The sequence below is a fragment of the Diadema antillarum genome, unplaced genomic scaffold, assembly GCF_040938485.1.
Source record: "Diadema antillarum isolate AM-2024a unplaced genomic scaffold, OU_Dant_1.0 seq00000484_RagTag, whole genome shotgun sequence".
NCBI classification, from domain to species: Eukaryota; Metazoa; Echinodermata; class Echinoidea; order Diadematoida; family Diadematidae; genus Diadema; species Diadema antillarum.
This window is the reverse complement of record NW_027271447.1, coordinates 655,394-782,729: the sequence shown is the minus strand read 5'-3', so window position 1 is coordinate 782,729 and position 127,336 is coordinate 655,394. Positions and strand designations below refer to the sequence as shown.

The following is a 127,336-nucleotide window of genomic DNA, read 5'->3' as shown; positions in this document are numbered from 1 at the left end:
GACAAGCCTTTTATTTTCTTTCCTCTTGTCTTTGATATGCAGTAGACCACGTGTTGCTTTCTGTTGTATCATACGGTGTATGTTATCATGATAGAGTTTCTTTTGAGCTTTAAGAAATTATTTGTCACTATCGGATATTTATATGTATATGGTATATATGATGTGTATATAAAACAGATCATGGTCTACAAGTTTTGGTTTTATGACCGAATTGTTGAGGGATGTAGCGATGGAAAGGATAAGTTTTCAGAGGAGACTAGAAATTTATAAGCACGGAGGTATACAGTCATGCAGTGCTCATAATGTTGGACAATCAACATTAAATTCTGTAAAAGCTGTTATTTTTGCGAGGGTTTAATTTTTGCGAATTTAACAAGTCACTGTTGGGCTGCGAATTTGACAACATGCAAAAATATTGCTATGTATAGTAAAGTGGCGGAGTGAATGATAGCATCAGTGTCAAATTGCAAAAAAAAACAACAACAACCAACAACTCATGAAAGTGTTTGTGGCCTCATTCACAAAAATATTTGTACTCAAAAATAACAGCTTTTACAGTATTTTCAGACAAGTTATGTGAGCATGAGCATTTATTTGTTTATCTTGTTATTCATCATATTTTTTTTCTTAAGGAGTCAATCCAAAGTCAGTTAAGTGTTCTAGAAACCATAATTTCGTTTTTGTGGTCCTGTTCCTTGATACTTACACTTTGTTGCTATTGCAGTCCTGTGGTCCAGCTTGGTTCATAGTTGGAGGTCTGTTAAGTATGAACAGATGTACCTTTTGAACAAAATGAACTCATTAAGACTTCAATGCCACTTTGCAAACAATATCTCATGATTCTTGCCAAATGTAACTAGAATCTTTTGTATTGAATGAACAATTGTACTATTGAGTAACTTTATGAAGAGTTGAATTTATTTAAGAGGAAAAAGTATTGCTGTAACTTAAATCGATCTCTTGGTGATCTTTCCCTTGTAGAAAGATCTGTGTGTATTCTAAAAAATAGGATGTCATCTTGATTTGCTCCCATGTCAGGGTGCTTTATCTCTGCAGTACTCATTTTCATGGATGTTGTGAAATACATGTAGCTACAATTCCCAAGTTTCTTTGTTGTACCATAATTTATCAGACGGGACAGATGTAAACATTTTGAATGCTACGACTGGAAAAACAACAACACACAAGTCAGGATTGAGCTTGTTTGAGAGATTTCCTACACTGTAATAAAAGGGGGGAAGAAACCAGTGCATAATTGCAACCACTTAAGTGTTGGAAAAAAAATATAAACAAATCTTCAAGTGACATGTACTGCACCTTGCTTTCATGTGGCTAAACTATATCTTTTAGTTTGTTCTGAGAGTCTATCAAGATTGGCTTTGTTTTCATGGTTGATTTTTGATATTTTCTTCCTATGTTTGCAGCAACATGTACTTCATCTCGTATCTGTTTTCTTTGCAGCTGTATTCCATCATGAATAAAAGGAGGAAGCAGTCAATCGTGACTAGCTTTCCAAATTGTGGGGTTTTTTGTAGGTATTAAATCATTTTTTTCCCCCTTTGATTCTGTGGTCTTTTTAAAGCAAGAGACCAAATCAGGACTTAGTAGCCATAATGTCACCAAAATTCTACAAATAAAAGCCACTAGTGTGCTTACAGCATTACCAACCATAAACAACTAAAGTCATTGTGAAACGTTGGCTAAGGAGTGATTTGGCCCATTTTGCACAAACAAAGATGTCGATTTTCGTTCTCTCGCTCACAAAACTGCCAAATTCATGTCGTAGTCTTACTCTGAAAAGATACAGATAAACCTGCGTCACCTGTTTGCAAGTCTATGCGTAAGAGTTCATGTGCCAATGATGAAAGCAGCATATAAACTTTTTGATGCAACTCTTTTTATTTTTCATCCTGTATCTCATCCATCAGTGTCCATCAAAGCTTGTTGTTATATTTCTGTCTATGGTACCAGTAGTTTCAAACTGCCCAGATCATGTGTAATTCATATAGTAGTACTAAGTACACATATTATATGTGTGTTTTCATTAATGATTCCCCACAGAGATACTTCTACTTGCACACGTTTATTTGAGAGTTTTTGCCAAGCCATTGTATTCCAGTCAACTTGAAAAGCTGTCTCATGTGTCGTATGATTCTGAGGATGTTCCACGAGAAGGGACCGACTTGATTAAATTATTGAACTTCACCAGACTTTGAGATGATGAAAAGGAACACTCGCTTCCGCTGTGATTTAATAATATTGCTGGTCGTTGCTGTCAGAGTGTGTTTCGTAGAGGATCATCAGACTGATGTATCACAGAGAGTTGCAGTGAATTGCAAGATTGGTGTCTACTGTAAAACCAGAAGTTTTCGCATGCATGAAACTTTCACGAAATGTCGCGAGGAGCCAGGATTTGCGAAAGTAATAAGCACACCAAAGTTTTCATCCACACTATTCATTGAATGCTAGTTGTCATTTGCGAAAGTTTCATGCTGCGAAAAAGACCATTGGCTCTGATTCGCATGACTTTCGTGCCAACATTATTTCTGGTTTTACAGGATTTGAACTGTCTTGGAGTTGTGTGGGGTTGTCCTGTGAGTGGCAACGATTGCAAATTATTAGTGGTGAAGGTACACAAATTTTGGCAGGAAATTACGAAACATCTGTTGCATTCCAGGACTGATATGAATGCAGTCTGATTCTATTCAAAACAGCCAGTAATAATCATCAAAAGTAAAACAGCATCAAACAAGAACATATCTGATATAATCTTTTTTTTTAATTTCTTTTCAAATAGATGCAAGTCAGCTTTTGGATTCGGTGAATCCTACACTCCAAGCACACACTGTACGGAAGTGAATGTGAGGTTGCATTAGGCTGCGTTCACATAGAAGTATTCGCTATTCGCTATTCGCTATTCGGGTACCGAGTACATCATCACCCGCACCGTCAACTCACCATCCCATGCAGTGAGGATTTCTTCCTCCTACATCCCAGCAAATCTTATTAACAATTTCTAAACTGCATCAGACTGTCAGTCTACATGCTTATTTTTGCTAAAGGGCAAATCCAGACCAAAATTGTCATTATTTCATAAACGAGAGACAATATACGCTGCAAGAAAATCGAACAAGCTCGATTCCCACTTTGCTATACTATTCGCAGCTATTCGGTACTTCGAATAGTGCCCGCTTATGTGAACCGGTGTGAGGAAATCCTATCGTTCGATTCAAGCTATTCGCGTGCCCTCGAAAACGAGCCCCGAATAGTATACTTCTATGTGAACGCAGCCATACAGTGCCAAGCGATTCTTATAATCTATAGATCTCTTTTTTTCTACAAAGAAATATCAAACAATGATAGTGGTCTGTCAGGAGAGAGTCATATGTGAGAAACGCAGATCAAAGACGATGTAAAGGCACTTAAAAATGTTACAGCAAAATGATACAATGTTGCAATGGTGTATTAAGAACCAATACTTGCTATTTTACTTCTTTGCGTCCGGCACTGACAATAGCAGAAATTGGCTTATATGCATCGCTTATAATACACAAGCTTATTCTAGAGAATGTCGTGTACGTGATTTGGATGTCATTTATAGGAAATCATTGGCATTACTATGATTAGAGTATGTAAGTACAATTTGTTGGTATTGGAAGAGCAGTCTGATATTTGGATGGTACATAAAGGTGGGATAAAATTTCTTACTAGAAACTGAAAATCTACACTCACTAGTGTAAGAGAATGCTTACATTCAGTAAAACAGAGTCAATAACTGCGTCAATAACTGTGGTGAGATTTTGTATGAAATAAAAAGCAGTTTCTACTTTGACGGAATCGGATGTAAACTCGTACAACTGACAGTAGATGACACTGAAATATATTGCACATACAGGTATTAGGCATAGGGACACCAACTGCATGCCCCGTCTACTGGCACTGGTTGCGGATAATCCTGTGTTGCACACCTAACTTACCTATACACACAGAAGTGAGTTTATGCCATTGCTTTTCCTTTAAAAGACTTTACAACTTGCTGTAAACCTGTATCCTTAGTCTAGGTGCCTGAGATGAAAACACAAGGACTTTCTAGAGAACTAAGAAGATAATTTAACAAGCGAGCAGCAGGTTTGTGATAATATTTGCATTTGAGACTCAGTATTTAATGGTATATACCATTAAAGTGTGAATGAGGCCAACCCCTCATGGTTCGCTCCAGGTGACTAGCAATAGTCAGCAAACAGCATCAAGCAGGACATTGCGCCATAGGCTTGAATGAATGGTACTGGTGCAAAATCATTCAGTAAATCTTGAAAGTGCACGACATTCTGATTCCATCACAGCTACAATTACTGCACTTGCACATCAACCCTATTATGAGAATTCTTCATACTGCGGCAGCGTTGATATTCAATACAGAGTGTAGTCACACAAAAGAGTTGTTTCAAGTCTTAAGTATAGTAGATATATATACACAATTATCAATGGAGCACAGTTCTTCCATACAGCACATCAAATAATTTCCTTAAGAAATTGCAGTTCAAGGGCATGAAATCTCATTCTACACTGAAGTATGCTTCAAACAAACCAAACATGCAAAACACAGAAAAGCAATTTTCGACCCTTTGAATAAATATAAGTACATTTCTGACCCCTTCCATCAATGTTTCGAAATGTACCGCTCAATAAGATAACCTATCAGATACCAAGTTTTATAAAGTTTTTATATCAAAGACGAGAATGAGAGTGATAACACTATATGTTCAGTATTATTCAAGTTCTTACATATTTCAATAAACAAACACAAAATCTGATATTCTTTTTTTTTCTATCCTTAGTAGCACATTTTACACTCTATATTTGTGCACAAAGGGCCTTAACTACAACAGGGTAGAAAGGATAAACCTTAAAAACTACTAGATATTCTACTAATGGTATTTCAAGAAAGTTGTATTTTTCACAGATACCATTAGTATGTGAATGCATAAATGGGTATAATAGTTTTTTTAAAAAAAAGTTTCCACTTTGTTTGGTACTCCTGTACTTGCATGTGCATCTCATCATGATCTTTAGAATTCTATAGCGCTTCATTCCATGCGCAATATGTGCTGAAAACTTTCACAAATTGCTCCTGCAATACCTTGCACTGTTTTAATAAGTAATTTGCCAGAGATATATAACTGCTGATTTGCAGTTTTGGGATCGATTCACACGTTTTGCTCACAGAGAAATACCTCACATGCATTGCGCAATATATCAATTGTAAAAACACTTCATTTGCATATCGACACACACACGTATCATTTGGCAGCAGGTATGTACACCACGAGCAAAACAAGGCACGAGTGAGGATATGATTTAAATACTCCCGGACGGTTTTATAGAAAGGGCATTCTTTTATTGGCGAAATGGAATGCTCTGGCTAATAAATAAATTCTGCTCTCTGTTCATATAGCTATGTACAAAGTCTACATGGTATGAAATGTGCACAAGGTTTGCTGGTTATTACACTAGTACTAGTAAAAACACAAGTTGCAACATCTGATGAAGCAACAGGAGCAAGTTGACATATGAAAAGAACTGTTGAAGATTTTCGCATTACACTCTGTATGTGATAAAACGAAACGATGCTAGTCTGTATGCATTCTACATACCGGTATATGACCCAGAAATGTCTTTTCTCTCTCTATCTTAGTCTTTAAAAAAAAACCATACAAGAAAAAAAAAGAATATTGGCATGCTAAACCGAAGCATTTGTATTAAGATGTATAGCCCCGTACTAGAAGGGGCAACAATGTTTGCAGAAAAAAAAAAAGTGATGCTGTATGGATTAATTCAGCATGTGGTGCTAAAACTGCAACACAATCTTATCTACACAGTGTAAAGACGGATTCACTTTGAACGCAAGAATGGATGGAAACGTGTGGACGGAGATGCAAAAAAATGGCAGCTATGCAGAAATCAAATTTGTACATGGTTTGAGTAGACAAGAAAAAAAAAATCATACAAAACAAATCATGCTCCTCGAAGAAGGGACAAAGTCTTCACCAATCACTGAGAGTGACTTTGGGTTCATAAGAGATAACTCAAAGAGGGTGGAGTCCATTATGCTATGACTGGACTGGGTCTTGCGGCGGCTGGGGTACGGTCACATCGCTTGCTGGTGGCAGTGGCGGTTCCCTGGGTGTGGGAGGAGGGGGAGAACCTCCACCTGTTACTGCTCCCACATCACCTGCATCTACCGTGTTGGCGGGGGCAGCCATGGGCGAGCCACGCCCACCGGAAGAGGGAGAGCTCGGGGGTTTGGCACTGCCGGGGCGGGCCGAGGTGGGGCGCTGGGTCACCCTGGCAGAGGTAGGGCGTGGCACAGTGGCACCAGTGGGTATGACGGGGGCGTTGTCCATGACGTCGGTGTTTTGCCGCGACGGCGGCTGAGTGCGACGCCCTCTTGCACTGCCCAGTCGGGGTGATTTTGCACGAGCCGACATCTATGTGGAGCAGAAAATATATGGGTCTGTCAAATACCAGTAGGAGATCAAATACACGTGGTCACATGATGATGGGTCTTCGTTACGTTCTTCCGTTCATGTACAGAAATGATAAATGACACCAAACTATAGAATGATATTCCTCATGCAATCTACAGAATAAAGTTTTGCATTCTACAGGAACATGTTTACAGATGGATCATCCTGTACCACACCACTTATCATCTACATATTCTAAAATTAACCTTATACTTGCAGTTCTTTATCAATACCATCACAAGTTATCCTTACTCTCAAAATATATTCCTGTGAAATGTTAGCCAATTTATCTGATTTATCTTCTTTTTTTTTTATCGTACAACATTGCTATGGCATGTCCAATGTCATCAAATTTCTATCACGGCACAGTAATGTAAGCACACTATATATCACACAACATAGTTTTTCCAAAGTAGAGGCTAAGTATTGAAAGTAACTGAAAAATCATTACAAGTATTGATGTTTTGGACAAGGAAACTTGAATATTTTAGGCGAGGCGAGAGTATAAGTTACTATAACTCACCCTTGGCTGGGTCAGGGTTGGCAAACGCTCTGTCATGTGACCCGTGTCCAGACGAGCCCTGTATATATGGCCATCCTGGCCTTGTATATCAGCCTCCACTCTGAGAGTAAATACATAAAGAAAGAAGTGAATGAAAGAAGGAAGGAAGGAATGACCGCAGATGAACGAATAGATTCCACCATGAACTAGAAATGTCGCTACAGCGACTGGTTATACCCCCGTCAAACAACATTTCATAAGCTTTGGTCAAAACAACATTTCATAAGCTTTGGTCAAAAAACTGAGGAAGTAGTTAAATCCGCAAGATCTTTCCTTGATCTTCTGCCATTAATATGCCGTTACCATGGCAACGTACTTTCGGGTACTGTCGAAAAATGCGTCTTGCACATCTACAACCAAAGGCACACATCTGTACCAAGTTTCATGGAAATTGGGCAAAAACTGAGGAAGTAGTTTGCAACACAAAATTTTCCATCATTTTGGCTCATAATATGTGAGCTTTTACCATGGCAACATACTTTTTGTCACTGTCAAGAAATGTATCATGCTGACCTATATCCTAAGACAAACATTCAATATGAATTCCATGAGAATTGGAAGAACACTGATGAAGCAGTTTTGCCATGAAGCATTTTGCCCTATATTTTACCAATAACATGCCGTTACCATGGCAACGCACTTTTTGCCACTGCGGAAATATGTGTCTTGCACATTAACATATTCAGATGATTATCTGTACCTAATTTCAAAAAAATTGATCAAAAACTGTGGGAGGAGTTCGCGACGCAAGATTTGTACCCATTTTTGCCCATAATATGCCGTTACCATGGCAACGTACTTTTGGGTACTGTCAAAAAATATGTCTTGCACATCTACAACCCAAGGCACACATCTGTGCCAAGTTTTATGGGAATCGGTTGAAAACTGAGGAAGTAGTTCGCGACGCAAGATTTGCAACGGACCGACCGCCCGACCGCCCGACCGCCCGACCGACCGTCCGCTGATTCATATATACCCCCTTCAAACTTCGTTTGGCGGGGGTATAATAAACAGATGCATGGATGAATGCATGGGAAAATTAATGAAATGAATGACTAAATGTGGTCATGAATGAATGAATGAATACACCACTTCAGTGAATAACCAAACTGTTACTTTTCCCACACCAATTTGATCAGGTGTACAAATCTATACGAACTGCTCTTAATTTCTGGGTGTTATGAATAGGTGGGGAACATTGTTTTGAAACAAAAAGGAGGTCATGAATGAATGAATACGCCACTTCAGTGAATAACCAAACTGTCACTTTTCCCACTCCAATTTGATCAGGTGTCCAAATTTACACATACTGCTCTTTATTTTCGTGTTATGAATACATTGCAAACATTGTTTTGAAACAAAAAGGAACATATATATATCAAGAATGTCAAAATATACATAGGCACTGGAGCTTCACTTCCACCAGTAACGTCATCTCAAACAGAAAGGGTTGTGGATGGAATAAGATCTCAATAAGACTGCTTTCTAGGAAAATCTGAATTTCGGCTTGTATCTCAGACTGCTGAATAGTCCACACTCCTCGAATCACTCAAACACTTCATGTTTGGCAGCGACAGAGCGATTCTGTTTGTACAGGTGCATGTTTAAGCATTGATGTGCAAGGGATGAACATGGTTGGGTAATGAAGGTTGCAAATCACATCACTCACCGTCCATTGACTACAGGAGTAATATCTTCTGCTGTGGTGACAACATTCCTGTATAAAAGAGAAGGAAACACAAAAAAGAATGACAGACTTCTAAAGAAAACCAATCAAAATACAGTAGAATGTAAAACCTGACATATAAAATCAAAATGATGTAGTAATTAAGTCTCTAACTTCTTCCCATTTCCATTTTATTTTATTATGACACATGAATTACAATGTATAATTGTCAAGAAGGACATACAGACATGTAACATTTCTACACAGAAAGGCACAAACCCTCTGAAACACATCCTACTATTACAAGTGTTGTATCTTTGGCTGATGACAAACACATCTAATGCTCAGCACTTTAAATCTGCTTTGTACATGAAGAAAAAAGAAACGCCATTCACTCAAATAAAAAAAATAAATAAATAAAAAATAAAAGTACAATTTTGTCTGTGCATAATTACTTAAATATATTTATATATATCCTTTCTTACTGGAGGAGCACATGCTCATCTCTACAACTTACGTGAGCTGAGAGACTCGAGTGATGCGGCGGTGAGGGTACGTGAGCGTGTGACTTCCTCCACAGCTCCGGTTGGCAACAAAATAGTCCGGGACATCTTGGAAATGAGAGCTACAATTGTAGGATGGGAGAAAAGAAAAAAAGGGGCGGGTAAAATCCAAGGATCACACATGTTTCTTCTCATTACAGTTCACTACTGCAAGCTGTCTCTAAAGCAGTATTTATCATGCTCACTAAAATTTGTGATAACCCTAAATTTGGAGGATTTTTTTTTTTTCTGTTTCATTGTAATGGGACTAGGATATGGTGGTATCTCTTAATCTTCAGGATATCGCTTTTTTATTTAGAGTTTTCATTACCCTACAACGTAACAGAGAATGCATCAACAAGAAACTACATCCCTGACAATTCAAGTAGTGCCAGAGAACACTCAGCTGGACTTGCATGTGTGTTGTGTGTGAAGTGATACATATAAAATAATGACAGCTTGAATCATATTCAGACTTGTTCATGATGTTCATCCTTATCATTCACTATAATCTCCCATTTCTTTGTCCTTTGTTTCCATTTTGTTGTGTTGTTTTGTTATACTTTTTATTTAGTTTAGCTTAGTTTAGTTTTGTTTTTGTTTTTTCATGCATAGTCTTGATCTGTTCATCAATAATGTACTGTGGCATATAAATACCCCTCTCCCCTGGATATCCAAACATACCAGTTCACTAACACATATATCTAAGCTTATGCATTCCTTTATAACAAAGATTCTTCCTGACAAATATAGAAAGCTTGTCTGATGGGGCTTGTGGAACGTAGCAACAACCACAGCATGCAAATTGCATACCAGGTATTGAAATGCACCGAGTATGTACAGGTGAATGGAATAGTGGTCACTATAAAGTCCTTTAATTGAGACAATATCCATAAATTTCAAAATGAAGTAGTGAACTGGCCTATTGTGGAGTACAACCATAACTTGTACGACAGCTGAGCCAAGAAACGAAGATGTTCTACTATAAAAGCATCTTGCCGGCTGAGATGTCTCACTGTTCATTCACTGAGGGATACTAATGGTCTTGGTCATGCAAATGAGATATGATGTGTGCAGTCAGTGCACGGGCATGTATGGCAACACACAATGCAAGATGTCCTATCTTCATGTGCAGGGAATCGATCCTAGACAGAAGTGGGAGGGTGACTTGTCCGAGGATCATCCTGGAAGTGATGACAGGGTGGGATGGGTGACGTGACTGACAGCTGCACTTTCTACTATCGGATGCAGTTATATCATATTATATTCCACATACTAAGAATCTTGCTATAGGATTGGTCAAGAGCTGATCACGCGATAAAGCGTAGTTTTGCCCATCACATCACCTGAGAAGAACTAGGTCACTTGATAGTACACAGTGCAACGCACTTTCCCTTCAGTGTCGCGCGATGCGCGCAGCAAATTCATTGTTTTGTCATCTATACAGACAGCTGTTTGTTTTGCTGATCTCTGGCAGTCCATACAGTCTTAACGCGAGATGAGTACGCGTGAAATAAAAGTGCATTGCACTGTGGACTATCATTTAACTAGGTCACTTGACAGTACCCAGTGCAACGCACTTTCACTTCAGTGCCAAGCGGTGCGCGTAGCAAATTCATTGTTTTGTCATCTACAGCTGTACACGCACACGTAGCCTAAGCCCTAAGGATAACTAAAGACAGCTAAAACGGTTTCAGATGTGGAATAAAATGGGAATTTCTAGGACCCTTGATGTGGAATATAAAGCAAATAATCAACTTTTAGTTTCAGGCAATGAGACAAACTATCACTTCCTCGGCGATCTGAATGTGTACGCTATCTTTCCTCAGCTGCGCTTCGGAAAGATAGCTACATCCAGATCGCCTCGGAAGTGATAGTTTGTCCCATCACCTTCACTAACGTTGATTATTTGCTTATCATATACGTGAGTATGTCAGCTAGTGCATGCATGAAGTGGTGGTATTCTGTGAGTTCTGTCTGAGACTGGTGGAAGCACACCGGCTATTAAATGGAAGCCCTCAATGATCTGGGCTGTGATGAATGCTAAGGAAGTCCTATGTTATGTGACTTTTCTTTTCTGTAGCTCATTCTTTGTCTAGCTTTTCACAGTACAGCCACAGCGTATGGCAACACATTCTAACTGGTCATTTAGCTGTGCTATCCTTCATGCTTTAAAAAAAAAAAAAAAAAAATCTAGCCAAGTGGAAGTACATCACACAGTGTATGGTGACTTGGGATATTGCTACTATGGGGATGCAGTCTTATTCAAGTGCTACACAGTGCATATTTAGCTAGATACTTTGAAGTACACTGCCAACCCTGAGAATCTGGTCTGCCAATCCAACTGAGGTAATACCTAGTCTCATTACTTGTTAAATTGGTATCTCATCACTTGTTATGGGGCGGTGTTCATACATAAAGAATATAATCTCATCGCAAAAGGCCCTCTATAGGTAATCTTGCAGCCCACTTGTATTTACTTTTTCTCATTTCTACTTTCATAGCATGCCTCAGATTTATTTCTACCAGATGGATTGCAAAATAAAAGTGCCTGTATGTGGATTATTGTCCATGCTATCATTTTCAGGATTGTGAATTGATGTAATTCACACACCTTTGCCCATGGCAAGCAAACACATCCTACATATGTAGGTGTTATCAAATCAAACAGATGCAAGAGGACCACTAATTCATCTTAGAGCAGAGAAAAAAAACCATTGGAACCAAGACAGCAGGCAAAATAAAAAAATGCAAACAGCAATTAAAATTGGCGTCACATAATCTAACTACATATGAATACTACGCCTTTCCCCAAAAGGAAGCAATCAATGTCAGTACAGTCCAGCTGTCATTATGTTACAGAGCCCATTTTATGGAGAGACAAGCGTCACAGACTGTAAGTTACAGTAACAGCACTTGCATGTACCACAGCAATAATCAAAATCCTTGCGGATGACTGATTGTTATTTCCCCTGTTGTAACATCAACCACAATCATCTTCACTCACAATTGTTATAAACGACCTGATGTTTATTGTGTCCACTTTGTTTGACCATCAGGTCAATAATTTGAATTTTGTTGTTGTTGTTTTTTTTTAGTTTTCTATTATTTTATTGGGCATATATAGTCACATGGAACTAAAATACAGAGATACGTTATTTAATATATTGTTTAGCATGTAATGCCAAGCATTTCATCCTAGACGAGGGCCCACAGATGGGATGCCAGGTGTGGGGAAAGCAAAATCAATTACTCTGAATGAATATACCTGTACTAGTACACAAAGGTGTCATCTAGCCAGGCTTAAGACTGTATACAAATGTAAAACTCAACTAGCAATTGAACCTGTTGATCGATTCTAACATAAGAATTCATACCCTCCTTCTAGCTTTTTGTACCTATCTGCGCTAATTTACTGTTAGTATTTACAAGTGAAAATGTTCTACAGCTTGCAACTGAGATGCGCACAGACCAAACTCAAATGATCGAGTGACTACTATTAAAAGTGGGTTTATATTGTGAAGGGCATGCATGATAATCAAGGAAGAGATGATAAGATTATAAAAGCTTAGCTGTCCCCTGGGGTTGATTTCAGCTATTTTAAATGCATAGAAAGTCATATTAGACAATATTGAAGAGAGCTCATTTCTGTAATACCAAACAGGTACGGTAAGCTTGACCTCAGGGACATACATATTGCATATGAGCTGTGCAGGGCCCATTTCATAGCAAGGTTTGACAATATTCGCTGCAAGTTGTAGCTACCAAAGCATGACTCTAGTGCCATGGCTGTATTTTTTTTTTTAATACATATCTTTATTTTAGCAGTAGTAGTTTGCATGGATAGCTGTTACCACAGCACCTAGCTGCTATCACAGTAAGTTGTGACTGTTGTAAACTTCCTTATGAAATGGGCCCCCATGTTTACATGGCAGTGTAGTATACCTCCACCAATAGTCTGACAGTATGAAACAAAAAGAAGAAACTCATTCAACATATCTATGGGATCAAGCACACGTGTGAATATAAGTGGAAAATACAGAGTAGAGGTAACTGCTAAAATACATTGCATAAAAATGTGAGATAAAGGGGAAAAAAGACAGGCATGATGACTGCATGGACTAATTAAGGCTAACGTCACTTTCACAAGACTGTACTTACCGCCATCTTGGTTCAGAATAATAATATCCATGCATAAGAGAAGAATAAACCATTTAGAATATAAGCATTAGAAGAAATGGCGACCTTTTGAATATCAGTACCAAAGCCATATCAGACCAACCACATACATGTAACCCACACAGAACGATACAAGCAAACCATGAAACAATATGACAATACACAACTTGTTACGTACAACAAACAACAGTTACAAATTCAAAACATTAAATGTACATTGTAGTAAATAGGGATCAGTGTCAAGCAACAAATTATCTAAGCCCAAGTTAATGAATATCACATTTGTTCTATTTTTTGTCTTTTTTTTTGGTCACATAGCAAAGTGTCAACAATTCAGAAAAAAACAACAACATAAGTGCAGGAAGCAATAAAATGCCAGCAAATTGTATGACTGCATTGATGCAATTTCAGCATATGATAGCAGCATTTTGATCTTTCTTTGTTGGGGACCAAGTATGAACATATAGCAACAACCACATAAGCTAATATTTGTATAGTTTCTTACTGACAAAATATTCAATGATCACGAAAGTTAAAGCTTTGGAAGCTTTGATATTCTGGACATTGCACAGCTATGTATGTGATTTGACATACACTGTAGATGTTTACAAGCATAGAGCAATGTTATATCGATGTGTTAGTTAATATGTGTACACTAGTAGTCTGTCCTATTGCTAGATTGATGGTCCTGTTAACATGAACTAATCTAAAAATATTTCAAACACAGCTACAATACATTTCTTGTTATATGACCAACACAAATCTGGATGATGCGTGACAAAGAAACACTGAAATGGAAGTGACAAATGATGTTAGAAAAAAACCACCGCAAATGCCTTCCGAGAAGGCAATTAAGCCATAAAATTTTTGTCAAAATGGCAGAGGATTGGTCTGTATACCTTGGAGAGGAGGCTTGGCCTCGGAGATAGTCCGTCATCTGGCGGGTGTGTTTGAGTCGCATGAGCTCCCCAGGGATGGGGCTGGGGATGGTGTCTATGTAGGGGAGCTCATTCTCAGGGGGGAGGGACATTGCCATTCTGGGGACGCACAGCAATTTTTTTTTTTAATGGGATTTTGGTGTTAAGGGGGAAGGGGATGATGGGGGTAAGAGCAGGGTAGGGCGTGGCAGGTGGGAGGGGGTGTGAAAGTTTCATTCATTTTGATCAGTGGGTAGGTATGGACAATATAGATTTTTTTTAATCATTTGGATGGAGTACATCCAGTTTGTAGCAATGTAGGAGTTTACAATTGATAATGTTAGCCATTGTTTGGTTTTGTTTTGTTTTGATGTCAGCAATAGTTTCAAAATTGTTGGGATGCCAAATGATACAGGTATGCCGAATGATTGTGTTGGTTTAGTTTATGGCAATGTGAAGGAGAAGTGTTGTTATGCAGAATCATTTCATGTAAAGGAGGTACGTTGTAATCATAATGATGTAAAACAGAAGAGAGGAGGGAGAAACCAGGAATCCAAGCAGCATGCAAATAAAAACACATGATAAAGACATAATGAAATGGAGAGCAAACAACAAAAAAATGAATCATGCAGTCACAGTTGATGACAAAGCATATACTTCTTAAGCAAACATTCATGCAAATAAAAAGACATGGTCTACAGAGTAATTATAGTATGCTGAACCTTGGTTAGTACAGAATCACCTTGGAAGAGCGACATTTGTGACTCATCACCATGACACTGATAAAATTGCAACCTCACAGTTGAGAAAAATATGAATTAAGAATGTGATTTGGATGAAAAATATAGGACTTGATAATTGATTAGCAACAGAGAGTTAGCAGTTAAGTACATCCTGTCTGAACTTGAAAGTACATGAATGTTAAGAAATCTGAACTTTCACTTTTACGGAGCATTAGATGTTCCCATTTAAGTGTTAATTAACTTTGCCAGTTTTATGTCCCTTATGCGTGATTGCATCTAAACTTCAAGGCTGGCGGCCAGCCTTTTTGTTTCTATAGTAGGTTTAGAGATAGGGTACGGAAAATAATATACACACCACTAGAAATTTAGCTACAACTGTGGAAAATCGAATGAAATTGAAATCAAAATATTGATATTCGGCAAACTTTATCAGGATTTCATGGTGACGGGTTGCGTTTACCTTGGTTGAAAACCTTGCCTAAGATATTTTGACCCACCTATCCCCAATCTTGTAGCCATATGTGTGTTGGCATTGGAAGTTTCTGAGTGGGGGCATGAGGGCCACCCCCTTAGTGCCAATGGGCTCCAGAGGGCCCCTGGTGGCGGGCTGGGCGGCCCCGCCCTTCTTGTCAAAGTGCACCAGGTAGGCCACGATGTCCTGGCGACGCTGTCGCGCCAGCTCCTGCAGGTACAGCGCCCTCTGGTAGTGCTGCACATTTCTACCAGGACGCGTACTGATTGGCGTGTGCAGCGTGACATTAGTGCAACCCAGCATAAGACATGACAGAGTGTGAGAGAGAGAAAAGGTGAAAGGAGAAAATGGAAAAGTGTGGAAATGATAACAGTAAGAGGACAGGAACAACAGAAAGGTACTGCAGGAAGAAAGTGTGGAGGAGCGGCAGAAGAATATTGGGGTCAAGTGTACTTAGACATCAGTATCAAAACTAAAGTGATTCTTAAAGGCAAGGAAAGTTATGAGCAAGTGAGGGATCTTGGTGTAAGAGAATTGTTAATGATTATAGATGCTGATGAACAGATGCATCAAACAATGAAGAAAGGTACACAAGGATTAAAGTAAATGGCTTTGCAAAGACTTGCAATATGAAGGTAGCAGACAAAGCACTGGAAACAAAAAAGTGGCAATTAAAGAGAACAGGCAGCTTTAAAGAAATAGGGGATAGAGAAAGGGGGATACACCAAAGACAGAGAGACTGAGTAAACGCGGAAAGAAAATTACAATAACTGTATATAGAGAAAAGTATGTGTGAAAAGAGGAGGTGACAGGCTGTACATATAAGAGTGATTATATTTGTGACTTTGAAAAGTAAGGAACACAGTGTGAAGAAAGTTTTAACTGTGAGAGAGGGTTTCTACTCCGTAAAACTTGAATGAAGTATATAACTATGCATGATGAAGGAGAATGTTATTTAAAGGTAGCACAGTGATAAAAAGTTAAATGCAAACAATGAAGGATGAAAGCAACTAGGGAACAAGGTGCCACACAACAACACTGAACAGAAGACCAATCAATCTGGCTGCAGTGTTGTGCAAGCTTTCTTTTCTTCTCTCTCTTTTTTTTTCTTTTTTTTTTTTTACAATTTCAAAGCACCTGCTATTAATTAAAGAAACAAACAAGAATATTAAGATGTGGATGAAACACAAAATACCATAGCTGGTAAGCAACACAACTGCTTTAGAGTGAACATTTAGAAATATGGGGTCAAACTGTCCCATGTCAGATTTAGTGAACGCAGACAGAGCATGCAGAAAGTACATGGATTCGAGGAGAGACTAAAAAACAATTTCAGAGATGCACCACGGGAACTCACTTTTTCTGCGCTGCTCTGATCTGCTCGAGTTCAAAGGTCGTGTAGGGTCGTCCTGACCTGTTGGCTGGGAGACCTTTATTCTCTGGCAGCGAGGCTATAGGTCTGTTTGTATATGATCACAACAGTAGCAAACAGAACTGAATAATATATTCTAACTTATACAACATTACACACATACAAACATAGCTCTCATTCATCCAAATATTAATGTCATCACAAAAACTCTCACAGGGACAAGAGGGAAAGACACATGAGAACCAATTCAAGGCAGTGACAAAAGAATTGTTTAACAGACAGTTACTGATATTGTATAAAAGTTTAGATACATATTATGCTCCCTAATGGATCACTTCCACATGCCCTAGACTATCTGTTTTTAGCTGATCTTTTCTATGTTCTGACATGTATTGTGCATTCTGATTCCCAACTGGGCATCCATTGTGCCCCTCCCCCACCCACCCCCCCCCCCCCACCAAAAAAAGAAAGAAAGATAAAGGTAAAATGATATACAATGAAACGATATAAACAAATATAGAAATCTATTAACTCTAGGCAAAGACAAAAAGCCTACAAGTATATTCATTCTTTTTATGTGGGCCGATAATATACTCTGCCAAATCCCATGAAGGAGTTGGCATGATGCCTTGGGTAGATGTCTTGGTAGGGAGACATAAATATTATCACCCTCACATAGTGGTTGCACGTTGACAAGCAACATGACATTTAGGAAACATGAAATGCCATAAGAATTATTTGGATGGCATGCATTGGCCTTCATTTAGGGATACACTCTGTAATTACACACGTACAATCTGATCTCAGTAAAATGACACACACAAAAACAAAAACCAAGAAACAAACAAAAACTCACGTTTGCGGTGTCATATCAAGTGGCCGATCGCAAGATATACAGTGGAACTTTTGTAGAGGTCTGTGTGGAATAATGTGAGATTACAAAAGACATGATTGCTCACTGAAAGAAAGATAAGATACAGAATCCGTACAGAGCATGATGCCTGCATGACATAAATACTATCCAGTGTGAACATAAATATAAGAACATATTCCTCTCTTTGTCTTCACTTCGGCCAAGTTTTGACTTCACCTCTCTCTGACCATCAGTGTGAACACAGACATATGACTTTTTCTCACAATTCTCATCTTATTTTAAAAAGCATCAGAAACATATCGGGGCAGATTTCTAGTTTCTCACACTGCTTGCAATATGTACAGATACACAGGGGCATAAAGGGTATATTTTAATCAAGTGTTACATTTGCCTTTTCCCTTCAGGTCGGGACATTTTCCTCTGACAGATTGATGCATGAAATACCATTATCACAAAATTGTCCATAAAACTGATATGCAATGAATTCAGCAGTTATAATTATAGTCACAGCCAGGAAGTGACCTATGACCTCACCTCCTGAAGCCGGCCGCGTCCTCGCCTGTCTCCACCTCCTTGGACCGGACCATCTTGGCGCTGACCGCCTTGATGCGGTTGTCCAGGTAGGACTTGAGCGGGTCCAGCTCCATGCGGTCCAGCTTGTTGTCGATGTCCAGCTTGAGCTCGCCGACCGCCGAGTCCCAGGCCACTTTCTGTTGACGTCAAAAGAAGCATCCAGTTTTAGATTTAAATGACAGATTAGAGTCAAGGTGATTTCCGACGCGTAATGCTGCTAAATGGGGATTACAGTCAGTGGTGTTCTGCAACAACGCTAGTGAATAATGGGCTTCTTGTAACTTTACATCATCATGTATTACTAACACATGTATTTTTTTTTTCTTTTTGGCAAAAATGCTTCAATATCAAAGCACAAAACAGGGCCTTGTTATATCGTTTTGAGGCACTACACCCTAGAACTAGTTACAACTTGCAAGGCAAGTAACATATATATTGCATACTTATTAGGCACAACTACAACACATCAAGGAATGGAAATATTTAATCTACATATTGATACGTGATGCAAATCCCCTGATCAGCATCAGGGATTAGACTCACATGCCCAGTCATCTTGTCCATGACGTCGTTGAGGTTCTTGGACAGTTCGTCCACTGCTCCGTCAAAGTGTGACCGGCTGACCTTGCTGTCCAAGGCGCGCTTGTCTGCTTTCTGTGTTGGGGATTGTACAAGGAAAGGAGCATTGCTCAGGTTCCCAGGTTCAGTAGATTGCAAACCTTGTACAGTATGTGGTTATTTCATTACCCTTTGCTTCCTCACTAGAGGTGGATTATTGGGTCTTAACTTCATCATGAATGCAAAACTTTTTTTGTGGATGTGTGAAGAATACAACAAATCACAACACTTATCACTTTCTACAACACTTTCTACAACTTTCTCTTTGCCTCATTACTAACAGCAAATATTGCAACATCTACACATTGGGTGAATATTGTAATGCGGGCATCCAAGCATTCTCCAGGAGTAAATGATCAATGTCACAGACAGAATATCTCACCACGTCAATCTCCATAATGACATGCTCCTTGTCGGCCTTGTTTTCTTGGAGGCGATCCACAAAGGTGTATAGTGCCTGGGGTAAGAATGGGGGGTTGGGTCATCAAAGCGCCATTTGAGAACACTAAATATTGTCACACTCCACAGTGCATTTTTCAACTTGATTCAATCATACACACACACACACACACACACACACACACACACACACACACACACACACACACACACACACACACACACAAACTACTCAGTCATGACAGTATTCAGAACAAATGCAGTAATGCATGAGAGAGACACTTTCTTTTCTTCCAATTGTACAGTCCTACACAGTGCAATTCTGATATTCATAGCCATCTGTTTTGGTAGTGTTGTTGTTTGCAAACAGTGCATGTGTGTGCAACCATCAGCGATATGTATTTTACAAAAGATATACACATAAAGTGTACTGTCCAATATGTATTTTTTGTGTAAATCATATAACCCTACAAATATAGCCCAGGTGACACTCTTTTTTTCAATTCATTGTGCAATATGGATCTGACAAGGCTACACCTAGTACAGTGGGAACCATTCCACAGTATTCTTATTGGGTAATGTATATTCTAGACAGTAACAGTTTTTATATACTTGTACATAAAGAACAGGAATCTAATGAAATCTTGATTATTATTACATGTGTCATCTTTTGGTCCAGTAACTGCAATGTAGTCTCTACTTCTCTTCATTAAATATTCACATAAAACTTACTCAGATTGACTTAAACTAATTTGATTTGAACATCACTCACATCGATGTGCTTCTGCTTGACATTGTGCTCATCCACCAGGTGAACGTAAGATGAGTTGAGTTTGTCTACGTCAGCCTGGAGCTGGGCAATGGTGCTCTTCAATTTCTCCAGAGCATCCTGGTCCTGTATAAAGATGATTATCAAATCATTAACCTTATGTTTATACTACTTTATACTACTTTATACTACTTTTTCATCATGATAATATATTGACTTCTAAACGAACTCAGTTTTGGAGTTTATCCCTCTTTATTTCCTTTGTAAACTTAGGGATGGCATATATCCAGAATTTTCAAATATTTCATTCTTTCTCCACCCTCATGAGTCTACGTGCATATAAACATACACAGTCTGTCACTGGATGTGTTTTACAGTTTATATGTGAGAGAAGTATATACTTTGATAAATGAATGTTGAGAATGCTACAGGTATATGGGAACACATTTGTGTCAAACACCAAGGCTGATGCAGTGTTGGGGATCTAAGATGGGAGTGTATACTACATGAATGTTTTTGTGGTAGGAAGTAAAATTGCATGTGAAGATGGTACTTCCACTGAGAATAATGACACTATAAAATATTCATATGCCTGCACACTTACAGCGAGTGATGAATAATGTTGCACAAGGTGGTGACAATCATGTACCAAATTGACATGCTTTACAGGTAAATTAGCTTTTTGTTGAGCTTTATTCTTGCTTTGAATTCTGTCTTCTATTTCTCTTTACAGTTTATTGCATACAAGTGCATGACAGAAGTGGAAATAATACATTTATCGCAACCAAATTCCTTTATTAAAAAAAAAGTTTTAAAAAGTGTTGCTGTTGTTATTTTGTTTTGCTTTTTTTTGGGGGGGGGGGGGGAGGTTCTCTGGGGTTTGAACATTCTAACATGCATGTATTTTATCAAGAAATTCCAAATGCTAATCTAAAAATCTGAAATGTAACCTTTCAATACTACAAATATTCTGAATGAAAAATGTAATATGATAGTTGCAGATTTATTCAAGTATAGAATCAACCAACTTTTCCTCTATAATGCATGGGTAGTATGTTTGCTACATGATATCAGCTTTATGTTAATCAATACTAATTACATTTATGATTATTTTCTTTATAAACAAAGGAATAATATGTATATTTCAATACTGCACATGCACATGAAACAATCAGCTAAATAATACAAAGCTTGATAAATGTAAACAAAATGCATGATCCGTATTTTGCATCCAAGTTGCAAAAATCAGCAAAAATAAAAAAGGGGACAAAATAAAGTAATGCATGCTGGGAAGGATAAAAACAATGTAACAGTATATTCTAAAATGTAAAAATATTGCCATCAAATATTCACAGGCATCTTAAATTAACTTCTATCTTGAAGCTTTAAACAGACGTAAGACCCCGAAGCAACAAACATAAAAGATAAGAAAACTGAAAAGGAAGTATGCACAAAATATTCATGCAGCAATACTCTTCACGTAATTCATAAAACTCACTATTCATACACTACGGACAAGAAATGTTGCATGCACAAAGGGCTACATGCAAAAAGGAGAAGAAAAAAAAAACATTGTCAATTCCTTTTGTTTACTGAGTGTGACCATTTCTACCAGTTGAGCAAGCGCAGACACAAATTCAGCGATTAAAAGAAAGCGTTTCATGCATATCATCGAACTGAAAAGTGAACAGTCTTGCTAGGGAGGGGTTCAAAAGAAGAAACCCCCAAGCATCACTCGTACCACTGATGGCGCCAGGACCACCTGTTCCTCCACGACTTTGCCAGCCTGGGGAACTGATTTAACCCTGGCGAGGTTGGAGCTGATCATGGCCCTCAACTCCTGCAGCTTATCCCTTAGGCTCTTGTCCAGGCTGCTGATCCTATCCCCCACATGACCCAACTCAACCTGGACATTTCCAGACAGTGCCTGGAGGCTGGTCTGGAGTCTATGCTCAAGCTCTGCTAACAACTATAAGGAGTTGTTTTGCGTCACGGTGGTAATTTTTTTTTTTTTTTTCATCCAAATTGAGATTATTTTAGATCATTTTTTTTTTCAAAGGAAAGAAGGATTTTAAATTGAATGGAAAATGGACACATGCATCAATTGTATTGAGAAATTACTAACAGGAATATGTACATGATATATTGATTTTTTTTGAATAATCAATATTAGTCAGTGCATATTATCATTACACAGAGCAAGGCACATTTGGACGTATATATGTGAAAAAGAGGATGTTAAAGTATGATGGGGATATTTGGTTAATGGGGTTATTACAAGAAAATGTCATTAGTGGCAAGTTGGATCAGATATCAGTTCACATAATAAGTGGAGGATGGAAGAAAACAGGAAAATAAGGGTGAGAGAGGGAGAGAGAAAAGAAGGAAATGAATGCCAGTAATGAATGTCATCGTTAACATGAGCAGCACATGTGTTGTACAATGTCTACATACACAGGCAATATGACAGGTTTCTGCTTCCTATATGCACAGGATACATAATACAAGATTGATGGTGTAAGAAAAAAAATACCTGGTATGTATAAAATATGCATTCAAAAGACTGTGTCTTAACTTGATGTAGCGTCCCTGCACATCTACACTCAATGAAGTATTCACCTCACCTAGCTACGGGGGAATTTGAAGTATACACGATGCATCAATCACAGAGTCATGTCACCATAGTGACATCACTGTAGCGATTACAGAGCTAAGGAAATTTCTGTACCATGCCGGATCTTCCAGCATGACATTTAAGTACCCTATTGAATGCTGCACAGAATCTCTCTCGCAGTCCATGACAAATGAGTTATCTTTATTTCCACAATCAAGAATTTGATAGACTATCTAAAAAAAAACTCATTATTCACTTTAGGAGGAACTGGGTGGATTCAGTCTGAGGAGGTACATTATAAAGTTCTATTTCCTGCATATGGTACTATCAATCATGCAGACTAGCAGAATGACAACATAATTGCAAACATCATCCAGGATTTGGTCGCATTCCAGACTACAAACACAGAAATGATCGCACATGATGACTACAACAAGAATTGTTGCCTGCGAAACAAATTGCTTATGTCAGCAAGTTCAATATTGTTAAATGTTGAAGTTCTGGGGGCTTGTTACAGGTCTATCTGCATACATGCACATACTTTTTAAATCATTGTTTACATAGAAGCATAAATACAGTAGTTGTATATTCACTTAATTTTTTTTTTTCTAGTGAATTCCACTAACTACTGTAGTTGTATACTTGAGCCAAACATAATGATAAAGTCTGTGAAATATACACTAGCATAGCAAGATGCAAGGCTTTGAAAGCCATCTCTTAAAAATAATCTTTACTTTATGTCTATGTTACATTTGATTTGTACAACCTAACTTTATGCATTTGGAAAAACCTAATCATGCTGACTTTTCAATCCACTATGACGTACACTACATAATATGTGCATACTGTTTCTATCTATATGAGATGTGAAACTAGTCACGAGCTCAAATACATTGCATCTACAAATAGCTTTCAACTCCCTATTTAAACATAACGATATAAAACACAAACAAGGTGAATGCAATGATAAATGTGGCTATGATGGTGCACATAAGGGATATATGATGCTCATGATAGTAACAAGATGACAATATACCCAAAACATGTTGCATTTGTATACTGTAAAACATGATATATTCGCGGCATGAAATTTTCGCGAATTGGAGTCGACAGCCTTTTTCGTGGCATGAAATTTCCGCGAATTGCCACTGGCGTTCAGTGCATGTAGTGTAGACAAAAACTTTCGCGTGCATTTTAATTTCGCAAATTTCGGCGCTCGCGAAATTTGCGAAATTAAAATGCACACGAAAATTCCTCGTTTTACAGTACATATCTGTACTCAAATCTTGTAAACACAACACACATGTATCACATTACACTGCTCGTTTATATTTTGGGTAAATAGTATGTGGCATAAATACAAGATTGAATTTTGCCTACCTTGACTTTAAAAACACACACAAACAAATGGTATCTATAATGACAATCATGTTGGCATTGATCCTGAAATTGCACTCTTACAATAAATTACAAAACAGATAAACATTTATTCAAGTTATCAAATTTGGTTAAACTTAAACCTTGCTAATATCCATACAATTGTAAATCACAAGGAAAGAATAACAATCATCTCTTGGTTTGTTTATGAATTATGTCTGCAAGTAGAGTAGTTTTGGTAAAAAGATCTATTAAGATGGCAGGCGGCAATGATCTCTACATCTGCTCTCTGATAGGGTCACATTAAACATCATGATGAAAGATTTTATTAAATCCCTCTTGATGTCTTCTACACTAACCCTTGCATCAATCCCTTCCTCCCGCCTCTCTTCTTTCACTTCCGCCACCGCCACCCCCGGCACCTCCCCCACCATGGGCTCCATGGCACCGATCTGCGAGACGTCTTTGGCGAGGGCGTCCTGGGCCTCGGCCAGGTCGGCCAAGGCCTGCTCCAGGTCACGACGCAAGGCTTCCAGGTCGGCCAGGGTCGCCGGACAGGTCTCACGTTGTTCCATCATTCTCCGCTCTAACTCTTCAAGCTAAAGTCATTCGGCATAGAATTACAAATACATATACACAGTGCACTCCCATTATAACAAAGTCTTCAGGACCAGCAGTTCTCTTTCGTTATATCGAAATTTTGCTATAGCCAAACAGTAAAGTATATATAAAAACATATGGATGATAATTTTGAGACATGAATGTTTACTTTGTTGTAACAAGAATGTTGGTATACAGTACATAACATAACCATTTTTGTTATAAAGGGAGTGCACTGTATCTGCTGCATGAACCTCAGTGCCCTTATTTCCTCATGAAGGTTACAGAGAATGGAGGTCTGTTGTGGGTAAATGGTGGGTAGGTTGATGACGGAAAGGACGTATGTTTCCATGGTGATGATGGCCAACCCTCGGTGCCTCCGCCCACAGCTAATCAGATTATGGGATTAGCTGGCTAATTATTGATGTTTGCTTTCATTGACATTTCCACAAAACAACAAATTGTACCAAATGTAAATTTAACAAGGATACCCCAGTATGCAGTTCCTACATTCCCTACTGTCTCATTAATACGGACATGGAAAGATGTTCACAGAAATAAAGATAAAGTGACAGTACAATGGTTTAACAGTGGTCATTGCTCTAAGACTTAAAAAGTACCTGGTAAGGATACTTTCTCATTTTTAAACACTGGAAGAATATGTTTAAAGAGTTACAAATCTTATTTGGAGGAAACACGCATTAACTGTACATACACTTAGAACTAGACTGTATTACAGGACATATGTTTTACCAGATCCACTTACACTACACATATACACTACTATTGTAAGTGCAAAAAAAATTTACAGAGAAGAATTCATTATCACCATACAGACATCAGTCAATGGAAGAACGGATGCCAGTGATTAGATAAAATTGGCAATATATACTGTATCTTGTCGATAATAAAGAAGTATACATGATAGACTGTTTTGGCCAGGAGCCAACTAAAGATCAATGTTGGGTCACCAAATTTCTATAAAGGATATCTATTGATGGCCTGATCAAGTACGAATTGTATCATACAATATACTTGTAGGTTAAATGGATTTTTATGTTTCCTTTTATTTAAGGCTCGTGAGTTTCTTTTTTGGGCCTCTAATATTTCAAATTCAAAGATTTCAGTGGCCCGAACGAGGCACCAAGAGAAAAAAAGTTAGTGCCAAGGAGTGCATCAGTTACAAACAATATAGTTGAAGGTATACTTCATGGCAAATCACATGAAATGACAATGGATGCATTACATGAATGGGTCATGATGAAAGCAAAGCTTGTAATCAATACATCTCAGGTTTCTCAGCTTGATTTCAAATTAAAGTCACAGAGTATCCTCATGAATCTGCATTCTATTTCCAAGTTTCTCTTGGAATGGATATGAATTTTCCTACAGACACAAGGAAACTTGTTTCAGAGATGACATCAAACTTCCAATACAGGAAAGAACTCATTTAACCCGTTGAGGACGGTTTGATTTTGCTACAACACGCATTTCCCATAGAAGCTTGCCCGAGTATACTCGGGACTCGTCCTCAACGGGTTAAGAGTGCTTTCTTTCAAAACTTGATGTTCTCCCCCCCCCCCCTTTTTTTCCCTTCATTTCTGAAGAGAAATGTTAAAAAAAAAATGCTTTTAACTTTTATAAATGAAAAGATCACTGTGGGTGAGATGGATGGAATGATGGACTCATCAGACACAGTAATTATTAAACTCATACTGACATTTGCATTGTACATAACATGACATCGATTGATACAGGCACTGCACGCGATGGCAGTGCAGTCTCCCGTACAAGTTCACAAGGCTGATTTGATGCAATTAATGCACACTCGTCATAAGCGTGCTATTTACACTGTTTTTCTCATGATGGGTTTGATGAGACTGCATTATTTTGGGTCGAGCTTGAACTCATGAACTTTGCACAAGGGGTGAGGTTATGAAGAGAGGAGAAGACCATACATTGTATAAACATAGAATGTGCCAAAGTGCTGGCAGGAGAAGGAAGCACACAGTCGAGTGTTGAATTAATGACAGCAAAGTGAAACACTGATTAGTTTTATATCACAAAGGATGTGTTATCGAGAAGTCTTCAATTCCATATGGCAAAAGTCTGTCATTGTGAGTTCTGGTACGATATTCATTTAAAGGGATAGTACAGTATTGGTGGAGATGAGAATTGGGCTTTTAAATTTTTGCAAGATACCAAGAAAACACTTACGATATAGCACAGAGCATACCATTTTAAAAGGTATTCAAAGTTTATTTGATGAAAATCGGGTTTGGAATAACTGAAACATCCAAAAACAAAGTAAAACAAAGCGATCGTTACAAAGTGTGGGTCCCACACTTTATTAGAATCGCTTTTTTTTGGATATCTCAGCCATTTCAAAACCAATTTTTATCAAATAAACGTTGAATTCCTCATAGAATTACATGCTCTTTCATATTTCATAAGAGATTTCCCATTATCTCATCTAAAAATGTTAGAAACCTGAAATTAGGTCTCAACCAGAACTGTACGATCCCTTTAAAGAAATTATACATTGCATCAATTTTGGGTTTTTTTTTTCCCCCTTTAAGAGTCAGGCCATGCCTTAATGTGCAAACTGTTGAGATTGAGATATTGATGATATGATGTTGAGATATTTTAAATTGATGCTAGAACATTACATTTCCTTTCCAAGAGATGAGGGGCTAGGTATGATTATTAAAGAAAAAAAAAATCATGATACAGTTGATGTTTAAAAGAGCCATAATTTCTGTCTCTACCTAAATGATAGTCTGGGCTCCTCATTTCATGAAAAGCTCAAAATACATGAATGACAATTGCAAATGCCAGAAAACATTTTTTCTGATGCCTAGACCCAACCAGAAATTGCTGTACACGGTTGGGCAAAGTTACAATATGCTCCTTTTATATTGCCATTAACTTTCATCATTTGGCATTTCTATGTATAAATTGCAAGATGTATATGGTTTGATTTCTGTTCATGAGTAGCTATCTTTGGGTACATTCTACATCAGCAAGCTTCTGGCTTTCAATGAATTGTTCCTGTCACATTTTGTGAACATTTTAGACTGTATTTCCAAACAGTTTTTATCACTGAATAAACATATAAAATTGGATTGAGTTGAATATTTGCTTTTGGAAAGCGTTCCACTGAAGCACAGTTATAGAGCTCTAATTGTAAAGTCGCTGTTGATGAGATGACTTGCCACACGATAGGGAAAGATAGTCAAGCTGCTGCAAGTAGATGGTTGCATTAGAAGGCAAGTTTAATGGTACCAATTAATCTCCAGTTCTGCCGATGGATTCCTACCTTTTCCCTGCTGTCTCTTAAATGGTTGAGTCCTTCTTCCAACTCGGCCAGCTTGTTGGCCAGGTCCTCTGGAACATTCGTCTGTGATAGGAGGGCTTCTATCTCGGACATATCAGCCTTTTTGGCCAGGAGTTCCTATAAATGGAACACAAAATGGGATTGCATGAAAATACATTCTCACCATACCTGCCAGAATCACTGTAGTATTGCCTACCATGGTGCATGACTCTAGCGATTCAACTAACTGCACAAGGGAAGCAGCCATAGAACTGCTCATTATGAAAACAAATACAGCATTTAACGCCAGAATACATGTGTGACAGCCCAAACTTGAAACCTTTCCACCTTCACTGTGGATGAATCTCATGCATGTCATCTGCATAGCCAACAGACGATCGCCCAATTCTGAGTAGGTTAACTGACAAAGATGCAACGAATCCTCAACTACAGGAACACCACATATTAAACTGCGCATATGTCATGTATTTAAGTAGTTCTCATTGGTCCTGCCTTTGGTGATTTGATCATGTTTTAAGAAATAACACACCCAAAATAACAGAACAACAACACACACAAATAGAGTAACGAAGTGTTACATCATAACCATTCATCGCCATGGAAACTGGCTCTAAGCAACCTCACTTAGTCCAAATATCTTTGAAAACAACAGCTGCTAACCACCCTTGTACCTGCATGGTTCCAAATCACTGCCCAAAGCCTTCTTGCACAAGGACATCCTGTTTGGAACCATATCACAAAGCTATAACAAAAGAATGTGACATCACTTTAGTACTCTATAGAGTAGACTGTGCCTACGATTCAGATGACCTCTACAAACATATATATCGTCGCTGGGGCGACAAGACCTCATATTTGGACAGGACATCACTTAACCCATTATTTGACTATTACTCAAAAAAAGTCATTTTCACCCAAATTGCAGATACAAGGTCTTGTCACCCCAGCGACGATATAGCCATGGAGTACAATAATATAGTAATTATAGAGACCTACCTCGAGACCATTGACCCTGTCTTCCAGGATATTGTGTCTCCCAGTCAGCTCTCCGAGCTCCCTTAGGATTCGCTGCAGCTCCTGGGTGGGCTGCTGTGTGGAGACCGACGACACGGCCGACCTCACAGACTTGCTGGAGACAGGGCGGGATGGGGGCGGGGTGGGCGTCTGTCATGGCAGAGGGTTAAAAAGGGGAAGAGCTTGATACCTTGAAAATACATTATGATATGTTATTGTGTGAGAATATGAATGTTTTCTGGAAGGCGTCGAAAATGTGTCACAAAGCACAACTTCAACTCATGAGCAAAAAAAGGCCCATAACAATAACATAATAATATTGACAAACACCCTACACTTATTTCTATAGCATTTCATTACACTTGTACAGATATGACATCTATTAAAAATTTCTTTAAAAACATCTTGAACATATCTATTTTACAGAAATATAGCTTTACATTGTATAGAGTATGTGCATGGTAATAAAAGCAAAAATTAATGGACCTGTAAATCAATAGAGATCATGTACTTTTGAAGTTATTGTCGTCATTGCAGAAAAAAAAATATTCTCCATACTTGCATCTTTGAAATCAATATGGGATGCACATTCATATAATTCATACAAAGGATTTGCACAATTAAAGATCACTTTACAAGTGCATGCAGCCCCCAAGAACGTTCAGGTCTGATTCAAGAGCATTACATCCCACTCCATATGATTTAACAGTAAACTGATACAATGCCTCTGGATCTGTTGGATGGCAATCTAGACCTCAACATTCCCTTCTGATAACAACAAGGATCTTCTGCTTGGGGAGCTATAAGCTTTGGGGAAAACTGTCAATTTTGCTACATCACGCTTCAACTGATTTAACAATAAAATGATACCAATCCTGTGGATTTATTTGATGACACTCCAGACCTCAACATTCTCTCCTGATAACAACAAGGATCTTACACTGTTTGTGGAGCTATAAAAAGCTTTGGGGAAAACTGTCAATTCTAATCCGTTTCAGGATCTACAAGTTATATGGACCTACTATGGAAACATGGCACCAGACGTCAAGAGCTGTGGTTAAGTTTTTACTGTTTACATTCTTACTCCTGAATCCACTCATGTTTTTATTTGAAAATGCAGTATTTTGTTGTTTTTGTATTGCAATCCATGTTAAGGGATATGTCTAGAGGAAGCTTACATGAGTTGTTACCCCACACCACAGCTCATCTTTTATGAAGGATTATAATACTGCAATGCTAATAAGAGACAGTCACAGTCATGGTTCCACAGATTCAGGGTTCAAAGGTCACTTTTTGGTATCAATTTATTAACAGCTACATTGTTTGGCTTGTCAGTCTGCATTCCTGACAGTTTCTGGACTTCAACTACGTTGTAGTTGCCATCCTTGGATAATGCATGTGACATATTACAGGGCTTAGAAAATGTATGCATATCAACATCAAATACAGTTTTAAGTATTATTGAAGTACTAAGGAACAAAGCACAGTCGTGAACTTCAATAAAGCATCTTTTACTAATTGTTCAGCAAAGTGAAGTGAATAAATTGTGGTAGCAATCTAGGATATACTGCAGTATATGAGCTCACACAGAGTACTACCAAGTACATTGTACTACAGTGTACCTACTCTAACTGGGTAAAGATGCCACAGATCAAGTACAAACAATCATTATAATATGATTAAGGTATTCCATAGAAAATAATAAGCTTTTACTACGTTTATACAATTATCAGCTACATAAGATATGATCACTTACTGTTGTCTGTGCTGAAGCATGTGTTGTGGGCATAGTCTGCATACGGGTATTCTGAAGAAAAGAATACAATTTCAAGACGTGAAAAACTCGCTAATTTCTATGCTCGTTCATACAAAGTAAACCTGGACTGATTGTGAAAAAAAAGATCCCTTACATTTACTGCGAGATGCATGAACTCTAGCTCCTATTGTAACCACTTAATTTACGAGATCACAGCAGATATAGCTGTTGCTATTACAAGCCATTACCATAACAGCTAAAACGTGTACAAGTTTCCACTGAAATGTCTCACACAAAAGAGGTCTGTTCTACATCTGTGATCACTATCAATGATGGAGCATCTATGGTAAAATCTAATTAAGAGAAATTCAAGGGAGAATTTAAGAGTAATGACATGGAAGGCACACTGTAACTCTGCCATATATGTGAACTTAATCCCTGCCTGATACCTAGAGAATACATATTTATAAGATGCAGTTACAGTATGATTAAGTGAGATATAGCTAGAATACAATATGAATGCTATTTTTTGTGTTTTTTCCCCCTGAAGTCATCCAAAAAGGTTATTACAGTACTATAAACATATGAAGACCTTCTCTGCATAAATCAGTTCTATTTCCATCAAAACAACAGTTCATATGAGGTCTCAAATATCCCTGCTCGTATAAATACTGTTAAAAGAAAAAAAAAATAAAAAGATTTCCATTTTAAGATCAATTTTGATGAACCATTTCCATTCAATGACGCAAAAAATGCTCGTCCCGGTCAGAGTTTGACGCACTTTCAATTTCCTCTTTGGTATTAAACGCATTTGTCATATCACACACTCACATCTACGATTGGAGCCGTCTGCATGCTGGAGTCATTGTAGTCGATGGGTTCCTTGTACGCTCCCTTGAGGGCATCCTCAAAGGCGGGCCAGGTGACAATGGAGTCAATGTCAGGCAGAGAGGCCAGCTGGTTTCGTAGGGCATCCTAGTGCAAATGAACAGACGTTTTAAACACCTTTATCATCCAAACAGGAAACAAGTACTTGAACATAAAAATAAACATGATTATCTCAGTTGTCAAGAGTTTGAAAGGTATCGAGTCAAATAAAATTACTGCTGAAAGTGATGCATGTAAGTCTTCTGTGATGCAAGCACGAATATGATATCATCCTCCCTTTGGGGTCAATGTACTACACATAGCGCAATTGATGAGAGGAATTCAGATGATTACACAACTGGTGGCAGCCTTATACCCCTTTCAATATTCTGGAATAGCAAATTATAGCAAATTTCACCTGAGTGCACCTGGGTCTGGGTGAAGGGCAGAGATCTTATAGCATGGCGAAATCCCAGCTGAAGTGCCAGTTCACTAAATTACAAAATTTTACCCTTGAACAATCCCTGCTCTTAAAATTTCTGGAGGCTCCTAAGAGCTCCCAGGTGAAGTTGTAGTGTGAAAGATATCACAGTAAAAATCCTGGGTAAAAACCCAACATTAATGGGAAAAGTCATGTTTTGTTTCTGGTCATAAAAATGCTTTTTGCTTTTTTATTTTTTGAAACACTGGAAGCAAAAGGCCAGAATACCAAAAATTTCTATCAGGTAGGAAATTCAAATTTCGGGCATGCGCAATAAAATACCCCATACATGTTTATTGTACCTACTTCTGCTGCTGAAGCGCAGATGAGAGAAAAACATCCAGAAGCTTATTCACCAGCAGGGAATAATTTTCAAACTCAAATTTGATCAGCAATTTCAGCTGATGAAAAATATCTTCAATGATATCCTGTACACTTCTATGTAAGAAAACTGCTACACAAAAGTTAGTTTGTATAGCAGTGGTGTAAAAATGCATAGCAACTTGCGATGCGATTACCAGGACAATTATTCCCTGCACCAGTATGGAAAAAAAAAAATTCTTCCTTGTTAATAGTTTTATTCCCCAGTGAATTTTGTGAGTGATCCCTTGAGTGACTAGCATGAAAGAGGTATTAAATCTCTATCATGAGGAGTATTAAAGTCTCTATCAAGAGGATACAGTATATGTACACCCTACTTTGAGTAATGCCAGTCTACTTTATTCATTAATTTGTTTTGTTAGGGTAACTCTGTCAGTGGCTGCAACCACTGTTATTCCCAGAGGCCCTACTTACTCAGGAGTTTTAACAATAATGCATACAACATTATTGTATGTGTAATCTGCATGAATCACTCTTTGACAAATGTATAGCGAATATAACGAAGTTCACTTTGATCCTCATAGCACTGTACATGAATCTATAATGATACATGTATGAACAGCACAGGATTAGGCAAGTAAAATCTTGATGGGCCTTCCTAGATTCATGCTTTTTTAAAACCCAAGCAACATCAGGAAATTAGATAATACATTTGCAATACCATGGTAACAGATCTGCATAATGCACATTAAGGTATACAAGTACTACAACTTTCAATCATGAATAGGAAAACAAAAAATATGCCTGGTTGTGTGCACACATATCGGTATGCCATCAAAATATGAGCAATTTAGAAGTGAAGTAAATGAAATAAAGCTTGAATAATCAATTAAAATTTGATTTTTGAGGCTTGAGATTTATGATGGGCTCTCGGGGCTTTTCAAAGTGTGCACAAAACAAGAATATACTGTACATACTTTGCTTCCTATGAAATGAAGACAAATTAAAGAAATATTGAATGTGCTATCTTTCTCTACACATATACAAGTTGTACATGTGCTGGAAAAGCAATGATCACGAAACAAACATTCAAGTAAATCTCAAGTTCTCTATTGTCACTTGGATTACTTTCCAAGCTTTGGTCAACCATAATGCTGAACTTCCTCGGAAATACAACAAATTGATTTGGTCTGCGACAGCAAACTTATGGAGGTACATTAAATGACAAAAAAAAAAAGAGAGGAAATTCATGTACATTGTACACTTGTTTTCTGCCTGGCTTGGAATTTTCAATAAAGAATATGCCATGCATGCGGCCTGAGGTTTACCACTGTTGCCCTTCACACAGTTAGTGATGCAGTGCGGGTCTTACACATCAGTAATACAGCTAGCTACGAGAAACAAAGCGATAGAATAGATCAAGCATTATTCAAGCTTTCTATCTTGAAAGGCAGAGCAAAGCCCACCTGTCAATGCAAATCAATAACGCTTGTTTATCACTGATGTATACATTCACTGCAGTCATATCAGGTGTATATGTCATGGACTCTTGTTTAGTGTTCATGGTTTGGGCTTCTCAAAGCACCAAAAAAAAAAAAAAAAAAAAAAAGAGAGAGAGAGAGAGAGAGAAATCAATACGGCTACAAAGGGGTTCCATTGATATGACCTTCGCCGATGAGGTACCATGATAATAAGAAACATGATATCAATCCTATGTATATTTTGTTGCCATGGAGACAGCCAGATCAAGCGAATAAAGCAGGTGACATCGACACAGTCAAATGCAACTCAAATATTCCCGGTTTTGTTGGCTTTCATTTTGATGGAATATATGAGTCACGATCAGTACATGCCATGTACACAACATACAGATATGAATGTTAGTAATTGGAGCATTTTCTTGTGGAACCAAAACTAAATTGTGCAACTACAACAATTTTTCTTTTCTTTTTATGCTCACAGCCATAATACTGATATCAAGATTTGTACACCTGTGGTTTTTTTAAGTACACATGGTTCAGACTATTTGGTTTGAGCTGTAAGCTAAACCTGAATACATTACACTTTTGCATCTCCCTGTGGATATCACATCAATTTTATCTCAGCTAGTTTGTTTGTAAATATTTGGACTGTTTTTCTTGTATGCATCTCTTTTTAGATACAAATTGATACTCACTCTCTTGTATTCAGGAGTAAGAAAAGTAGGGCAAACAATTAATGTTTGGTGTGACTTTTCCCCCATGAGCTACTTTTGTGTGCAAATGGGTGAATTGACCCAAACAATGCATGCCCACTGCGGGCACACCTACCATATGACATTTGAGCCTTATCACTCTTTGAACCTTGTTATCTTGGGACAGGCAACACGATCCACTATTTTGTTTAGTCTGCATTTAATTCATGAAGTACAGAAGGAGGAAGGCATACAGACGGATAGAAAGACAAGAAAAGAAAGAGAGGGCAAGAGACACAGAACAAAGAGATAGACAGAGCGAAAGAGAGGGAGTGTGTGTGAGTGTGTGTGTGTGTGTGTGTTAAGAGAGTTTTGAGTAATGGTGTTCCATTGATTTATTGCTGTCACTTCATTGGGAAAGAACACAAATTCATTTGGTTCAATATTCTCTTGTTCTACATTTTAAGATTTAGGATGCAGCTAACATTGACACACCAGAAATGCATCTAGAGCTTGATCATTACCAGCAGTTCATATACATGTTTTTCCACAGACTTTCAGCTTCACAATTTTGATAATTTAATTTCGATCCGTCATCAGGCTTTTGGTTGGCAAATATTAAAATTCCCTTTCAATTCAACAAGCAGGTATAAAAGTGACAGTTTAAAAACAATTGTGATAGTTACAGAAAATTATTATTTCTTATTTTGCCATTATATAAGACTTGTGCCCTAATACATGATAAATTAAAAACAAATAAAAAGTGTTTGCGTCGGGGGTGAATAGCAACACAGGCGGCACTATGGAACCATTTCCTAAATGTATTAAAACAAGAGTCAGCTTTACACTGTATCTTATAATGCAAGACAGTGATCCCTATGACAAAATCAATTGACCTTTTCTTTGGCATTGAAATCTACGTACATGTTCCAGTAAACTCTTGCTTAGAATCTAACCTTGCTACAATGATACCTTGAAAGGAAACAAAGAGGGAAAGGAAGAAAGAAAAAGCTGCCATTGTTTTGGATTCTCCTCGCCTTTCTCATGTACTTGAAAACTGCCATTCAAGATGCCTTAGTGTTAATCGCATGACTAGCCCCAGCCAGAAAGCACAAAAAGAGATGGCACTGTTTATCCTGACCTGCAGTATCTTAAATCAATTCAACCTGCCATGACATCAAAGCTATAGAAAGGGCACTTTTGTTTCTGCCAGTTTCCATTACATGGCACAAAGTTGTAATGCTTCTGTTTTTACAAGATAAGTGTCCAGGCTGCTGAATTTGTGTCAGGAGTCGGTAGGTAATTTTGTTTCCAGAAAGATATACAGTTCAGAAGTGTCTGAACCATAACTACACAAGAACTATGTACTAAGCATGCCACTGTGGCAAGAATGGATTTTGATAATAAAATCCACTATACTGTCTGCAACTCGACTTATCATACATCTGATACAATCTGACATTTTCATCAGAGTCAAAATTCATAAATCATTAAGGCCACACAAGATTGAATATGATGTGCTTGAGCAATTGGGAGACTGGATATTAAACTTCTTGGTACAAATACATTCTCATTCATGATTTCATGAACGAGCCAAGGTTACCTTAACATTGTCAAGAGCTGGACAAAAAGAAGAGATTTTTACTTCTATATTTTACATATGTGTACAGTATATCATCGCATACAGCAGTGAGGGAGAGAGAGATTGCTAAACTACTTAAGATAAACAGACAGACAGATAATATCTGTGTTAGATATTGACTTACCAGCAACTGGTGGAGTTCATCAATCTTGTCCTGCTGACCTGTTGACATTTCCAATTTATTGAGTCTGCTCTCTACTGTCTTATTGTACTCATTAACCTGTGAAAGAGCAGAAAAAACAGTGTCACTTTCTTTTCAAGGGGGGACAGTGGGAGAAATAGTGGGAAAAATATAATTCATGTCATGCCCACTGTTCGACCAAATTACCTACAGAATTCAAAGCATTAAAGACTAGGACTTTTGTGTGAAAAAAAGAAAGGATTGGGTCATGAAATCCACTATATTGTGAGAGAGATACAATGTTAGATATGTAGAGTGGGACTATTAATCTTACAATACATGACAGCAACTGATCAATTACCCCTGCCCTACATGTACAATGTGGGGTAAATTAGACACAGAACCTGCAAAGTTATTCAAAATGCAAAGGCCATCAGTATTTTGATGACTTTCAAATGGCAATTAAAACGAAAAGTTGTACCAGCTGGCTATGTATCAGTGTCAACAAAATATCAAGGTATGGTAGGCCCCCACTATTTTAATAGCAAAGTTAACATTTAGTATGTATATGTTCAGCCATTGAGCCACACAACATTAGCCTAGACACACAAACAAAATGATATTGCAAAATAGCAAACCTTTTCAATCTCCTTTTGAAGATCTCCATGCTTATTGTCAAGAGCTGCAAATTTCCTCTTCAGGTCTGAGATGTTGGTAGAGTGTTCATCTAGTTGCCCGGCAACGCCACGCAGTTCTCTCATTATGTCTTCAACCATGCTCATCAACTGCAAGGGTCATTACAAACACAAACAAATTTGTTAAGAGAAATGGATTGGAAGTGTTCTGATCATACACATGTGTTACATGGAATATTGAAGAAAAAAAAAAAATTAATCTCTGAGAAATGTGCATGGTTTGGATACACAACAGGAATTTCACTTTCAATGTCAAAACACCAATACATAAGAGAAGCCCTTTTTGTAATTAGTGTCATTTACTGCAGACTTCGTCTTGTTCAGTTCCTGTTTTAAATGTTTCGATTCAAGCACTGGTGTTGCTTAATCTTAATTTGGCTCTGACATTTATCACAGAGACAAAGATATGAAGTAAAGATGACAATTATGACTGCATTGTCCTTAATAATAAACTACTGTAATTCTAAATCTGCATCACAAGCAAGTTACATTTTTATAAGCCTCAATAATTGCAATACAATCCGTAAAAATGAAAAGATAAATAAAAAAAAAGAATTAATCACCCACATACTGGTTCACAGAACAAGGCTTTTTGTGTACAATACATGTTAAGGACACACCGTTTTTCCTTCCTTTTCTTAACTAACAGATCAAAGGTGCACATATGATACGTACAAGTATGCTATTACGTGTACAAGTACACCTGTACAGCTGTACTCAAAGTTCCTCATTACTACATTTTCATCATGGTGATAATACGGCTCTAAATCTTCATTATTGTGATGAAACAAGAAAAGTCCCTGAGGAGAAACAACTTTCACATAAATGAGGATTTGAAAAGATTCACAGAAAACTCAGTGGCGCCATGGTTCAAGAGCTGTGATCACCATGGCAACCAGACATTTGATGTGTGGTAATTTGCGCAACCTAATGAGCCTCCTCACCAGGATACGTCAATCAATCCCTGTGAGATAGGGTCAATCAAGCATAGTAAGCAAACACTCTGCTGCTCAGCCGATAAAAGAAGGTCAAAAAGCACATCAATGATGACTCTACATTACAATGGCTATTTCTTTTAAACAATGGTGAGGATCCAAAGATAAAATACCACAGGGGTGTTGCGGTTTTCGATTCTGCCCTGAAGGTGCTTTATTCTCCCAAGATCCATGTTGTTTCATTGATTTTTAGTGAATAGAGTCTTTTGTTCAGGACAAGAATCTACAGGCTATTGATGCTTTTGTACAAGTGTACATCATCTGCGGTGTATATTGGGCTGCCTACAATATAATGGAAATGACAGATACAGTGTAGTAGCATTGTTATTTGCCTCCCAAATGAACAGGTGATTTTTTTTTCCCTATCAAAAATAAATCCTCCTTCCTGAGTTGTTTAACAATTATACATTTTGTTGTAAACAACTCCTTGAACCGCTTCATTGTATGATCTACAGACCAAACTTCATATTGTATTCTAATTCACTAAAATATATTATGTTATTTATTAAAGAGGAATCAGACCTTGTTCTCAGACACATGTGGCCCTGTTTTACAGTGTATGAAGAGTTATAATTGATTATATAGTTGATTTCTATGGTAAGTCTATGGCAGCCTGTGTGGTATGGAAATTTATAATCGATTATATCAATTTTGATAAAACGGGGCCTGTACAATCTCATAAAGTAGCATTACATCTGCTTGGAGGTACATTGTATGCTTTACCCAGTGTTCTCAACAACAACATAAATTTCTATTCCAATATTGGTGTACATTATATAATTTGTACTGCACATGTCTGTGTATAACCCAGGTACAAGTATATATTGTTGCTGGTTTTTTTTAATTAGCAGGCATTTTATGGTATTAATTCCTTTTTCCATTTTTTTAAGTCATTATTTCTCATTTTAAAACCTTGTACAATACTATTAATTTCTCTCATTTGAATCACAGTGTATCAAGAAGGGACTAGAAAAATGAAATCAGTCAGGAAAAATCAAGTATAAAGTTTAGCAATACAGTGCATCAAATTGTGCATGCATGAAGACCTTGTGATACTGTACATTGCCCAATTATGGTACACTGTACACACTGTCAGACTGTTATTGCTCTGTTTAGATACATGTCACACAATGGTATTCAAATAGTTCTGCAAGGTACAATGTATGTGCTCCTTAGCTGAAAGGGTAAGGAAATAAACTGAACATTACATATTGTTGATGACATGAAGTGATGCTAGGGGCCAACTTTTAACCCCACCCCCCCCCCCTTTTCTTTTTGTGACAGACTGCTGCTACTATAACCAGCAGAATGTAGATCTAATCCAAAGCAATCAATCTGATCTGTCCGGAGGGTAGCTGATGATGTTCATCATGGAACTCAGGACAGTATCTGACACACTTGCTCAAGTACACTTTATTCTGAAAACATTTAAGTAATCTCCACAATCACACAGTCAAGTCTATAGGGCTCTTTGATCAGGATACAAGTGTACTTTAACACCAGAGATCAAAAGGAAATTATCATACAACTTACAGTTCATGGCCTGGTCCATGGCACATGCCTAAACTATTTTTACCAAAACCAATTTGGTTGACAAACAAATGATGTACACTGTACAGTACCCTGCTATACTATGTCTCACAAACATACTGTAAGTTGTCTACATTTCACTTTTAAAAAGATCGAAGTGTAACAAAGGAAGGAAGAAATGTGCAGTGAAAAACATGGTCAGAAGAGCTTCCAAATGTTATGAAGAAAAAAAAATTACATGTGAAAATTTCATCATAATTGTGAATCTGCATGCAAGTTAACCCACTGAATTCTGTATAATACTTTGACTTTGTGAAGTTATTGCCTCAAATTAATTGATAGTACAAATCACTTGGAACATATTGTATTGTGAAGAGCACTTTTTATACAGAATCTACAGAGACTCCAACTCTCCCGTTTTCCACGGGAGATCTCCCGCCGAAAGCACATTTTTGCAAAATCTCCCGTTCTCCCGTTTGAGATTTGATTTCTCCCGCCCTGGCTCTGTGTCTCCCGGTGGAAAGGATTTCATACTTATTGCTATCGTATGTTGAAAAAATAAGCCTTAGATAGCACCAGAGAACATCTAGAATCCTAGGAACTTCGCGCTTCGCACACATCAACTTGGAGTCTCCCGTTTGCTAGGGGTTTTGGGCGGGAGAATCTCCAGATCAGAAGGTGCTTGGGGTTGGAGTCTCTGAATCTACATTATCTGTTTGATTATTACATCTGACGTTGATAAATACCTGCTGGAAAACATAAGTGAGCACTCTGAAGCTGTAACTGTACTTTGGACAGTTAGTATAATGGCTACACTGTAGAACCTACATTTGCAGTACCGTACTTAGAGAAATGCTAGATCTTTCTTATTCTTGTCATTATCTTCTTAATGGCACTCTTATTCACACATCGCTCAAGCTCAGTTCATAATCCTCATAAGCAGATAGTAGATTGCTATGTACAATGTTCAGTTTTAGACAGATAACATTGTAGATTAACTCCAACCAAATTAAGAAGGTTCAAGTTTATTTGATGACAACATTGTACAGAGACGATACGAAGTCTGGGCTTTGGCATTTGGGTTGGGTTCTATTTTTGGTGTCTCAATTTCCTGTTCACGAAATTAAAAACACGCAAAAATATTGACTGGTTGATGATCCTGATATGGTTATGAATGTGAAATACGCGTACACATTTCTCCGTTCAGTACAGGACTCCACGATCGTGAATTTAACCACTCGTGAAATTGTCAGGAAGTCTTGTTTCGTGAAAATTTAGACTTGCGAAATACATGGCATATACAGTCAGACTAGTATGTGAGCAGACTTCCCACATGCTAGCCTGACCAGACCGCTGTGCACAGCACGCTTCGCGACAGCGGCTGCGTGTAGTTACCCACATGCCAGACTTCTTAACTAGCTGTTTAATTACACTTGATCGTTAGAGTCTATACTAGAATGGGTTTTATATCAATTATCATTTTGTTCTTCTGTTTCTAAAAATAACTTTGAACATGAATTTATAAAGGCGTAAATATTAGACCCCCTAGACTTCTATAGAACCCTCGTACAATAAATGATGAAGCCCTCTCTTAAACAACAACAGCAACACATTGTGACTTTTTGGAGCTTTGACCATGCAAGTCGTGAGATTAATAATCTCAGTAAAGCCTTAAAAGCAAACAAATATCTCACCTTTGAAACACCCTCTTCATTTGCTGCTGCTTTCTTCTGAACCTGCATGAGCTGCCACATATCCGAGACAGGCGTAGTTTTGTTCCCATCCACACTCGTTCCTGACCTGGCCATCAAACTCTGGTTCGATGGCAGGGAGTTCAAGGCATTTAGCTGTCCTTCAATCCTTGAAACTTTGTCTTCTATGTTTTGGAGAGCTGATTTATCAGACGAGAGTCCTGCTGCATCGCTGCTACTTTTGCTCTTTTCCATGCCATCTGTAACCGTGATGTCTTTATGATTTGTGCCAGTTGCAGGCCTGTCTGGTAGATGAGCAAGTCCGCCATCGGCCTCTCCTTTTGCCTTAGCTTCCCTCGCAGCATTTAGGTCTTTCTTGTCGCCCTCGTTTAATTCCAAGTTTACAGAACTTACGCCAAGCTTGGTCACGATAGCAGAAAGCAACACTCGCAATCCCTTGTAATTTACAATTTCTGGGGTCCCAAGGGATAAATCAATTAGTTCTGCAAAGTTGATGTCTACAGTAGTTGCCATTCTGTCAGATAATTTCCTTATATTCCTTTACAAAATATATGCGGTCGGTTAAATATGTTACAGCTAACGTTACTTGAGCACTCGTTGCATAGCCTGCCAGCGGCCCTGTCGGTGCATCCTCGCCGGGGACATCGGGGATTGAAGCCTCTAGGTTTCCGCTTCACACACACACACGCTGAACAGAATGCATTGCCATTGAACAGGTTGTATACCGGTATCCATGCTCGAGCGGACGATGCCTTTGCTTGGTAAGCAGATGAGGATGCCTGGCAACGCCGACGCACAAGCACAATGTTCATGCGCCAATTGTTAGATAAGTGCATGTTGAGAGTAAAGATCTATTTGTTGAAATGATACACTTTTTGACAAATTATCGATGTCAATTTATTCCCTAAGTGAATTCTGATATCTATCGGATTTTCAGTGTATCATCGGGAAGAATAAAAAACATTAAAAAAGTTTCAAGAACCGTATTACAAGAGTTAGCTTTGTGGTATACATCCGCAGCGCAAGTCATGTCAAAGGTTATATTTACAACGCACTGGACGCACGGCACGTGCAACCGCGGCCCATTTTATCACTCAGTGTACAGAGATCAGCAGCGCACTCTACTCTCCTGCGTAGTCTGGGTGTCACAGTCATTTTGGTCTAACCTTGTTTTACCATCTGCCCGATGTTGTTGTTGTTTTTAATGGTCTTACCTTTTTCAAGGGTGCTGAATCCGAATCAGGATGATGCAACTTTTGCATCCTTGAGGATTTTTAGATATTCAAAATGCGCCAAAATGGCCGCCAAAATCTGAAATTCCTAAATATTTCCTTCTAAACAGTGAAAAAAAAGGACACAAAATGAGGTTTAACTGCATTTCCAGGGTGATGAATCCGTATCAGGATATGATGCAACGTACTTTGCATTCTTGAGGATTCTGAGATATTCCAGTTGCCGCCAAAAAAAAAAAAAAAAAAATCTGGTAGGCCTATATTTCCTTTTAGATGACGAAAAGTTGAAAAGCTTTGGTTACTTTAAAGGGACTGCATAGTACTGGTTGAGGTGAAGATTCAGCTTGTAACGATTTGCGAGATATTTAGAAACCACTCTATAAAGAGATGTGTTAAAGAGCATACAATTCTAAGGGGAATCAAAAGTATATTTAATGAAAATCGATTTTGAAATGACTGAGATATCAAAAAACAAGGTAAAACAAAGAGATCCTAATAAAAGTTGTGGGCTGTCAATTTTAATAAGATCGTTTTTTTTTTTTTTTTTTTTTTTTTGGCTATCTCAGCCATTTCAAGACTATTTTTCATCAACTAAACGTTGAAATCCTCTTGGAATTATGTGCTCTTTCATATTTCATATGAGGTTTCTCATTATCTCACCCCCCCCCCCCCGGAAAAAAAAAAATGTTATAAACATGACGTTAGGTCTCGACCAAAACTATATACGATCCCTAATTTGAGGATGCTGAATTCGAATATAGAGATGACAACCTTTGTATCCCTGAGGGTTTTGAGGAATCCAAAATGGCCGCCAAAAATTGAAATTTTGATATTTAGTATTTCCGTAGGCCCTATAAATTGTACAGAATTGAGAACAAATTGATGGTTTTACCTTTTTTCAAGGGTGCTGAAATCGAAACTGGTCGATGCAACTCTTGTTTCAATCATGATTTTTTTTTCCATGTCCAAGATGGCCGTCAAAAATTTGGATACCAATCTAACTATGGAGTCTTTATAAATGGGGATTTCATCAATACAAAAAAAAAAGTTTACCCTATTTCTAGGGTGCTGAATCCTAATCTGGTTGATGCAACTCTTGGAATTCTTGATTCTTTTTTTGAATATGTTGAAAGATTTTTTTTTTTTCATATTCAGTTTGGCCGCCATCTTGAATATCTCTGGCAAAAACCTCAACGATGCAAAACTTGCATCAACCAGATTTGGAGTCAGCACCCTCGAAATATAGGGTAAAACTATCACTTTATTTACTTCCAATTTGTTTACATTTCATAAGGAAATACATCAGAACTGTACCTCAAGAGTCGCTTAATTTGTCTTTGAACAACAGATATACGGGAACCTATAGTTTGCATAAATGTATGTATAGAATAAGCCATTATTTTGTTTGTTTTCATATTGCATTGTGTCAGAAAAAAAATGTTGGATAGGGAATATTTGAATTAGTCATTTATTTGTTTTAACTGTCAGATCCAAATTATATTGTGCTCATTTAGTTCGTTCAATTGACTTTGCATTTCATTTATGTATGAAAAAGAAATTCAGAAATAAAATCAAAATCAAATCAAAACTTACGTTTTTGGTGCCAGGCCTAAATTTTACGTCTGGGATGCAATATTAAGAGTTCGATCTTTTATCCAGATGGTGCAGATTCAGCACCCTCGAAATAGGGTGAGAACATAAACTTTGCACATTTTTTTTTACTGTTTCAAAGGAAATATTTGGGAATTTCCATTTTTGGTGGCCATCTTGAATATCTTAAAATCCTCAAGAATGTAATAGTTGCATCATCCAGATTCGGATTCAGCACCCTGGAAATGCAGTAAAACAACGTAACTAGTGTTTTGTGCCCAACCTTGTAAGACGAAAACACCATTTTTAATGTAAGGAAGGCACATTCGATTTTCAAGTTTCGGCGTCCATTTTGGCAGCCATTTTGAATTTCTCAAAGGTCAAAACCCTCGAGGATGCAAGAGTGGCATCATCCAGATTCGGATTCAGCACCCTTGAAATAGGGGTAAACCATCCAAAAGAGATCTCGGGCAAACGGTAAAACAAGGTTCAGCCTCGATCTGTAGCTGCAATGCGCTAACTTTAGATCGATCCCGTACGTTGAGGGCAGCATACTTCCAATTAATTAGATCCGCAGTACGAGTTTTGAATACTGGTATCGGGCCACCGTGACCGCGCGGGCATGTAAAATGGTGTAAAACAAGTGTTTTATAGAGTATCAGTATGTATTACACTTATCTTACAAAATGAAGAGGATCAGGACAGAGCCAAAAGGCGTTGGACATCTGGAAGAAGAAAGTGAATACAATGAGAGGTAACGTAATTTTTAACGATGCTTTGACGTAACTCGACTGCGTAAACAAAGTTTCTGCTAGTCCCGAGTGTTTCATTTTGTGTATGGCAAAATACCAGTATTCTCTAGCATGTGTGTGTGTGGGGGGGGGGGGGGGGAGGGGGGGGGTCCCACATGCGGCATGGGCATGCATGTTGGGTGTTGACTTAACCCGGGCGGCCGCTTGTCCAGGGCCCCGTCTTATAAAGACACGTGTGTTTTAATGGGCGCTCTGCATCGGTTGATTAAAACTCGATTTTTGAAAAAAAAAAAAACAGATAGGATTTTTTTCTTCTTTTCATCATGGATAGTGGACATGTGTGTGTAACAAAAAATCACTGTGCAAAGTTGCGACAATTTATACGTCAGATGTGAGATGAATAGAAGTGAATAGGGGGCCTCATGAGGCGTGGGGGCGGTCCTCATGAGGCGAGGCAGTCCTCGTACGCCGGAGCGGTCCTCATGAGCGGGTTTCCCGGACTGAATTAAAGTCTAAAGACTGAATATTGCCATGCCCAAGCCACAGCCAGCCGAGAAGCCCCCTCGGGGCCCCTTCCCCCCCCCCCCCCCCCCCCTAAAAAAAGTTATGATTTGTCCACTATGCATTCATGCAGTCTATTTAAATGTTAGAATCTAGATATGTGTAATTTATAAAAAGACAATGTTTTGCCTGGCCGAATATCTGGCTGCTGTGCTGACCTGGCTGAACAGAAGGAGGAGTCTTCCAGCTTCCTTCTTCCTATAATCCTAACCAAGTTCAATGGCTTGATATGACATTAAATGATTAAACATTGCATTGCCGTTATTAAACAACACTAACAATGCAATTTTTGTTAAATCTGAAGCTGTTTATAAATAAATCTGCATTCTAGTCCTAGTGTAGCCTGCAGATATCTATGTTACGTTAGTATTAAAGGGGAAATCCAGTCCAAATATAGGTTAGTATGATAAAAAAGAGTAAAAATCTTACGAGTTCTACGGTAAAAATTTGACTGAAATCGGATGAAAAATAAGGATGTTTTGACATGTTGAAGTTTTGCTAATTTCTGCAAAACAGTTCTTGTACAGTGGATATGAATATGCAAATGAGTGAGCTAACCATGTCATACCCTCATACCCTTTCATTACATGTATGATGAGGCACTTTTTGTTTGTTATTTATTGTTTTTTATGTTAGCTGCTTTAAAAGTGCCTGTTTGATGTGAGGGTTCTTATTTGCAACTACCCTGCAATCTTCTCATCTCATCTCTTTTTTGCCATTTACATTGTTTTTGTGAAAAATGTTTCTTCTCTAGGTATTTCTTGGATCCCGAGGCAGTAAGTCGTCACCTTTTTTGCTCCGTCTGTCAGGAAGTCTTCTGTGAGCCACAGAGAGCCCCATGTGGTCACAGCTTCTGCAAAGAGGTATTGTCAATGACATTATATTCAAAATTAAGTTGTAGTTTGTAAACTCATTGTGGTATATACACAACTATTGCATCCCTGACTATAGCATCTCTCTGATGTGACAATATCATACAGTGAGCCCTCTTTGAATCTCAAACTCTAGTTTGTTTGAAATTTACAGTGAAGCCTCATAGGAAGTATATGTACCACTTTCATGTGCAGGACTGTTGCTCTGAAGTTATCTCCCCTGACATGTTTGAATATTTATTATTTAAATTTTTCAAGATCTGACTGCAGTGACACTTTGCTCCAGTCATGCATACAATAGCTCAAAATGACCACAACATGACGATCTGTGATCTCTCATGGTTGAAGACCATTGTACCTCTGCAACAAAGCATTGGGGGCTTAATTCTTGGTTGTCCATCCATCCATGCTATCAATCTGTCAATCTAGATGAGGTCAAAGGTCAAGGTCAAGATCTGCAATTCTCTTTCATTATTCAGAAAAGTTGTCATTGGGTCTGCAGACTTGCATGATATCCGGACTGTTTATGTGTTAAACATGAAGAAATAGTAAGATGAAAATCTTACACAATTGTCCCATATTAATACAGTGTAGTTTACTGCATTGATGAAGGTAAATGAGATGTTGTTTCTGACTTTCACTCAAACCACAGTGTATCTTTACCTGGCTGAAGCATAAGAAGAACTGCCCAGAAGACCGGTGAGTATCATTTCTGCTCTCATGCGCATTTATTTGTGCATTCTTTCATTCATTCATTTGTCTATCCTTCCATCCATCCATGAATTCATTCATTCATTCATCTGTGAACATTGATATTTAGAGTCAAACTCTTTCTGTAGTGTAAAAATGAAAAGGAAAGCATTTTTTTTTCATTATGTTATCATAGCTATGACGATGATGATAATGATTGCTGTTCGTATTATTGTTATCATTATTCATATTTTCATTCATGTATAGTTTATTCCTTTATCTTGGTGTATAAGGAAGTTTTCCCAAGATAGTGTGAGAATTGTCTGTGGATTTAATAAATGCAGAGGTTTTTAATATTATGAGGGCATTCAGACGATTTGTTGAAAAGTTGAAATCAGTATTTCAATAAATTTTACATGTGATACGATATATGCCTGAACATAGCTCATTGGCATGTCAACGGAATGAATATTTGTAGAGCAGGAATGAAGTTCAAGTTTGCAGCTTGTACGCTTTCTTCCTGAATGAGGATAACTGCATCTTTCATGCAGATGCTGTGACAACATGTGATTTGCTGTATTTGATTTAATCAGTTTGTGTCATCATCACAGACCATAGTCAACACATAAGTTTAGACCTCTATCAGCTTAAATTCTTATTGAGGAATGCCTATAAACAGGACCTTGATATCATGTTGTAAACATAACTTTATTCTTATGCTTTGAGGAAGGAAAGTCAGGGGGAATGAAGTTTTATCCTAATAATCATGTCATTCACGATGTGCGAGCTAGTGGTTAAAATTTGATGAAGAGCAAAGTCAGCTTTTGTGAAAGTCAGTTCCTGTAGGATCAAAGCAAGGACCTCGACTTGGTACACATGAATTAGGTATTCATCAAGGCATCAGATGGGAATATCATAGAGGTACAACCTTTGCAAAACTGACTCATTAGAGGTTTATTAGGAAGACATCATGCACTGACATGCAAACATGTTGGTATGTAGGGAATTCTTTTAAAGCAGTGACCGAGTTGTAGATTTTGTGTGGAATCCACTACATGAAGATGTCGTTTCTTTGAAAATCAGGCGTCCCTTGAAGAGGTCTGACCTCCATTACGACTTCATCGTCGCCAACATCATCGGGGACCACACCGTGGCCTGCCCGTTCCGAAGAAAGGGCTGCGAGTTTCTCGGCAAGCTGGCCAACCTGTCATCCCATCGCAAATCCTGCGTCTTCAACCCCCACAATTTGCCGCAGTTCCTGCACAAGGAGAAGACTGTCCTGACTGAAATCCAGATACAGCCAACAACTTCAGGTACATTTGTACCAGTAGTCGCGAAACTACCTTTATGCATGTGCAACGACACTATCACACAAGTGCAATTACGCTTAAGTGCAGAAAGCTATTATCTGTTTCAGAACAATGTGATATGTGAGTACGTGGCATAAAGATACAAAAAGTTGTTTTGTGTCAATTCCATGGAGAGCCTGGAAATGGATTGTTTATGTCAATATTGATTTATGATTTTTGTCAGTTACATTTTAAAAAAAAAGGTAATTTCTGATACAATTTTGGCAATAAAGATCTCTAGATTTTTCTAGAAAAGACCTAAAGTCAAGCAAGACTCAAATGAACAAAATAGAAATATATTTACTCCAGAAGAGTACCATGATTATGGTTCAAATACCTACTTAGCATGTGATTCATGATCAGAACTTCAAAATTATGATGGAAATATAAGCTGTTTTATTTTCAAGATTTAAGCATGCAATAATGATAGCAAACAGTCTTTTGTACAGTTGTAGAGTGCATTTCCAATCAAACTGATCAGTGTGATTAACATGGTACAAATAGCAAGCAGGGATTGTAGAACACAGTACAGATTCCTATAGTCGTCTCAGGAAGTCACTTGATGTAAAGTTTCGTAAATTTTTCTTGTACTTAGTGATTATTGCCAAGGGAAAACAAATACATTTGTATTCAACTGATGGAGACACTTTCATTAGCTACCGTTTGGGCTGCCATATGATCATGGATTCAAATGAATTGTATTGACCCCAACCCACATGAAAAGAAGTAAAAAAAAGAAAAAAAGGCTCAGGATGAAAGAGAGGTAGTGCCACTTATATGACTTATGTACATCTCCTGTTTTGTCACTACAAATTCGTCCATCATGCAGACGTGAGCGATTGTTTGTCGCCCTCTGTGGACGAGGATCGCCTACCAACTCCGGCCAAGCCCTCCCTCAAGATGCGCCTCTTCTGCAACGGAGGGGGCCAACGGGACTTACTCTGCTCAATGTTTGAAGAGAGTAAGACAGACTCCAAGCCATCATCTTCCTCAGCATCTTCAGCATTATCTTCATCATCATCATCATCATCTTCAGCTCGCGAGTCCTCGAGATCTTCATCACGTGCAGCATCACGGAAAAGGCGTTATGATGATGTGATTGTATTAGATTGAGACGATTGATTGTATTTTTCATTTTAATCCAACTAAAGCTGCTATCGTCATTTGCTCAAACCAGTTTCATTTCCACCCAAGGCACACTTCTGAGCCCCTTATATTAGATGCCGTATGCACTGGCCCAAATTTGTATTGGTCGTTTGAATAAACTTTATGCTTTGAATTTAGTCCACAGACTAAAACAAGCAATAGAATGAGCATACCTTTCATTTGAGCTTGTCAGTGTGTTCATTTTAGGATGTTTTTTGGCATACGTGATTTGTCAACCACACTTATGCAGATGAAATCTGCATATAAACTTCCTTTGTGAATTCTGTCCATTGTGAATTTGATTAGAACTACTAGCTCATACTAGAATGAGGTAGAAGGATGATATAGCAGTACAAAATATCGAATAAATCAATAAAGATCTGTTGTCTATACAAGATTTTATTGCTGTGAGGGGACTTTCCCTTGTATGGATTTTGTCAACATGCATGTCTGTGGCACAAATCACTTGTTATATCAAGCTGATTTCAGAAATACATAATGAAATGTCATAAATGGAACTTGTGCAAGAGGATTTTACCAGTTTAGCCTGCTATTATATCCTGACTTGTTTTGAGGAAGAGATTGAGAAAAATCACTAGAAAATGTTTGACTACCCAATGGATGCTATGACGGATTCACAACCAGGCGCAGAACTTGTAAAAATTACATGCACACAGGCATTTGGTGCATGCCTCATCTCATTACACACAAAGTGGAGACAGAGGCAGAAAGTCACTGTGCTGCGTTCATAAATTTTGTGTCTGCAGCATGCTGTATACTGTGTACTACCCTACCAATTTATGCACATGGATGGTAGGACTCCACAGAAAGCTTGATATTGGAAAAGAAGAGAAAGTTCCAAACAATTCTAAGGGTTGAACAGAGTGATTTCTTCTTTTTCTTTTCATGGAGATGAAATTTACTGTTAATAAATGAAAATTATTGAGTATATATTAATGTCTGTACACATATATTAATATAAATCATTGACATGAATCACAGATGTTTTAAATGTTCAATTTCAATTATTTTGCTGATTGAGCAGATAATGAGTGCCTGTACATGCTGCTTTATCTTGTAATTTCACTTATACATTCATCTTGGAATCTTTGGAGGTGCTCAAGGCTAATTTCATGATTCGTATAATTATGGTTTAACCTTTATCAGGCCCGGCTTTTTTCGCTTTGCTAAATCCAAAGGGAGCAGATCCTACACCCCGCCCCGATCACACAACATCCATGTCGTAATCTACAAGACTGTGTTTTAAGATTTTCTTGAATTACTATTTTCTATTTGAATTAATTAGTAAATCAATTGATTAATCGATTGGTATATCTGTTTTAACATATTCAACAGTTATACATCATAAAACTGCCAGAAGTTATTTTAATTCTTATGTATTTTATTGTTTTTGGAATTTTTTTTTTTTTTTCAACTTTTGGGGGGTTTTTTGTTTTGTTATTGGAAATTATCATTGTCCACTTTTCTACTATAATTAGCCTAAAATTCATCAAAGGGATTAATAGTAAGAAATAGGCTTTTATGAGTTTTTCATGACAGCACTGTTTTCCATAGGAAATATACACAAAATCACAAAATTCTGCCCATTTTGGGGTGACATGCAGTTACAAAATTGGCTTTGTACTGTTACATGCAGCATTGCAAAGTTGGTCTCGAAAGTTGCGCTAGACTTGAGAGAAAACAGTCAAGAAGCTTCATGTGGAGACTTCTTGCGTTGCAAAATTATTGCACAAAATGTCTCGAAGAGATGGATTCCGCCCCCCACCCCCCGGACAGGTCAATGAAAAATTATGATGAGCTCACAGTCAAATTTGTGCTTTCTTTTCTCACTCAGGCAATTCTGATTTATTAAAAGCTATAGTTTACCATTGGGAGCAGTGATTAAAAAAATGTTTGAGTTGTCACATGTGATGCATATGCATAGGTAAGTTGTATCACAAAATATCCTACTAGACAAGAATTTTTGCATTTAAATCGAAAATATAAGGAGATATCACTATTTTTCTCACGAATCATCAGGGGTGGCACTTAACTTTTTTTTAACTAGCCAGGCGGACTACTTAGAATAATTTTGACACTGAAGCAATATTTTGGCTAGCCAGATGGACTAGTAACTTAAGAATTTTATGATTTTTAGCTAGTCCGACGTGATTTTGGGTGGCCAATGGCCAGCGGACCATCGCTAATTTCCAACCTTGATCATAACTGTAGATGGTTTATACTAAAAGCAATTTTATCATAACTATTGTTCACATTTTGTATATTTGTAATTACTATACATGTATCCTTCCTTGCTCCATGCTATGTCTGCATTTGATCTTTGATCAAGCGTCAATGTATAGCCTGATATTTTGGGAGGCAAGGTTTTCAATGAGGGCCATCTCTTGACTTTTCAGGCCTGAGTCACTGTGTGAAGAACTGCCATTGTTTCCTATAAGACTCCTATTCACTGACGATTTCTTCCAGGCATAAGCTTGAATATGAATATTTAGAATGACTATTTATAGTGTTATGATATCCACATTTTTATGTTCATATTGTGATATGAAATTGTAAATGGGTGAAATGAATGAGTAAATTATAGATTTTAATAAAATGGAATTCAATTAATTGTTTCAGTGTATATATTTCGTGTCTGTATGATGCTATACTATGTGAGCATACTTTGTGGCTGTGTTTATGTGTGGGTGTTAGTTTGTGTGTGTATGTGTATGTGTATGTGTATGTGTGCAGAGACTCCAACCCCAAGCACCTTCTGATCTGGAGATTCTCCCGCCTGAAACCCCTAGCAAACGGGAGACTCCAAGTTGATGTGTGGGAAGCACGAAGTTCCTAGGGTTCTAGATGTTCTCTGGTGCTATATAAGGCTTATATTTTCAACATACGATAGCAATAAGTAAGAAATCCTTTCCACCGGGAGACACAGAGCCAGGGCGGGAGAAATCAAATCTCCAGCGGGAGAACGGGAGATTTTGCGAAAATGGGTTTTTGGCGGGAGATCTCCCGTCGAAAACGGCAGAGTTAATGGAGTCTGTGTGTGTGTGTGTGTGTGTGCTTGCGACTGATGCTGAAGATAAAAGTTTACGTCTTTTGGCAGAGAGATTTAATAGTTTTTTGAATACACAAGATCCACTATGTGCAGTTGACAAGTTACTGAATGAATGTTGCATGACATTCTTAAATACCTGACGTACATGCATCTTTTTTCTCTTTTTTTATACCTTGGTACAAGTACAATGTAGTACGTAATTATGAGTGTATTGGTATTATGCATCAAGACTACTTGTGAAGAGATGCTCAGTTTCTATACAGCAGGCCATACAAGTTTGCCTGCAAAATTTCATCCTTTGAATGTGAGACTCTGACATTCCATACATTTCATAATCGTATGCTGTGCTGATCCTTAAACTCTAAAGGAAGAAAAAAAAAACTGATACACGTATAATTATGTACAATATATTACAGCCTCAACCTTTTGTGTTTACATTTTCAGGAGGAATGTATTATCTATTAAGCTCTGTGGATGATTCTTAATCAGAGAGATTGGACTGGTATGGAAACAAAAAACAATTCACTAAAATAATGCAACAGATTGTAAATACCTGTATGTGAAAATTCTATCTTGTGTATTCCCATTTGTGTCTATGCCTCCTTCAATTTCCCCGCCTCCCCCCCCCCCCCCCCCCCCCATTTTCCGGCCCCCATCTTTTTTTAATATATCTACCAGGCTCTAAATATCTGTCAAGATAACTGAAATACAGTGTACTCATCCAAACTTAAAAACCTCACAAAGGTAGTGATGATGTTAGTCGTTCATATTCGTGTATATCTTTGCAAACGGCATCTGTATTAAAAACAAACAAATAAACAAAAACTACTGACTTTGGAATACTGAATTAGCGCTGTTGGAAGTGCCGCCGAGTTATTTTACACTTTTGATTATCTTGTCGTCAGTGCCGTTTTGTTTTGAGCTGCACTGTAGAGTACCGCATGCAATAATGTTACCGCATTCAGCTCTTGCGTAATCGTAGCTACGTGCGTTTTCTCTATCTGCGTCAAGTCACGGGTGCGGCATTTTCAACACCCTACATTAATTTTGTCTCTATAGAAGAACGCGGTCGAAGAAAGATGTCTAATCCAACGCCGATTAATTTAGACATTTTGACCCAAGGAGGGTTGATTGTGTTTATGGAAGTCTACCTGTACAGCCAGGGACTGTACAGCGTCATGTTTGTGTCGCTGCTCTTCGTCTACATGGCTTCTGGTTACCGAGTCGCCAGGGCTGGGAGTCGGGCGTGCGTGCTGGTGCTGGGCGACATCGGGAGAAGTCCCCGCATGCAATATCATGCGCTGTCGCTGGCTGCCGAGAAATTCGACGTTGAATTGGTCGGTTATGGAGGTACAGTTTGAGCTTCTTGTTTTCATCATAAATCACCTTCCTTGATTCGTGTCTGTGCACTTTCCGTTCTGGTCTGTTATAAAGGCGTAATAATGCCAATCTGGATCGATGTATTTTCAGGATTATATGCATGATATGAGCGAAAGAAGGCCGAAGGGAATGCAAATTCTTGAAGTCGTGCTGCTGTTTGCTGAAGTCTAACTTTACACAGCCCAGTCGCTGTATATGGTACGTCGCGACAGGTCGTTCGCATAACGTAACAGCGTCTGGTCGGGCTAGCTAAAGTCTAGACCGTTACTGTCCCCAGTAGGAATTTACATAAACTTTACAGACATATTGTAAATGCATTGATAGATAAATGTCTAAATCATTTAGGTAGAAATCTACCTCAGAATGAGAACTTGTTTGCTTCAGGTATGTACCAGATTGCAGATCAGAGATGAGTTGAGGATCGAGGATGGTCATTCTGTCAAAAACAAAGTGGTAAAAGTGATGTAATTTGCCAAAGAGTTTTTAATTTCTTGTTACGACGACACCAGGGGGCAAATAAGTTTGGTTTGATTTAATGCCCACTTCCAAGGTATGTTATCCAAGGTATGTTATAGCACGTACATTATAGACTCCACTTCTGATTTGCAATTGTAGAGATTCTAGAGTAGATTCTATCACAATATACAGAAATGTTATACAATGGGTATTGTACACATAACTGCAACAGCGACCCCACCACGTACATGTACCCAGTGCCCCGTGCCAGTGTTATTGTACACAGTGTATTTCATTAATATTTATCCCGCGTAGTGTAAACTCACACATATATTGTTCTATTAAACAGCACTATGACGTATTAACGATGATGATGAAGAAAAAAAAACATAGTTAATGCTGAAATGTACACATTCCATACTTATAGCACTGCTTGCTTGAGAGATGCCATCATGCAGGAATAGTACTTTGCAAACACTAGCATTACAACTGAGGCTCCATATCTGATAAATGACATGGCTGTAATTTTGAGGGAGGGAGTAAATCATTTAGGAATCAATAATGTGATGACTGATGATAACGATATTGCTGGCTATCCATTCTCTGAAGTAAATCATTTCAAATGAATCATTTAAGATGAATATGATGATAGTGATATTGGTTGGCCATTTTCCAGGAGATACAAGAATAACATAATTGCCCTTGTTTGGATCATATTAAACTTATTGTATTGACTTGCAATGTGGTCCTAGCTCAGGTAGTACTTCCCAGTGTCCCAAGCAATATTTAATACATATTCACATTGTCTGGTGAGTACCAGGTAACGCAATTATAATGCTCTCACAGTACTGCCAAATGTCATACTTCTCATAAAAGAGAAAATCAACATCGTCCATCTTTATATGATGATGAAATAGTCATTTACAGGGACCATAGAACTGTGGGGCTTCAGCCCCCCCCCCCCCACCTTTTAGAAAAAGAATTACAGCATCCATGAATTTCCTTCCAAAGGTACAGTTACTTTCAACACCCCCCCCCCAAAAAAAAAAAACAACAACAACAACAACATTCTACTGCACCTGTACTATTAAATGCCTACAGTAACAGGTACATGTGTATGTGCACATGTGTCATTCATTCATGCTTTTCTTTCACCTTTTTTGTCCTGTGATTTTTCAGCGTAATTATTACATTTGCTGTATGAGAGTGTAGGGGTGGATCCAGGAATTCCGTAAAGGGGAGGTGCCTTTGCAAAATTAAGAGAGGGGGGGGCACGCGCACCCCCCCCCCCCCACACATTTTTTATGCCTCCGCCACGAAGTGGTGCCGGAGGCATTATGTTTTCGGGTTGTCCGTCCGTCCGTCCGTCCGTCCTTCCGTCCGTCCGTAATGAATTTTGTGGACAGGGTAACTATCAAAACCTTTTGAGGTATCCTAATGAAACTTGGCATGTATGTGTATCAGGGGGTGAAGTTGTGCCTATCAACTTTTGGGTGCACATGCTCAAGGTCAAAGGTCAAAAGGTCAAGGTCAAATGCGTAAAATTTCACTATTTCCTCCATAGACTATGCAATACCTGAAGATATTTTCTTGAAACATAGTGTATACATGTATTACCCAATTAAAATTCTCTGGTGAAAGTTTGGGGTCATGAGGTCAAAAGGTCAAAGGTCAAAAGGTCAAGTAAAATGTTAAACTTTCACTTTTTTCTCTGTATCGTGGAAATTGTTCAAGGTATCTTTATGGAACAAAGTATGTATGCATGTACTGACTGGCAGTGGTTATCTAGGGAATTTGGGGTTCATGTGGTCAAAGGTCAGGGGTCAAAGGTCAAGGGCAAAACTTCAAAATTTTACTATTTTCCTTATATTTGTGCAATGCCAGCAGGATTATTTTTTTAAAACTTGATGTATGCATGTATAACCCACTAGAGATTCTCTGGGATTTTTTTTTTTTGCCAAGAAGGTAAAAGGTCAAAAGGTCAAAGATCAAGTGAAAGTGCTGAACTTCTTTCTCCATATCTCGGAAGTGGCTCAAGTTATCTTTAAACTTAGTACGTATTTATGTATGTTCTGCCTGACATTGATTCTCTTATGAATCAAAGGCCAGATGAAAATGATAACAATTTACTGTTCAATACAGAAATTGCACTTTTTCTTTATACCTTGACAATTACTCAAGTGCGTAAACTTATGAAAGGGTCAAAGTCGAAGTTAAAGTTCTTAAATCCCCAAATACATGCTCTCCTATTCAGCCAATTAAACATAGGTCAAGGAAGGTGAACATTTGATACATTTGTGACAAACATGTCATTTTAATATTTTGCCAATTTTGTGAAAATGTAATCACACATTGTCCACATGTACTATAGACCTATTAGGAGAATCATGCATTATGGCGGAGGCATACCAGTCGCCATAGCGACATTTCTTTCTTTTTATGTCTTTTGTCTTAACCAAAAATAAAGAGGGGGCGCGTGCCCAGTGCGCCCCCCTCTGGATCCGCCACTGGAGTGGGTATGAGTAATATCTATTGTGACTGCAGGTCAAAGTTTGTGAAGAAATCTTAGGAGACGGACAAAAACATTTGAACAGAAGAAGTATACTGTATCTGTTGAGCAGATTTGATTTAAACAAAGTAAACAAGTTAGTCATGCAAATCTATCCAGTCAGAAGAAATGACTGTAACACACTTTCAATGTGTGAGTGTGCAACCACTGGTTAATGGTATGCAGAATATGTGTCATTGATTATGCTACCATGTGCTGTTTTCATGGACTTCGACCCTGTGAGTAATAAATACTCTGTCGAGTTGTACGTGACCGTCTGTGAGTAGACCGTTTGTTTGTACAGTGTGCAGGCTAGTTGAACAAGGGAACAAGCTGAAAGATTGCAATTTAAGAACTGAGTCAATTTCCACTTTATTTGGTCAGTGAAATAGCTCCTTTTTCAAGCACATCTTATCGTTCTCATTTAATTTTAATGTACTTCATAATACCTCATTTTGGATAATGGGACATGGTGGGGTAGGGAGGGGTAGGGAGGAGAAGGGATGACTAGTGGTGATGTACAAAGTCATAATAAGGTTGAGAGGATGGGAAAAAGAGATTGACACAACTGTTCAGATGTTCAGTGAATACTTTTCATGGTAATGGTTCTCATTAGCACCATGGTATTGTCAATTAACTTTTTCGGTTCCACAATATTTTTCCCCCAAACCTAGTCTTCCACAAGGTGTATCTTTTCCTTTTCTTCACCTTTACAGGATCCAAACCACATGAAGACCTGCTGAGTAATGAACGCATAGTGCTGCATGTCATGTCAGATCCACCATCGTTCAAATGTGAGTCGACAACTTTGGCACACGTGTGTGACCCCTTGTGGTCATATACTACAAAAATACAAACTGCAAAAGCTTTTTTATTTTATTTTTTGCAGGCATTAAAATGTCATTAAACATACAATTGAATTCACACATCAATGGAGTTAGTATACTTTTGGGAGTTGCTTGGATCATTATCTTCAATCATAATGAGTGTCACATATATTTTTTGTTTGCATTTAGTAATGACGATATAAACTTTTGTGATGAATGTGATCACATTAGTGAGAAGATCAAATCTGTGCAGTAACTAGTTTTTGGACTTTCTGTGGTTTATTTTAACTAGCCTTTATGCTGTGCCATTCACCATGTGATTTGATGACAATTTTACTTTGTACTTAGAGATTCTCATGCACCTTATCCTGTTTACATGAAATTATAGGTAATGTTATTCTGTGCAGTTAGTTTATAGAAGCTTTCCTGTGATTTGTGATATTTTCTGGTGTAGTACTATCTACCTACGATTAAAAGTGTGCTTTTAAAGCATTAAATGATAATGATAATAATGATAATAATAATTATGATGATAATGATAATAACAATAATAAAACGTAATATAATAATGATAATAATAATTATGATAATGATAATAACAATAATAAAACATAATATAATAATAATAACAATACATATACTACATGAGATTCATAAGGCACCAAACTCATCTAATAATTAGATACTCTAGGTGCAACAATGTGCAAGATACAAATTACATACAGGTATGATGTACACATACGTAAAAGAAATAAAAACACTACAGGACTTGTATGATAATGTGAAAATGATAATTCAATCAATTATTGTATGCCAAGTTAAGCAAATACTTCTTGAGATTATTCTTACTTCAGCAGAGTTAGTATTCTTAATGAGTTTAGGGAGTGAGTTCATTAAAGAACACCCCGCATGATCCAAAATTAAAATGTACAAATTTATGACATGAACTGTATAGCCATCATTTCAAATTTTCAAATTCAACAAACATCATGATGTGTTCTTAGTAGAGAATTTCATACTGGTATGTCACTTATATTCAAACGTAATGAGACTGACTTTTACCAATATATTATGTTTTACATCTTCATCTGCAGTTGTGCCTTCCATTGCAAGATATTTTCTGAAGGTGCTGTACCAGTGTTGCCAACTTGGCTGGGTTCTCTTCTTCAAGCTGAGATGGCCCTCACACATACTAGTGCAGGTTGGTTGAGGATGAGATAAAACAGAACTATTGATTACCTCTATTACCATTTTGGAAGGTTAGAGATTCCAGAATGGTGTCTGCATATGTTTGGATAAGTAGGAAATATGATAGATTGTCTTGAAAAACTGAGCTGTGAGGGTATGATTTTTTAAAGTTAACCGAAAATTGCAGTTTCAATAGACCCATTCACAGTTAGCAATGTTTCAAATGACTCTGAATTTCAAACCATTAAAATGAAACAGTATTAAAGCTAGATCTCACCCTCTTTTGTAATCAAACATGTTTTGATGTTAACAAGCTCCCTTGAATGTATAGAAAATGTTCTTTCACTGCCCTTGACATTGCTCATCACAACCCTTGTGTCTTAGTATGTCTCTTTTTGTTCCAATTATCCTTTATCTTCTCATGTGCTGAGTGTAACTCCAAACTGGCTAGTAAGTGCCTCATCATGTGGTTCCCCCACCCCCCCCCCAAAAAAAAGAAAAAAACATCATCTGTATCTCCCAAAGAATTGGATATGAGGTGTTAAGATCAATCTTTGCTTGTTGTGAAACAGCCTCCTCCTTCACTTTCTTTTTTGCCAGAACCCACCGGCCATACCGACATTAGCAGTTGCCTGGTTTGCCTGCAAGGTGTATGGCAGCAAGTTCATGCTGGACATGCACAACTATGGATACACCATCCTGGGGCTCAGCTTGGGAAAGGACCACCCGCTTGTCAGATTTGGAGAGAAGTAAGGGCTGAGGACATCAACAGTGTTTCTCTTCCTCCTCTTCTACTCTACTTCTTCTTCTTCTTCTTCTTGCCTTTCTTCTTCTCCTTTTGCCTTTACATCTTCTATTTCTTCTCCTCCTCCTTGTTCTTTTTCTCCCTGTCTTCTCTTTTTATGCCTCCGCCAACGAAGTGGCCGGAGGCATTATGTTTTCGGGTCGTCCGTCCGTCCGTCCGTCCGTCCATACGTCCGTCCCGTTTTGTTTTTGTCGATATCTCAAGAACCATGTGGTGGTTTTACATCAAACTTGGTATGAGGGTATATCCTGGGGGGATAATACTTTGTTTGGATTTTAGGGTCACGGGGTCAAAGGTCAAAGGTCACAGGTTATGTTGTGAAAAAAAAGGTTGAAAATTCATGTTTTTCTCCATATCTTGCAAATGGTTCAAGATATCTTCATGGAACTTAGTATATATGCTTGTTCCAATGGGCAGTGATTATCTAGGAAAGTTGGGGGTCATGGTTCAAAGGTCAGGGGGTCAAAGGTCAAGGTCAACTCCTCAAAATATCACTACTTTCATTATACTTATGCAATGCCTGAAGGTTTTTTTTTTGAACTTGATGTATGCATGTATATTCGATATATATTCTGTGGGAAGTTTCTTGCCAAAAGGTCAAAGGTCAAAGGTCAAGTGAAAGTGTTGAATTGCACTTTTTCCTCCATATCTCAAAAGTAACTCAAGGTATCATCATGAAACTTACATACGTATGCATATTCAACCTAACAGTGATTCTCTTTGGAACTGTGAGGTCAAAGGTCAAAGGCCAGGTTTAGATAATGCTATTTTCCCATTTGATACTGAAATTATACTTTTTCTCAGTACCTTGAAAATTACTCAATGCATAAACTTATAAAAGGGTCAAAAGTCAAGTAAAAATCATCACTTCCCCAAATACCTGCACTCTGACATTTTAATCATTCATCCAATTAAACCTAGTTCTAGGAAAGTGAACATTCAGCACATTTGTGGCAAACCTGTCATTTTGATATTTTGCCAATTGTGTGAAACTGTCATCACACATTGTCAGGACATTGTACTATAGACCTATTAGGAGAACCATGCATTATGGCGGAGGCATATCAGTCGCCGTAGCGATATATCTAGTTTCTTCTTCAGCTTCTTCTTCCTATCCTTCTTATGCTGCTACAGATACTGTGTACAGTTAGTATCTCTATGATCTTAAATCATTTCATAATCACTTGATGATTCTCATCATGACTAGTGTCAATACATTTATTGTCATCATCGATAACACTTTCCAAACATAGTCAGATGCGGTGTCCTCCACATTAGGAGTAAAGAATTATTTACAGGAATACAAATAAGAATAATCTTTTATATCATGTATAGTGATGTTTATCAATTTCGTCATTGATGAAGAAAGGCTTGTTTCCTGTATCTCTGTTAAGGTTTGAGCGTTTCTTTGGTCGCCGTGCCGACGGTCACTACTGTGTGTCGGAAGCCATGAAGGCCGACCTGACGGACAACTGGCAGATCAAGAGGCCCGTCACGCTCTACGACAGACCGACTGAGAAATTCAAGGAGACTGCATTAGAAGATCAGCATGAGGTGACTGTACTACACACTGCAGTATGGAACATGTGTGGTCTTATCATGTCAAATGTACAATGTAAATCATATTTACTTCAGGCAAAATTTTTACACTTGCCTCCTAGCTGCTAGAGCAACTTCATCTGGAAACCAGGACATGTTACAAAAATGTTGTTTGAACAAGTCAGTGTTGATCCAGTTTGTGTAAGATTCAAAAGGAAATGAGAATAATGTCCATTCTTGGGTCTGCATTCTCGAAGAGAAAGAGAGAAATAAAAACAAAGGGGTAGAAAAAGAAAGAGGTGAATTAACTCAGTGAAATTATACAAGGAGATGACCAAACAACAAGAGGAGCTATAGTATATAAAGTTGTTGCCAAATCAATTTGTAAATGGGGGCACTGCTAGACACTTGGAAGTTGTATGTTCTCAGAGATGAGCTATTTTATGCTGCATCATTGTATCATTTCAGTTGTTTACAAGGCTGGCAGTGGACTACCCAGAATTCCGTTCTCCGTCGGACAGCAGCGAACAGACGGCCTTCACCTGTTCGAGCTCGTCGGACGGTGTGCGAAAGCTGGATGACCGACCCGCCCTGATTGTCAGCAGCACGAGTTGGACGGAGGACGAAGATTTCTCCATTCTCCTCGGAGCTCTGGATGGTGAGTTGTGTATTGTAGATCTCTCTTCCAGAATGCTCTTTTTCAACTTATACATAACCAGGACCTCTTGGGATGGCAAGCTTGACAAATCTGTGATTGTGAAAGCCTCCATTTTATTTTTTTGTATTTTGTATTAGATAAGTGGAAAAATGAGCAAAGAAAATGGGATTCCACAGGGATTTTCATGTTTTCAACAACAGCAACAACAACAACAAAAAGCCTCTAATTCCCTAAGGCGGAAGCTCTGGTGTACATACCACTGATGTCTTGTTCTGAAAGCCACTTCATTTTCAAATCAAATTTATATCAAGTGTCAATCAAGTGTATATTGGTACTCTATGCCTGTAATTACATTGTAAAGTGTCATTTTTGGTACATTTAGACATGGAAATGCCCAATGAATGCATTTCTTTTGTACATCATATTTTCATTTTTGGCATGTATGGGTTTTTACTTTAACACTTACACAACATAAAACTGCTTCAGTGTTTGTTTTTTGTGTTCTGCTTGTACAACTGTAAAGTAAAAGTCTGTAGAGGGCAGCATACCACTGCAGAGCTCAGGTATTTCCTTGGCTTTCTCCATTGTTTGTACAGTGGAGCATTGTAGTATAGCATGCAATTGAGAACTTGCCAGTGGAGATGTCCAGTAAATCAAACACTGGGACAAAACTACCTATAAGGTTAAATTTATGATCATTTACATCAATGAAGGGCAATTTCTCAATCGGTCACAATAAAAATAACTCACTGCAAGAATCATAAATTTGAATCATTACTGTCATCATCAGCATCATGATTATTGTCTCTGGAGTATGTTGCTAAGTTTACCATCATCCTCATTTACTTCACAGAGTATGAGGCAGCAAAGAGTGCAGGTGGGGCGGGGTCCAAGTTGCCACGCCTGGTGTGTGCGATCACGGGCAAGGGCCCGCAGAAGGAGCACTACCAGCAACTCATAAAGGAGCGCAAGTTCCAGCACATCCGTGTTTGCACCCCCTGGCTGCTGGCAGAGGACTACCCCAGACTACTGGGTTAGTACAGGGAGCCCCTGAAGAAGAGTTTGGCAGCATTCAGTTCCGATTTCCCGCCACCAATTTTACCAGGCTTTATTTTCCTACCTGATGTATCAAAGCAAATTGCTGTGCTTCGAATAGTTTTTGGTAGTTTTTAGTCCAGATTTAGCTTTCCCTGTTCTGTATTTGGCGCATCTCATGCAAGCGTACTGTGCGTAATTAGCTTTGCAAACATTAAATCAGGGCTTAGCAGCTCTTGTTCTTTATGAATGCATGTTAAGCCAGTCATGATATTTGCATAGAGTTTGGTAAATGTTGGTCCATATTTAACAGCCTGCTAATTTTTGCATATCAAGCAAGTCACTATATTCAAAGAATTTGTCACCTTGGAGTTCATGTTTTGCACCCATTTTACCTGTATTCCATGCATTGTAAAGAAATTGCTGAATTCTGGACTTAACAATAAAATGGTGTAGAAGTACCAGTGTTATTTCTGTACTCCTTTATCTTCTTTTTCTTGTCAAGAATTCTTGTCAAGAATTCTTGTGAACTGGTGCTTGATGACTCTTATTCTTTTTGTTTTTGTTTATGGTTACCACACTGGCCAGGTGCAAGATGCTCTTTGTTTACATGATGTAAATATTTTTTTAAAGCTTTAAAAAAGGAAAAAAGAGACAAGAACAGTTCAGGGGCTTAACTGTGCCCATCAGACGATTGATTATTTAAAGCTCCCAGTAATGGAGCGGTTGCAGTATTCTTCTGTTGACTAATTCCGTTCTCTTCATTCTCATACCAACTTTGGTACATATTTTCCTTTGCAGTTCGTAAAGAACAGCCAAGTCAGTGGATACAAGGTTCCCCAGGAATAACATTATTAAATAGTCAGAACCAGCCTGCAGATATCTTCATTTGGATGCAAATCACCTCAGATGAGGTACCTTGCTTTGGGTGAAATGGATGATTGGCGTTAAGTTGTATCAGAGTGAGGCCTGAGCTAAGAAGTAAGACACTGTCTTTTCACCTTCTATTAAAGGATGACCATTGATACAAGTTGGTAGCCACAGAAATGTCATTTTAGATTTACACGAATGTCCATCTTGTGTATTTCATTGCAAGATTTTTCTTTCTTCCTGTTTTTCTGCCACCCCAGGATCAGCAGACCTGGGGGTTTGCCTACACTACTCCTCCAGCGGTGTTGACCTACCCATGAAGGTGGTGGACATGTACGGCTGCGGACTACCCGTGTGTGCAATAAACTACAAGTGGTGAGTTACGACAGGTTGACACAGGCCCCAAGAGAAGTACCCCACATCTGGGGTCATATTAAACCATTCAGTCATATTAAAACATTCAGTTGTATTAAACCATTCAGTCTTGGGATGAGTTTTGCTACGGAATTTTTATCTTGGTCCTCAGTGAATTGGCAACTCTGAATTGTACATCATATCCTATACTGGAGAATAAATAGAGCAGATTCGTCTAATCTGCACAGACTCAAAGGGGAATTAATTGATATATGCCAGTTTTGGCAAGGAAATTGAATTCAGACTTTCTAAGTATGTTGCAGATTGAGGAATCAATAATAAAATTAGCAATTAAGAGGCAATTCGGAGGTGCCAGTTTGAAGATGACAAGAAGATTAATTTACTGCTGCAGAGTTTTCCCACGACTTGATGTGTAGAGAAGGCAAATGTTTGTTGTTATGGTTGGATTAATTGTAAAGATCAAAATCAATTCCTTTTTTTATGCTCATCCGGCAATGCGTGGGAAAAAAAAAGGTGTGAGCAGTAAATGCTGGGCTCATTCATGCATGACAGTGAAATGGCCCAGCCTTGACACGATCGTGTGGTTTGGAATGCGAGTGCAGGACACGTGTATGTGCCGATATGAGCAAACTTTTGACTCCTCCAAATGTGTACATGTATGTGCAGTGATGTGGCATGTTTGGGGTACAGGTGGCATGTCTTGATCGCAAAACATGTTGAGGCTTGAATAAAACAAACTCAGTTTCACATGAGAGGACATGACATAAAGAAGTACACATCATAATTTTCAAAATTACTGCCATATTAGTTGACATAAAAAAGGAATTTTACCAGACTAAAAATCCACCTTCAGAATTCCAAGACGAAAAAAAAAAATTGAAATTAACAGAATAGCAGTCATTCCTAGTTGTCAGCCTGGGGATCTTCAAGGAGGGAATTGTGGAGAGGTTTGGCAAAGATTAGCTCTCAAGTTTATTTCTCAGTTGTTATCACATTTTTGCCTGATATGATGTGGTGTCCTTCCTGCATTTTTTTTCTTCAAAATTCATAGATTGATTGGTGGAATCAGTGGCAGTGGCTTGCGCCCCCTCTTTATTTTACTCCACACACACACTCACGCACACACTCACACACAAACACTCAAGTGTACCAAATGTAAAAGTACCCTAGGCATTGAAACAGGGAATGGTGGGAATGCACTCTCCGTGGATAAAAAGAAATAAACCAGACAAACAAACAAAAAGAAAAAAAAAAAGCTTTTATGATTGCTATCAGGACAGTTCAAACTTGAAAGTTTCTTATGCCACCTCTGACATCTAGAAGCCATTTATTGTGGCGAATTTCCTTTCATTTTAAAATTTACCATTGTTCCCTAACAGTGCAGTGCACTATTAGAAAATGAAACTGTATTCAAGTGTCTCAAAGCCATTGATCCCTCTGAGTACTGTATCAACTACCTTACATTTCCATATTGCGTCACTTTTCTTGGGAGTTTGAGATATATATGTGGAGTACTGATTTTATGTCAAGGGATGTATACACTTTTACAGGCAGTTTGTTAGAAATTGCCTCTTTATTCCTTGAGATATATCTTTGATATTTAAACTAAAAGTAGCTGGATATCAAAACCTATATGCTTGGTTGGTTTATACATGTTAGTGCTTGAAGGGGACTGCAGGGTTAAGGACAACTTTTGTTATCTGTTTTTTGTTTGTTTGTTTGTTTGTTTGTTTGTTTGTTTGTTTGTTTGTTTGTTTGTTTTGCATTAAAAACATGTGGCAATGAAATACCTACAGCGGTTCCTTGACAGTTGCTCCTGTGACAATTGCTTCCATGAAATATCCACACGCCCAGCCAAACACAAATTCTACCCACAAACATAACCCTAGCCCTAATCCCAACATCGAACTAAACCTAAAACCCTATCATAACCCTAACCCTAAGTCCTCAGAGAAAATAAGACCGGAGCAGCTGTCGCAGGAGCAAATGTCGTGTCACCCCCTACAGCATTGCTGTGATTTCTGCGGAGGAAACCAAGAAATTATTACTGGCGCTTACAGATTTTATCAAGTGCACAAACTCTGTGTGTGACTTTTGTTTGTGCATCTAAGCATTAAACATATGTTTAATGCTTTTTCTTGTAAATTTCTTGTCAATTGAATCATAGTTAAGCATTAACCACACATGCATTCCTGTACATGAGGTAACTAGCTCTTTGTAATCAGGTATGCACGCATGGTGGTTGCAACTTGATGCATGCAAGGGCTAGCGACATATTGCTCAGCATTGCATGAATTGCATGTAATGATGTATCGTTACAGAGTGTCAGTCTGGCAAAAAATTGCACACACAATGTCCTCATGTGAAGTCAGACAAAGTTTTTGAGATGGAGAGATGACATTATTGGTACATTACATTACATTACATTACAACAATACATTGTAATATGTAAATAAATAATGGAGGTGTGTGATGACGACATCACTTCTATTAATTTAAAAAAGTAGTCGTAATAGTTTTCACTGTTCCATGAAACTTGGTGGTCTCAGAAGTTCCACAGGTTTGCTCTCTTTGTTCGTATTGATTGTAATGAAAACTCCCCGTTTGCGTGATTTTCATGGAGTGGAATCAACCTTATAGCAATGAAGTAGAGTTGCCTTGCAGATTGAGTTGGCAAAAAATGGGCTTCCCTTGCACTATACAGTGTTTATACTCGTAATGTTTTCCCCTTTCTTATTTCTTTTGTTCCTACACCTAAAAAAACCAACAACAAAATATGCAGCATTAATGAGCTGGTCAAGCACGAAGAAACTGGATTAATCTTCAAAGATTCCAGCGAACTGTCCAAGCAGTTGCAGGTAAGTGGGGATGGTTTGCAGTCATTACCCATTCTGCAAGCATGGTAGCGTTAGATTGCAGACACAAACCCTTGTGGGTCATAAAGGAGTCTGCGCCAAAAAGCCTACATGCACCACCAGCACTGTCCCATAGGCTGTGAACACTGTAGCTGTTCCAAACAAGGGAGCAGTTACAATGCAGGGAATATGGTACATGTAAAGACCCTGAAAGGGATGCAGTGGCACAGACTCCAATACGACTGACAAGGGTTTGTGCTTTGCAAACTACAGTAGCCTATCTGAGATGAAATGATATTGTGCGTGTGTGTATGTGTGAGTGTGTGTGTTCAATTCATCTGATGACTGTACTTCATGAAAAACACTTCTGGGACCCATATTTTCCCATTTACTTGTCGTTCTACATGTCGAGATTCATTTACAAAGGTTGCAGTATGTACCTCTGTAATTGTTCCAGACATTCACATTTTTCAAAGTTTCAGTTCATCAAATGTCACTTACAATGTAATCATAGGAAACTGCATAACATGTAGAAGACATCTTCCTCATTCTTGAATATTATATTGAGGAAAGCTTTTTGTTTGTTTGTTTTTTGTTTGTTTTGTTTTGTTTTTACAAGTAGGAAAGAATTGACTAATATATTATCCAAAGATGAAAGCAGCATATATAGGAAATTCATGTGTGGACTTAAGGCATATGTAAGAATTGATTTGTATTGCCTGCAGTGGTGTCACAACATTTGCTCCTGCGACAATTGCTCCTGGGACAATTGCTATGGTCTTATTTGCTCCAATGACTTAGGGTTAGGGTTGTGATAGGGTTTTAGGTGTAGGTTAATTTGAGGATTAGGACTTGAGTTAAGGTTACAGTAAAACAAGGAATGTTCAACAACGAAAGTTCTTGTCTGCACTGTATGCATCGAATGCCAGAGGCCATTCGCAAAAATGTCATGCCGTGTGAAAGGCTGTCGGCTCCAATTTGCAAAAGTTTTATGCCACGAAAATATCTTGCTTTACAGTATGTTTATGGGTAGAATCTATGATTGGCTTAGCTTGCAAGATATTTCACTACAGCTATTGCTGCAGGAGCAAATGTCATGGAAGCACATACAGTATACCGTTATGAAGTAGGTGAAGTGTGGTGCAATGATTTATTTGTGCTCTCACACTTGTATGCTCTCTCTCCCTCACTCTCCCTCTCTTGCTTCACCCTCTCTCTGTTCATTGCTCTCCCCCATCCCATCTTCCTGCTGATCTCTCTCTCTCTCTCTCTCTCTTCACCCTTTCCTATCTCTCACTCTCCCTGTCAAGCTATTCTATTCTTCTTCACCTCCTTCCCATTCCATCCTTCTTTTCTTCTCTCTGTGCATGTTGTATCTCATTCCATCCCTTTCTTTCCTCTCTCCCTCTTCATGTATTTCTATTGATATATATATATATATATATATATATATATATATATATATATATATATATATATATGTATATATATATCTTTCTATCTCTTCCTCAATCCCCATCTCTCACTATCCCTGTCAAGCTATTTCATTCTTCTTTACCTCCTTCCCCCTCCGTCCTTCTTTTCTTCTCTCTGTATCTCGTTCCATCCCTCTCTCTCCTCTCTCCCTCTCTCATATGTCCATTGATATATCTCTTTCTATCAATCTATATGTTCTTCCTTCCCCTTTCTCACTCTCCCTGTCACCCTCTTCCTTCCATCATCACCTCCCTCCCTCCTTTCCTCTCTCCTCCTCCCATTCCTCCTCCTCCTCTGCTTCTACTCTCAGGAGCTTCTCATCAACTTCCCCGCCGAGCAGGAGAAGCTGCAGCAATTCCGGGAGAACCTAAAGACTTTCCAGAGCCTGCGCTGGGAGGAGAGCTGGAAACGAACCGTCAAACCAACCCTGTACATCTAGAGGCTGACGACCCAATGCCTTTCCTCTCTCCACCCCAAGGAAATTTACTGTAGAAACCTACATTTTTGCGAATTTCGCAAATGGCCAAGATTTGTGAAGTTAAAATGCGTGTGAAAGTTCATGTCTACACTACATACATTGCATGCCAGTGGCAATTTGTGAAACTTTCATGCCGCGAAAAGGCCATTGGCTACAAGTCGTGAAACTTTAATGCCGCAAATATTACTGGTTTCACAGTATTTTGTTTGCAGAACTCCTTCCCAGGGGGTCTCGCATAAGGATTTATACTAAGCTGAGTGTGGAAATGTACTGTTTATTTATCAAGATAATAATCGACATCATTCTCAAGTTGGCCTGAAAATTTTTCCTTTGTGAAGTCTGTAATTGACAACATTCCATTCATGGCTGCAGCATTATTTATTTATTTTATTTTTTTATAATGAGAACGTCAATACTTTCAACTCATTTTGAGACTTCTATGTAGCTCAGATTGTGAAAAGAAAAGTTAGGAAGTTATGATAGGTTTGTTCAGCCAGCCAGATGGCAGTTTGATACAGGTGGAATTCTGCAGAAGAAATCAGGCAATTTGAGACAGATAGGATGTTGTGAAAAAAAGTGAGTTAGTTCAATACAAATGGGATGTTGCAGAAACTATGAAGCAGTTTGGTGCAAAGGGATGCTAACAAAGAGGACACTGAGTACATTGGCTGTTTCATTTCCTTTGTCCATGTATACTCACCTTGCTTCAGCTGTTCTGGAACAAGTGTTTGTTTGTTGTGTTTTTTTTCCCTTTACTCATCCCTTTCCAACTGCAGAGATTTCTGTGCATAACATGTAAAGAACACTTTCACGAAGGTTACGATAGTTTGTACGACATAGGTTATTGAATGCTGTAAAAGTAGACATTTTTATGCGACTCGGAGTTGGTACTTTGTGTAGTTGGGCAAAATTTGCATTTGTAAAGATTTTGCTGACTCTCAACCCTTCACTGATGATGATGTAAATTTGTGTGGACAATAGTAAGAATGTGTACACTTTTATCTTTTTTTCTATTTTTTATTTTTTTGCTGGTTTCACCTCTGGTGAAGTATGTCATGTTTTCTACTTTTGTGTCTTTTTTTTTTTTTTAATACCAGGATAACTGTTCTCATTTCAAATAAGATCAACATAGTTTCAGTTTTATGGGTCTTTTTAAAACCGTGATATCAGATTTCCTGCATATCTCATTTCATTTCTGGATGTAAAGTTAATTGCTCATGGTCCTCAAGTGGAATAAAATGAAAAGATTGTGGTTTTAATGCAGTCCTACCTAATATCCCTGTATGTGTTTTGGTCAATGTGTTGGTGTTGCATAATGTTTATATTTTGCTGTGGAACATTTTCCTGCTTCCAACAAATATAACATCAAAATGCCAAACTCATAATCAGAGTCAGTGGTTTTCTTTCGCTTATATGGTATTTCAAATGGATTATTACTGCAAGAGATGACCATTAGTTTGCTTATCATACGTTGGTGCTGAGGTGAATTGTTTCCAAGACCATAGTCAAGTCAAACCTTAAAGGGATCATATAGTTTTAGTTGAGACCTAATTTCAGGTGTCTAACTTTTTTTTGTGAGATAATGAGAAACCTCTTATAAAATATGAAAGAGCATGTAATTCCATGGGGAATTCAACGTTTATTTGATGAAAATTGGTTTTGAAATGGCTGAGATATCCAAAACAGAGCGATTCTTATAAATGGGGGACCCACACTTTATTACAATCGCTTTGTTTTACTTTGTTTTTGGATGTTTCAGTCATTCGATTTTCATCAAATAAACTTTGAATTCCTCTTAAAATGGTATGCTCTGTACTATTTCATAAGTATTTTCTTGGTATCTCGCAAAAAGGTAAAAGCCCAATTCTCATCTTCACCAATACTGTACTATCGCTTTAAGATTGTCATTTGTTCAGTTTTTAGCGAAATTATGTAGTAGCAAGATCACAAATACTATTGCTGAACAGGCCCGTAACTATAGGGTTAAACCTAGTTGTTTTCTGCGTTAGTTCTCATCATTTGTTGTTATAATTTTGTTTAATTAAAAGGTTAGGGAGAAATTTGTAGTCCTAATTATGTCAGTCGGATGGAAAGACACCACCTCAAAAGATGCCTCAAACAACGTGTGCTTTGCAGGTTGCCACAGACTATGGGTATAGAGAATTGAGTGGGGGACATTTATAAGGGTCCATTTCAGAGACAAAATCTCCCTGCTGTGTTCCTAAACACGAACAAGTCAACAAATACATGAAGACAAGCACTATTTTAGTTGGCATTTCAAGAGGAACTTTCACTAATGTTGATGTCCTTTAACCAGTTGTCTACGGGAACCGGGTGGCCCTGTTTTGAAGCAATGGGAAATTGAGTAATCTCGGAAAGCAACGGGTTCATGTGGATAGTAGATAATATTTTTAACAACCTTGAACTCCTTCTTAGTTTACATGGAAGTCATTTATAGCTGAAACAGGCATTCACATTAAAAGAAGAAGTACTTGTGTGTATAAGGAATAGTATACTACCCTGCACCTTTACCTTTTATAACTTCATTTCCTTGTATTTATGTCATAAGTCAACATTGATTAGTGCCAAAAGAGGAACTGTGATAAAAGTATATAGTGGAAATTGATGTGTAATGGGGTGTTCTCAATTGCCGACCACTACCGTTTAGAGTTGTCTGTCGGGAGTCATGGGTTGGCGAGTAAAGTCTACTAATTGTTTAATCATTATCTGATGACAAAGTTTAATTTGCTATCAGTATTGATTCTAACATTAAGTTTTACTGAGGGGTGACATTGTGATGTTTTATGTTTGTTGAAGTTTAAAGTGCTGGTGCTTAGTATGAGCATGGGAAATGCTGTGTCATCCAGAGCTACATTCACTGTTATATCATATTCACATACTTGATGAATTACAGTACATGTATTAGCAAGTGACATTGATTAGCAAAATAGTTCAGCGATACACGTTAGTTTGGGGATTGATGATATGTACATTTCTGTAATTATGTGAATGTATTACAGTATATTAATTCTTTTGTAGACTTTTCAAAAATTTTTGTTTTACATTTTCTTTCCCGAAATGTCAATCAAATTCAGCATTTATGTTTGAGCGAATCACCTTGTTTTTTTTTTTTCCCCCTTGGTTCAAATTCGATATGAAGGATTTTTGACCCCGCCGAACGAGTTCGAGCAGGGGACTATGAAACGGGCTTCGTATGTGTGTGTGTCTGTGTGTCCGTCCGTCTGTCTGTCTGTCTGTCTGTCCGTCCGTCCGTCTGTGCGTACGGTCCGTGTGTGATCAAAATGTTCAAAATGCTACTCCTTCGCCATTTCTAACCCGATTTTGATTCCGTTTGCTTTATATGATGGCACTAGGTGAGGGCTTCAAAACTTCTACACAGAATTTTGACCTTTGACCTTGATTTTTGACCTATATTGTACATTGCCTACAAAATGCTACTCCTTCGCCATTTCTAACCCGATTTCGATTCCGTTTGCTTTATGTGATGGCACTAGGTGAGGGCTTCAAAACTTCTACACAGAATTTTGACCTTTGACTTCTTTGACCTCTGACCTTGATTTTTGACCTGTATTGTACATTTTGCTATCAAATGCTACTCCTTCGCCATTTCTAACCCGATTTCGATTCCATTTGCTTTATGTGATGGCACTAGGTGAGGGCTTCAAAACTTCTACACAGAATTTTGACCGTTGACTTCTTTGACCTTTGAGCTTGATTTTTTACCTATATTGTACATTGGCTACAAAATGCTACTCCTTCGCTATTTCTAACCCGATTTCGATTCCGTTTGCTTTATGTGATGGCACTAGGTGAGGGTTTCAAAACTTCTACATAGAATTTTGACCTTTGACTTCTTTGACCTTTGACCTTGATCTTTTTACCTATATTGTACATTTTGCTACTAGATGCTACTTCCGGCGGGGACATATATTACGCACCGCGTAATTTCTACTTTTCCTTGTTTATTTTTGTGTTGTAGATGATCATTTCTGGCATCATGATATCATTCTAATTGGTGACAGATTAGTTTTTGACGATTGGGGAACAAGTTAGTCACTTGTCTCGTGAAGAAAATCGTAGTTCGTAGTATTTTTCTTTACGAGACAAGTGATTAATTTGAAGAGTTTGTTCGCAAAAACCGGTAAGTCCATATTTGCCAAATGGAGATATTTGCGATTAAGGGTCAAGAAAAATGAAGAGAATAATAAGAAAATTTTTGCTTCTTTTGACCTTAACTTCAAAAATGTACCTTTATATGTAGTGACCAATATATCATTTAAAAGGTATTATTTTGTACTTTATGACAGATACGGTACTTCAAAATCTTCAAAAATGGACTTATCGGTTTTTGCGAACAAACTCTTCATCTGTTCCCCAATCGTCATAGTATTCACCGCGATGGTCAACATCTTCACAAGATTAGTTTTTGTTTGTTTATGTGTTTTTTGTGGGGTTTTTTTGGTGGCACAACATCTGCTTTCAGTTTCCCACTAGTCGAGTTTAGGGCATGATAATGTCATAAATGTTAGTTTTAATTTCGTTTTCAATAATACAAGGTCATATTTTCAGCAATTAATCTCATACATCACTGCCGAGATGCTGCAGCTGTTCAGTTTGGGGTTTTTGTGACTTCCCAATTTCTTTTCTGTTAAATTCTGGGGGGTTTTATCAAAATTTACAGAGATCATTCATATTCATATTTGATTTTTTTATCTACAAATCATATCAAGTTCAACAATCTTAAAAATGCTAACTTAATGATCATGACATCACCATTATTGGAAGTCGCAAGTCTCAATTTCGTAAAACCAGTAATGTATACATGCACGTCATAGATGTATCATTGACTTGCAAACTTTTTAGTCAAAAAACAAGATGGGAATGTGCAGTGATGTTTACATTTTCCGTACTGTTTTTTTTTAAATCATCATTATCATTATTTCTGTTACATACATCAGTCTTTTCATCGGTCAATTTCTTGCCGTGTCATTGTAGGCATCTTAGCAGATATGTCTTGGAGAGTGAACCATTGACTGCTCCCATGGTGTAAACAATATTCAAAACCTCAATACCAAGCATGTTTTCCTCTTTACATACTTCAATGCTTGAAGGCTCCCACTCGGAAAGCCAGGGCAAGTTTGAGTGATACATTTGCACATATTTTAATCCTCCTATATACATGTATAACACTTCTGTCTTACAAAATCATGAAATCGCATAACTGTGCATAGATTAAATGGAATGCTCATTTTAGGGTTATTATTTCGATGTCAGTCATTCGAATTTTGTCCCAAATTGAAAAAAAAAAAAATGTGTAGTTATTTGGTCGAAATAACTATGATATGAAAGGCCGGAAATGTATAATAATTAACATCCAAAATATACTCTTTAAGGAAGTGACTTAAAATGACTAAAAAAAGCAACAACAACAAAAAAAACTTCCTGTCTTGTCGATTACCGACAATTTGCAGGTAAAGCTTTTATCACTCACAGTGACATTGATTTGGAGGAATTATACGTCAGAATGACTCCGACAAGAGATTTCTGAATAGACAAGCGCCACATTAAAATGCCGAGGTGTTCGGTGCACGGTGGTCATACTCATGCGTACGATACAGACACTGGCAATGACTGCTATCTACTAACAGGAAGTTAACAGGAACGTTTTACATTCCACAGTACGCTATCTAATGGAACATGAGCGTGGCAGTATCGAAGGTTACGGCCTGGGGTAAGCACACATGGACGTGGCGTGTTAGAGATAATGGACAGGACAAAACTATTGAAAATGAAAGTCTTTGATAGATATGACAAAATGAAAATAGATTGAATTTGTGAGTTTTATCTGCTTTCATGAGAATATGAGATTGGTCACACACAACCCGTGAAATGTTTAGGACAGTGCTATTGTCGAGAATTTCTTGTGCAGGTTCCGTGACATTTGCTCCTGCGGCCATATTGCTCCCATGAAATATCTGCATACTAAGCCTCACATAAATTATACCCACAAACATTACCTTAACCCTCATCCTAATCATCACGTCAAACTAAACCTAAAACCCTATTGATCACACAGCCCCAACCCTCTAAGTCCTTAAAGAAAATAAGACCGGAGCAATTGTCGCAGGAGCAAACTAATGTCGTGTCACTCTTGTGCAGGCCTACCTGTTGGCATTGTCATGGCATTTTTAACATCCACTGTATCCTCCTGGTGTTTGTGCCGTTTCATGGCAGTGTATAGCATGCACTAAATGGTCAGATAAAGTTTCACTGCATTCCCTTTTCGTAGATCTGTTTTAGAATTTCTCCTTCATGACGTCACTTTTGCTGTAAATCTTTGTATATTAGGCACACCCATATGTGTATGAAGGCCTATATTATGTTTTCCGTCATGGATATTTATAGATCAAACTATATAGCAGTATTTGAAATCGGGTCGGCGTGTTTCACTGTGTAATAGGAAACTCTCCGAGCTGTGTGTGCTAAGATGATATTGTATAAAAGTGCGGACAAACGCACTGGGGAGCTTCCACTTTATGTTCGAAAAGTCAGAGATTTTACTTAGACAAACCTTCCTTATACGTCAAAGGAAGTTTTAGAAATTGAATTTCTCATATCTTTTCGGGAGACAGCGATGTCGATTGCAAACATCCATATGTAAATTAGATCTGCTGATTTCATCGCCTCGCAAACTCCCTATTGGCGTGGGCGCCGAAATTTTCACAAAATATCCTCGTTTGAAATTTGAAATTGACTTACAAAGTGGAATTATATGCACTGACTGCATGAAACTTTCGTGGTGGAGCTGAATAATTTGACAAAGATTTATTGATCTATTGATTACAAATTGGATTTTTGCAATTACAAAATTGGATCATTAAATACATGAGTTTACGTTCAAAGTATATGGCAAAGGTATCTGAGCTACTGGGCGACGACGTCACCTTATCTAACTTGCATATTACAATTTGATTGGAACCAATATTAGTCTTTGGCGCTATTCAAATTAGTCTTTGGCACTATTTAATATTCATATTATACCGTGCTCAATTAGTTCGTTCAATTGACTTTGATTTCATTTATGTATGAAAAAGAAATTCAGAAATGAAATCAAAATCAATCAATCAATATAAGTCTATGGCGCAAACATGTTTGTTTAAGTGTACGTATAACCAACTTTTTTCCCCAAGGGGTTTTGCCATTAAAGATATGATAAACCTGAATGTGTTTACAACTATGAAGTGGAATTTTTCTGTAACGCAACCAAGCAGCAACCTTTCTGCTTCAATGTAAATCATCATGTGGAACATTTGATGAGGTTCCTTTGTTTTTGTTTTTTTTATCTGACTCTTTTCCATTGAACTTTAAAAAAAAGGGTAATTGGTAATTGGTAAATTGGTAATATGTGAAGACGTGCGTGACATATGCACGTTCGGGGGAGGCATTTCATCAAGCGTTTTGTCAGATATTTTTTTCTGACAAATTGTTTTAAGCTACTGAAATCCTTGCATCTGATTGGCTGAGAGCAAATCCAGTGTCTTGGACCAAAAAAACAACAACGACAAAACGCTCGATGAATGTCAATGTCATTTCAACAAACAGGACTATACAGCTGAACAGAAACATTTTGATGGACTTTCAACGAACAGCCGGGCTGTAGCCGAACAGAAACCACTTTTTGATGGGCTTTCAACGAACAAGGATATAGCCGAACTGAAACCATATTTGGTGGGCTTTCAACGAAAAGGGCTAGCCGAACAGAAACCATTTGATGGTCTTTCAACGAACAAGGATATAGCCGAACTGAAACACATTTGGTGGGCTTTCAACGAACAGGGCTAGCCGAACCGAAACCATTTCAGACCTCGATGGATGAGAGGAAGACATAAAAGTGTTGTATACGTGATGAAATTGTGATGATTTACAGCGTTCGTCATTGCAGTGTAATAATTATTTTGTGCAGTCTGGCTATCATACCCGAACGTGGGTACACGTACTGTACATAATTATTGTCTGTGGAAATCGTGCAAATAGACCGTTTCTGCAATTTATTACAATTGTATGGATGATTCTTTTCCAACAGCCTTGTAACGAATTCGATTAAGTTCCATGAGCAGTAGTTGTTGCTATGTCAGGCAAGCCTCCGTCAAGCTTTGTGGTTGTTAAGGGCAACTTTTGTGAACAAAGTATACATAGAATCTGAAAGTTTTACAAAAACGGTCTAATGAAGAATATGGGTTTCCCTCACTTTGAATGTTTCCTGTGATCGTGATGATAGGCAGCATTATCGTCTCCATCACAATGGCGAGTTAAGATCTGCGATCTGGCTCAGTCGGTAGCGCGTCTGCCTCCAGATCCAAAAGACCCGGGTTCGATTCCAGAGTCTACAACATAACTGAGCAATGTTGTGTGTAAATCATACCGTCCCTTTTAGTAAGAGGCAAAAAAACATTCTGTCCCTCGGATAGAACATAAAATGGAAGTCCAGTGTGCCATGCACGTAGAAGACAATGAAGATGCCGCCTCATTCATTCATTGCGAAGAGCAGAGTGCATAACCACACTACTGGAACCTCCAGGACTGGAACCCATGGAAGACCAGCTAGTGCCTGGGCTATCCAGCCATCTTCTCAGGTGGAAAAATGAAAAAACAAAACAAAAAACAAACAAACCCTCACAACAACACAATAAAACAAAACAAGACGACGCCTCCTCTCTAATTGGACAATAGAAACAGCTGTTTCGCGCATGTGCAGAACACCATTTTTTCCCTATGATAGCGTCGTCTATAGCGTTCGCGTCGTCTATTGTATAGCGTTCGTCTATAGCGTTCGCGTCGCTTATCTAAATCTAATCTAATTTAATCCAATCTAATCTAATTTGAATCTTGAATCTTGAATCTTAAAGCTCGCTAATATCTATTACAATGTACTTTACGCGCAAGTATTGTTAGCAAAATTTTGTTCTATAAATTTTCATTTTTATATTATTATCTTTACTATATTAATGACGTACTGGGATGATCCACTGTCAGAGCTTTGTGATCTTCCCTTATTTCTGTTCTATAAATATTGCATTCATGTAACATGTTGAAAGTTCTGCAATTAATGTTATATTTATGTTATTAATGTTTTATTGATGTATACTTTGTAATGACATTTTTTTTAATTAATCTGATGGAATCTGAAATAAAATCGGTCAATCAAACTCTGCGGTCTTTCAAATCTCTTTTCGCGCGTTTTTCACGCAGCGTGCGAGTACAACGCGTATACATCAAACAGTCGTCAAATCTGATGTTGACGAGCATACGACTTTTGTTTCCAAGTGTATGTGCAGTTATACTGTTGAATGTGTGACAATACCCATGTCAGTACACAAAATACAAAGCAATATTCACAAAAGATGCGTGTTTTCAGCCTGTACGCTCTTTATGCAGGGCTCGACATTAGCGGTGGCCCGGGGACAGGGCCACTAAAAATTGATGTCGGGCCACCAAATTTTCAAAATGCTATCTTTTGGTTGCCCGAAGAGGCACTGACGATCCAAAATGGATTGTTGTGTGTTTTCGTTTATTTCGGGCCACTACAATTCTTTTTCGCGTCCCTGAAATTTCAGAATTAAAGATTTAGTGGTCCGAATGGGCCACTAAATCTTTAAATGAGATGTGAACCTGTGATCTCTGGTGACCCGAACGGGCCACCAGAGAGAAAAAATAAAAAGAAGTTAGCTATGAACTACGGTTAGTTATTACAACGAAAGTTTGATAGTTATAACGAAACAAAGCATCGGTACCAATGACCTCAATTTATATATTTTTCTTTCTTTAAGTCTTTATTGATCAAATCAACAAATCAATCATACAGAATCAAAATATTTACAAGATTAGATAGAGCGGTTTTCACATGATTACAAAAAAAAATGTGTCCAGATTGTATAGTGGAAACTATGAACACAAGAATCAGAGATACATGTACAAAAACAAAAATCTGACCAAGTCAGTCTATCTCCTTGATCCCTATGAAATTATCTCCATTTCCATATTATGTATTGGTACAAATACCTGTATACTTATGAAACAAAAGAACTAATATGAGAAACGAAACCTCATGGCACCAAGGGTATTGTAATAAGTAGTACGTATTACCCATATGATAGATTAGCAGACACATAAAAGACTAGCAAAAAATTACTCTAAACATCAAATCTCCATGACCTCAATTTATAAGAAAGAAGCCTACAATAATTTATTAGGCCCTACTTTAATTCTGTATAGCAGTGAGGATACACTAAATCTATATTAGCAACTAACTTAACAGGGCCTTTTCAACGTCATTAAACCACATCATTATCAGTCCCGGTCACCGGATTTAGAAGTGCACGCAGAGAGTGCATGCACTCTATTTCCTTGTACTATGTATATAGTATACCAAGGAGGTACTAAAAGGTTATCATAGGTACATAAAGTTCACTGCCCTCTTCGGACTATACATAACTCTCCGACCCGATCTGAAGCAACCTGAAATAAAATTATTTGTAATGATTAAAAAAAAAACCAGAACAACGCATTCTCTGAGACCGTCATCAAAATCCAAAATCAAGCTTCTGCTTACGTAAGATTGCAGCCTCCTGCATTTGTTCCCAATAATTTGATTGAATAATCAACGATTTTCCATTTTGTTCGTGTATGGTTACAAATTACGTATATACATGATTACACATAACAATATTCATTCTTTGTCCAATGTATTCATTTTGGATTTTTTTTTTGTTGGATTAAATTTACTTTGTGAAAAAGCAGAAATCAAATCGAATCAAATCAAACCTCACTTGTCTTCCAAGTAGCCCCTCTAAATTGTCTCTCCTCTGTAAAACCACTTCCTTTATGACAAGATTGCCCTGTTCCTGAGTTTATACATCGCTTTGTTCGTCTCATCTTAGGACATAATGCAAGCCCATACGTGTATGCGCCCTTTTCCTGTCCCAATCTATCCAGCTATAATCATCTTGGATAATACAACGCTCACTCACATCTGCACGTCCCTTCTCCGTTCTTATTATTTCTGTACGCCAAAGAACAGCAAACTAACTTGAATCACACCACACCCCGGTTCTCCTGGCAACTTATGTACTAGTACTTAATCTAAATATGTTTAGATATAGATTAATCCAATCAGGATTCAGCTTTAGATGTGTTAGAGGAGAAGATCTCCAGTTATGGAAGTCTGAGATGCTATAGAAGACCATAACTGAAGATATTAAGAGATAATTCGGGGTCCCGTTTCATAGAACGTGTTATCAGTATCATAACAACTGCCAGATTTATATGACAAATTTGCTCTCAGCGAATCAAATGCAAGGATTTCAGTAGCTTATACCATTTTATCAACTATCGTAACTTGTTATTGATAACAGGTTTCATGATACAGGGCCCAGGGCCCCGTTGCTATAGAAACTTTGCGTTTAAATGCAACTCCCAAAATCAAACCCAAGTTGCGGGCGATACTTGCGTGTGATGTGAAGTTGCGATTAATCGCACGTCGAGTCTCTAGCAAAATGGGCGCAGATCTCTCTTGGGCTATAACTGTCATTATAGCGTCGAGCTGCGTGCTGACATAGGCCTATACTCTCTCAGCATTTGATTCAAATCTTCTTCAGTATCACAGCGCATTATTATTATCATTTTTAATGGTATCTTTATTCAACAAAATAATCATTGATCGCAGTCAGAGGCTGAATTACAAATGATTAGGCCTATATAACATCTATTGGCCAATGATGTGAGATTGTGCTGAAAATAACTCTTCCAAGAGATCTAAGCTTGGAATTTGAGAATAAATCATCAAAGTTTACTCTCATCAATGCATTTCGGTCTCTTGACTCACTTTCATCAGTGCTAGACTCCCGAGATACATCGCACACTTCTCACACCAAGTAAACATCATTGAAAAACGAAACACTAAGCATCATGCCAGATCTCTCGGAGATATGATATCATGCTACATGATATATGATTACATATGACTCTATCATGCACTCCACCACTGTAACTCTAAACTTCCCATTACCGGAAGTATAATATGAAATTGTGGTCTGTCAGAGCAAAGAGGTACTAGGTAATACGCGTATAGTATCTCCTTGATATACCGTAAACTTTGTTGAAATTTGAGGAGCGTTACTCTTCATGGTTACCTTACTGCGACATCTGACCAACTAATATCATTATATACACATGTACATATATATATATATATATATATATATATATATATATATATAATATCTCATATATGTGTGTATATACATAAATATATATACACTTGGTGATTCTATCCTACTATGAAGAGTGCTCGATATCCTCAAAGGAAATGCTTTAGACAGAAGTATTGGAACAAGTTCACGCGGTTGACTGCAGGTTCATCCGTATTTATTGCAACTCTGAGTTTCATGCAACCTCCGTGAGGTGCAATCATCAGGCAATGATTGCCTGATGATTGCACCTCACGGAGGTTGCATGAAACTCAGAGTTGCAATAAATACGGATGAACCTGCAGTCAACCACGTGAACTTGTTCCAATACTTCTGTATAAATAAATAAATAAAAAAAAAATATATATATATATATATATATATGATATATTCGTATAAATATTATGTTTATATAAATACACCATGCAGGCATAATATGTGTACTATGTTATATGCAGTATGTCGAAATCTTTGAAGGCTTCCGTGGTGGTAGAACGTTGGGTAGTAGAAGGCTTCACGGTGCACCGTGCACGTAATCTTTCTATTGGGTAAGTGTGTGGCCCTGAAAAGGGCCTACCCAAGTAACGCCACAGAGATTGGGTAGGCCCTTTCAGGGCCACACACTTACCCTAGAAAGAATACGTGGTGCACCGTGAAGCCTTCTACTACCCAATGCAGTATGTCATTACCAAAATTTAAAAAAAAAGATAATTAGTAGTATATCTATATCTATTTATTCATTTATTTATACAGTCAAACCTGTCTTAGCGGCCACCTGCCGTATCGGCCACTAAAAGAAAATCCCTCCCAGAGGAAAGCCACTTTTAAGACACTATTTATAGCGGCCACCTCTTCGTCTTCCTTGAGTGGCCGCTATAGACACGTTTAAATATGTTGCTAAGTCAACATTGCTAAATCAACTGTTCCTACGTTTGCAGAATGTGGTTGTCTGTTTATCACTATTTGTATTGTATGAGAAGATTATGATATTGCCTCGTGTATTTTTGCCTTTCATTTTTGTTTTCTTTATTTTGGCCCTATGTTGCATCCGTGCTCCTCATCTGTATCTTCCACTCTGCTCAGAATATGGGACCTACGCTTAACAAGCTCGCTTTTAAGTAGGTTAGTTCTTTAGCGTTATACATAGAGCCAAACCTACGAAGATTGACCGCCATGTTTTATATGTTTATATCAATCTACTGTGCATCCAAGCCGGATATTATGATTCACTTCATGTTATTACATTTTATGTACATTTGTTCATTGAGAAATCTGAGAATAAATTGAATTTAATTAGAAGAAAAAAAGTTTGCAATAGATATTTGCGATTGATTGCAACTCGAATTTCTTGCAACACCCCTTAACTAAAATTGATGAAGGTTTGTCAATACAAGACACGAAAAAGCGATCTCGACGCTGGATCTCCAGTCTCGGAATGTGTCCGAATCTAAGAGCACTGGCTTCTAAAGATTTGATAAGTAATTGTACAGGTATTACAGGTTGTATTGTATAGGTCGACCACTCATTAATGACATTCGCATTACAGTACAATCGCATTTGTAGCAATATCTTGAGCCTATTTCAACGTGCTGGCAGTTCTGCTTCTTTGAGTATGTGTAAGTACTGGACGAAAAATATGAAAACAATATTGGAACTGATCATATTCTGCGGTTTTCCCGCCCAACTTTAGCAGATTTGCATTCAGATCAATGTGAAGGCGTTCATATTCAAGTGATTTTCGTCAACGCTCTGCTCTCACGATTCATTTTTTTTTCTTTGATCATTTAAGTTCGTCTCATGTCATTCCTTTCAAATTCTATTTCACACAGTTTAGTGAAAAATTCATTCAACTTAACGACGCAAAACTTTGCATTCAATTTCGCGCTCGCTGGATGGACGTTCAATTTCGTCTCAAGTAGGCCTACCAATTTCAATTTCATTTATAGGCACACAACTTTAAACATTAAACCTTCGAATTCAATCAACATAAACAAGTTCTGTTTTGTGATTCATACCGCATTTATAAACGTCAAATTCCCATATTTCACTGTTGAATAATTATTGATTTCATGATTCCATCTTTATTTCAAAGTTTCATTTAATCAGTTGATTTCAGTCATATTTTATGTATTCCTCTCCTTTCTAATCTTTCTTTCAGTTTCACTTCAATCGTTATCAATAATATGAATATAACACGTTAATGTTCATATTTCTCATTTTCTTTTTTTTTTTACACGTCCATAGATCCACATTTACTTTGTGGACACTTCCCCTATAGCAGTAGGTTGATTTCTTACCTTCCCCTACTATCTACATTATACGTTGCTCGACCCAGCCGTGGACCTGTTTCTTTTTCTCCGAAGAGAATATTGACAGTTAATTTTGCGTCTTGCTGGTTGTCAAATGCTTCAGCTATACTATACAGTTCTGTCCATATTCAAGATATTTATGTAATCTGATCCTCGAGCAGTCGCAAAAGTCGTGCATGTATATAATGCGTATGAAAGTTGTTTCTTCGGGTGAAGATTGAAAAGATTGAATAGAATATTCAGTGAAAGCGTTGGGAAAATCAAATGATTCGCTCAAAGGTTATTATCAATTCTAAAAGTTTGGATACTTCGTGGTTATAATTATCTCTAGATGTGCACGTAAAAGATCCCGCTTCATTCATTCATCGCAAAGAGCAGGGTGTCTAACCCGGTGAACTGTCACCACCCCACATCCAAGTGGACCCCATGGAAGACCAGCTTAGTGTAGCTGAATATGGGCTATCCAGCCATCTTCACAGATGGAAAATGAACAACAACAACAACAACAAATATGGAATTATATGCAATACTTAAAAAAAACACGTATGTATGATTTATCTGTCATGTCATTCTAAACAATTTCTTTTTTTTTCTCGAAAATAGATATAAATCTTATACTTTTGAGATCAGTAGTTAGATTATTCCAGGCCACTGCCCCCCTGTATCCTAATCATCTTTTCCCATGTTTTGGCTCGAGGAACACAGAATGATGCTGTATTCTGACTTCCGCGTACTATAATGAGGATTTCGAAAACTAAATCTGCGACTTATATAGTCAGGGACCACCCTATATAAGATTTTAAGCATAAAAAATAACATTCTTTGATTAATCCTCTCAATAACTCTTTTAATCTTAAGTTGGTGGAAAAGTTGTTCCGTTGAGTATCTTTTATTCACCATAAGCACAATCTTAAGTGCTCGTTTTTGTAATAGATTTAACTGTTCAATATGCCCCTTTCTAGTGTTTCCCCAAACTCCATCACAATAATCCAAATGACATTGTATCAAAGTTTTATACAGTATCAGCGCTTCATTCTGAGATATACACGATCAAATCCTCTTTAAAAGGTATACACATTTAACAATCTTGGTCTTCATGTGTTTAACATGTGCTCCCCATTCCAAATACTCATCGATAACAATGCCAAGATATTTTGTAGTTTTTACTCTCTTAATCACATCACTATCTAATGATATTGTAATTGTTTTATCTACCTTCTTCATGCGATTTCGTGTACCATTTAGTAAAAATTCACATTTTACTAAATTCAACTTACGTTTCTTGCAAGCAAGCCATTTCGATATAGCTTGTAATTCACTTTCAAGACTTGACTTAATTTCAGGTACATTTTTGGAACTGTAATATATACAAATATCATCAGCATACAATGATAATTTCGATTTTTGTACTACTTTACCGAGATCATTAATGTATAATGAAAACAGTAACGGGCCGAGTACAGACCCTTGTGGTATCCCACATTCAACTGTAGCCTGCTCCGATCGTATTCCATTCATGTAAACATACTGAGAACGAGAGGACAAATATGACTTAAACCACTTGGTGGGTAGTACCCCGTATGCCAATGAAATGGAGTTTATCCAGAAGAATCTGATGAACTATACTATCAAAAGCTTTTTTTAAATCTAACATTACCATGCCAGTAAGCAATCCTTCATCCACATTATTTAAAACATCTTCTGTTGTATTCAAAACTGCAGTATAGGTGGAGTGATGTGGTCGGAAACCCCATTGGTTTTCGATTACGATTTTTTTATCCGTGACATATTTATGTATTTGTTCAAATACTATCTTCTCAATAACTTTAGCTACTACAGACATAAGGGAAATATGTCTACAGTTGTCCATAACTTCTCTGCTACCTTTTTTAAATATGGGACTTACTTTTGAAATTTTCCAGTTTTCTGGTACATCCCCACTCTTCAGAGATAAATTTATGATATGACGAAGAGGGCCGTATACAACTATATATAGTAATATTTCATGAATTAATTCGGCTGATATATTATCAGGTCCACAACCTTTGCCCTTGGGGAGACTTTTCAACAGATCAGTGACCTTCTGAACTGAAACCTCATGAAACTGAAATGAATCTTCTAATTGAGTAAGGAAATCCAATGCAGACTTTTCCGCGTGAGGTATTTCATTCTGAACATTCTTACCTACATTAACAAAGTGGGTATTAAATGCATTTACAATTTCTTTGGGGTTTGTGACGTAGTGACCATCACCTAGTTTGACTGAATTGACCAGAGAGTGCGTTATTTTGTTTGGTAGTAAATGCTTGAGTGACGCCCACATCGAATTTCGATCTCCATTATTCTCATTGATACATGATGCAATGAATTCACGTTTTCGTTTGCGAATTATTGACGTGATTTTGTTTCTGACCGATTTGTATTCATACCAATCCTTTTCTGAACAGGAATTTTTTGCTTTCACTTTCTTTTCGTCCCTCTCTCGTATCAGACCCAGTATTTCAGATGTCATCCAGGGAGAAATTTTATTTGTTATTCGGCATTTCTTTGGGGGAGCATGTTTTTCAATTTTATCTGTGATAGTTTGATATAAATTGTCACAAGAAATCTGGCAATCAGAACATGTCAAAACATTCTCCCACTTCAGTTCATTAAACTCTTGTTTTACAACATCCCAGTTCACTTTTTCCAATTTCGAAAATACTTAAACTTATGCTTTTGTGGCTTTTCTTTTTGCCTACCTCTGACGTAAAGTAAACCATATAATGGTCACTGATTGTTAACTGCACAATCCCCGAATCTTGGATTTTTGAACAATCATTTGTTATAACCACATCAATTAGTGTTTGAGATAAATCTGTTACTCTAGTCGGATCTTTTATTATTTGTCGATAATTAAAATAATTTACAATATCAGATAATTTTTCTGCCTGCCACTTCTTAGGACTCGACAGCATGTCACAATTAAGGTCTCCAAGGATGATATATTCATACACTGCAAAAAGTCCGGTGTTAAATAGTGAACACCGAGCTGGTGTTAAATTTTCGGTGCTCATTTATGGTGTTAAATTAACACCTCCGGGTGTCATTTCCAAATTTTAAACTGTTTATTGAAGAGTTTCTTAGTAACTGCACTTCTTGTTGATTATTAATTTCAACAAGACGATCAAGAATTTTACATTAAAATACTAGATTTTTGAAAAAAAATGTGAAAATAAATTTACACCAAAGTAACACCAGCTGGTGTGGTCTCTTTTTGAAGCTGGACGGGTGTTAAACCATTGATATTAACACCAACAAATATCAAATCAACACCATGTGGTGTCATTTTTTAATTAACACCAGTACAGTGTCAAAATAACACCAGATACAGTGTCAAATTAACACCACGAAGTGTCAGGTGAACACTTTTCAACACCATCACAGTGCATTTTTAACACCTGTGGGTGTGGTCCTTTATTGAAGTTTGATCGGTGTTAGATTTAACACCCGTGGTGTTAAATCTAACACCGATGTTTTTACAGTGTAGCCTGTGTCTTCCAGAACTTCAAAACATTCTTGTATGAGGCTAAACATTTCTGATCTTGCATTCGGTGGTCGATATAAGGTTACAACTAGAAATGGTTTTTGTCTTTCTAAGCATATTTCAGCTACCATTCTAAATTATCATGCATTAAGTCATATCTCATATGATAATTGATGTTGTCATTAATATACAATGCAATGCCTCCACCTGATCGATTCCTGTCTAATCTTTCTAAATTATAATTCTCTATGTAAATCTCATTATCAAATCAAATAAATGAGTTTCACTTAAAGTGAAAATATATATTTTAGAATGTAATAATAGCAGTTTTATCTCATCAAAATGCTTAGTGAACAGACATTTAGATGTGAAATAACAAGACCTTTACTTGAGGATAAAGATTGAAGTTTCTCATCTACCTCACTGCGTTCAGAGGGATACGGATCAATTTCATCGTTTACATTTGCATATAACAAAGAAGGATGGTTAATTGACTTCTCTCGCTCACATTTAGGCTCGTCTAGGCATATACTGAACGGAAGTTCTGAAAGTAGACTGGGATCACATATCCAATCATTATCTGAGTTAAAGACAGCTTCAGACACAGACGTACATCTGAAGTGGCACCAAGGATGACAATTTACACACAGTAATGCTCTTTGATTTCTTTTAACGGACTTTTGCCATATGTTCTGTTTAATTCAATAGGGGGAAAATTATCCTCTATCAGCCAAGTGAGGGTGTTTGGTTCGGTTTGGTTTTTTCAGAGAGGCCATGAATACAATATATAATTAAAATGAAGAAATCAATCATAATCATGTTAAAAAAATAAACCAAAAAATGCCAGGTACATATAAGCTATTGCAGTAGCTTTGCACTAAATCTACTTCATATCTCCTAACACACATGTGTTCTTTCAAATTATGATGATGCATCTGTTTACACACTTCACAATAACATCAAGTTGTTTCATATCCAGTGGTTGATGTTCTCCATTTTCCATATCCTTTGTAGATAATTCACAGAACTGGTGCATGTACAGAAGAAACGAAACAGTCTGATTAGCCATAGAGGACATTGACCCTTGACCCGATAAACTACGAGCACTAACCCCCCCCCCCTCCCCCCCCCCCCCACACACACACACGCACGCACACATACATGCACACTAACAAACGCTCCGCGGCCCCTGTTGTTGGAGCCTTGGAGGACTCTTGAATAGAAATGACGCACGAATAACGCATGGGTCATCAACACATATCTATAAGCCATTCATCAGCTGTCTGACTTTTTTACCACGTTACGGTTGATTAGCAAGAAAAGGGATTTTCCCTCCCATTATGGATGTATCGGTATCGGTATGCGCTGATACATGAATTTCACACGCCGTTCTGTCAATACCAATCCGTTTAAGGGGGTATCTCACTGAGCGCGAATGCTTGCGAGCTTTTAGCGAATTTAGTTTTCCGCAAATAGTTGCATGCGTTTGCAAAACAGTCTTAAGTCTGTACAAACGGTTGCAAGACGGTGTCGCTGACGTTCCGTCTACTTCACCGATGCTACCGACAAGTAACCGTTATATGCTTACTGTATGAAATCAACATATTGAGAGAAATTTGCCATTGGGGTCGCCATGCGGAAGAAGTAAGGTATTCTCTGACCCAAACAGTCTTTCTTTCCTTCGTCCTTTCTTCTTTCTCTTCATCTTCTTTAATTCTTTCTCTTAATTCGGACGATAGTTGTAGCAGCAGCAGCTATAGGCAAAGCAGATCTTCAAGGGCAGCAGCATGCTGGGCCTCTTCCTGGCAGAAGTTCGTTTCCATCATATTCTGGAAATCCATCCCGAAAATATTCTTCGACTGCATTCTGAAGATATCGGAATGCGTGGGAACGTTTGCTCACCCTTTTTTTTAAGGGTTAGGTCCATGATTATATAGATTCGCCTGGTACTTTTCTAGGAGTTAGCAAAAGTTCCCAAACATTCACAAATAGTGGTAAATGAAAGGATCGGCAAATAGTTGCTGATCTTCTCAAGAACTGTCGCTAATATTTGCTTGCGGTCGCAAATATTCGCCAACTCCTTTGCGCAAACACTTTTGCAAACATTCGCTCAAATGTTGCTATTTATTGCTAAACATCGCTAAAAGTCGCTATACTATTATGGCACGTTATAAAGGGGAGGGGGGGGGGGGGGTAGGAGTCAATTCAAATGAATTGTTGTTTGATATCATTCCAGTAAAGAATTTCTTTACTATCTATTTACCATAGTCAACTTGTACAAGGTTAAGGATCATTTGATGAAGGCGTTGGTTCTCAGAGAGTTGGGTGGTTTGTTGCGGCATCGTTTCCACGTTACTAATATGATTAATAAAAGACATTTCAGGAAAACATGCAGGTTATGCTTCGCCGGAGGGGATGTGTATTTTATGATGTCTTTTGTTAAACATAATTATTTTCCCTTTAGCAATGATTAACAGAATGACGTCACCACCAGAATCCTGCTTTTGAAGGATTATTCCTTTTTTTCTTTCTTTTTTTTCTCTCTCTTTCTTTCTCTCTTTGGTGGGGGTATCTTAGTAATCTGAAGAAGGATAATCCGGATACAGAATTACTATAATTATGATAATAATGACAATAATAATCATGCTGATAATGATAATAATAATAGTTATTATTATTAGTATCATATTATTATTATTATTATTATTATCATCATTATTATTATTATTATTATTATTATTATTATTACCATACAATATAAACATATCAATTATTCAGATATTGTTCTGGCGGCGTATTGATGATCAGGGTATCATGATTCAATACAATTCAAACATACACTTGCACTGCAAAGTCTCTTTAAGTTGCACGCTTTTTAACAAGTCGCTGAATTGCTAAAGTTGTACGACAGATTCTTATAATTTAGAAGAGATTCATTCCTGTTTCTTTCTTGAAATGATAAAGATTTTAATTCTGAAGAAAACAAAAGATTCGTTTGAAGTTTTGCAGATAATAGTGAATTTATCAATGGGCACCTCATCTTTTTTCCAGTGGCATATAGTGAGATGAATTAATGACGACATAAGATTATAAACTTCTCCTGTAATATTCTCTTGGGACCATAAACAAGATGGGATGATTTACTAAACTATACATCCCAGATTTTTCTCTCCATGATGTTGTTCTATCTCGGCGTGGCCGGTGTTCCCTGAAACACGACACGATTAAAAGCATAATATAGGCAGCGTAATCAGACTCCTACAGGATATTGATGTACATTATGGCGCTTTCAAACATTTCCTTGACTTGTCAGAGCGTATGTATACATAGGGTGCGAAGCAGGGAAAAAAACTTCTTACTAATGGGCATGCCACTAGGAATGGCTAAAAATGAAGCATTTGTGCACATTACTATACTATATTGAGAGTGCTACGCGAATGTGTTTACTATCTGCAAAAAGATCGGTGTTTGATTTAGCACCATGGGTGTTAAATCTAATACAGTGTACCGCTCAATATTAAGGGTCAAGAGGACCACATCTATAGGTGCAGAAAGCATGCCGTATGATGGTGTTGGAAATATTCCCTTGGCACTTCGTGGTGTGAATATTTGACACTAGATAATTATGCTGGTGATATTTTTGACAAAGGTTTTTATATTCTGAAGTGACACCAGGAGGTGTTAATCTAACACCAAAAATGAGCACCGGGAATTGAACACCAGCTCGGTGTTTCATGTCTAACAACCGACTTTTTGCAGTATTACGTCATTAATCTGTGTATGTTGAAGAAACGACCAAGGACGAGCACGCTGACTGCATAGAAGCGTATTGCAGGGTCATATCAGAACAATGTTATAAAAAACATGTCAAGAGTCAACCTTTTAAGTAAAAAAAGAACGAAAAAACACTTTGTATTCTTCAATAAAGGCCGACATTCGTAACAATGCCTCTTAATTCAGATTTAGATTTTAAAAATGTATAAAAAGTCGTAACTAAAAGAGAGCACAAAAAATAATGAGGATAAGTATGCTTCACACAAAAAGGAAACTGATCTTATTGTATATCATACACCTTTAGGTATTGCATAATTATGATCAATGCTTACATTTACTCTGTTGAACATACAGTCATTGTAATGCTATTTAGTCGGAAAACAACAAATACTTATATATGTAATAAGTTGAGGGAAGGGATTTGGTTGGGTAAAGTACATTGAGTATGCAGTCCAGTATAGATCACCATGCTTTGATATAGGAAAACATTTTTCACGTTACAGATTTCCTTGTATTTTCCTCCCTTTTCTGTGGACAGGGAGAGGTAGGAAAGTACCTAAAATCACCCAAATCGTCACTTTAAGGATTGTGACAAGGTTGATTGCTTATCATCATCATCATCATCATAGCATCGCCCTGATAAAAAGTTTTAGTGTAATGTTGGTGACCCAGAATATCTGGCAACATTGTGGGAGGGGCAAAAAATCAATTTTGGGGAAAGAGCTTAAATACAGTAGCCTCCAAATGAAGTTCGAGTGCAGTTATGGTAGTACGTGTATGGAAGCGATCCAGTAATGCCCATACAGAGTGACGACTTTTAAAAATCTGATCCCAAACTCAACTCCTACTCTGCAGATCCCATAAAATGTAAGAGCCCATCACGAGCTTGACATTAGGCAATTAATAAGGCCAACCAGTCACTAGGTAAAACAAGGACTATACGAAACTGACAGTACATAATGGGGTTTCATGTAAGCCTAGTCGGACTTGTGGGCCTTGTTTGCTTAAAGGGTATTGTACAGTTCTGGTCGAGGTGAGGATTTAGCTTTTAACATTTTGCGAGATATTCAGAAAACACTCTATGAGATGCCACAGAGCATGCAATTCTAGGGGTATCAAAAGTTTATTTGATGAAAATCGGTTTTGAAGTGGCCGAGATATCCAAAAACAAGGTGAAACAAAGAGATCCTAATAAAGTTGGGGCATGTAGTCTTTTATTATTATCACTTTTTTGGATATCTCAGCCATTTGAAAACCAATTTTCATCAAATAAACGTTGAATCCTTCTTAAAATTACATGCTCTGTCATATTTCATAAGAGGTTTCTCATTATCTCACTTAGGAATGTTAAAACCATGAATCCCAACCTCAACCAGTATTGTACATGGGTGTCGGACTCGTGAGATTACCCCCATTTAATTGTAGGCCCATATTTCGTACCAGTCCAATCAAATTGAGTACTGTCGATGATATTCCGAGACACGAAACCTTCATAATGCAACTTTACCAGACCTATGGCATTCTTGCTTGGTTAATTCTATATAACTGTGCTGAATGCCATTAATGCTGTATCCGGCAGAACTAGCGAAACAGTAACATCAAAACTCTGTAAAATCTGCACGAGATCAGTGGCAGTAAGAGTTGATGAGATCCGCTAATGAGAACAAAAGTGCATGTACCTATCTCTTCTCGTTTTGATTTTGATAATGTTCTCATTTATTTTGTTGCGGTGGATTCATTAAAAAAAAAATGATTGTCGAATTTCAAAAAACACCACAGGTCGGGATTGCCATTGGCCTTCTCCAACATTGTTCCCTGAGCAGCCAGATCAGATTATAGATATTGATAGAACATGCTTGAAAGTATCATATCTCGTTATTCCACAGTACAAACAAACAAAAATATTGCACTTACAAAAACAAAGTGATCCTCTCTCGTCAAAATTGCTGTCCTTGGTGTGTTTCAAGTTTCAAGTTGTTTTATATCTCCAACAAATTGAGCATACAATGAAATATTTGGGTAAACAAATAGTATCACGTAATCAGCACAACAATGTAATGACATAATGAACTCGAAATGTGTTGTGTGTTGTGTCGTGTTGTGTTGTATTGTAATATTATGTTATGTTGTGTCTTGTCTTGTCTTGCCTTGTCTTGTTGATTGGACGTCACTGCAATTCCAAATTCATTTCCAATGTCTCAATTTGGCAAACAAGCTGCACTTTGTCCTGGTTAAAAGTGCACTTTATAGGCTTAGCTTCACAAAACTTGTGTAATAACTGGATATGAATTAGATTAGTTCCGTATATTTCTTGCTACATCAGTGCACAGCAACATCATAAGGCAGACAAAAAAAAAAACAGTTAGGTGGTATATTTTCTTCTATGTATGTACTTCTTAACGTGCTTAAAGTGTAGATTGGGGGATTTGGGGATTCCTTGCACAGTTAAATAGTGATATACAAAATTTTAATTTCGCAGTTTATTTCTACAGTATTTTTGCATAACATCCCTCATAACATTTACGTTTTATATTTTGTGCATTGAATGGAAGTTGGTACAATGTATACATCTGCACAAAATAGTAATAAGTAAGATAATATATTACAATGATAATAGCTATGTTGTCCTCTCTATTGATACCCAAGCATGTACATGTACATACCGATATGTAATATGATGATATATATATATATATATATATATATATATATACATACATATATATATATTCCTTTATTTATTTATTTATATACATGTTAATGGTTTTTTAACATATCTATATTTATATATATAATATATGTATATATGTATATATGTGTATATGTGTAAGATAATAAGGAGAGCAATCGGAAATGGATATATTGAAAGACATAATATATGTCAATATGACTCGTTCATTAATGCGCTGGCCTCCTGGTTCAATCTACTTTTTTGATTCAAAAGAGTCATAAGTTGGTTGTATCAGTTCCTTTCTAGAAACATACACACACCATTTATGAATTTTTAACATTCCATTCCTTGACCTCAATTTTTTTTTTTTGTTTCCTCCCAGTCAACTTATTCTTGCATTTTCCTCTCCTTTTCCTATTGTGTTTGTAAAGGCATGATATACGATATATAAGCACTCTTTTTCTGTATGCGGCCTTCACTGAAACCGACAAAAAAAATCCCGGCCATGATCGTGTTCACTGTCTCTGCGGTTTGTTTTTCCTTTTGTTTTATTTCATTTTTTTTGTTGTTTATTTTGGTCGTCCTGGTATATTTCAAGAGGGCACTTCCTCCCGTTTCCTCTTTCTTGCCCTGATGAACGGATATACCACGTTCAATTGCCATCAGTTCACTTCAGTTGCCATCCAGGCTGTGATCACAGACCGCGAGTGTATGAATTAATATAAACACCACTGAGAAGAAAGTTATAAGACGCACATCGTATTAATTTTCATTATTGTTCTGAAATTAATTATAAAGGTATATACACACACAAAGTCATATAGTGTATACATATTCATATATATATATAAATATATATATATATATATATATATATATATATATATATATATATACATATATATACATATATATATATATATATATATATATATATATACATGTATGGTACATTATATAGGGTCTGTAGCCATCACAATACATACGCATATACATAATTATATACATATATTATGTATGTATAATATGTATCATAATATGGTGTATGTATGTGTGTATGCATGTATGCGTATGTGTATGTGTGTGCTACTGCTATGAAGCTCAGCAGTGTCCGTCGCAGTTAGAATAATAATACAAATTTAATTGCATTATCATTACACTCGTTATTGCTTTTAATCTCGTTTCCACTTCTTTCATCTCTGAAGTTCCTATTAATAGTTTGTGCTTCCATTCTTCGAACTTTGCAAAAATAGTTCTTTCAGATATTCTTGGTGACGTGAGAAAAACTGAAACTCGGAGGCACCGAATGAATCATTAATCATCCTGTTGTTTGCACCCTAATGAATTCTATACCGAGTTTGTTTGTTTGTTAGTTTGTTTGAATGTTTTTCTTCAACACGATTTTATACATCATAAGTCAAATTTCTTTTCAGTAATATCAAACAAAACATCAATATACGGATCGCAATATACATGATTAAAAAAAAAAGAAAATAAATGTTTACATTAATTCCATTGACAATTTTTTTTTAATGTATTACCAAATTTGCAAATAATTCACTAAGGAATTATGCAGAAGAAGGACTGCCACTATTATGTGGTTGCTTGAGCTATACGAGGAAGCCCAAAAAACTTACCTAGGGGTGGGGGGGGGGGGGGTCAGGGCGGGGTAGAAACTATTGTTTAACAAAATGGGAAAAGAGACCTGAACATGAGTAATGCATTATAGGTTAATATTCTAGTGCATCAGTACTATAAATAAAGATATGGTAAATTTATGATGATGATGACAGGGTAATAATAATAATTTAAAAAAATGAGTTCACACTCGTTCCAGTCGTGACCATAACATAATATCATATACCTTGTTACACTATGTTACTTTCCTTCACATTTGTTCTTCTTACGTTTGTATGTTTCTGTGTGCTTGCACATGATATTATTTTTGTGCATAGTACTATAATTATATTAACGTTATTAAATTTGTGTAGCTCAATGCACGGTTCCGATAAAGTCTTGAGTTGATATTTAAAGGAGAATTGCGCTTTCTCCCTATAATACCCTATAAAGAGAATTAAAACTAGCAAAAACAACAACAACATATACATATATATATATTATAGCAACACAGATGACAACAATAGTGACAAAACTTTTCTAACAAGCACTCGAGTCCCTCATTAGTTAAAAAAAAACAACTTCTAATCCTCACCTTATACCATCCCGACACATCGTTATCATAGTAGGGAATTAGCACTAGCAACAACAATAAAATAATTATGCAATCTACAATAATGACAGAAATTGTGACAAAACCTTTCTTTTCTAACACGAGTAACAGGCGCTCGAGTCCCTCATTCGTTAAAAACAAAAACAAAAACAAAAAATCTCCTAATGATATTCAGAACGTCGTCGTCGACCTACTTATAAAAATTGCTTGAAGTTTAGCCACGTGACAACTGCGATAGAGAACATTCGATCAAGTAGGCAATCAAAGTTTGATAAACAGTTAACTTATCAACAATAGCTTCTTATCATTCAAGAGCCTTCATGAGACTTGTGAGAGGGAGATGGTCTGTACTGTTCTCTTGTGTTTTCTTTTCCTCCTTTATATGTGCGCGAAGTCTGCTGCTACAAAGGTTGAAGTGCACACCTTTTAACTGGGCCACTTCTCTTGTGGAATATTAGTGCCCTCTGAACCAATTGATAATCATTTCACAGTGTTCTTATCCTGTGGTCTTTACATCTGGAATGATACCTCAAATACGACATTTCAAAGTAGGAACGTCAAAACCTTTGTCAAAATATTTTTATCTCATTTATATGTATTTATATACATAATATAACATATGATACAGCATTGGAGATGTACTGAACCAAGTTGCTGTCAACCAGCACATCAGTAGCACAGTTCAACTAGACGAGTTGAGCTGTTGAGCGCAAAGTTATTGAAATACTTAGACATCACTTTCTACAGAATAGAAAGGGCAGTAAAACTCCACTATACTATTACTATATCTACACTACAATTCCTACTACAAACTATAATGCCAATAACTACAACTACTTCTTCTACCACTACTTCTACTACTACCACTACCTTTACTACTGCTACTACTGCTGCTACTACTATTGCTACTACTACTACTACCACTACTACTACTACTACTCCTTCTACTTCTACTACTACCACTGCTACTACTACTACCTTCACTACTGCTACTATACTGCTGCTACTACTATTGCTACTACTACTACTACCACAACTACTACTACTACTGCTACTACTACTACTACTACTACTAGGATCACTGCTACTGCTACTACTACTACTACTACTACTACTACTACTACTAGGATCACTACTACTACTACTACTACTGCTACTACTACTACTACTACTACTACTACTCTACTACTACTACTACTACTACTACTACTACTACTACTACTACTACTACTACTACTACTACCACCACCACCACTATTAGAAACTACTTATACAACAATCACAACTTCTCGACACTGCTACTGCCAGTTCTTAAAAGTATGTCGCCGAACCGTGTCTGCCGTATTGACACTGCTAATGCGGGCTGCTGAGCGTGAATGGTTTCTACGGCATCTGTATGTATCTTGGAAACCAGTATCTCAAAAAGGCTCGTGGGAACGCGAACCCACTTCGGTTCCCTAATCTCACTCAGTCATTAAGCAGTTTTTTTGCTTTTTATGTTTAGTTTTGGCTTGATATGAAAGAAATGAGTGTACCACACGCCAAATTAAGACGCTGAATCTATAGACTTCGGACATGCGACAACGGCCTTTTGATTTGGTTTATCATGTGATCACGTCACCTATATCCAAACAAAGTAAAGACAAAAGTTTTAGGGTGAGGATGAACAATAAGATAAGGAGAAAAAAAAAGATATTGCCAATCAACAGTGTATGCTCAAATATTTACTTGGGTGGCGTAATGATATCCCAAACATCATGTACATATACGAAGAGCTTTCAACCAAAAGGCTTATTACTGTGTTATATTATACTTCCTCCTTATAGTTCCACATCAGATACCATTGATTTTTGTATGTTTTGTGTGTATGTGTGTGAGTATGTGTGTGTGTGTGTGTGTTGGTGTGTGTGTGTGAGTGTGTGTGTGTGTGTGTGTGTGTGTGTGTGTGTGTGTGTGTATGTGTGTTATGTCGAAGAATGGAAATTAAAGGACATTTCTTTCGCAGATAATAATTGGGTCACTGTGTCTGTTTTGTAGGTTGGTGTATTAAGTTACTAGGTCGTTTATTCCGAAGGTTCGTTAAGCCGAAAACGAAATAAGGTTCGTAATTCCGAAGGTCCTGGTACGCACTTTTTTTTAAAACGAATCCTAGGCCTATCTAATTTTCGGATTAACGAACATCAGCTATGTAATGTGATTTCGGAGGAACGAATCTTCGAAATAACGACCCTTATTTCATTTTCGGATTAACGAATTAACCTTCGGAATAACGAACATCGCTCGGTATGATATAAGACGAAGCGGACAGAGAGATAACAGTTTGTTCATTTGTTCGTGTTTGTTTTTGTGTGGTGTGGATGTTCTAGGGTAGATGTAATTTCTTCATCGTCACTGTATAAATTTTGTCGTAGGCTCCATGAAAATCCTTCAGTATTCGGCGCAGCAATCTCTTGCCAGCCTGTTGATCATCCCACCCCTCCCCCTTCAAAATCAGAAGAAAAAAAGCCAGAAACAATCGAACAATCTTTTTATCACGGCTTTCTAGGCTATTTGTGAATTAGACGGACTTGTGGGCATTCTAGAGACATAATGGTAAGGATTTTGTTTTCATATCCTCTTACTGTTCTTGATTAAATAGCTAGCTGCCTATATCATAGACATGAACAGTAAGTTCTGGCTTCGCTGAACAACCCGCTCCCCCTTGACGCGCGCGCGTCTCTGGCCGCATGTTTGCAGATTGCGCTGTGCGGAAGCTTTCGGCATCGTAGTTCCTCTCAAAGCGACGCGACGGTGCGTTCGTCAGGAACCACTTCAGTTCGCTTTCCAACACCGCTCTTGTCAAACGTTGCCACTTTAACGTTGTCCGCACAGGACCACTTGTTGAGAGAACTAACACACTAGCTTACACACGGACGGATAAGGTTCCATCGGCTTTGGACCAACCACACTGGAGTACGAACACAAGCCAGCAAGGAAAGTAAGTTGCGCAGAATAATTACCCCGGTGCCGCGGGTACCTATAATGTTATTGGGGTAGTCAAGTTATCAATTTTATGTGACGAATACTTTTCCAGCGCACCAAACAGATCGAATCGTATCAATAGGTAGCATAGTGTAATGGTTCCATTTTTGTACCACTACATATACAGGCCTACTAAAGCTTTTGATGTTATGACCTATCGCTAGGGCCGCTTTTTCGAACGCATGAACTCTGTGATTACAACAGATAGATAGATAGCTAGATAGGTAGATAGATATAGATGAATAGATAGATAGAAAGATAGATAGATAGATAGATAGATAGACAGATAGATAGACAGATAGATATGTATTATATCAAAACAATTTTTGCTATTACTCTTCATACTGCTATAGCCTCCTACTGTAACACTGATTCTGCGACAGCTCTCTCTCTCTCCTATGACTAATAGTGATACCCCCCCCCCTTGTCAGATCCTGAGACTGATACTCTTTAGGGCTTCTTTATCTAATTGCATCTATACACGGTAATGACGTCGTTAAGAGAGCTCAGTCACATAAACGCAGCAAAATTAATTATCTCTCTCCTGCGCATCTGTACATATTGATGTATATATATAAATATATATATAAATATATATATATATATATATATATATATATATATATATATAACCATTTGTAAGGGAGATGAGGAGGGAAAACGAAACTTACTTTTTTGTTACCATGACAAAGTGTGCATTGGTTTTTTTTTATATAATATCATTCGTGCATATACTTTATATTATTTTCTACGAACTGTACATTATCAGATGAATGAAAGTCAAATTGACTGTACCGCTTTGAATCATGTTTTCATTTATCTCTTTGATGGAAATAGATAAACTACTGACTTGAATTGAATTGAAAACGAAACAAGCTGATGGAAAGTGTGTAAAAGCTTCTTGGAGGCAAAGCATTGATGGTCAACAAACACTGAATGAAACAATAATGAGCTCAATGCAGACTAACAGTTCGTAGGAATTACGAAATATTAATGCACCACCCCACGCCCACCCCCACCCCCCCCCCCCCCAAAAGAACTATCATTATATATGAGTGGCAACTAAACCATACCCAGACGATCCTTCATTTCAAGATTTCAACTGATATTGAATTATGAAGATGTGACAGTTTTGGTTTCTTTCACACCATGCATGACACAATAAGCAGCTATAAGCTGTCGGCTGTAATGACTACATGATGGTCTGCTGTGGTGCATTTGTAACTCGTATTTAAAACATTCTGCCCCACTGGAGTAGAGCTTGTATACATTTGATACCCATGTCTCATTGTCAGCGGAGTTCAAAGTCCAAAGAGGAAAGAAGCGATGTTAAACTAGATCTGTCGTCTTTGGGACACGATACATAATGGTATAATTTTGAAATTGATAGGCAGAGGACTTTCTGAGCTAACCTCTACACAACTTTTGAGGAGAAAGAAGAAAAAGAAAAACAAAGAATCAGTACCGATACAGAAGGTGATCCGAGAGGATACTCGGATCACCTAAAAAAAAATACATATCAAGCAATCCCTGCTATCCGCTGGTACATGAAAAGCACCCTTGTACCATGATTGTATGGCATAGACATACAAATACACGGAATTGAGACTCATGCTGCATTAAACTGATACCAATCGCAACAAAAGGCATGGAACAAGCAATATTATCATCTTTGCAACTCACACAGAAGCATCAAGCACGACCAGGATCAGTCATTAGGGGAACTTACAGCGTTTTAATCTTTTTAGAAGAGAGAAAGAGCATTATGAAGGGGGAGGGGAAAAAACAGAGGCTCTAATGTGGAAAATCCCCTCTTACGTACAAATGTATGGACAGTAAGGTACCACGGCGTATGATGTCACAGCCATTCATCGCCAAGTAAACGTGTAAACAATCTTACCTGTCCTCGCGTATTAATTCAAATGCATCCAACCCAAGCTATAACAAAATACTGTAGCTTTATTTCGGTACTCTCTATTACGGAATATGCTATGAATTCTTACGCATTGTTTTGCTTGTGTGTGTGTGTGTGTGTGTGTGTGTGTGTGTGTGTGTGTGTGTGTTGGTGGCGGTGTTTGAACGGTTCCGAACCAATCTAGTTTATTCGTCTGCTTTGTTTTAACACCTTTTTTTTTGACAGAGTACGCTAGGTTTTGCTTTTTGACAGTATTACAGGGATGATATTGGTTGAGATGAGGATTCAACTTATAACTTTGTGTGAGATACTCAGAAACGATTTTTATGCAATGTTAAAGAGCATACAATCTGTATGAGAGGAATTCAAGGTTTATTTGATGGAAATCGATTTAAATTTGCTGAGATGTCCAAAAACAAAGTAAGACAAAGCGATCCTCAAAAAAGATGGCCCACCTTTTATTATAGGATTGCTTTGTTTTGGATATCTCGGCCGTTTCAAAACCAATTTTCATCAAATAAACTTTGAATTCCTATCAGAATTATATACTCTCTCATATTTCATAATGGGGTTTGTCATTATCTGAAAAAAGTAATCATAATAAAGTTGGAAAGGTGAAGCCCCATCTCAACTGGAACCATCCCTTTAAGGGGATTATATAATTGGCGGATATCACTTACATGCGAGTTAAGATTGCGTATCAGTATGAATAATGTGGATGTAAATGTATTTGTTTATTATTCTTGACATACATTTAACAACAAAATCATTCATACCCTTGGGAAATTTTTAGTTTTGAGCAGATTTCTTACAAGTAAAGGATGGAGTGACAGTGATTGGGTGTTGTATCTCAACATTTCTATTGTTATGCAAATGAGGTGAAACTGGAATTAATGTCAATTCATAGAGGACGAATAAGAGTAAAAAGTTAACACCAGCACCATCACTCCATCCTTCACTTGTAAGAAATCTGCTCAAAACTAATAGTTTCTCAGGGGTATGAATAATTTTGTTGTTAATTGTATGTAATTCTTGGTAATGATAATTTGTGACCAATGCGTACACTTTCACATACTAGTAATTAATTTCATTTCGTATATTTCATCTTCAACAAATATTGTCATAACATCTGAATTCACAAATGATGTAGAGACGGTAATATAGTATATACAAACATACAAACCGTTAACTGAGATGCAATCTTGTAGATTTTATGCCAAATACCGAAAGAAAGTTGTTGGAAATGTAGGGAACTGCTAAAAGGCAGGACTTGTAATTTACAGTCCCCTCATAGAAAATATTTTATACGTGAAAAATTGAGCAAAGAAAATTGGAATCCATCGGGAATCCCATATTTTTTGCTCAATTCTTCACTGGTGAATTCCATACATATTTGGTCAGTTTTCCTTTTCGTTTAAAAGTATCTCATTACAAAACTGACAAAAATAGGCAAATTGTTGAAAAAATGAAAGGAGAAAGACAGAAAGGAAGTACACAGGTGCACAAGATACATAAACAAACACGAGACAGCCCTCTTGTTAAAAGAAAAAGAAAAAAAAAGACAGTGAGCGTGGAATGAATGACAGGAAGAGATTATAAAGTAGACAGGGAAAAGGGAGAAAAAAGAGGAGATAATGGATCAAAACAAGGGCATGTAAGGCACGACTTTGGATATATGGACTCACCAAAATACAAGGAGGTATAGAGAGGAGTTGTATAGAAGACGATAAATGATTGTGATAAAAGGGGGATTTGAAATTAAGGCTTATAAAGGTACAACTCATTCTGAAATGTAAGTATATGTCTGCTGAAAATGCCTTTCATTTAAAAGTTAAAGTATCAATACTAACAGTTTCTTTCATATTGCTATCAAGAGAATTCAAAACTTTCGCGCCGAAATGAGAGAATAGGCCTACAGATTTGGCAAAAAAATAGTCCTGGTCAAAGGCGAGTGAAATTCATCAGATTGTCTGGTACGAATGTTATGAATGGACAAGTTCTTTTTTTGACCAACGTTGAAAAACACGAGGGAGAAGTTGCCGAGTTTAAATACATAAATAGTCGTAAATTGCAAACCATGCAAATCATGATTTTTTTTTGTAATGTGCAATAAAACAATAGCTTGGCATCTCCATGATTCACTACAAATAAATATACGACGAATAGCATTAAATTGATTCTTGTCCCTACTGTGATTAAGCAAAATGATTAATTTGACGTCTTTATATCTCGATCGCATACAGACACAAGACTATGGAGAACTGGCAGGACGCGCTGGAGGACTTTCGCGACGAGCTGACCAAGGTCCTGCGACCCGACCGATATTTCGACAAGCTCCGGGCCAACGGCATCCTCGACGAAAGCGACACGGAAGAAATCGGCAATGACGTCATCAACCCGACGCGGTCGAAAAAAGCAGGTATATATAATTATGATTATACACTGACGGATAGCGAACAGGGCGATTGTTTTGACGAAACTTCTTCACAATTCTGTTTGTTTGGTTTCGATACGTGCTAGCAGCGCGAAGTAGAAAATATTGATTTCAGCTTGACGTTGAAATGCAGACCGTTTGCTGTTAGTTTCCCTAAAGAGAAATTCCAGGGCAGTTGAAAACTAGTCTGTAAAGAAGGAGTCAGATTTTCTAAGGGCAACAAAGGAAATTTGATCACAATCGGATGAAAACGAGGAAGTTATGACATTTTTAAGTTCTCAGGGAACAGTTTTTGGACAGTCAATAAGTATGCAAATGGTGAAGTGATGTCATCACCTCACAACTAGCTAAAGAGCTTGTACATAAAATGTAAGTTATATTTTCATTTATTACGCATTTACGCCCAAGTCTCAAATCCTGACATATCTAACGTATCATTGTATCATATGTTATGAAGCTATCAAGCCAGAAATAACATAAATGAATTTAAGTCAGTTTGTACACGTTCAATGGAAAATTGTGTGGTTATGACATCATCAGCTCACTCATTTGCATATTCATATCATCGAGAACAGTTCTGTAGAAATTAGCGAAACTTCACAATTTCGTAAGTTCCCTATAATATTTTCATCCGAGTTTGATCACGTTTTCACTGTTGTATACTCGTAAGATTTAACTCTTTTTTTTATCAGACTAACTTATAACTTGACTTGAATTCCTCTTTAAACATACCCCACCACCCCACTTCACACACAAACACGTACTCATTTGACTTCGAACGACTATACAAATATAATCATTTCCGATTGTATTCCTCCATTATCTCTAGGTTTTACGGAATATTATTGTCAATCACTTCCGCCTAGTCGCAATTGCATGTTATCGATGGCCATAATGCATATAATTCATTCATCATTCCCCCCCCCCCACACACTTTTTGCAGAAAATATAGGGTTTGACCTTTTTTTTGGTTTATCTTTGCTTGTCAGCACCCGATGTTGATTGGGGAGTGGAATAAAAAAAAAATGTGTACCTTGTCAGCCGACTTTGGTAGGGAAATGGGAAATGGCATGCAAAAGTATGACGACCTTTTTCTTTCTTTCTTTCCTTCTTTCTTTCTTTCTTTCTTTTCGTTTGTTAGGCGCTTAACCGGAAGTGGCACCAGAAAATATAAAGCTTTTTTTAAAATCATTTTTACTGTAAGCCAATTTTGGGACACAATTAACTGTCATCAAAATGTACCCCCTTCCATCCTCGAAATGAATCGACGTCCATGTTCCCACAAACTGGACCCCTCACTCTTAAAGACATAATTTGCCATTTGCAAATGAAACAAAAACCTCGCATTAGTTCTTCAAAATAGTTCTAAAATGTTAATTAGGGCTAAAGACAACCACTATATAGAAATATGAATAGCTTAATTTAAGTATATTGTAAAATGCACAAAATGTGAACAATAGTTATAATAAACTTGTTTCTGAAATAAACCGTTTTCAATTATGGTTTAATGAGAAAAATCGTGATATCTCCTTATATGCTATGCTTTATGGTGAAATGTTTGTAAGGTAGGATGCTTTGTAATATACAACTGACCTGCACATATGCATGAAATGTGATAACTATAATGCTCCCAATGGTAAACAATACCTTTAAAAACGTCGCACCGGCCCTGCTGTTTTCCGTACCTTTTCCTTGTAATTGGTTTGTAATGTGATTCCATTTTAACTTACTCTTCTTCTCCGTGACTGTTTGTATAAATATGTGTTTCTACATGTTTTAAAGGCTGCATTTCATCAAGTGTCATTGCAATATGCACTCGAATTGAGTAATCTGATGGTAAACTATAAAATCAGTGTTCTTTCTGTAAAAGAACCTCCCCAGATATGACCGAGAGATCATTATGATTTATTCTGACGGCGGAAGTCATATGATTTGATTTTTGAAATAACCACAAAATACCGCAATTGTAAATGTGGGTTTTCAATTAACTTTTGTGATGAAATATATAAATGACGGCGCAAATCATTGTTCAAAATCTCTTTATGTGTTTCTATTTTACTTGATACACAAAAATGTCAAACGATCTCTCGGTCTCTTTAAAAAGCGTAAGGAATAATCAAATACACGCAATAGTACAATTTGACGTTTGGCATTGTGTTTTTTGTTGCCCTGCTTTCAACCGTTGATGGATGATTTGTCGGGTTGTTTGAATCTGAGTAAATATTTTTGTGCAAAGGTTGTGCTTGATGGAAGGAATATGGGATATACATGAATACATTTGCTACTAACTCATAAAGAACGATTAGAAGTTGTGGTATTCTGAGGTGCGCTATGGTGGAAACTTTCTTTACAGAGTTTAATCGAAAGCTGTAAATCACCCATTGACACTCTCAGAACCTGCATCTTGTAATTATGTTTCACAACTGTGAGGCTGTGACGTTTATCTTTAAATAATTGAAACCTTATACGGCGCTACTCATTGGCAATATGTGTGTGTATATATATATATATATATATATATATATATATATGTATATATATATATATACAGGTGTATATATATATATATATATATATATATGATAATGGCAAGTTGGATGATGATATTGATAATGACATTAATAACAATAATAGTAATAATAATAATAACAATAATAATAACAATGATAATTGAAATGAAATATTCCTTTCATGCCAGTCAAACGTGGCAAAAGTGACTGAGTACGAACGCCTTTTTTTTTTTTTTTTTTTAGATTTTGAGTGAAAAGGAAGATGTCAGAATTCAGTTAAAGGAAATTGAGAAGAATAGAAGAAAAGGTACCTCGAGTAGAAATGCATGGGAGTGGCAAGTAAAAAAAAAACAACAAACAAAATAATGTGGACAGGTTTTCAGTCTATCTGATTCCAAAAGGAAGTACAGATTATTAACTATTCCGGGGAAAAATTGAGGCCTGACGTCTGTCATGTATTAAATAAAAAACTATCGAGCCATGAACTATCTCGAAATGGAAGTTTACAGTCAGGAATGGAAGTTTACAGTCATTCACCTAGATCTTTCGTGGGCATTATAGTTCTTATTCTTATTCGACAATGGGAAAAACAAAAAGTATTACTGAATATTTGTTTTTCATTATTCATGACTCAGAAAGCTGTGAAAATAGTTACAGGGACTCCAGAAAACCCTAAATGTCTCGAACAAAGAAAGATGATTGGTGATGCACTGTGAGATTATACGTTTGTCTCTTATAATACCAGTTATATTTGACTGCCGATTTCGATTGTTTAATCGATGAATTGTTTTTGTTTCTGAATTTCTTTTAGTTTTCATTAATAAATGTAACATAAAGTCAATTGAACAAAGTTAGTGAGTACAGTTTTGTTTTAATCTACCAATCATAACAGATAAGTGTTTAATGAAATGAAATAAATACGAGCAGGTGTTAGGGCAAACTTAAACGGATGGCATAGGATTTGTAAGGTGAGAATTCAGCTTCTAAATTTTTTTGCGAGATACTTGGAATCCCCTCCGCATGACATGTTAAAGAGCATACAATTCTAATAGGAATTCAAAGTTCATTTCGTAAAATTCAGTTTTGAAATGGTTGAGATATTAAAAAAAAGTGAAGCAAAGCGATCCTAATAAAAGCGTTTCCCAATTTTTATTGGGATTTTGGATTTTGGATATCTCAGGCATTTCAAATGCAATTTTCATCAAATAAACTTTGGATTCCATATAGAATTATATGCTCTTTCATTATGTCTAAGAGGCTTTTCATTATCTAAAAAAAAAAATCATAAAAAAAATCATCATCAAAACGTTGGAAACCTGAATCTCCATCTCAACTGAAACTGTATCACCCCGTCAATAACCACAATATTAGATATATGCCTGCCTTTCAAAGACAGATGAAGCAACTCTAGGTATATAACAGAATTACAGAAGACGGTCATCATAAGCAAATGCTTGCAACACATGATGATGATTCGCCGAACTGAGAATACTCACAAAGAGATACAGTGCCTGAGGGATAAATGGCCTCAGAAATAACCATGTATTCAGTACGACAAACTAAAGGGATACTCGAGTCGCCATTCACTGAGTGGAGGAGAAAAAAAAGGAAATACAAAAAAAAACCCAAAGTGCAGCGATGTGTCGTCATTATAGTTCGCATTAGTGTAGTGTAGTGTAGTGTTACTAGTGTAGTGTAGTGTGTAGTGTATTGTTGTTGTTGGTAGTGGTGGTGGTATTATTATTATTATTATTATTATTATTATTATTATTATTATTGGTGTTGTTGTGGCTGTTGTTACTGTTGTTATCATTATTGTTGTTGTTGGTGGTGGTGGTGTGGTTGTTGTTGTTGTTATTGTTATTGTTGTTGTTCTTATTGTTGTTGTTTTATCTTTTTCTCACCGCAAATTGTTGCGTGACTATCAACCACTCGATGTCTTTGTTTTTATGCAACGATTGATAGAGACTGGGAAGTGATATTCACTTCACGGATAGACGGCAGACAGGAAATAGAGATTTTTTTAGAAAGATTAAGGAAGAAGATGGAGAGAGAAGGGAGTGGGAAAGGTAGAGGTCAAAACGTTTTATGACCGTCCGGAGCGTTGTGTTGCAATAGCATTCATTTGGAAAGATTCTAAAGCGGGAATTTCCCTGTAAATTTCACGGCTTCGATACACGCGGATATAATCATCGTATGTATCACTAGTATAGTACTTGAATAATCCTGCTCTGTTGAACACGAACGGCAGTGAAGGACACCACGCATGCTTTTATACTGCATAAAAATGTTGTCATGCGATCAGCATTGCTGCAATGTTTACTTGGTATAACAAGTCTTGGTAATGACAGAAATTCTATCTGCTTCCTGATTGGTTGTTGTTACAATTAAAGATACTATACTTTCAGCGAGGTTCTGCTTGCCTCTTTTTCGTAGCGCATCGCTTCCCCGTAGAATTGTATCGTTTTGGCAGGTTGACATTACATTCCATTTCAAGATTTCGTATCTGTTCATATTTTTTCTTCATATTCCTGAGATTAAAGGCATAATTTACCATTTGCAGATAAAACAAAACCCCGCTTTAGTGCTTTAAAAAGTTCTAAACTGTGAGTTACGGATAGGGATATATGTATATATGTATACACACACACACAAACACACAAACACACATATATATATATATATATATATATATATATATATATATAATGTATATATACATATTTATGTTTATATATTGGTGTGTATTTCTTTTTTGTGTAGGTTGCTTTATGTTATATTATATGTATAACAGAAACCAAGTTCATGCTGTTATTACCAACAGTTTATATTAGAGCGCAAATTTATGAGCGATTTGACATTTCTCAAGTGTTGTAAGAACACTTGAGAAAAGGCGAATCACTCGAAAATAATTATGTGTGCTAAAATAAACTGTTCGTAATAACAGCATGAATTTGGTTCCTGTTTTATTTTGATACTATTACACCAACACGTGGCAACACGTGGCCCTAAATATATATATACATATATATTGTTATTATTATCATCATTATTATTATTATCATTATCATTATTATTATTATTATTATTATTATTATTATTATTATTGTTGTTGTTGTTGTTGTTGTTGTTGTTGTTGTTGTTGTTTAGGTTGCTTTTTGGACATTGTGCGGAAGCGAGGTCTCCCGGCCTATCAGCTGGTACTGGAATGTCTGGAAGCAGACCATGGTGATCTATTCAAAAAGATGACAGGACGCGAACCCAAGCCGAAGGAATGGACGCTACAGCTCAAGCCTCTCTGTTCATGCAGCTGTAAGCAATATAGTTCGGTTTCCTTTTCGTTTTCAGGGGTGAAGTATAGATGAAAGAAAATATGTAGTGGATATATAACAATCTCTTTTTTCGATCATAATATGTTTATCTTGTTGCATGACTGCTCTTGGCGTCATTTTACGGAAGTAGACCTTTCTTTGTGTCACCAAGTGACCTGCTTCAATTTAACTCGTCTATTAAATCCGTACGGCTCTTATAATTACAGTGATGCAGGTTTGATATTGTTGTTTTTTTTTTACACAATGATTTCTACATGCAATTTCGAACAAATATGTGTGCATATATTTTTGGAATATTCGTATCTCAGTATTGAATTGAATTTCTTCAGATCTTATATTAGGTCACATGCACACACACACACACACACACACACACACATATATATACATTCACAACATGCACATGGTGCTCAAAGTTGGAAGTCAAATAAGGCATAGTGGTATGGTGAATAAGGCTCTGGATTTGTTATGTGAGTGTAGTGTCTGGGGTTTGAATCTTGCCCGATGCGTTCATCCTTGGACAAGATGTTTTGCCCACAATGTCCCTCCTAACCCATGTGTACACCAGACAACTTTGGGATAATGATAATATTATAAACGAAATCAAATTTATTTTAAAAAAAAGTTTTAAAATGACCTTCCAAGAGTATATGTCATACCATTTGATAAATGAAGTGCGAGACAAACTATATAATGATGATCGCGCTTCATAAAGGTGTGGCTATATTCGCATTTACACTCCCGCACTAAGTCATACACAAACAAACACACACAAAAGTACAAACACATATAGACCTTGTATTGTACATCGACCAATCACCATTAATTAATAACACTATAATTATTGTATCAACAGTCACATAGACATTCACATTGCTCTTCAATATGTATTTTTCCTACTTCCTTATTATTTTTTTTAAACCAAAACTGCAATTCAATTAAGTTCAGTTCAGATTTTATTTCTATTCTTTGACAAACATAGAAATAAAAACGATTCTCTTTTTGTGTCGTAGTGAAGCCAATAAATGATGTGGGATGAGCAGAGTATGTAATACAAAAAGGCAAAACATTGTAATAAATAATTGGAACGAAGAATATGTAATGAACGAAAAGTGGTGGGACCTACTGAAAAGACAATAGGCTTAATTATGCTTCTCTGATTAAAAAAAAAGACAGCGTAACAGCGTAACAAAGTACTGTAATACGAAACTCCTGCTTTTGCTCTACATGTATTCTTAAAAATAGTAATGATAATGATTAAAAACAAATCGACTTGTTCCAGGTCACGATAGCAGCCGAAGTGACATCGATTTCGTCGAGGCGCTTAAACAGGAGAAGCAGGCGACGATCAGCTTACGGAGCCAAAATAACCAGTTGAAGTCAAGTCTGGACAAGGTCAGACAAAGTTTAAGGTTCACGTATGATCTCACTGAATGAAAATGTTTGCAAAGATGTTTACGAAAAGCTGTCGATAATCTGTTCACGTTGCAGGACGTTATAACGGCATTACACAATACTAAGTATACAAATATTGCACAGTGGACATGGTATCTAGAGTGCGTTATAGTGGATACACGTTGCAAAACATTGTGCATCTTCACTGACATCACGACCTTAAACAAAAGCATTATCTGTTTTATAAAAATGGATCTAGGGACCCACTATGAAATTGATAAATTTTGCAATATAAACAAAGGGTCCAGTTTTGACCGGCCGTGTAGACAACCGTCTGAATGAAAGCAATTACTGGTCGGATAATAGAAAGTGATATAATGTGTTTATGCAGTGTTTATGCAGTGTTTATTTCATTTACTTCAGTATATTTCTCAAGTGAAAATATATAAAAACAAAAAAGTGCAGTACAACTGAATGCTCTTACTTGGCATATTATTTTATAAACATAAACACAACATATATGTATATGTATATACACGTGTATATATATATATATATATATATATATATATATATATATATATATATTATGCAATGAACAATGTGGGGGCGCTGTGGCATAGTGAGACTCTTGACTCCCAATCGGAGGACCCGAGTTCGATTCCGGCCCAGTGCTTATGTTCTTACACAAGATGTTTTTACCCACCATGTCCCTCTCAACCCAGGTGTATAAATGGGTAACTGACAACGCTATAGGGTGATAATAATGGCAGGGCCCTCTGGTAGAGCAGTGGCAACACTGAAGAAGCTACTCTGGATGAATAAGACATTATTATTATTATTATTATTATTATTATTATTATTATTATTATTATTGTCATTAACAAAATGGTAAATGACGAAGGAATAGTGGGGATACCAATGGAATATAAATGAATTATAGGCTGATGGGAACCCTGAGAGAAGTAGTGTATATATAGCCTGGGGGTAGGGGGCTTCAAGACAGTTCCTTTTCCAAAGACATAAATTTATTATAATTTATTGAATTTATTATTTTTTTCTCACCGTATGTAATGATAGAGATTAACGATATTACTTATGACCCTAACTGGCAATCGTGTACATTTTTGTTTATCTGTTGAGGCACCTCATATTGATTATTCACAATCAGAAACTCGAATGCGGGTTCATGTTGACTTCTGTAAAAGGAGCATTGTCAAGGGAATAAATGACTAAAAATTTCACTGAGATCGGGCAAAAATTCAAAATTTACTAATGCTTTCAGAAAGAAAAGGATATTGGTCACTCTTACAATTGTATATCAAATAAAGCAGTAACGTCATTATAGCATTACAGCTCGCCCGTATAGTTTGGACTTTGAATAAAACTAAAGCCCATCAAACACAATGTGGATTGAGTTACAGCAGTAATATTAGAAGAATACATCAGTGAAAGTTTGAGGAAACTCTGACGATCCCTTCAAAAGTTATATATATATTTTTTAATTTTGGTGCCGTCGTCGCTGAAAAAATGAGACTCCATCACCTCGTGGCGTGATTATGGGTATATATGTCAAGAAACTATGAGAATTTGACAAATTTCATTTTTCCTGAAAAGTAGGGTCCTACACATTCCATTGACTTGTTACTGACATACAAAGGATTATTTCATTCCCCATGCTTTCTGAGAAAGATGACTCAAGTGTTCTTTCATCGTTCTAGAAAAAGAAAAGAAAAGGAAAATACGTTGACTTTTTTAATATATATTTTAATCCATCATGACGTCCCGAAGTGTATAGTCTCCTTACTTACTAATCCAGCGATATTGGCTCCGAAGCTTTAAAAATCTATCACTTCTGAACGAATGATCCGATTTTCCTCAAACTTTCACTGATTTACTCCAGTAGTATTGCGGCTTTCTCTTAATTCTCAATCATATTTCGGCTTTAAACAATATTCTCTCAGTTTTCATTAAATGTGAACCCTCTTTTAGTCTCTCACCATTTTCTTATTTCATACTATTATTCTTTATTTCTTTTGTCAATAAAGAAAATTGAATGATAGACAAAGGTACAGGTTGAAATGAAAGAAAATGTTCTCAGGTGCGAAAGAATTAATATGGATATTTGATTCACATTTTTTTTTTGTCTTCCGTTGACACTCCTATTTTCGGTGCTGTTATGGGAGTACAGTTTGAATACGTCAACAATGATGCAATACTGAATTTAGAACTGGACAATTCTATAGTTAATCAGTGCTGCGTATACAAAGGTATTTTAGCAATATACAATAAGATATTTGCACAAGATTCACCAGCACGATGTTTCATGATCTATTTAAAAGCATAGAGTATATCAACATAGGCTTGCATTTTATGAACGATGTGCGTCATCGTCAATGTGAGTTCATTAGTTCGTACTGCTCTGTCAGATAAGATCAATATTACTTCCTGCAAAAGTAAATATTGTAAACTGTAAGTCCGCTTCCTATATTGAAACCGTGCCGTCAGGTTTGATAGCACTCTAGATAACAAGACAGTGTGTTGACTTGACATCATTTCGTTCCAAAAAAAAGAAGAACTTCTGATCTCTTCTCTTTTTGTTGGTAACGTCGTTTTGTTGGAGCCGTTTCCGGCCGCGACTTAGAAGACGTCTTGAAGATGTCACCGCGACTTCGGGTCGAAAAATTAGCTGTCAGCGTTTATGTTTGTTTGCTTGTTTTTTAGACGTTTCAAAAGTTGCGCTGGAGTTGACTTCTTTATGAATGGCGCAAGCTTTTTTTCCCCTTCTTTTTTTTTTTTGGTCTTTCGATTCGCATAATATTATGTCACGTCTCCTCCAAAAAGATAGGCCCTTGAGGCTTGCCCCAAATTGCTTCAACTAATGCTAGCAGGGTAAATTCCTAGTACTGGAATACATTGAACATGCATAATACAGGTGCTGGTACGAGGCAGTTTTTTCTAAATGAAAAATTAAAATATTTGATTTTCCTCCTACTCAATAAATATTCTATCCCAACAGATAAAGGAAGATAGGATGAAGATTCGGCACGACTTTGACATCTTGCGGAGAGAATTTGATGTGTGTCAGTCCGACAGACAGGAGATTGACAAGGTGAGAGATACACTCTTCCTGTAATGATACACAAACACAAACACAAACATGAATACACAATGCTGGACTTGAAATGGACTCTTCTCTACCCCCACACCTCACCCATGACAATATCAACCTGGTATATACATACACTGCAAAAAGATTGGTGTTAGATTTAACGCCACGGTTGTCAAATCAAGCACCGATCAAGTGTCAATAGTGGACCACACCGACAGGTGCAGAAATTATGTTGTGATAGTGCTGAAAAGTGTTCACTTGGCACTCCATGGTGTAAATTTGACACTGTACCTGGTAATATTTTTGACACTGCGCTGGTGTTAATTCAATAATGACACGCATGGTGTTGATATTACTGGTGTTAATGTCAATGGTATAACATCCGCCCAGTGTCTGTAGGAGACCTCACCATCTGGTGTTACTCTGGTGTCAATTTGTTTACAACTTTGAAATAAAAAATCAAGTATCTTATCGGAAAGTTCTTGTTTATCTTGTTGAAGTTAAAGATCAACAAGAAGAACAATTACTAATTTCCTGTCTATAAAAATGAACAAAAACAAGTTTCATACTTTGAAGTGACACCCGGAGGTGCTAATTTAACAACAAATATGAGATACGAAAATTTTAACACCAGCTCAGTGTTTCATATAACACCCAACGTTTTGGAATGTAGTATGTGATAAACATTAAGAGTAACATTCGTCGTCCCTTGGGTCCAAGAACAATAGTGGTACCCCTCCTCCCAGGAGACCATGTCAGAACCAGACTGTAACCAAAAGCAAACCTTTTTTATCTCTCTCTCTCTCTCTCTCATCTTGTTGAAGCTGAAAATGGACAACCAGTGGAAGCGAGAGCAAATCTGCAATCTCCAGGCCCAGGCTTTTGAGCTTCAGCGAGACCTGATGTACGCTAAGGAAGCACTGAGAGAAGTAAGTCTTCCGTTATGCTGTAAATCAGTGGTCACTGAAAATACACTCATATATATATATATATATATGTATATATCAAGTAACAAAACTGCCACAAAGTTCATGCTGTATTCACCAACGGTTTATTTCTTCACACAAATTTTCGAGCGTCTCGCCGCCCTTTCTCAAGTGTTGATACTGAGAGAACAATAACAAAATTGTTATTTTTCAATAGCAATTTTGTTATTGTTATCATAATTTTGTTATTGTTCTCTCAGTATCAACATTTGAGAAAGGGCGGCGAGACGCTCGAAAATTTGTGTGAAGAAATAAACCGTTGGTGAATACAGCATGAACTTTGTTGCAGTTTTGTTACTTATCTTTTTATCTTGCCAACACGTGGACTACCTTATCGACATAATATATATATATATATATATGTATATATATATATATATATATATATATATATATATATGTATGTATATATATATCATATAAATTATATATATATATATGTATACATTTGATATACGTATATATATATATATATATATATATATATATATGTATACATACATACATATATATATATATATGTATATTATGGATCCAGCTTTAGGGAGACATTAAACCATAATTGTTATAAGGAGACACAAGACCTTTATGAGACAAATTGTGTCGTGTTCAACTACTTGAGTATATTGAATCCCATTCAATCGCATGCTTTTGCTGCCGACATTGTTTATCTGCTATCTACACAATGTCTTCCTATCAAAGTTTTATCCAGAGTTATTGATGTATATGTATGTATATATGTATGTATGTATATGTCATATATACATTATATTCACTTTTTTTCATATTCCCTGATTTGAAGTCGAAGCTGGAGAACAACACGTTGGAAAACAAACTGCGAGAAGCGAGGGCGCGAGAAAACCTGCAGCGCAAGAAGTCGATTCGGCTGGAGCAGGAGCAAGCCGAGTCCACGGAGAAGATGAAGCCAGCAGACACCCTGAAGAAGCTCGTCGAGCAGCTGCAGCAAGAACTCTTCAAGGACAGACTCGCCGTGAGTCTGGTTACCCCCCCCCCCCCTCAAAAAAAATACAATTATAATCGGATTTTCACATTGATAACTCCCCAAATGATAAAACTGTTTAAATGATACTTCAGGGTCTTACGATATAACATCTTAGCTCTATTTTTCAGAAAACCCCATTCAATTTGGTTAAGTAGTCACAGAGAAATTTGGATTGTTGTAAAGCAGGTCATGGGTCTGATTCTTCTAAGTTTAGCACTTGGATGCTCTTAGAACTGCATATGAATGTGTGAACACAATGGACAGAACTTGGAGGGAAGGGATTCCTGACATCCTTAATATTACTATCATTATTATATATCATTCTCATTTTTATATTCTTCTTTCTTTCAGGGGACGTTGAAGCAATCTTCCTTCGTGTCTGAGCCGGAGAGGGAGATGCAGGAGGACACCGCGCGGGACATCATGAGGGAAGACCGGGATGCTGCCCTGCGGAAATGCGAGGAAGCGGTGACGGAGCTCTATGAAGTCCGCCAGGCGAACTACGAACTGCGCAAGATCAAGGAAAAGGTGAGCACGAGGCCCCGGCCCGCGACTCGGGGACAAAGCCCGCTATAAATACACGGCTATTGAAGAAACTATGATACGGTGACTACATTGTGTTGAAATCCGGGTGCGAGGTACCCGCGCGGCGCGCCAAAATTCTCAGGCTGTCTTTGTGCCAGGAGGGAAGTGTCGTTCGTTCGTTCGTTCGTTCGTTCGTTCGTTCGTTCGTTCGTTCGTTCGTTCGTTCGTTCGTTCGTTTGTTTGTTTGTTTGTTTTTTTGTTTGCTTGTTTGTTTGTTTGTTTGTTTGTGGAACCGAGAGATGAGAAACTGTCTAATTCAATCCGTCTACGTTTGTTAAATGCACCAAACGAGATTTGATAGTCTGCCCTGTATTTATGTACGCTTACATTAAGCCAATTTAATATTGATCTCATTCTATGCTTTGAGTCATTCACGTGAGAGTGAGAGAATTGACGACTAATCATGCTTGCATATATATGATATAAAATAGTCAAATTCAACCTTTCTCAAATTGCGCTAACCGAGGAATTTGTTCACTTGAAAAGTTTGTCTGCTCGACAAACTTGTCAAGTTTTTTCCTATCTGTCGAAATAAAAAAAGGTGATTTATCACCCTCCCCCCCCCCTCTTTAGTAGACAGAGAGTTAAACATTATTAGTATATAGGCTACCCTCACCCCACCTCAGTAATCACACTAGACGGGGTTGAGGAGAATCCTGAGACGCAGATCGGATGAAATCTTCGTTTGTGGCAGAAGTATTTAAGCGTGTGATTTTTTTAAATAATATTTTTAATCAAAATAATATAGACTGATGTACTGGTGTTTTTTAATGAATTGTTTATGCCTATCCTTCCGCCACAAGGATCATTTATTACAATCAAACAGCTTGTTTAACAGCACTATAGCAACAATTCAAAACAGGGGGAAATGAGATAGATAAATTACAAGAACAGGAGCACTGTAAGAAAAACACTGAAATGCTAACAAGAGCACACAATTTCGTCGATGCATTTCGACGATGGTGTATAAGCAAACATGAACTTTTCACACAATCATACAATTAAGTTACACTGTATGTTGCCCATTCCATTTTGAAAACAAAGGATTTCATTACAAAGGAATCTAATTGGAGGCCTATTCATAATGTAAATTATACAATAGTGACATGCTGGTGTGATAGTGACGATAAAAATTATGACTTTCATAAGAGGAATAGCATCAAATATATTAATTCAATGCTTTCACCATCAGTTGGAAACGAGCAACGAGGACCTGGAAGATCACGTGATTCATCTGAACGAGCAGATCGATATGATCACCGATCGCCTACAGATGGCGCAAGATCAGTTGGAACAAGTTAGCTCCGAGCGAACACAGGTGAGTCTGTCTACAATGTTATGTCAAGGTCTATCCATATCATACAAAATAATAAATTGAGTAAGTGAAGTCGACAAACACGTGATAGGAGAACACCTTACGACTTCTGCGAATATCGACTTAAGCGGAGTTAGCGGTATCGGAGTTAGCGGTATCGTCACTACACTTTGATTATGAATACTGGTATATCTTGTTCTGTTGTGGGATGATTACGTGGGTTGCTGCTGATGTTATGAACTCGTGGAGTTACAATGATCTTTGAATTCCCTTCCCTACACTACATTATTATGACGGAGACCTTTGGGATAAACAGAAATGGAAGTTCAGCCAGTCGCCTTGAAAAATGAATATATTTAATAAATAAATAAGTGAATTCACAAGTTGCAGCTTATTGTGAACTATGCCTTAGCGTCCTTTTCTCTCCTAATGAATTAATGCGTTGAACTGGAGCGTTTATTCAATTTCGATGAGGAAACCTGAAAAATTATGTGATAAATTTTACAAGAAATCAAAATCTTATAAGCAAACATTCTTACTGCGTCGACTTACGTAAATTATCAACATATGCTATTTCGACTTTGGCGAGGTTTACTGTTTATTTGTATAGTTATAAAACGTGTTGTAGGAACAGACCACTACTGTTGTCCTCTCATCTCCATAAGTAGTCATCTAGACCACAAACATAGCAGTGGCACCCTTGTTTGTTCTTGATCATCATCACTGGTATTCATTGAACATACCATGTCAATGATGTTTTAAAGTACAGTCCAACCTCTCCTATCCGGACATGTCGGGACCGACACTCATCCGGATAAGGGATTCGGCCGGATATAGGAGACTCAATGTTTTATACACGCAACTACCTACCCAATGGTATAGCTACATGCGCATGTATTAGTTTTGCGTGAACATGTCACGTCCTCGTCAGCTGGTCTGCTTTCAGCATTTTCTGATAATTTTCTCAATGAACAATCACTTGTACCGTGCCCTAATTTTCTGTCAATGTTCTTGCTGTGACTTGGGAATAGTGATCTGCATGATGTTATTTAGATGAAAATTTGATATGCCAATGTACACTATGTTGAGAATAATATGTTATTCGTGTGAGTTTGTGCAGGAATTTTGTCTGAGTTTGGAATTCCCCCTTTCCCCGTAATTATTAGACTGGAAAAAAAAAACCACGGCGAGATCGCGTCTGGATAATAGAGAGATCCGGATGAATAGGAGAGGTCGGATTGTACCACTTGTGAAAAGTTTAATCGTTAGCACTTCTGTCGCTATGATAATAATTTCCCAATATAGGCTATGCAAGAGAGAAACCGATCCTTCTCCGAGATAGCGCAGTCCTTGGTGGAACGGGACGATCTAGTGAAGAAGCTCAACACGGAGCGAGCCTCCTACCTGAAGATATCGCGGCAGCTCTTCGTGGCCAAGACCAAGATTCAGCACCTCCGACGAGAAAAACAGGTATCAATCGCTGAATGTCAAATAGATCATGAAATCCCCCTCCCCATCCACTTCCCCATGCAATATAAGCTTTATTGCCTCCTGACAACTTTTCACTCTTTCGTCACGACTCTGTCATTTCTCGTGCGATTTCAATGAAATTTGTTATTTGCTTTTGATTTGGCATTACTCTGTTTATCATTAGTTTCCCTGAAAGCTGCTCACCCTGTTCCTAATAGTTTATGCAAGAGCACTTTATTTCCATGACCAAATTCCCTGTATAGATTACGTTCTCAATTGTTGGCAAGCTCAGATGAGTTGTTGTTGTTGTTGTTGTTATGTATTATCTACTTTTTCTTAAAATCGTGCGTGCGTACATTTTATGCGGATTTAATAATAAAATTATCAAAATGACATTATTTTCTCGTTTCTTGTTGTTGTTTTACAAGATGATCATGTTGACTATGTGATAAGTCCGTAATTATTTTCATAGTTCTCTATTGTTCATCCACGATATCATCTTGAATGAATATGTTTACTTCAGTGATGCCTATATACACGTTATAATCTTTGAAAGTTTATAACATATTATTCAATCAGCTGTAAAATAGTGTCACTGTGAAATGATGTTATTATAGTGTCATGAAAAAGAATGAGGCGAAATACTGCGGGTTCCGACAGATCTGAACCCATGGTAACGTCCTCACGATAACACTGCTGCATTTTTCTTCTTTTTTTAAACAACTGTAGTTATATTGACTGTCGTGGTATTATTATCATGTTCACTGCCATCATTAAAAAAAAATCTGAACGAAGACTAAAATTTTGTAGCATGATACCCTGACTGTGATTATACTATTACCAGCTAGCTGAATCTAGCAAGAGGAGCAAACTTTATGATTGATGGTTATGTGTTATTACCTGCTTTGAAGATCTATCAGTTATGTATATAGTTATACAATTTGAACCATCGATATTTTTCAGACGTTCTATTCAGATCGACCGTCATCGCAGTTATCTACGGTAAGTTCCATAGGGTACACGTCACGAGACCGACACCCACGAGTCATACAGCCAACGAGTCATAGATCTCACGAGTCATACAGCCCATGAGTGTGACACTAAGCTAACAAAGCCCACGAGACCGACAAATTAAGCCCCGTGTTGTATCTGTCGAACTCGTGGGCTGTTTTTACCTAGTGTCGAACTCATGGGCTTTTTTTCGCCTAATGTCGAACTCATGGGCTGTATGACTCGTGAGCTGTATGACCCATGGACCTCTTTTCAATGTCGAACTCGTTTGCTGCATGACTCGTGGGTGTCGGTCTTGTGGGATGACCCCAGTTCCACGTTCCTCCTGGTATGTGTGTCTCTTTTCAGTTCTCTTTTTCCTCTCTCTATGCCCCCCCCCCCCCCATTTCCTCCTCCCCTCTCTCACTCTCTCTAGCCTTTTTCTCTCTTTTTGATTTCTCTCGATTTCGATCTCGATCTCAATCTTCTTTAGATGTGAAATAATTCCTACATCCACACAGTGAATCTCTATATGTACGGCAAGTGATAATAATGTATGATACCACACCTATACAAAATCGCAGTAAAGATAACAATGATGATAATATTATAGTGACGTGTGTAATAATGATGGTAACTATCGTGATGATGCTAGAGCTATTTTTGCACAGCGAAACATGTCAGTGGTAACGTCTCTTGAAATCAAAGTTAGAACATTGAATACTTACAGTTCAGTTGCTCAATTTTATTGGAATTCATTTCCACCATTCCAACAAAAATTGAAAGAAATTACAAAGCCTACATTATACAACTATTGTTTTATAATTTTGAAGGCATGCATAATAGTAATAAGGATCATAAAGTATGTAATAAACTATGTGCAATTCGTAAAGTCGTACAGTTGCTTAGATACAGTAACCAATTCTATGGGTTTTCTGAGCGGCTTTAGACCTGCATTAGGAACTGCTTACTCAAAATGACATTGTCACGTAAATCAAAGCGGTATGTTAATTGTAGGCAGGGCTCCCCGTAGGGAAAAAACAACAACAACAAAACGAAAACAAAACCAGACATTTTCATGATCACTTGTCACCTCCAGGATGGCTCAACCAGCAATGATTCGAAGAGAAGCTCCACCGCCAATGACCCGCAGTCCCCGGAAGTGTCAAGCGAAGCTCTACCCCTGTCATACAGCCAACAGTCCAGCGTCTCCTCCTCCCACAGTAAGCCAACTAGCTCCCACAACGGCCCCCATTCGTCCAGATCGAAATCGACCCCATCTCTGGGGAACAGCACGGTACACTCGAGCTTCGACGAGGACGAGGAGAGTGCGGAGGTGGAGGATGACTACGAGCATCCAACAGGGTTCGGCAATGACGCAGATTTGCAACAACGATATAGGACAGCAGTTCTTACCAAAGAGCCGGCGAGTGTTACACGGCGGAAAAGCAAGGGCACACAGGAGGACGTTGGGCGACTTCCGGCTTTGAACGGGAAGAACCAAGAACCAGTTCCACGGGAGACCGATGAAACGGAGAATAGCTTGCCCGAACTGCCTACGGCAGAAGGGCACTGGGAGGGCTTCGATTACAACGCAGAGTGAGTGTCTTCAACTCAGTCTTGCAAATCGAAAAGGTCGTAAATCCAGACCATTCACCCCTGATTGAAATGATCCAAAGATGACAGACTGCTTTACTGAGACATTCAAAGTGTGTTCGTTACAGCCTGAAAACATACTTAGATTTACTCCGATGTACATAGTAACAACTGGTGCATGCAAATTGGATGTATTTATTAAAAAAAAAAAAGTATAACTGAACAGTTCGTGACTGGTAGTCTTTGAAAAAAGAATATTCATGAATCTGAATTATGCTTACATTGGGTTGCTGGGTAAGTCTAAATTCTTAAAATGATGTGGCGTGCCTATTTAGCAGAGTGTCAGTCATAGGTCGACTTTCTCCCGAAACATCCAAACACTGAAATTTGTTGAGAGTTCAATTACAAGACTGCATAAGCATTTTGTAATGCAAATCGGGCAGTGTGTTTGGTATGTACGATCACACTTGCTACATTATTCAGATTTTTTTTTTCTTTACATGCTGCGGTAAATTCTAAACACGTCTGTGTGATTTGATCAATTTTCTTAAAATTCTGTGCAAATAAGACCGCATACGCCATTATTTTCTATGTAGACGCCGCCAAGAACTCTAAAACCCTTCTATTACATGCAACTGGCAAAGAGAATAAAGGGGGGAGGGGGTCTCCCCCCCCCCCTCTCTCTCTCTCTCTTTTCTCTCTCCATTCCCTTCCCTCACTCGATATCCCCCTCTCATTTCTTTGCACGTTGCAGCGATAGTCCTCTGCCCTATCTTAATCGGTCGCGGAGAAGCCTGCCTCAAAGCGACTCGATGGAAGTCCAACAGGGCTCCCTGAAGGACAAGAACAGACACCCAAGCCCCCGCATCAGCACGTAATGTTGTTCAGTCATGATGTATACAGTGCACTCCAGTTATAACGACACGGTTTTAACGAAACTCCGGTTACAACGAAGTAAAAATTCAGGCCGCAACATTATCCGCTCTGTGTGTTCTTATTGTTAATTTGTTTTGGTTTTAACGAAATTTCGATATAACGAAAGAAAGCTGCCGGTCCTGAGGACTTCGTCATAACGGGAGTCCACTATAGTAATGATTTTATCATTTTCATTTGGAAAACCTCATTGCATACTCAACTCATTCATAATAGAGCGATATCTAACAATACAATTAGAACAGTGAAAGTGTCCATATAAATTGGCAAGAAATGAGATATTTATGCATGGTCGTCACCAACTTCATGAAAAAAATGTTTCTTTTACGCTCATTTTGTCATTTACAAACACACACACACACACACACACATCCACACATACACATGATGCCAATGATCGTTACAGGAGGAAAGCTCTTACATCACAGCATTCTTTTTAAAGCCATACCAGTCTCTATTATTATGATTTCTATTCGACAAATCACGGACGATTGAGGGATAATCTTGCATTCAAAAATTGTCTTCATTACTTGACATTTCCCACCTACAGTAGTTTTGACGTGCCCCCAGTGCCTAACTACATGGCCCAGCTAAATCGAAGGAGTAAAACGCTTCCCGGTAAGTATTCTTTATATTATGTTAACACTTTATTTGCCACAAAAAACCCAAACAAACAAAGAAACAAACAGACAAAACAAACCAAACAGTCACGCCATTTTGTGGTAAAAAAAAAGCTGGTCCATTTCAAGCCGAAAAATCAGCTGTTTGTGCACTTTATATTCTAGTTTTTAGACATTTATGCCTCCGCCACAAAGTGGCGCCAGTGGCATCGTGTTTTCCGGTTGTCCGTCCGTTCCTCCGTCCCTCCGTCCCTCTGCCCATACAATGATCGATTCGTGGAGGACGTATAAACCGTTTTAGGTATGAAAACGAAACTAGGCATGAGTATATATGTATGAGTAGACGAAGCTGTGCCTGTAAACTTTTGGGCGCACTCGCTCATGACAAAGGTCATAGGTCAAGGTAAAATTCTAAAATATAGCCATTTCCCCTTATATAGATTCTCAGCAATGCCTCAATGTATGTTCATAAAACTTAAATTTCCCTAGGGAAAGTTTTGGGTCAATAGGTCAAAAGTCAAAGGTCAAGTGAAACTGTGGATAGCTCAAGGTATCTCCACTATAGTTAGCACATGGCATACTGTATGTAGATCCCATTGCCTGTCATTGATTCTCTCTGAAGTTTTGGGTCTTGAGATCAAAGGTCAGGGTCAAAGGTCAACTTAAAACGTCAAATTGACACTCTTTTATGCTGAAATTGCATTATTTTCTCCATACGCTAGAAATCATTGTGTGTACACACATAGCAGGATGTAATTAAACTCGGTATACACACAATTTTGTGCATGCAATACCCCACAATGATTGTGTAGAGAGCTTTGGGTCCATGGGATTAAAGATCAAGTGAAAGTGATAAAATTTCACATTTCATTTAATGTTGAAAGTGTCTCAAAGTATTGTCACGAAAATCGGTGTATAATGTACGAGCTAATGATAATTTGCCAATCACGTGACATGATTGTCGCCTCACATCGACAAGAATGTACTGTAGACCTTTTGGGAGAAAAATGCGATTTAGCGGAGACATTCTATCGCCATACCATGGTATTTCTAATCTTATCTTTAAATCAACAATACTTATTTTCTTCGCTGGGCAACTTTTTATTTTCCTTACATTGAATCATGGTCTGATATTAAGCAACATTTTGCTAAGTGTAAAGGGTCTGTAGCTGATAAGAATAAACCATTCATGCTGTACAGACTTCAAAAAAGTTCAACTCCCCGGCGAAATTTAAAACTTTCCGGGAATATTTCTTCGTTTGTTTTTTGTTTTTTGTTTTTTTTTTAGATTCCTACTTATCGATGTTTTCTTTTCTCTTCCTTCTCATCGTTTTTTTTCTCTCTGTCTTTTTTTTCTGATGTGTGTCGGTGTGTCCACGCCCGCTTGCGTGCGTGGAGTTTGTGTGTTTGTGTGTGTGTGTGTGTGTGTGTGTGTGTGTGTGTATGTGTGTGTGTGTGTGTGCTCGTAGAAGTACCTATATCGGACTACTTTTCTTGAGACCTAATACTTCTAAAGCATCTGTTTTGCTGTTGGTTCTCCCATACAGCATTTTAATTGCAAATATAAATGTCATATTACATGAATTGATAAAAGTGTGTCCACATATTCTGTTTATGAAGTGAAGTTTATTCTGTATACATGGGATTTTTTTAAATCATTGTTACTATTGTTTGACAAACATGTCACGAATCCACGTATATAAAATTGTAGAAGAACTTGATTATTAACAATGAAAATTGATATGATTGCGTTGATTTAAAAAAAAATACTAGCTAGGGGGAATGAGTTAAATGAGATATGCTGGCATTGATGGTTTAACCGCTCCATATTAAAGTGTATATGTACTTTCATTTTTCTCGTTCACATAGAATACTCCGCGGGTCCGTAGATTTAACCCTTTCTGTGCCGGGGACTTTGGACAGCGTGTATACAACGTGCGTTGGATGTGAAGTTTTCTGTGACATAAATGTTGAAAGCACGAAAAGGGTCAAACATGTCTGTCACCCGTGTCTTGTGGAGAAGATATTAAAGAGATGTACACGTTTTATCTGTCTGCTTCGTATCTGTTGGTTTGACTGTCTCGTCGATTTGTAAATAGCGAACTTTAGATCTGCGACGCGAACGCTAAGACGACGCAGCCTCCCGGGTAGGACAATGGAAACAGATGTCTGGCGCATGTGCAGAACACCGTTTTTTGTCTAATTAGCGTCATCTTAGAAATAAAGCTCGCTATTAATCGATATTGTGGAAGGATGCAGTGACGCTACAGCTTTTAAGGAGAACACAGATCTTAACTAAAAAGCCAGTACTGAGACTAAGCATCTATACAAGATGGCCAAGCTTGAACAGGGTTCATTATTTTAAATTTTGTTGTTGTTGTTGTTGTTGTTGTTTTTGTTTTTGTTTTTGTTTTGTTGGGGGGGGGGGGGGGCTGAAATACACCCATACTCCTTATATGCTGTAAAGACTAGAAACTTTATATTCTCTATCATACTAACTCGTCTTTCTCGGGTTGTTGTTTTTTTTTCGTCATAGACAAGTCATTTTGTCAATTCTACAGCAACTCGTTTATTTGCATGGTCTTTCGTCCTAAAATCAAGTCGGCATGTTGAGATTCAACAATATCCGTCTTATCGCGTTCCACGCAATTCAACTTCCGGTTCTGCAGTTATACTCGTTCTTCCCGCCCTTGAGAAGTTTGCTTGACATGTTCCAACAACTCGCCTTCCCGTCTTTACTTATCAGCTTCCATGCGAGTTGTTGTTTGTTGTTTGTTTTTTATTTCCGAAACAATAAAATCATATACAAGATAAACAGTGTTGAACATGACATAACTGAAACATGAATCAAGATTGAAGTATCAAATACAATGAAAACAAGTTGACATGTGATAATGATGATAACATGTAACGGTGGATAGCCCATTTCAGATCTGTCAACATGATAGATCTGTTCTTCCATGGGGTCCAAGATTTATAAACATATAATAACTAACATGTCTTTCATTCATACCAAACATAATATCTAAAATCATATCACAAAACAATCCCTCAAACACCCCCTCCCCCCCCCCCCCCGAATCATCTTAGATCTCTGGTAACATAGGGTAATATACATGTAAATACATACAACATATATTCATCAATTCATTTTCAATAATTGTACTATTTTACGGTTCAAAATCTACACATACGATTTTTGATTTCTCTGTGGAAATCAGTAAGGCTGCTCGACATGGGCGTAAATCCCGGGGGGGATGGGGGGGATATATCCCCCCCTGAAATGGAGGAGGGGGGGATGGCCTGTACAATCATCCCCCCCTGAATTTTGAGGGGAAAAATGGAGGAAGCAGAAATGTGATTGTTTCAATTTTGGCATATTGCATGACGTTTGTACGCCGGCCTTCAGACAGGTAACAGAGCTGAACAGTATTCTATCTTGTAGGAAAATGTATACATAATTTTCTCAAGCGCTCGCTCGCTTCGCTCGCTCGCGAAGAATTAAGTAACATCGACATACACTGTAAGGTATGGCTCAGACGTTGACAACGTCAAATAGTGTAGGCCTACATGTAAACATGCTATGACGCGAGTAACTGGGGACCATCTGCAAAATATGTACGAAAACAAACAAACAAACAATAACAAAAACTATATCGCCATAACTGAACCCCCTCCATTTCCTGAATCATTCCTGAGAAACGACAGTGACTGATGACTCAGTCAGGATACATCTATTGGCATACCGGCCAGGGAAGATCAGGGGCGTCGAATCTATTTGGGGGGGGGGGGGGGCAAAGGGGCATTTGCCCCGCCCCTACGGAAGTGTTTAGGCAGAGAAATCATTTATTACCCGAGCAATTCCCGAGATGAGGACAAATCTCGAACTTTCTTAATGGAAAATTGTCCAAATATCGCCAGAACTATACCCATGCACCAGATCGTTGTATTGCAATCATAAACCTGCAAAAGCTCCACTATACAGGATCCCTTTCGATAAACTTAGTACACTTTTGACATTGACGTATATTTCCCTTATCAAAGAGTGTGCAGTAAATCTCTCACTTAACAAAAGCACCCTCATATGCAGAGGCATCGATGGGGGGGGGGGATGGATCCCCCATGAAAGTGGGACAAACAAAA

At 37.5% G+C, this 127,336-nt stretch overlaps 3 protein-coding genes and 1 pseudogene across 3 annotated transcripts; 3 read left to right on the top strand and 1 right to left on the bottom strand.

The window, feature by feature from the left end:
* Nucleotides 1-6,110: 6,110 nt before the first annotated feature.
* Nucleotides 6,111-42,162, bottom strand: LOC139733609 (uncharacterized; annotated as a pseudogene).
* Nucleotides 42,163-44,956: 2,794 nt separating this feature from the next.
* Nucleotides 44,957-49,803, top strand: LOC139733608 (ligand of Numb protein X 2-like). Its single transcript, XM_071644421.1, has 5 exons — nt 44,957-45,024; nt 46,338-46,446; nt 47,108-47,154; nt 48,229-48,458; nt 49,324-49,803. The coding sequence occupies exons 1-5, from the start codon at nt 44,957-44,959 to the stop codon at nt 49,605-49,607; spliced, it is 738 nt and encodes a 245-aa protein (XP_071500522.1). The 3' UTR covers nt 49,608-49,803.
* Nucleotides 49,804-53,789: 3,986 nt separating this feature from the next.
* LOC139733590 (chitobiosyldiphosphodolichol beta-mannosyltransferase-like) lies at nt 53,790-69,161 on the top strand. The gene is made up of 10 exons (XM_071644403.1): nt 53,790-54,060; nt 57,811-57,888; nt 59,016-59,122; nt 59,710-59,858; nt 61,309-61,468; nt 61,922-62,111; nt 62,965-63,144; nt 64,277-64,391; nt 67,174-67,249; nt 69,033-69,161. The coding sequence occupies exons 1-10, from the start codon at nt 53,790-53,792 to the stop codon at nt 69,159-69,161; spliced, it is 1,455 nt and encodes a 484-aa protein (XP_071500504.1).
* A 29,648-nt stretch (nt 69,162-98,809) lies between these two features.
* LOC139733589 (uncharacterized) lies at nt 98,810-125,526 on the top strand. The gene is made up of 15 exons (XM_071644402.1): nt 98,810-98,953; nt 103,156-103,331; nt 109,007-109,168; nt 110,471-110,583; nt 113,603-113,695; nt 114,520-114,624; nt 115,484-115,672; nt 116,036-116,212; nt 117,462-117,587; nt 118,890-119,054; nt 120,018-120,056; nt 121,144-121,643; nt 122,395-122,514; nt 123,124-123,191; nt 125,063-125,526. The coding sequence occupies exons 2-15, from the start codon at nt 103,166-103,168 to the stop codon at nt 125,080-125,082; spliced, it is 2,043 nt and encodes a 680-aa protein (XP_071500503.1). The 5' UTR covers nt 98,810-98,953; nt 103,156-103,165; the 3' UTR covers nt 125,083-125,526.
* The last annotated feature ends 1,810 nt before the right edge of the window (nt 125,527-127,336 follow it).

Coding starts and splice junctions, on each gene's coding strand:
- LOC139733590 (XM_071644403.1), top strand. CDS start 53,790: ATGTCTAATCCAACGCCGATTAATTTAGACATTTTGACCCAAGGAGGG. Junction 59,859..61,308: donor CTTGTCAGATTTGGAGAGAA/GTAAGGGCTGAG, acceptor ATCTCTGTTAAG/GTTTGAGCGTTTCTTTGGTC. Junction 61,469..61,921: donor CATTAGAAGATCAGCATGAG/GTGACTGTACTA, acceptor GTATCATTTCAG/TTGTTTACAAGGCTGGCAGT.
- LOC139733589 (XM_071644402.1), top strand. CDS start 103,166: ATGGAGAACTGGCAGGACGCGCTGGAGGACTTTCGCGACGAGCTGACC. Junction 103,332..109,006: donor GACGCGGTCGAAAAAAGCAG/GTATATATAATT, acceptor GTTGTTGTTTAG/GTTGCTTTTTGGACATTGTG. Junction 123,192..125,062: donor AAGGAGTAAAACGCTTCCCG/GTAAGTATTCTT, acceptor TCGTTCACATAG/AATACTCCGCGGGTCCGTAG.
- LOC139733608 (XM_071644421.1), top strand. CDS start 44,957: ATGAAGAGGATCAGGACAGAGCCAAAAGGCGTTGGACATCTGGAAGAA. Junction 46,447..47,107: donor GTCACAGCTTCTGCAAAGAG/GTATTGTCAATG, acceptor CTCAAACCACAG/TGTATCTTTACCTGGCTGAA. Junction 47,155..48,228: donor AAGAACTGCCCAGAAGACCG/GTGAGTATCATT, acceptor TTTGAAAATCAG/GCGTCCCTTGAAGAGGTCTG.